General features: G+C 31.3%; 13 protein-coding genes and 1 long non-coding RNA gene across 41 annotated transcripts; 4 read left to right on the forward strand and 10 right to left on the reverse strand.

Moving 5' to 3' along the window:
* Positions 1–1854: 1854 nt before the first annotated feature.
* LOC137826870 (ATP-dependent helicase BRM-like) lies at positions 1855–14282 on the reverse strand. The gene is made up of 15 exons (XM_068633020.1): positions 13787–14282; positions 13505–13698; positions 10071–11372; positions 8608–9927; positions 8306–8418; positions 7989–8076; positions 7814–7900; positions 7524–7616; positions 7353–7436; positions 7074–7277; positions 5717–5959; positions 4114–5640; positions 3476–4015; positions 2893–3144; positions 1855–2663 (listed from the first exon to the last, which is right to left on the reverse strand). Exons 2-15 carry the CDS (start codon positions 13673–13675, stop codon positions 2064–2066), a joined length of 6624 nt encoding a protein of 2207 aa, XP_068489121.1. The 5' UTR covers positions 13676–13698; positions 13787–14282; the 3' UTR covers positions 1855–2063.
* Positions 14283–30937: 16655 nt separating this feature from the next.
* Positions 30938–34688, reverse strand: LOC137823751 (bifunctional L-3-cyanoalanine synthase/cysteine synthase 1, mitochondrial). Its single transcript, XM_068629010.1, has 10 exons — positions 34122–34688; positions 33301–33410; positions 33114–33171; positions 32765–33028; positions 32448–32585; positions 32301–32352; positions 31882–31961; positions 31747–31806; positions 31488–31568; positions 30938–31296 (listed from the first exon to the last, which is right to left on the reverse strand). The coding sequence occupies exons 1-10, from the start codon at positions 34320–34322 to the stop codon at positions 31198–31200; spliced, it is 1143 nt and encodes a 380-aa protein (XP_068485111.1). The 5' UTR covers positions 34323–34688; the 3' UTR covers positions 30938–31197.
* Positions 34689–38806: 4118 nt separating this feature from the next.
* On the reverse strand, positions 38807–44154 carry LOC137823750 (translation factor GUF1 homolog, mitochondrial). Of its 3 annotated transcripts, none has more exons than XM_068629007.1 (12): positions 43699–44154; positions 42413–43183; positions 41932–42088; positions 41774–41828; positions 41601–41668; positions 41425–41529; positions 41270–41341; positions 40970–41083; positions 40502–40642; positions 40355–40414; positions 39737–39940; positions 38807–39195 (listed from the first exon to the last, which is right to left on the reverse strand). In XM_068629007.1, the coding sequence occupies exons 2-11, from the start codon at positions 43116–43118 to the stop codon at positions 39775–39777; spliced, it is 1644 nt and encodes a 547-aa protein (XP_068485108.1). In that variant the 5' UTR covers positions 43119–43183; positions 43699–44154; the 3' UTR covers positions 38807–39195; positions 39737–39774. The 3 variants fall into 3 exon arrangements, with proteins under 3 accessions (XP_068485108.1, XP_068485107.1, XP_068485110.1); XM_068629006.1 differs by having other exon boundaries at positions 42413–43163; positions 43699–44149; XM_068629009.1 differs by having other exon boundaries at positions 42413–43178; positions 43699–44072.
* Positions 44155–44692: 538 nt separating this feature from the next.
* Positions 44693–47688, reverse strand: LOC137823749 (probable disease resistance protein At5g63020). The gene has a single exon (XM_068629005.1). It carries the CDS (start codon positions 47513–47515, stop codon positions 44825–44827), a length of 2691 nt encoding a protein of 896 aa, XP_068485106.1. The 5' UTR covers positions 47516–47688; the 3' UTR covers positions 44693–44824.
* A 408-nt stretch (positions 47689–48096) lies between these two features.
* On the reverse strand, positions 48097–49432 carry LOC137823755 (uncharacterized). Its single transcript, XR_011083159.1, has 2 exons — positions 49293–49432; positions 48097–48302 (listed from the first exon to the last, which is right to left on the reverse strand). It is a non-coding gene; the product is annotated as an uncharacterized lncRNA (long non-coding RNA).
* On the forward strand, positions 49365–51793 carry LOC137823754 (uncharacterized). Its single transcript, XM_068629015.1, has 3 exons — positions 49365–49658; positions 51039–51167; positions 51438–51793. Exons 1-3 carry the CDS (start codon positions 49365–49367, stop codon positions 51615–51617), a joined length of 603 nt encoding a protein of 200 aa, XP_068485116.1. The 3' UTR covers positions 51618–51793.
* On the reverse strand, positions 51551–55387 carry LOC137823752 (uncharacterized). Of its 3 annotated transcripts, none has more exons than XM_068629013.1 (9): positions 55134–55358; positions 54921–55001; positions 53935–54024; positions 53433–53599; positions 53176–53245; positions 52743–52822; positions 52546–52608; positions 52389–52465; positions 51551–51788 (listed from the first exon to the last, which is right to left on the reverse strand). In XM_068629013.1, exons 1-9 carry the CDS (start codon positions 55209–55211, stop codon positions 51739–51741), a joined length of 756 nt encoding a protein of 251 aa, XP_068485114.1. In that variant the 5' UTR covers positions 55212–55358; the 3' UTR covers positions 51551–51738. The 3 variants fall into 3 exon arrangements, with proteins under 3 accessions (XP_068485114.1, XP_068485113.1, XP_068485112.1); XM_068629012.1 differs by lacking the exon at positions 51551–51788 and adding an exon at positions 52029–52264 and having other exon boundaries at positions 55134–55387; XM_068629011.1 differs by lacking the exon at positions 51551–51788 and having other exon boundaries at positions 52029–52465.
* Positions 55388–56184: 797 nt separating this feature from the next.
* On the reverse strand, positions 56185–60132 carry LOC137823753 (uncharacterized). Its single transcript, XM_068629014.1, has 9 exons — positions 59904–60132; positions 59654–59734; positions 58518–58607; positions 58103–58269; positions 57173–57242; positions 56912–56991; positions 56729–56791; positions 56521–56597; positions 56185–56393 (listed from the first exon to the last, which is right to left on the reverse strand). The coding sequence occupies exons 1-9, from the start codon at positions 59979–59981 to the stop codon at positions 56293–56295; spliced, it is 807 nt and encodes a 268-aa protein (XP_068485115.1). The 5' UTR covers positions 59982–60132; the 3' UTR covers positions 56185–56292.
* A 4373-nt stretch (positions 60133–64505) lies between these two features.
* Positions 64506–67804, forward strand: LOC137823757 (ATG8-interacting protein 1). The gene is made up of 3 exons (XM_068629016.1): positions 64506–64703; positions 65566–66412; positions 67370–67804. The coding sequence occupies exons 2-3, from the start codon at positions 65573–65575 to the stop codon at positions 67472–67474; spliced, it is 945 nt and encodes a 314-aa protein (XP_068485117.1). The 5' UTR covers positions 64506–64703; positions 65566–65572; the 3' UTR covers positions 67475–67804.
* Positions 67805–73626: 5822 nt separating this feature from the next.
* On the forward strand, positions 73627–77485 carry LOC137826182 (origin of replication complex subunit 5). Of its 2 annotated transcripts, none has more exons than XM_068632059.1 (5): positions 73627–73761; positions 74996–75859; positions 75946–76371; positions 76657–76963; positions 77074–77485. In XM_068632059.1, the coding sequence occupies exons 2-5, from the start codon at positions 75024–75026 to the stop codon at positions 77122–77124; spliced, it is 1620 nt and encodes a 539-aa protein (XP_068488160.1). In that variant the 5' UTR covers positions 73627–73761; positions 74996–75023; the 3' UTR covers positions 77125–77485. The 2 variants fall into 2 exon arrangements, with proteins under 2 accessions (XP_068488160.1, XP_068488162.1); XM_068632061.1 differs by lacking the exon at positions 73627–73761 and adding an exon at positions 73840–74094.
* A 674-nt stretch (positions 77486–78159) lies between these two features.
* Positions 78160–84556, reverse strand: LOC137826183 (ascorbate transporter, chloroplastic). 4 transcript variants are annotated; one of them, XM_068632063.1, is made up of 12 exons: positions 84185–84424; positions 83837–83911; positions 82805–83343; positions 82254–82361; positions 81699–81854; positions 80464–80679; positions 79901–80110; positions 79632–79769; positions 79327–79428; positions 79149–79214; positions 78845–78929; positions 78160–78757 (listed from the first exon to the last, which is right to left on the reverse strand). In XM_068632063.1, the coding sequence occupies exons 1-12, from the start codon at positions 84237–84239 to the stop codon at positions 78660–78662; spliced, it is 1848 nt and encodes a 615-aa protein (XP_068488164.1). In that variant the 5' UTR covers positions 84240–84424; the 3' UTR covers positions 78160–78659. The 4 variants fall into 4 exon arrangements, with proteins under 4 accessions (XP_068488164.1, XP_068488163.1, XP_068488165.1 ...); XM_068632062.1 differs by having other exon boundaries at positions 83837–83914; XM_068632064.1 differs by lacking the exon at positions 83837–83911 and having other exon boundaries at positions 84185–84556.
* Positions 84557–86682: 2126 nt separating this feature from the next.
* On the forward strand, positions 86683–94926 carry LOC137826185 (SKP1-like protein 21). Of its 11 annotated transcripts, XR_011083429.1 has the most exons (12): positions 86720–86862; positions 88057–88353; positions 88753–88992; positions 89575–89799; positions 89928–90119; positions 90206–90316; positions 90518–90596; positions 91054–91160; positions 91257–91414; positions 93962–94095; positions 94417–94483; positions 94665–94926. XR_011083429.1 is itself a non-coding variant. In XM_068632071.1 (11 exons), coding segments are annotated over exons 3-11 (1044 nt in total). In that variant the 5' UTR covers positions 86720–86862; positions 88057–88077; positions 88191–88317; the 3' UTR covers positions 94667–94926. The 11 variants fall into 11 exon arrangements, 4 of the variants coding, with proteins under 4 accessions (XP_068488172.1, XP_068488169.1, XP_068488170.1 ...); XR_011083426.1 differs by lacking the exon at positions 88753–88992 and having other exon boundaries at positions 86683–86862; XR_011083422.1 differs by lacking the exon at positions 88753–88992 and having other exon boundaries at positions 89928–90143.
* A 693-nt stretch (positions 94927–95619) lies between these two features.
* Positions 95620–104137, reverse strand: LOC137826184 (signal peptide peptidase-like 4). 2 transcript variants are annotated; one of them, XM_068632066.1, is made up of 14 exons: positions 103773–104119; positions 102507–102665; positions 102261–102372; positions 101907–102026; positions 101622–101773; positions 101129–101311; positions 98520–98554; positions 97974–98136; positions 97182–97235; positions 96896–96988; positions 96635–96777; positions 96440–96510; positions 96204–96287; positions 95620–95989 (listed from the first exon to the last, which is right to left on the reverse strand). In XM_068632066.1, the coding sequence occupies exons 1-14, from the start codon at positions 103908–103910 to the stop codon at positions 95877–95879; spliced, it is 1620 nt and encodes a 539-aa protein (XP_068488167.1). In that variant the 5' UTR covers positions 103911–104119; the 3' UTR covers positions 95620–95876. The 2 variants fall into 2 exon arrangements, with proteins under 2 accessions (XP_068488167.1, XP_068488168.1); XM_068632067.1 differs by lacking the exon at positions 102261–102372 and having other exon boundaries at positions 103773–104137.
* Positions 104138–114419: 10282 nt separating this feature from the next.
* On the reverse strand, positions 114420–122080 carry LOC137823706 (U-box domain-containing protein 33). Of its 9 annotated transcripts, none has more exons than XM_068628940.1 (10): positions 121908–122080; positions 121073–121332; positions 120454–120575; positions 120253–120374; positions 119447–119551; positions 118000–118441; positions 117675–117812; positions 116630–117157; positions 115467–116231; positions 114420–114815 (listed from the first exon to the last, which is right to left on the reverse strand). In XM_068628940.1, the coding sequence occupies exons 2-10, from the start codon at positions 121314–121316 to the stop codon at positions 114633–114635; spliced, it is 2649 nt and encodes an 882-aa protein (XP_068485041.1). In that variant the 5' UTR covers positions 121317–121332; positions 121908–122080; the 3' UTR covers positions 114420–114632. The 9 variants fall into 9 exon arrangements, with proteins under 9 accessions (XP_068485041.1, XP_068485038.1, XP_068485035.1 ...); XM_068628937.1 differs by having other exon boundaries at positions 117675–117815; positions 121908–122054; XM_068628934.1 differs by having other exon boundaries at positions 121793–122003.
* Between the last annotated feature and the right edge of the window lie 20932 nt (positions 122081–143012).

The raw sequence follows: 143012 nt of genomic DNA on the forward strand, positions 1-143012 counted from the left end.
ACAGAAATTACAAACATATTTAACTCTTTCTTTTTTATCTCATTTGAAAGGTTAAACCATCTTAAAAATGGAATCCAGAATTTTATTTTCTTACAACTCTTCTAACTAAATTTGGTTAACTTTCGAAACCAGTAACCATATAGAAATAAAATAAAGAAGTTAAGTGAAATTGTGAGTCCCTTGACTAAGTGTGTTTGACAAACGTGTTAAAGTTAAAAAGCTATACAGAATATTCCCATTTATCTTCACAATCAAGCATGGTTTGCTTTAGATAGACGTGCAATACATATAAATCTTATAAGAAAATATTAAAAAATTCATAAAAAAATATTTCTTGTCATCAAATGACAACGATTCATGCTGTTTTATTTCTAAATTATTCATTATCCACTTCTATAAAGGATTCTTTACTATTGTAATAATTGTGGTAACAAGCTTAGAATAAATTTCTTAGCTCAAAAACAAAGCATAAGTAATGGGAGAAAATTTGCTCTATTTTAATATATTATGTTTGTTGTTTGAGATAAATTTCATTGTAACGTGGGTTTGTAGAAATTGCTTAATATAGTAAAAGTCACTAGAATCTTGTATTAGCATGGCAACACTACCAATTAGTTAGGTTGCCTTGAAGAAGATTTATTGAAGTATATAAGGTATATAATTTCCTCTTTAATAATTAACATTATATTTTATTAAAAGAAAAGTAATATTGAATGAGTAACTAAGAATTTTAAATTTATAAGACAAAAAATAGAGGGTAAAAGATTCCATTCAAAATTAATTAATATTAACACTGATTTCTTTTTAATAAATAAATATGACAATTACAAAAATCATGTGCTTGCTTATTTACCTTTTAAATAAAATTAGCAAGATTAAAGTTTTTTTTATTGTACTAAAAACTAATATTGTATTAAACCTACTTACCCAAACCAACAAACTATTAAAAACCTTATTTAAGTAAAAAAAAATTAAATGGTTTAAAAATAATTTTAACTTATGAAAGAAAATTATACTTTTAGTTTAAGTAAAGATTATATGCATTTACAATTTAAAGTATTTTTACATTATCATTCAATTATAAATGATAGCTATGATAAATTTGTTGATTTTTAAAATAAATACTTTTAAAGTTACCTTTATAACTTTTTTCTTTTAGACAATATTTTATCCTACTTTTCTTTATTTTTCTACAATTAATTTGATTCAATTTCATTTCAAAATGTAATTTGTCCATACTAATCAATTAGGAACAATAATGAAGGTTGAATTATAGGGATTAGTCCATCGATCTTTAATGAAAAATAACAAGCTAGGGCTGAATAATTTATATATATGTTTCTGAATTCGTCCTTTAATCTTTAAATTAATTAATGTTGAATTTTCAGTATCTTCCTATCTTCATCTTTTATTTATTTTTTTACAAAACCCTAAAATAACACCCTAAAATAACATAAAGTTTGGATTTACAATCGAAAGTAATCATAGTATAGTATGAGTTAATAAAAACAAATCAAACTTCTGCTTACTCACAAAACCACCAACAAAATTTCCCTGTACTGATACAAACATAAAGAAGTTCTTCCATACTTCCTTCCATGTGTTTATAACTATAAAAAATAGGATAAGATATAAATTATTTTTCCAAACCAGACCCCCCTAGACATCATTAACCTGATTACTATTGGTTCCAATCTAACTTGATAGTTTATGCATTTGATATAGATAAATCATTAGGAAGAGTAAGTGTAGCTTGTAGAGATTAATCCTTGTATGGCATACTATGAACCAAGAAGTTACTATACAAGACATTCATGAGCTATCTAAAGAGAAGTATCACCTGCAAGATGCAGCTATCCAAAGAAAAAAAAACTGTTGACCATTGTAATTTAACCCATTGATTGAGGTAGCTATAGAATACAATTGAAGAACTAACTCTATATTAACAGAGTATGGGCTAAAGCCTATGAAAGGCAAGGCAAGGCAACTAAAGCTCTTCCTGAAAAACTAGTACCAATGATAAATATTTCAGTTATATACCATCCTTTGTCTCCATGAAAAATCTACATATGGCTTGGTCTCCTCTTCCCAGAATCTGTTCTCAAACGCTTTACAGGATTTGCCCAACCAACTGACCCACCAGACCCATTTGAATGTTGAGATGGCTGACTACCCCATCTACCATCCTTTGGAGTTGAACCTGACCCTGGACTTTTTATAGCACCAGGTGGAGAAACAGGACATGCTGATCCACTCCTGCCCTTCCCCAATGACTTTTCCCTGTCATTTCTTTTCTTCTTGCACACAACCAACTGACCTGGATGAGTAAGCATTGGAGGATTATCCTGCTGAGGTTGCTCACGCGCACTGCTGCCACCACTTCCAGTCTTGGACTCCTTCAAATGACCTTTGAACCTGGTGCTTTCGCCATTAGAAGCAGATGGCGGCTTCTGTGAAGGGATTGGATCGGTTTCCACATCGTTGGTCGCTCTGTGCCTTTTGCTGGAGCCAACTGTCACTTGCCTTGGGGATGCGGCGGTACCAGCCGGAATTTGGCTGGTGAAAGAAAGTGCACTTCTTGCTTCTCCAAAATCTGTATCCGGGAATGCGATTTTCAGGATGTCAAAGAATAGATCATGAACCTTCCTTGCTTCAGATCTCACCTGTAAATAATGATCATTCAGAACTTTTAACAGTTACAAAAATGGAGATCACATGAACAATCCTAGTCTCTGTCAATTTTAGGTCCTTTGAAGTGTTGACAGAAAATCAGACCTGCTATATATGCCTAAATATCTGCCAAATTGTCTTTGGACACATAAATTTTCCAAATACTGTTAGTCAGGTTTTGTTTCCTTCACTTTGTACAATAACACGGATAAGAAATCTCACCTCAAATGAATATCCATAGAAATGCATTGAACCCCTTAACATGAACTGTACATCAAACACGAGCTCCATTACTCCAGTATAATCCATTCTATCAATCCGCTGGTCAATCTTCCGTAAATCCAACAGACTGTTCCCAGATCCACCTGCATACCCAGAATTCTCAATCCTCTTCCACAAATCTGTCAGCAAAGGTACAATCTGATGGCCTTCCTTGTCTATTTTCCTTTGGAGCTTGCTAATTACATTTTTGCACTGCATGTGAACAAGTTGTGTGAGGTCATGTACTTACATTAGAAATCTACAGGAAACATCTCCAACATGGTTTATTTAACGAGTTGAGATTAAGTTCAAATAGCCAACAGAAAGTTTAAGGGAAAAACAGAACAAAGTAATATTTTCAGAAGTGCAGCAAGTGAAAAACCTTCAAGATCCTATTGTATTATATTGATATTAATATTAATCTTTTGTCATAATTAAGGTTGGGATTACTAATGGTTCCTGCATGCAGTCCATGAGTGAGGTATGAAAAAAAAAACAATCATAACAGAAAATACGACAACATTAATTACATAATGACACATACTCCTCTTAGGATTATTTCAGTCGTCTTAGTTCCATGAGCTGAAGATCCATTTGAATTGAGAGGCTTCCCCTCCCAAATCTCTCTAGGGTGTTCACCACCATCATCTGAAGGAGCAGACGTGCAATTCAAACGATTAGACTTAGGTGACCCCTGCAATTTGGATGTATTACCTACTTTTCTTGAAGGTAATTTTTGCTTATTTTTTAATGATGTTGCATTCTTATCATGCTTGCTGGCATTGTTGTCTCCAAGTGATTTTGTTTCCGTATCAGTCCTTGTTTGCATTTGATATTTATAGTCTGCCAAAAGGGATGATTCTCCCCGTTGAAGAGATACCATCTCACTGCCAGACTTGTCCTCAGGCCTTTCCATAGTATGACGGGGACGAACACGAAGACTACGCTTCCGCTTGATCTTGGGTTTCTGCAAAACTTGTTCATCTTCCCCCTCATCACGATCATGAATCCAACTGCCTGACTGTTGATGATCCATGTGAGAATCACCTGATACTGCAATTTCCCCTTCCTCCAAGTCGTCTCCCTTGCAAAAGTGTCCCCAAGATATTTAATCAAAATGAAACAGGACAAAGAAACCCCAAACAAAATAATAAAATAATCAAAAAACGAAAGTCCAAGTACCATTATTTTTGAAATGGAGCTTGGCCTGGCATCCAATGCGGAGAGGGAAGCAAATTTCTGAGCAGAAACTGAAGGTGAAACAGTTTGCACCAATCTTTGACAGTCGGAAGACGATCCTGAGGAACCAGCTTCTTCAGCCACATGATTATGTCTAGCATTTGAACGAGCAATTTCATATCCAGCATCAGAAGTTAAACCATCCTCTTCTGGTTGATGCCCATCAGCCCCACTATAAACATCATCTTCAAACTCTCCAATTTCCCCTTCTTCTTGTGCAGAATATTCATTTCTCTCTTCAGAGCTTGCTTCAGAATATTCTCCATTTTCATCTTCCAACTCTTTATAATTAGGATGTTTTTTTCCCTTGGGCCGTCCCCTTCTCCTTTCAGAACCCACCTCACTATCCATGCCAATATTACCACCCAACATGTTCTTTGATGGTTTTTTCGATAAAGAAGCAATAGCAGCATTCACTTCTCTTGTATTGGCTCGAAGCCACTGAGGCACCTCATCATGTTGCATTATCTCCTCGGGCCAATCCAGTTCTTCATCCATTTGATCAAACAACTCCACTTCCTCATCACTCCTAGCAATCAAGCGATTTAACTCCTGAAGAGAAGGAACATTATGGACATTTTCTTGATACCTTTCTTCATCATGTAACAATGTCTCTAAAGTCAAACGCCTCTCTTCATGTGTTGTCCTTTGATCAAAACGTCCAGCATTGATAACCTCATCGGCCATATCTATCTTATATTGTTGAATATTGTTCCTTATGAGGCTCTCAACAGATCCTATATAGCGATCCTTACCCACAAATTCATCCTCCATATCGACAGTGCCTCCACTTCTCAGTTCATCCTCCTTCTGATGGCTAGAGATTTTGTCAACAACAGCCTCCAAGTAGATAACTTTGACTTCTCTTTTCTGCCCAATACGATGAGCTCTTGCCACAGCCTGCTCCTCATTTTTCGGATTTGGATCAGGATCATAAATGACAACTGTGTCAGCAGACTGAAGGTTAAGGCCTCTCCCAGCAGCTCGAATGCTAAGCAAGAAGATGAAAGAGTCTGAATCAGGGCTATTAAAGTCCATTATTGCTGATTCACGGTCATCCAAATTAGTAGTCCCGTCAATTCTTCTGTACACAAATCTTCGCAGATTCAAGTAATCTTCTAAGATATCTAGAAGTTTTGTCATGGTACTAAACAGCAAAACTCGATGACCAGTTCTTTGAAGCTTTATAAGGATCCTATCCAGGACCCACAATTTCCCACAAGATTTTACAATTAAATTTGTAGATAATTCATTAACTAATGGGTAATTAAGACATGGATGATTGCAAGTTTTCCGCAACTCCATGCATCTGTTATTTAAAGTCTTGTACTCTTTTGCCTGGTAAAGCGGATTCTTTTGAATCTTAGATTCCTCACCTTCGGGATCAAGTCGAAGGGTACCGGTTGATTTGACCCAATCATATATGGCACTCTGCAAAGCTGACATCTTACATCGTAAGACTATAGAGACCTACAATGCAGTACAGATATTAGGATTGTAAGACCAAATAAAAGAGTAAAAGGTCAAGGAAGAGTTGGAATCAAACCTTTGGCGGTAGTGAACCCTCAACCTCTTCAACACGACGCCTGAGCATGAAAGGCTCGAGAATTTGGTGAAGTCGATGGATGATGATAACTTTTTTTTCAGTCTCAAGCCAATCATCTTCTGTATTTTGAGTGGAAACTTCCTTTTGAAATGGCTTTGAGAACCAATCATTAAAGGCTTTCTTGTTGTCAAAAACCTCTGGAAGAAGTAAATTTAAAAGCGACCACAGTTCTTTCAAATCATTCTGCAGAGAAATTTACATAATTTTTTTTATCAAGATTTGTAATGCACCATGCATCTAAATGATTTATCAATTGATTGATGATCATTAAAGACATCTAAATGAAGCTAACATATAGAACACGAGTCAATATAATAACAGGTATTTACTGAAGCAAGACATGAATTATTAGTAAGAGGACTTTGACTACATTCCAGCAACAACAAAATGAACACTGCTAGAATAATGAGCTGCAAGATTTTGGGCTGCAATCAAATTAACAACATTCAAGCTTCGATAAAAAAAAGGTCTTAATAGTATTTATAATAGTAGTTTATTACAGTAAAGGAAATTATCTATAGATAATGAAATATTAGACCCAAACCCCAGCTTAGTATCAGCCATCAGAAAGGTATGACAAGACAAGGATTTGACCTGTTAGATCTGAATCTAGCCTCATCAGGTATTTTTGACTCCTCTTGAAAAGGAATTTACCAATTAAAGCCACTCATATAAATAGATAACAGATAAAATATCTCAAAATTGTATAAACAAAGGTTAAGATGTGTAAACAACTCTTCATTCATGGCAGAGGCAAGCTAAATGGCTCAGCAGTATTCACCAAGCACCAGCTTATAAGTGCCTTTGCCATCACAAATATTTTAAATTGTTAAAAGAACAGATAAAATTTGGCTACTGTCAAACACTACTCCTAAAAGCTTAAACTAATAGGTAAAAGCATATTAATAATTTTATTATCTTTAACACTCCTCACCTCACAAAAAGGACCTTAAGAATAAAGCATAGACAATTTAAATGCCAACTGTAACTTGTGCTGAAATTTTATTTTATTTAGAAGAATGGAGGTACCGAAGACTGAACTTATGACCAATTGGTCATAAAGGATATAATGCATGTTTCAAGGAAAGAGACTTCATAAAGCTAAAACTATTAGTTGAAGGCACATGAATGTTTTTAGCATTCCCAGTCGTTACCAAGGACAGAACAAGCTTGTGCAAGAAAATAGGAATGTGCAAACTTCAAGAATCGTGAAGATTTTTGAATTGGGTCATAAAAGACATTATGAGTACACAGGAAAACTACAGCAACAATGCACTTGTATCAAAGCAAAATAGACCTGTAAAGGTGTTCCTGTCAAAAGCAGGCGTCTTTGACAACGATATCTATCAAGATCACGAGCTAGAACTGATTCTCTATCCTTCATTCTCTGTGCTTCATCGATTATTATATACTTCCAATCAATTTTTGAAAGCCTTGACCGATCATACATGATGAACTCGTAAGTAGTCACCAGGACATTAAATTTCATAGCCATAATCTCCTGCAAATAAAACAAAAAGAAACTCAGAATTGAACATTAAATTACTCATAAATTAATAATCTCTGGCACACTTACCTGTGAATATAATTTTGACCGGTAATCCTTCCCTCCAGCATAAAAAATGCATGACACAGATGGTAACCAAGTATACAACTCACTCTGCACAGTGAACAAAAGTTTTTTCGATTAAAAGAGACACTTAATAACAAAAAAAATATCACCAAAATGAAAGAATTGAAAGATCACCTTCCAGTTAACCATAACAGCATTTGGGACTATTATAAGATGTGGGCCATAGTTTCCTTTAAACTCCATCAAATAGGCTATTAATGCCATAACCTGGACACAGAAAAAATATTTGTTTTCAAGAGGTTCATATAATAGAACCATCAGAGCAAATATCATGGAAATAAAAGGAGTAATCTTTTACATCAACTTAATGCAAACTTGAATATGAATTGTAAAATCCCTCAGCTTGAAAGAACATCATATATTTTTTTCAGGTTTTAGATAACACAGAAAATCATAATACTAACCTGTACAGTTTTTCCAAGACCCATCTCATCTGCCAAAATCCCATTTAATTTGTTGTTATACAAGGAAAGCATCCATTGCAAACCAACCTTCAAAATAACATGTCAAATCCTTAAAAAGCTTACTCCAAAAGACAACAAGCTATTATAGACAATTTCAAGAAACTCAGCAACCTACCAGTTGATAGTCTCTAAGTGTTCCGGCCCGTAACATTGATGGTTGACGTACAACCTTCTCACTCACTGCATGAGCAAGGCTGTAATACCTGATACGTGACAAAAAAATAGTAAGCATCAGGAATCAGATGTATTTATTATATAACCAATAAATACTTAGATAAACAATATCAAAGCGTTACAATTATGATAAATATTAGAATTAGGCACTTGGCACATTTTGAGCCAACATCTACCTGTAAAAGTAAACCTGACCTCAAGTTTCATTATTCCAAAAGCACAAAACTCAAAATACACAAAAAAAGGAGTGACACTCACTTGTTGACAGATGAACTGTCTTTAGGGGCATTCATCTCCATAAAACGATTTCTAATCATGACTTCCTCTCCAGCACAAGCTGCTGCCGCTCTGACTTCTTCTTCAGAAAGACCCTTTAGCCATAAAACATATAATGGGATCAGTCATGACTTCAAACAATTTAAAAAGTACATTAGAAAACATGAAAAAATAGATACCACAAATGAATTGTACAAACTAAAAAATACGCACACAAAAATAAAGATTTTCTTCCAGGCCACTAGATTTTATTTTATTTTAATGAGGAGATTGATGAACCATGCCTGCAATCGTGCTGCACCTGCAGCAGCTTTGGCAGCCTCCTCCACTTCCTGTTGATTCTTAGTAGTGGTTATCTTACTTCCTAATTTATGGAGATACTCTTCAGTCTGGGTTAAGAAAGTTGAGAGGACAGCATATCTCTCCGCAGCATCACCTTGAATGCTAGTCTGCTGCTCCAGCAACATCTCCCTATATCTGTCAACATCATTATTTTTTAAGGCTTCCATCCTTTTATTTCTGTCCTCATCCTTACGTTTTGAGAACTCTCTCAACATCCTTTCATGATATTTGGCCACCCCTCTGTTGCGAGCAGTACGGGCATCACGAATGGCCCAGTGTGTTTCAAGAAGCTTCTTGCGCCATTGAAATATAGATTTCAGTTGTTTCTCCCTTAAAGCTCTCTGAGATGCCTGCACTTGTCTAGCAAGTTCCATACGCTGACGTTCACACAGCCTAACAAACTTTCGATATGGCCTATCTGGCATTGCCATTATCTCTTGTTGCTGTTGATCAATCTCATCCCTTAAACGTGACTGAAGATCTAAAAGGCGAAGTTTTTTTCCTTCAATTTGCAACTTTAAAACAAGATCTGGCCTAATTCTTTTCCTCTCTAAGTTTACTGCTAGTAAACCTTCAATCTTCCTCAAATTCTCTGTCTTTCTCTTGCTAAGGACCTCCATGCCTTCCTCAAACAGAAGTTCTTTTACATCATATGCCAATGACAAATTGTTGTTGTTGTTGAGCAACATTGACGACCCAAAGGAATCATGTTTCCTGGTGAAGAAAGGAAAATCAAATAGGGGTCCATGGTATTTTCTGGTGGAAAGCGTATCCTTTGGCTGGGCAACAGTGCTCGCCTGAGTGGATTTATTAAGTTGCACTGTCTCAGTTACAGAAGACTGGGGAACAGCAACACCTTTTCCCTTGTCTAATACTAACTCATTTCTACCAGAAGTTCTGTTCATTCCATGTTCATTTTCCTGATCTGACTTAGCAGAGCACACAACAGACTGCTGCTCTTCCTTTCCAGCAGATTCCTTTATCATGGGAGATGGGGCCTGCACATGAACTGCTGTTACAGCATTGCTCTCATCTCTAATAAAGCCTTCCTTCTTTGAAGAGCTCTTTCCGCTAATGGATGGGATATGCTGTGAATCTTTGGCATTGGCCTCATTCTGCCTTGGCTGTTCAGCCACAATATTTCCAGCAGATCTCTCTTGATTTTGTGCTCCTCCAGAATGAATTGGCTGCTGCACTTGCAAATCAAGAGGAGGTGGATTGATGGACCGAAGAAGTTCCTGTGGAAGTGCACCTTCTCCTTTCTATCAACACAGGAAAAAAAATCAGTGAGCACAATCTCCATTAAATATTATGCAGTAGATTTTCATTTCACTAGGTGTGCATAAATAGCACAAAAAAACATAAAGCAGGCCGCAGACAGAATGAAGGAAAGAATATATTAAACCTTTAGACGCCGAAATGCTAGTATTTGTGCCTTAAGAACGTGAAGCTGTTGTTTGGTGAAACCATTTCTTTTTTGAGGTGTCTGAGATGGCCCCGCTTGAGATTTGGTGCAATTTCCTGATCCACCTTCATTTGTCAGACCTCCAGCCTGAGAAGCAGATTGGTTTAATTGCCTGATGTACTGCATTTTTGCCGGTTCTGGACAAGATGATGAAGCTTTTGCATTCAGAGGATGATCTGCACCTATGTTCATGTTTGCAGAGGTCTTCTGTGGATGTATTCCATTTCCGATTAGAACTGACTGCTTCAAAGATCCTTGAGTGTCTCTGCTATGAAGACTGAATTGCTGTACTGCCATGTCACTAGAGGTACCGGCTATACCAGCACTGATTGGTGGGCTAAAATGGTTGGGTGGAGCCATCTGCCTGGCTTTCACAGAACCTGACTGTGCAGACACATCACCAGATGAATTAGCACGTGCTGAACTCTCACTTGCCATTGCTGGAGAAATAACCTGCTGGTTTGAAACAGGGACAGGTGATGACTGTGCACCTGAGTTAGTATCATTTGCCTTTGGTTGTTGAACCATCCTTGATTGCATCAATGGAATAAGCTGAGCCATTAACTGAGCATTTGCAGGATGTGACATATCAATATTTTGTTCATGTGCCCATGCCTGCATAGCCCGCAATTGAGCAGACATTGCAATCTGGTTATTCATAGTGTTTGAGATGCTCTGCTGATTTGCCAGAGCTTGCACGGGGCTTATAATATTTCCAGGTACTATGTTTCCAACAGCTGATCCCTGACTTGAAGGATTTCCTTCACTCTTCCTGGCAGGTGCTAGCTGCTGCCCTTGCTCTACACGCTTTTCCCCATGATTAAAATGGTCAGATGAATTTCTGGACGATGATGCTTGGGCTTGATTTACTGCCTGCATGGACATAAGATCCTGCATTTTCAAATTTCCCATTCGCATATCCTGATCCTTTACAGAGGAAGGGCCCAGAATTCCCATTTTCGGTTGCTGCAGTGACTGCATTGCCAAAGCAGGCTTTTGTTGTGAAGCCTGCAGAGCATATTGGAAGTATGCTGCTTGTGCAGGATTTAGCATTTGTTGTTCAACACCTTGACCCTGGTTGGATCCATGCTGAGCTAGATCAACAAATTTTCGAGACTGTTGAGGCAGTTGCATGGAACTAGATGGGAAATTGTTACTCCCAAATGCTCCTTGAAGACCTGCTTGATATGCCAAAAATGCCTCACTCCCTTCAGGTTTTCTAAGCAGCTGCTGTTGAAATGACTGCACATGTACACGGTTGAGTAAAGGTCATTATTCTATAAGACAAATGATAAGTTTAAAGGTTACCCAAAAAAGGCATAATTCTCATAATATCATTAGAACTTGTAAGATCACAATCCGAAATTCATAGATATCAAGACACACGCATGCAGGTACACACACTTTTCACAGTAGAACATATGATGAATCAGTTCCCAAGGCCCCACTTCTGATTCATATCTAAAAAGTTATGACAGAAATTTCATGGAGATTTATGCAGGCTACTATTAACATGAAATACAGCAAAAACAACTTTGACCTATATACTGAAGTAACAACCATGAAATAAAAAACGAGACCATAGTTGTAAATTATGGCATATTCTGAAGTACCATTACCATAAATCATAAAGAAAATCAGTCATGTATTAATGACCATGCCATTTTGAGAAAGAAGACAATGCATCAATGATTTTTCCATTAAGACTGCATTTAATAGAAAATTATAAGTAAACAAGATACAAACGATACCAATCATTGAGCATTCCTCTTTTGCTAATAAAAACAGAAGTAACAGAACAGAGAGGCAGTAAGAACAGTTAATACAAATTGACAATAAGCAGAAGTTGACGAAATAACACTTTTACAAGTTGCAACTATAGCTTATTTAGTTACAATCTGCAATTAAACGTTTCTTTACACTTTATAGCATTTACTCAGCAGATAAAGAGACTGGGAGAATTCCTAATCCAATATGTAGAAGATGACGAAACAAAACTTTTTTAGCAAGTTGCAACTGTAGCTTATTTATTTACAATCCAATATTTTTCAGTCTTTAAACATATCATTTACTCAACACATAAAGAAAGACTTATAGGGACAATTCATAATCCAAAGTAAGTATATCAACATGCATAAATTTCAACAATAGCACCTGAAGATAATTAAAAATTCAAAAGGGGTTCGTTAGCCAGAACATAAACCCCAAGTTTTATTGCCCTGATGCTTCATTATTAATCATCATCAACACCTTTTAGCAAGTTGCCAATGTAGCTTGTGTAGTTAAAATCCATTATTGATCAGCCAGTATAAAGACAGAAGTAACAGAACAGACAGGCAGCAAAAACAGTTAATACAAATTGACGATAAGCAGAAGTGGACGAAATAACACCTTTTAGCAAGTTGCAACTGCAGCTTTCTAAGTTACAATCCACAAAAAAACAATGCCTTTACACTCAAACCATTTACTCAACACATAAAGAAAGACCAAACGGAGAATTCATAATCCAAAAGAGCAAATCAACACAAATTTCAATAACAGCAACTGAAGAGAGTTGGAAACTCAAAAGAAGGGGTTCATAGACCAGAACATAAACCCTGAGTTCTATTATCCTTATGCTTCAATATCAATCATCACAAATACCTTTCAGCAAGTTGTAACTGTACCTTGTGTAGTTAAAATCCATAAGTAATCTTTGTCATGTACAGTTTACTCAAGGAACATAACAAGGGGAGAATTCATAATCCGAAGTAGTAAATAGCGTGCGTGAATTTCAACAACGGCACCTAAAGAGAGTTAGAAAGGCAAAAGAGGGGTCCATAAAACAATAATATAAACCCCAAATTTTATTACCCTGATGATTCATTATCAATCACCATCAACCTCTGAAAGGAAATACCTTAGAAAAGTGCAGAAAAAAAAACATGCAGAATAGTCAATGTTTCCTATAATTCAACATCACCATATGAAACAAAAAATAAAGCCAAAGACCAATTAGCAAAAAAATTAAAAGTCAACAGACGAGTGCATGCAGGCATAGGATAAAAAGAAAGCTAGATTGGAATAGACAAACACCAACAGCACAAAACTGTACCAATAATTTCCAGATTCAATAATTCGATCAGTTTCCATATGATGCTCCTTGAACGCCTTGAAGAAAAAGGAAAAAAAAACACAAACTCAACCAACTAACTAAACCCCAACACCAAGTGCATTAAATGCAAATTCCACCACAGCCCATTTCTTCATACTCGCATGTGTTCCAAAATCCGAATTAGCAGTACAAGCAGGTAGTAGACTTCCCATCACTAGTAAAAAGAAACAATTCAACCAAATTTTCACAGAAATTCAGCTAAACCTATCAAAATCCGCACCTGCCTAGAACCTATGTGCTGCTGCTGCTGCTGTTGCTGTTGCTGCAATGACTCCAAGTGCGACGCAGCCGATGACGAAGAAGACGGCGAAGCAGCCGCTGACGACGTCGATGCCGCCCGTCCCGCCGGATTCCGGCCCGGCCCACCACCGGGGCCGCCGCCAGATTGCATGCAACCACCCCAGAATTCACCACCTACAGAAGTCACCAAAATTCAGATCACACCCACTGATCAAGCAACAAAAATAATAAAAGCTTCAAACTTTGAATAAAAGAAAGATACCCAGAAATGGCAGAACCTCAGAATCCCTCCAAATGTGAAGAAACCCACATTTTTTCCCTCCGATCCCAACGTTCAAAAAAAATCTAATATTCTCTCTCTAGCTGCTGCTACTGACACCCACTTTCTCTCTCTAGAATCCGCAACTTTCGGGCAATTGGGGACAGATCTTTCCTTCCAGAGGACCGAACTTGACGGATTCGGTGATTCCACTGTTTGGGCCACACGCGATGTCGCAATTCACAGTCAAACCCTAAGGAAAAAAATTATTTTTTTCCAACTTTCTTTTTCTTTTCCATTTTATAAAAAAAAATGGTGTTTATGTTAATTTCTTTTTTCCTCAGGTGGGTGACAAACCTTTCTCTTTCTGCCTCTCTTCTTTCTCACTGTGCGATTTATATGCCCCAACCCCTACGGTTACAGATTTACGGAAACTTGCAATTCACGTTGCCCTCTTTTCTCTTCACAATTACATCCAAAACCTATACTCTTCACTCCTAACCTCTCATATTTATTTCTTTTTTTATATCTTCCATAAATCAAACGTATGCCACCAAATTATTCTTTCTGCTTTTTCAACTTTATTTACAAAATTAATAATAATTAATTATTCTCATTATGTGCAGGTAAATTTATTTCAAAAGAAATGTTTTTTTTATTTTTTAAACAAATCCCTTCTCATAAAAAAGATACATAAGATGCTAGAGAGAATTTTTTTTCTTTAAATATCAAAATGTATTTATGATTTTTCTCAGACAAAATTATCTTCAATTTTTTTAAGAGTGTTAGAGAATTCTTTTCAATTTCACATTTCTATTTCCTATGAGTCAATTACAAAAAAAAATTGTAAATAACTCTTGTAAGTATTTTGGGAATTGATATTAATAGGAATACATAAATAAATAAATAAATGTGTATATATAAGTAGTATTTGATTTTTTAAATTAGGTACCATTATAATTATTATATTCATCGAATAAAATGTTTATTTTTGTAATGTTAATGTTTAATTTCTATTTTTAATGAAATTATTTAATAAATATAAATATATTCATTAAATAACTAGGATGAAGATAAAACAAATTTATTTTCATTTAACATTATTAATGACTGTTTACATCAATGAAAATAAGTATAAATAGTAAAACTCGTAGTTATCTTTCTTCGTTGGCATCTTTATATTTTTTTTTTTGAAATATACTTATTTCAAAAGTACATATTAATTTCTACTTGTATAAAATACACTTAAAATTAAATCAATCTTTAATAATCGTTTGTTTAGCAATAACAGACATACCCATTATCATTACTCTCTATAGCATTTTTTAAATAACTCGGTATTTTATTAAAAAATTAATTATAAAAAATATTAATAGATATTTTGTACAATATTATGAAATTCGGTCACTTCTTTTAAATGGCGTGTATCGGACATCGACACTCATATAACACTTGTAAGACACGTATACATGTATACATGAAGTTTCCAATTCAAAAAGTATTTATTAGATTTCTGACAATTCTAGTACGGTTCTAACACAATTTTAAAAGAGAAAAATACATTAATTTTTTCAAAATTCAAATTTTATTATATAAATTGTTATTATGATTATAAAAATAAGAAACAAATTCTTGTGAATCAGTCATGATAAAAATATTTTTGTTCCAAAAAATAATCTAAAACATACTTGTGCACATAAATCTTTTTGTCAATTTACATAATTAATAATTATATAATTTATAAATTCGTGTCCCATGTCCTACATTTTAGAGATTTTATGTATCTTTGTGTTGTATTAGTGTTCGTGTATGTAATACATAGAATTTCATAATAGCATAAAAAAACTAATGGAAATTATAATATAAAATATATTTTTATTTAAGTATGTTTTTACTTTTGATATATATGTTTTGATTTTTGCTTCGATTCGTAGCAAAATATTCTTACCTTTTATTCTCAAAAATCATTTTATTCCATCTCTAGAAAATAGCAATTCATTCAATAAGTTCTATCAATCTTCCACATAGGGTAATATATCAACTTAACAGATAAATGTAACGATAAGGATAAAATAAGAAAATAAAAAATCAGAACCAAAAAACAGTATAATAAAAAGAAAAATACTAACATATTTCAAGAATATATATTTATATATATATATAAATTCGGATTCAATATTTCAATTAGAGAAAAAAAAAATTATATCGGTCAATTCACGTTTTGATTATGTTTGTTAGAACATGTACGCATATTTAATATCGTATATTATTTTAAAATAATTTTCTTTAAAATTTTGAAATTCACAACAACATCAAATATAATATTTTTTATATATCACGTATTCCTTAATAGACAGTTTTATTTAAAACATTGTGGAATGTTAAATGTGAATATTTAATAGAGATTTGAACGTTTATTCATGTTGGCTTATTTATTCAAAGTTATGTATAATTTAATAATAGAATGTTTATCTGTACTTCACATGTTCATTTATGATTACATTAAAACTTAAATGATTTTGAAAGCAATTATTCTTTATTTTACTATAAAATTAATTAGCCCTTCATTTTAACATTTACTGCTATTGATTTTACTTTTAAGAAATTGCATGCATAAGAAAATTGCGTCAATTTCTTTAAATGGTTAACTCAATAATTTTATTAAATACTAGCAAAAACAGGTGTTGTTTGTGTATTTGTATTTTTTACTTTTAATAATTTTTACGATGATAGAAATTTAGCTTTAATACAAAAATAATACTGGATAAGTCGAAATTGAAAAGCAAAAAATAGCATATCAAAGAATAATGATAAATTGATTAAACAATCTCTTTTTTCTTCTTCTCTATGAGTATCTCTTCTTCAAGTTTTTTGTTTTTTTTCTTCTTCCATTGATAATTTTAAGATCGGAGAGTGTGATGATGTTCACGTTAAGGTTTTAGGATTGACTTGATGGTAGATACAAAAGAATAATGGTTTTACCAAATAATGTAGTTGTTTGAAATTGAATGAAAAGAGTGATTATAAATAAATGTTATTTTATTTGATATGTGAGATTTGGTGTGTAAACATGAGAGAGTATGCTCTATTTTTCTTCTTGTTATTGCCTTAAAATAAGAAATTAAGAAAATAGTGGAATAGTTAGTTTACGTATAAAAACTGTACATTAATATTAATTTAAAAATAATTTTATTTTTCAAGTTATTTATATGAAATGAAAAAAATACTCTATTATACAAATAAAATGAGATATATTAAATAAGGGTAGAATCGAAAAAATATTATGTAAACCAAAAAACAATTATATGAAAAATTCTGTTTATATATAGGTATAGATAAGACTGAAATCTAATAATGAGAATTTTTTATTTTTTTTAGAAATGAAGAGTTTCCTTTATCTTCAAATTAAATTCACCACATATAAATATTAAAAATTAAACTTAAATATATTTTGAAGTTGACAAAAATTACTCTTTTCCGATTTTTGTCATTTTTTTGTAATATTTTATCATTAACTATAAATAATTTAGTGCTACAAATAAAAAAAAAAGATAGTTAGGATAAAAAATAATATTTTTCATTAAACTAATCAATCAGATCATTTATTATAACATAATTATTTATACTTTTTTCATAATTTACTTTAAATTTTTTATACACTACCAATCGTGATTTTTATTTTTAAAACTAGTATTATTTTTCCATTCAATAATTTACTTTTAAATATTTGTATTTAAAAAAATTGAAATTATAATTTACTTTTACTATATATTACTTTATTATGTTGTAATTATAATTTTTAATAATTGAAATATAATTTATTGTTTAATATAATACAAACTCTAACACTAAAAAAAAATCTAACTATTATAATTCAAGTTCTATGGGTTTCTATACAAATTTAGGTCTTTTCAAAATATTTTTATTACAAAATTATGACTTATAGAAATACAAACATATACAAATGAGGTTAAAAAAATATTATAAATCCTTTCGAAATCTCTGACATATCATTTGCTTGTGTATACAGACATCAGACATCGCACTTCATAACAAGAAAAGTAAGGGTAAATTAATGAAAATAAAATTTTATAATATACATAATTAAATCAATGGAGAAAACCAAATTACATTAATCAATTTCCGAATTATTCAATCTTCTTCAAATCCCAACATAAAACAATCACATAGATCTCACATGGATTTACACATCCATAATATTCAACAAACAAAATAATAACTGACGTCTTCCAAAAAATTCGTATCAAGTAAGTCCTACCAAAGACTAACACCTGATCTGATACCCAAGACTTAGATTACCAGTGAATCCTAGAGAAAGTATCAGGGTAAGTTCATTACAACCCAAATCATGCATCTCATATGTCACGGTGTGCATGAAGTTCTCTATCTTAGTCTATGTTACTTAGATCATCAGTGAAACTCGAAGATCTATGTTACTACATAGGCATCAATACTTAATACACAAACAAACATCTGTTCATACATTATCCCAAATGTATGACTTCAATTTCATACCATTTTCATCATACAATATCATTCAAAACGTATCCCACAATATTAAAAGTTATATTTAACATACAAAAAAATACTTAAATATTAAATTATCAAAATATAATATTTCTACAAGTTTAAACAATATATAAACAAACAACATAATATATAAACAAACAATATCCCTACAAGATAAATTGAATATTGGGACCACATCCACTCCATATTCAAATCTTCTAGTCAAGGGTACTATTAAAAGTTAAAGTTAGTTTTCCTTACCTTAATTGTTTGCTTTAAGTTGATAAGGAACGTCTAGAATTTTATCTCTTTTGGATAAGCTTCAATGTATAAGGACTTAATGCAAGTTATCCAAACATAACAGAAATTTAGTATATAATAGTAAAAATTGAGATGATTACTCTTCTCAACTGATTCCACCAAGATTGATGACTAAATTATATAAAAAAAAACAATAAATGGTAGAAATATTTCTTAACTCAGTTATAACGTGCTATTAGATCCTAAAATAGATAAAAATTGAGAGAGAAAATTAAGAAAGAAGGAAGAGAAAAGAAATTGAGAGAGAGATGGAGAGAGAAAGAACTCTTTACGCGTTACACAAACAATAATTTAATCTTAAAAAATATAATATTTGCGATCAATATTTTAAAAATTTATAAGTATTTATAGTAAAAATTATATACAAATAAAAATAATAATAATTTTTTTTATTCTTATACAATTCAGAAGTAATACAAAAATTAATTTTATTTACATTATAATATATTAAATGTTACTAATCCTTAGTCAAGGTGTAAAATCATAAATACATATAAATGTAACGTCATAAAATATTTAATACTAAAGAAAAGTTACATATAACTGTTCAAAATTAAATGGATTATTTAATTTTAACGACATGCATAGATCTTTATTTATGAAATAGTTTTACTTTTATATACAAGAATAATTTCATTTGATAAACCTATTTTTATGTTTGTAATATTATTAAATTTATTTACCAAATATTGATTTAATCAATTTGATCATGCATCTTAATGGGAATTTAAATTCATTTAAAGGGATCACATCACTTAACTTTATCACTTTATAAATCTGTATTTTCATGAAAGAGAAGTTACATCTAACGGTCCAAATTTAAAGGGGTCGTTTAACTTTATAGCTTTAACAACGCGCATATATTTTTTTTCATGAAACAATTTCACTTTTATATACAAAATATTTTCATTTGACACGTCTATTTTTATATGTATGTAATACTAAACTAATATTGATTTAATTAATTTAATCATGTATCTTCTGGAACTTAAATTCATTTAAATGGATCACTTAATTTTATGAATTTAAAAACACGCATAAAATTTTGTTTAATAATGAAACAATCTTACTTGTATATAATTTTTTTTCCATTTCATATATTATGCAATGTATTCATTTAATCTAATATTGATGTAATCAATTTGACTGTGTATCTGAGTTTGAATTTAAAATGACTTTAGAACTACGCATAAATCCTTATTTTCATGAAAAAAATCTTACTTTTATATAAAATATTTTTTTATTTGATATACCTTTTATATATATATATATATATATATATATAATAATGTAATTAGATTCATTTACCTTGCAATCAATTGTCTCCCTATTTTGTCATCTCTTATCTCTTTTTATACAATTATAATTTTTTTTTTCTAATTACCACAGTATCACAGTATCCTTGTGTTTGTTGGGATGTTTAAAATTATGCATATAGATAGTTTTTAAAAAAAATTCAAAACAATATTTTATATACTCCTAGATTATATGTAAAATGTATAATTATCTATTATTGTGTTAAAACACGATTCTTAACAATGTAAAAAGAACACACCAAATACCAAACATTTCAACGGTATATATATTTTTTCCTTTTCTCTTCCCATCTCTCTAATTCTCTTCATTTATCATTCTATAAATTATCTATTTTAGAATATGACCGCACCATGTTGTAGTCAAGGAGTTTAGGAATATAACTAGTTTCAACCTAACAATTCTTAAAAGATAAACAACAACGAACATGATGTTTTATGTTGCTTGCCGGTTTTTTGGCAAAACAATTCATTTAATCTAGTGTATCTTCCTATGCTATTATTTTTTTAATTTAAGAAAAATGTATCTTATCTTGTTTGTGTATTAATTATACACAATTGAGCAAGTTTGTTATCAAGAATAAGCACAATCTCTTAAGGAATGATGATGTGATGGATCAATTACATGTTGCAATTGTCCTTTCTAAAATTGACTTGAAGTGAAGTTACCATCACATTATTATTAAAGTCAAAGATGTTTAGAAGACAACTTTATTATTTAGGTACATTCATTATGAATTCATTGAAATTATTTTTTTTATTGTATGTATGAGTATGATTTTTTTTTTGTCCATTCTTGAATCAGTTTCTAGTAATATTTATAGATGACATACATATTGATTTATTCATTCTTCATATTTATGAGTAACATAAAGAAATATCTTAAGATAGTCTTATTCTAAGAAAACTATCTTAAGATAGTCTTATTATAAGAGAGAATTAATTGTATGTCAAACTCTTTAAACATGGATTTTAAATGCCAAAAATATATTTATTGAACATATGATATTAATCCAGTAGTAGATCTGGTAAAAATTGAGAAATTGAGGTAGTTCTTTAATAAGTCAAACTTATTTTAATTATTTTTTTTTGTGTGAATTTGACCAACTATTATAAAAGATTTATTGAATAACTTTCTAAATTATTAAATCTTTAACACAAATTACAACATCTCACGTAAAGTTAATCAATTGAGTCATACTAATCTATTAGTCGATATTTAATGTAAAGTTAACTAATATGTGTTTTTTAAAGATTTTTTAAATTTTTTCATACAATATTAGTTACTCTATCTCAGTTAATTTTAGGCAATAAAATACTTTAGACCAATCTAACACATTTAATATTTAATATTCAACCTACAATAAATTACTCTAATCAAGTTGAAATTTTGTAAAATTACATAAATTACTTCTGTTTTTTAATATTTACAACAATATATTTTATAGAAAAATATAATGAATGTTCCACACATATTTAAGAGGATTAGTGTAATATAGAAGGAAGATAAGAGATACAAAATTATGTCATCTTATATGAACCTTCAGCATATATATATATATATATATATATATATATATATATATATATATATATATAATTTGGAGTAAGTTGTAACCTAGAAGGTGGCATAAAAAGGACTTAAAAATTATTAAACAATCAGTGCTGCTTCAAATGGAAGTAGCAAGGTCCCTCTTCTGGACCCTGTCTCTTTTAAGGGCTTAAGAGCCTCATCATGTAGGGTACCCTGCTGCACTTCTCATTCCAACAAGATACAAAATCTTTTTTTTTTAATTTTTAAAAAATTAATATTATTAAGTTTTGCTAAACACTATTCACCTTCAATAAAATTCTTCACAAAAGTTTTGAAATGTTCATCTAAATGAATTTTGTTGCTTAGTATATTGTTTATATGGGTTGCTATTTGACTACACATGAATATAGTGTCATATTAAAAATGTATAGTCTTTAATATAAGAAAAGTGTTAAAAATCTCATATAGTTTAAAATATATGAATGATTATAGAAATGAGTTTGTGGGATAAAGTTACTTCTTAACCCAATAAATTTTAACATTGGCAACATAATTTAAAGTGGGAAGAAGTACAATGCAAGAAAAGTGAAGCAATGATGAGATGATCAAATGATTGATTTTGAAGCAAAATGTTAAGTAAGAAAAGGAAAAGCTAGAGTTTAGCTACATTGTGAGTGCCATGTGCTTTAATTCAATGCCACTCATAAATTACACAATTTTATATTATAATCAAAGAGTAACATGTTTTAACATGTTAAAGATTAAGGGAAAATTTAGCATATCGAAAATAAATGCTGATTTGATGAGTATGTCTTGAAAATTTTACAGAGAAAAGAATATTATATAGTATATAGTATACAATTGAATATAAATCTTATTTTATCATATTAAATAAAAATAAAAATATTATATAATATATATAGACTTTGTTTTATAAATTAATTTTATAAATTTAAATTCAAGTCAAAGTTTATTTTTAAATATGATATTAAAATTATTTAAAATATATTTTAATAAAAATTTATTAGAGATTAATTATTATATTATGTAGATCTCACTTTATAGTCAATTTTATATATACATATTTTAGTAATGTGTATTTCTTAATAACTAATTGGTTATAACATTAAAAAAAATCATGAAATAAAAATTAATTTTAGAGACAAAAATAAATAATTGCTACGATGACTAAATTAGAAATATTTTAAAGACTAAAAAAAATTTTGGTTTCCAAATTAGTTTTTATTAATATTAAAAAGTTTATAAATTATATCTAATTAGCTACAAAAGTTTTTGCTATCAAATTTAGAATCTAAATAATTGGTAGTTAAAATCTTAGTAGCTAATTAGATACCAATTTAGAAACTATTTAAAAATAATAGAAATTGATTTTTTTTTTTAACTTTTAAAATAGTATATAATTTAATCACTAGAGCAATTAATTATTATTATTTTTCTATAAAATTAATTTTTATTTCATCATTTTGAATTTATTAATGGTTATGAATTTGATTTAAGTGAAAGTAGCTAACCTATACTTAGGTGACAACATATAAGATAGCATTAAATGTTGAAAGCACAATTTGGAATTCAAAAAACAGAAAGAAGCTGAGTTTGATTTGGTAAGTACTAAGATGTCTTGGCCCTTATCAACCACTTTCTCTCACTCATTATTCAACCGTGTAAGAACTTCAGTTCAAAAACAAAATCTTGTTAACAAACACCTTTTAATGCAATGATTAAAAAAATTAAAAGAATATTTTTTCTCTTAAAAATCATATAAAAACACATTTTTAATATTGTTAGGTGTTTAAACAAACAAAAAATACATTCTAATTTTTTTAAAATCAATATTCCAAAGAGATAGCATTTAACAAAAATAAGTTGCATTCATATTTCATCAGTTACAAGTATATATATTTTTTCATTTAAATTTTGACTAAACTACATCAAAGCAAGTGTGATACTTAAACATAACTTATATAATTTAACTTACATTGATAAAAAATTATCCTTACTTTTACATTGTTTAATAACTTATAATGATATAATTTTACCTTAAATTTCATCTTTAAATTAAAGGTTGATTCCATATAAATAATATTAACATATTAATGTTGGGTATGAAGCCATGATCAATTGGGTTGGGCTGAGTAGACACCATGTTTTAGTGAGTGGGCTTAATCATTGTGTCCCTTTATTATCTCTATGGCTGATTCTCCCTACACCCAATCAAATTGGACCCGCACCCAATTGCATTTGTGAAAGTACCGAATTACCCTTAATGAAAATGAAAATGAAATTAGGGTTTAGTGATTTCTGCACCCAATCACACACCCAAGTTCGTTTCTGTCATTCTCGCACCCAACACCATCTCTCGCACGAGCGTTCGCATCCTCGCATCTTGGTTGACATTTCTCCGGCAGCGTAGTGTTGAGTAGAAGGACCCCTTGAACAAAGATGAAGCCAAGAGCGCGAAGGTCCTCCATTGTTGCGCGAAGGTATGAGGGCATCAGCGCACCCTACAAATTTTTTCAAAATAAACATGACAAGGGTACAATTGAATTTTAGAATGTTCGTCGAGTGCCAATCAGAATGGATTGGGTGCAGGAAGAAATTGCCTATCTCTATTTATCTCTATTTAAAGAGATCATTGTACTTGTAATTGGTGTGCAACAGGATATAATGTAAACCTAATAGTTGCCCGTGTGGATGTAGGTTGCAGTTGGCAACCGAACCACGTTAAATCTTGTGTTGTTTATTTTTCTGCAGTTGATTTGTGATTGTGTGTGTTGCTTCCACGTGCGTTTTTCCCATCAAGTGGTATCAAGAGCCTTGGTTCGTTTACACACTAGAGATCCGATCAGCAGAAATTAATCGACGAGATGTGAAAATTGCGGTTGCAGTAGCATCCCAGAGTTAGGGTTTCGCAGAGGTGGCAACAGTGTCCCAAAGTTAGGGTTTCGTAGAGGCGGCAGCAACATCCCAAAGCTAGGGTTTTGCAGGGGCTGCAGCAGCATCCTAAGGCTTAGGGTTTCCCATATCTGCTTCACAACAGCGGTGACTAGCGACGGTGGTGGTGCGGAGCGCCAGTGCAGTGGGGACTGCGACCAGGTCTGTTGGTGAGTGATTTTGGGTGGTGCAATTTTTTGTGATCTTGATTTTAAAAAAAAAGAAGGGATTGCCAAGATGTGAAATTAGTTGTACCGAGTATCTCGTCTAGTCATTTGAGATGGCAGAAGAAGGGAAGTTTCGAATTGAAAATTCGATGGTACAAATTTCAGTTGGTGGAAAGTGCAAATTGAGGATTTGCGAGTTTAGTTACTAAGCACATCAATATTCGATCTTAGCCAGACTTACGTCAGTGAGCATTAAGTTCGATGATGAAGTTCAAGCTTTACTATTGCTATTGTCTTTGCTTGACAGTTGGTCCGGAACGGTTACAGCAGTTACCAGTTCAGCGGGATCTGATTGATTCACTTTTGAGAAGATTCGTGATCTCATTCTTGGCGAGGATGTCCAAAGAAGGAGTTCTGGGGAATTATCTAGTGAATCACTATATGTCATCATAGGAGAGAAATATCAGAGATAGTGGGAGCAAGAACAAAAGAAGGAGTCAGTCAAAGACTCGGGATTGCTCAAGTGTAACATGTTGGAACTGAAGGAGGTGGGGCATTTCAGGAATCAATGCCCTAATGATAAATAAGTCAACATTGCAGAAGACTTCGCGGACGAGGACCTTTTAGTCTGTTGCGCGGGTAGCAGTGTGGATTCCTGGGTCATGGATTCTGAAGCATTGCAGAATCTAGTTATTGGAGACTTTGGAAAGGTAAGACTAGCGGACAATAGAACTCTTGATGTTACGCGGGCATGGGTGACATAGTGTTGAAGACACCAGTTGGTTTTTGGACTTTGAAGGACGTCAGAGTTGTTCCAAGCTTGAGGAAAAGTTTGATTTCTGTTAGGCAGTTGGACGAACAGAGACATAAGGTGAAGTTCGGAAATCAGCAGTGGAAGGTCGTCAAGGGAAATCTTGTCATGGCCTGCGAAAGAAAGAGAGGTTCGTTGTATATGGTCGAATTACCGTGTCTGAGGGAGTGACCATCCCAGTTCAAAAGATAAACAAAGTCCGGTTCACAGAATCTCGTGGGCAGAAGAGGGTTGTCTTTACAAGAGAGAAACCTAGAGCCACATGTCAGATTCAGGATGAACGAGCATGGAAAGGTTCAAGTAGACCAGTCAGAGGTACTTGTGGCAGTGGGAGCACGGGTTGTGCTTCAGCTAAGGTTCTTAGACAACAGTGGGTTGGGAGAACCAATATTCCAGCGGTTGAAACTTCTTCAGAAAAATTCTTATTGAATATGGAGAGTGTTTGTTCTCATGTTGTTCCAGGATCCGGCAGTTCCTGTAAGTGGGAGTCGGTAGGAACAGAGAACGAGTCAGTGACTGACGTGTTGAAACTAAGGGGAGTTTTAACGAAGTCTTCAAAATGATTAAGAAGGTTGATGGCAACTAGGGTTGGAACATTGAGTTTCGTCGACAGATTACAGAAGTACATGTACACAGTTTGAAGTGCAGGTGAACATTGTTGTTTCGTGACTTCAAGTGGGAGATTGTTGGGTATGAAGTCAAGACCAATTGGGTTGGGCTGACAAGACACCATGTACACAGTTGAAGCGCAGGTGAACATTGTTCCGTGACTTCAAGTGGGAGATTGTTGGGTATGAAGCCAGGATCAATTGGGTTGGGCTGAGTAGACACCATGTTTTAGTGAGTGGGCTTAATCATTGTGTCCCTTTATTATCTCTATTTATCTCTATTTAAAGAGATCATTATACTTGTAATTGGTGTGCAACATGATATAATGTAAACCTAATAGTTGTCCGTGTGGATGTAGGTTGCAGTTGGCAACCGAACCACGTTAAATCTTGTGTAGTTTATTTTTCTGCAGTTGATTCGTGATTGTGTGTGTTGCTTCCGCGTGCGTTTTTCCCATCAATTAATTAATTTAATCCAAAATCATTTCATATAACATATATATACTGGAAATATTTGTTTCATTTTTTCCTTAATAAATATATTTTTAAATTACTCTAACCCAATCAACTCAATTAATTATAGTAATATCGGGTTGGGTTGGTAAATAAGAAGAAAAAAATTCCACCCAATTATATGCTAGTTAGACCCATATATATACTGGAAATATTTGTTTCATTTTTTCCTTAATAAATATATTTTTAAATTACTCTAACCCAATCAACTCAATTAATTATAGTAATATCGGGTTGGGTTGGTAAATAAGAAGAAAAAAATTCCACCCAATTATATGCTAGTTAGACCCATAATAATAATTATTGTAATGAATGTTGAAAATAATAATATAACTTTTTAAAGGAGATATATATTTTTAATTTATTAAATAAATAAGAAATAAATATTTCTTTATTTAAATAAGTTATTTTTATCAAAATAAGTAATGAAATAACTCATGAGTAACTTAGAAGTTTATATCGTCAAAATCCAAATTAATAGAATTATTTTTTTAATAAAAAATTAGCCTCTAAGATTTACTTAAACAAGAAAAAGACATTGGAAAACTCTATCATTCTTTAAAAATCTAATTAAGTTTAGGAGCTAATTATAAAGGGGGAAGAGTTAATCCCAAAGCACCCTTTAAGTTCATAAAACATTTTTTGTTAACTTAGAAAGTTATTTATTTTATACCAATAAGCAAGAAAAAAGAGGGTAGTAGTGAAAACATATTATTTGGAAAAAAAATCATAAACAAAGAATATAAAATAAAATGAGACACTTTAGGGGTGTCTCAAGCCTTAAACAAAAATCTCAAATCAAGTTTGCTAACACTCAACAACAAACATTACAACACATCAACCATATTAACATACCAGATAAAGATACAAGAGTCCAACAAATATAATTACATCAACCCTCCAAAGGAATCCATTCTCGAAACAGGATACAACAATCCAACAACTAAACAAGATCTTTGCCAACAAACAAAAATATGTCAAACATCCAAATGCCAAAACCAAGAAACCGACCCTGTGAGGAGGATACAAAAACCAAAAAAACCTGCACAAAGCACACCACGACTTCCAATTCTGGACAAATCGTTAAACATGAATCACCAAACATTAATCTCTCAAAACTCATACAACATAAATATTCCAAACCAATCCGGGTAAGATAAATCATTCAAACTTTCCTTTACCGTAACCTAAGATAAAAAAACATCAATCCAACCCTGTTAGGAAGAAACAGAAGTCATGAAAACCTGCACAAAACACACCACAACTTTCAAATATGGACAAAATGTTAAACATGAATCACTAAACATTAATCTCTCAAATAACTCATACAACGTAGAAGTTCCAAACACTAGTCTGAGTAAGAGAAATCAACCAATTTTTCTTTTACCGTAACCCAAGACCAAGTCTTCTTTTATACCACAGTAAAAACCTCAACTAGATGTACTCGCCCATTCTTAAAAACAACCCTATTCCCATGATTCCAAATTTCTCCTATAATACCTACCCAAATTCCCCCAGTACCTAACAATAGCATGTTTCAAACCTATAAGTTTAAACATCATAGAGTGCATTTGTGCATCACAATATAAAACCAAAGAAATCCCCAACCACTTGAGACACAGTCCCCAAATTCTCCAAGAGACCCTACACTCAAAAAAGAGATGCCTTACTATTTCTTCTTCCACACCACATATAGGACACCTATCACACACCATAGAAATACCACGTCTCAAGAGATTGTCCTTAGTGGCAATCGCATTAGATAACACCCTCTAAGTCGTAAATTGTGTCAAGGGTAAGGTCTTTAATGTCCAGAACTCCGCGAATAAGTTCCCATACACTACAAACTTCTCCCCCAAAAGAATATTTTAAGCTCCCTTCCCAAAGAAGTTCGTAGATTCTACATCCCTCCAAAGTCATTTATCGGTCGTACCTTCACCCTCTCTTGATAACTTCTTGTTAACCAACACCTGCGATAAAAGTTCAGTCAGACTAGATTCCCACACAAAGAGATCCCTTCTCCAACTCAACTTCCACAACCATCTATTATTGCTCCAAACCACAACTTGTGACAGAGTGCGACCAATATCTAAGGAGATCGAGAATAGCCTAGGGAATTTTTGCATTAAAGGAACATTGCCCACCCACTTATCCTCTCAAAACATATTTAAACGAGAAAAATGCATGATAATAAAAAATAGAAAATATAATTAAAAAATAATTATTATAATAAAATTAATGATTATAAAAAAATAATTAAAAAATATTACTAAAATTTACGTTAAACTTATAAAAATTGTGTACACAAAAATAAATACTAAAATAAATTTTTTATAATGTTATAATTATATAATAAACATATTTATAATTTTCCATTAAAATTAAAATTATAATAAAATATATATAGTTATAAAATATTTATTTTTATAATTATACAATAAAAAAATTGATCTTTATAAATAGTTTTTTAAATAATAGAAACTAACAAGTTGATCAATAGATGCAAGGATAAAAAAGGTAAAGAAAGAGAGTAAGAAAGTGTATAAACTAAAGATCAGTTACAATATTTAATTTCATAATTAATTATTATAGATTAAACAATTCTAAACAAAAACTAAGAACAAAGGGTAGACTGAACAAACAAAACTTATGTCCAATAATTTCTCTTTACTTTTTTGTGCTTCTGAGATGATTAATTTCTTTATATCTTAATTAGCCTATTTCTGTTTTATTTATTTGTGTTCTTTTTTACAAAAATCAATTGTCAGTGTCATCAGTTATTGAGTTACTCAGCGAGTCATACATTTTTTTTTATGGATATTTGAAGTTGAGTTCATGGGTTTTATGGACATTTAAATTGGGCTGGGCTCATAGTTAAGTTCAAGACTCCTTCTTCCTGCACCTCCATACTTTCTTATGTCATCACTATACTAAATAAATGTGAAAATACATTTTTATCCTTTTTATGTCACCTACATACATAATTTAGAGGATTTTTTGGATCTAGAAGTCTTTTTGGATTTGAGATAAGCCTATGGATTATGTAATACAAATATGTTATGGATTACATAATCTTAAAGCTATTATCTTATCTACAAAAGACTTTCAGATTATCTAATTCAGAAGTTAATCATGAATTGAAAAAAAGACTTTCAAATTATATAATCTGAAAGCTAATCTCATATCCAGAAAAGACTTCTGAATTATGTAATCTGAAAGCTAATCACACATAAAAAAAAAAAAGGTTTATGGATTACATAATCTAAAAGTTAGTCTAATGTATAAAAATTACTTTCACCCGACTAATCACAACGAAAATTTCAAATTAGATAATTTGAAAGTTAATTACAAATTGAAAAAAAGACTTGTATAATTTAAAATATATAAAAAAAATATTTTAAAAAAACTTATGGGATGAGATAAGGACATATGAAGATGCATGACTAAGCAATCTAAGCTAAGTGAAAAGGGTACTTGGGCTGACTTCTTTTTTAATAATTAAACTTAAAAGATTATAACAAGTAACATCTTTTATTCATGAAAATAATAATGATGATAATAATAATAACTAATATGACAAAACATCCATAATTTGTTTTTTATTTATTTAAAATAATCACAAAGTCTTAAAGATAAAAATATGCTTGAAACGACATGTTGCTTCCCCGTTTTTCCACACAATCGCAATCCTCATGTTCATGCACTAAGAACATTTTTTCTACTGTTTATTTTACTCAACTAAGTATTATCTTAGTATTAAAATTGAATGAAAAATGCTTTTATCCCCATATTCTACCACCCAATAAAACAAATTAAGGCTTAAACAATTTTTTATTACTCCTAAATTTGTGAATTTTAAATATGATTCTCAGAAGAAGAAAAAGTCTTGGTTAAGAATTTAACTCATAAGTTTAGAAAATATTTACTTAACCATCAACTTTATTTTTTTATATATTAATTTTATTTTTTTATTTACTTAAAAATAATACAAATACTAAACTTGTATTAAAATATTTAAGAATTAAGAAAAAAATTTCCAATGAAAATGAGAATATTTCTATATTAGAGTTCTCCATTATATTTTTTTTATCAAGAATTCACCAATATATATACTTCTCAAATCTTATTTGCAACATATTTCTTTTATCTTAGTTTTTGCCGTTTTATTTTCAATTCCTAATTTATTGTTTCATCTAGTTTGAATCCCTAACTTTTAAATTTAATAGTTTTAACATCCTATAGTAACTAATATCTTTTTTTTTTAAAAATAGGAATTACTAATTATTGTTATTCTGCATTAACTAAAACTCTTTGCACCTAATTTTACTTTTTGCAAAGATACAAATTTGGTATTGCCAACAACTTTGATTGTTCTTGTTTTAAAAGGAAACTTAACAAAACAGCATTTGATTGAAGGACTCTTCCGTTACTTTATACTTTTTCCAACTAAAAATGAAGCCAACAAAATACAAAACATTAAGATAAAATTATTTTAAGCTGTATCAAAACCTTTTCCCAATCAACACAGCTTTTGCTGACAATTTCTGCAGTGGCAGAATTGTGGATGGTGTTAACAAATTTTGCTACAACAGGATTGTAACAACTAGGTTGATCCATGTAATGTGACTCCTCATCAAAGCTTTGGATCAGTGCTCATGCATGCCACTAATCAACTGCTACTGGCTGCATGTTTTCTGCTTCTTGACGAAGTTCTTGGAACAGTACAGATGACAGGTATCGTTCACCAAAGCTGGGATGCACAGTCTGAGATTCAAGCCATCAATGGTTATCACAGAATCAGCATCATAGACATAGAAGTTTGCTGACTAAAGTTTTAGTGCTAAGCATTTTTTCTAGAATCATGTGATGAATTGAAGAAAAGAAAAATTGTGCAAATCATGAGCACATTAGACTAAACCTTTAGCTTGATGTTGTGTTAAGGAAACTGTTCTTACCACAATAAGTTTGCCTTTGTTTTCAGGCAGCTGAGCCAATCTGAGTGCTGCAACTGTGTTAGCCCCAGATGATATCCCTACCTGGAAAAAGTTACAAAGAAAAACATAGTTTCAAATTCAGAAATTCATTAGCAATTTATAGATACTATTTGTCAGTTACGAATGAATCATGTGTCTTAGAGTGGAATCCATTGTTAAATGAATGAAGCTTGAAGTTGATCATATATTCACTGTTTACAAAATTGTCTTTGAAGATTACCATGAGTCCTTCCTTCAAGGCCAACACCCTAGCCATGTTAACTGCATCTTCACTGCTAACCTGATGGGAGAAAAATAAAAATGTAAAACTTCCCCACTAAATCTCTATGTAGAAGGAAGTGAAATTCTTACTTACTTCAAGAACTTTTTCCATTATATCCATGTCCAATATGTCTGGTTTGAATCCAACCCCATTGCCAGTTATATGATGAGGACCTAGAAAAAAAGTGACAACAGCAGAGTTTGCAATCTGTAAATAGAAGAGCAAGCTTCCAAATACCACAGAAAGGCCATAGTGATTACTTTTGTTACTTTAGATCCAAATTTTAAGCTTCTTTAACATTTATATTATTTATTCACTTCACCAATGCCAGAAATGACTGTTAAATGCAAACATTTTAGAGGCTTGTAGGCCCATCCTTTTCAATTTTACCTTTTACCTAAGGTTGCTTGGAAGGCTGAAACATAACATTCAAGAATAAACAATGTACAAAAGTATCATACAAAAAGTAAAAGAATATTCAAATTCAAAGGAAAAAAGGCCCTGATCCTTACCAGGTTTACCACCATTCAGAACATTGCTTTCACTTGGCTCCACTCCATATATCTAATAATCAAAAGAAGTTCAAGGGGTTTAATAAGTGTGTATCTAACAGAACACTGTTTGTTTGTAATTTGAATTGGTGATCTGAAGAACATCACCTTAACATTAGGATTTTTGGACTTAAGATACTGTCCAACCCCAGAGACTGTGCCTCCACTACCTATTCCCATAACAAATATGTCAACTTCTCCATTTGTATCCTCCCATATTTCAGGACCTGTTGTTTCAAAATGCACCTGCATCGCATTTGGAGTCAATATATAAATAAATTCACCATTGTAAGAGCCAAGGATTTCGAAACTATATCTAATATTAAACTTTAGCACAACCAAGCCTTGAAAAACATAGTTCTTCAGAATTTTTTTCTTAGTAAATGATTTCAAACATAAATAGTAATTTAGGTTGCTCAGCTAACCTGAGTATTTGCAGGGTTTGAAAATTGTTGCAGCATGAAAGCATTTGGTGTGTTTTCCAAAAGTTCATACGCCTTCTTTACTGTTCCTCCCATTCCTTTGGTTGGATCAGTGAGGATTAATTCAGCTCCAAATGCTCTCATGGTCACCCTTCTTTCCAAGCTTGTGTAAGAGGGCATGGTCAAAACCATCTTGTATCCCTTCATGGCAGCCATAAATGCCATGCTGATACCCATATTTCCTGATGTAGGCTCAATCAGAGTTGTCTACAACATCAATTAATGTTATTATGACCATCTATATGTGAATGATAACTGAGCAAAATTGCTGTCATATATCAAATCAGCTAACCTTTCCAGGACTTATCAGATTCTTTTTCTCAGCATCTGTGATCATTGCAAATGCTGGTCTGTAAAATCAAAAGAAAATTGCAGTAGTTCTGTATCAATTGGAATTTTGATTACCAGTAAGAATAATATGCAATCTGATCAAATTCAAAGTAAAAAAAAAAGAGATAAATATATAGAAAGGAATTGACCTGTCTTTGATGCTGGCAGTAGGTTGCATCATCTCTTGCTTGACAGCAACATATGCTCCACATCCTTCAGTGACTTTGTTAAGATAAACCAGTGGAGTCCTCCCAATCAGCTACAAAAATGAAAAATTTCTACTTCAGCTATCCTCCAATAAAAAAAATGGGGAGAAAATAAAACAAAATTAGAAATGTCTGTTATTCTGTAAAATGGTTTCTTCCTCAAGTTTTATTTCATTTTTGGTGTGCCTGGGAAAAAAGGAAAAAAAATATAAATTTTAGTCAAGTGGTAGAAAATTTTAGTGAAAACTCAGATATAGTTTTCTCAACATTATGTGCCTGTTGGAAATCAAACCCTCCCCTAAACTTAAGCCCTAAAAGTATCTACAATTCTATTAGTATCATACTAACTTGATAACAAAATGGCTTCAACAAAGCTCAAAACAGAAGAAATAAGTTTGATGACAAAAATCACAATTTTCCAGCTGCAATTATCCCAAGATCCATACCAGGAAGTCCAGGAAGCTTTCCAACCCAACCCCACTGGAAAAAAACCTTAAAAATCCGATTCAAAAGTTCCTACCACTCTTGGTATATGATGAAATGAATAAACTGGATAAGACGGGAAAATCAAAATTGTGATACACGTGGCATGACAGGATTGAACAGAAACACACAACCACAACAAAGCAAGTACAAGTATAACCATTGGAGCAGAGCTACGGTGACTGAGTTAGACACCAAACAGTTTCTGGTTCACAAGTTGTCCTGTCTACTAATACAAGCTCACAATGAAAACTGAGATAGAGAGAGAGAGAGAATACTACCTGAGACACATGCTTTTTGATATTGGTTCCAGGGAGGTCCTTAGGCAACTCTCTGATTCTCTGAGCAAGAGAAGGAGAATCAACTATGGTTGCTGTTGTGGAGAAGAACCTACCCATGATGGGGTGGTAGCATGCAGCAACAGCAGCATGTGAAGAAGACCTTTGCTTGAGGATGATGCTCATGAGAGAGGAAGAAGCCATTTTGAGTTGAGTTGAGGGTGAAGATCCTCAAGCCTCAGCACAATTTATAAATGGTCTCTCTGTGCTCACAACTTCGGAGACTCCTAATAGTTCCAACACTGTAATTTAAGGTTATTTTATACATACAAACAATAACTAATTTCAAAAATATAAGTTTAGAACACCAGCATGAGACCCTTTTAAAAAAAATTCATTTTTTATAAAAAAAAATTATAACTTTGACAAAAGCAATAATTAATTTTAATATAAACTGAAAAAAAAAAATCTTAAAAGGAAGGGAAAGAGTATTTTGTTGGGAAGAGTTCAATTTGGGTTTAACTGCCAAATTTGACTCATGTGAGGAAATGAATGATGGCTAAGTTCAGTACATGCACTCTACTGTGCTGCTAATGATTAATTAATATAAATATTGTATGAAAGGAATCTTTTTGGGATCTGTTTCAGCCTTTTGAAGTAAAATAATATAAAATCAAAAACACCTTCCAAAACTTTTTTACATTCAGTTTATGTTATTTATGTTTTACATTCTAGTGCTTTTTTTTTTATCTCATTTTTGTTACATAAAAAGTGTATATATAGATAATTTTTGTTATAAGTGGCAAATATTCTTTTTTATGAAAATTCACTTCAATGATATAAATTCACACTTATTTTTAGTTAGAGTGCATTAATAAGTATACACACAAAAATTATAGAGACTTTATAGTCATTGATGTATCTAGTATTTATATATAAAGATAACTTAGTGTGTGATTAATATTTTTGCTTGTAAGTAAAGTAAAATGGTTAGCAGTGTTTTCAATTTTTTTCTTATTTTTTTAATTGATTTGTAATAATATATTAACAACTATATTTAACCAAAGAAGTAGATCATAATTTATTTTAATTTATCAATTATCAATTTATATTGTTATAATGTTATTGTCAAATGATGGTTTTAATTGTAATAAAATGATTGTTTTAGTTTTTTTTTTCAAAAAATGTCGGTTAGTGATTGTTTTTATCTTTAAAATACATTTTTTTGTTTCAAACTTTGACAATACATATTTACCACCTTAAACATTAAATTATATTATTTAAATTACAAATATTAAATTCAACTTCTCCTAAATTTCAACTATTACAAAGATAATGAAATGCAAGAAAAAAGAGATCTAGACATGGAATTAGAGAGATACAGTAATAAATAAAGGGAATTAAAAGAACAGATTAAAAAGAAAGTAAATTAAATATGAGAGATAAACTTTTTCAACTAATATTTGTCTCTGGTATAATTGATTAACTAATACCCTTAAGTAAAGTTTAAGATGAGTTTTTTTCATGCTCATTAATTATATGACTGAATTAATGTTTGAGTCCTACAAATATAGTTAAGAATATTTAAATTTATTTAGAAATATAAAAGTAATGACTTGTTTTAATAAAAAAATATTACACGTTTAATAAAAGTGATAAAATATTTCTTTCTAGTAAATTTTGTATTGTAAGATTTTATTTTATTTCGAGAAAATTAATTTCCCACTTTATTCACGTAATGTTTTCATAAGAAAAAAATTTGGATTAAAACTATTTCTAACAATTCTTGTTTGGTAGGTATGTTATTTTTTTAAGATTAAAAACAAATATAAGAAGCAGAATTTTCCAACTTTTATATTTTTGGAAAACTATGTATTTTACTATTTTTGACTAAGTACAGTTATGACAATTCTTGATAATTAAAATTAATAATCAGATTAAGCCTTATTAAAACGATTTCAATGTTGACCTTAATTCTATTACATTGTTCAGCTAAATTTTAATTATTTTATAATAGCCAGATCGAGCATATTAATTTACATATTAAAAAAAGAAAATATACTTATAATATTTTATAAGGTTTTGTAAGTTACTTTTCTATTTTTATTATTTGCCCCTTTTTTACAACCCTTATTTTTTGTTATTTCTCTCAAAATTACATATTTTGTTGTCTGAAATTTATGTATAACTACGATTATCTTTAAAGATAATATAAATATAGTTTGAAAAGTTTGTAGAATATGTGTGGTGTTGTGAAGAGTGAGATAAAATCTTATTTGTATAGTTATATGCTTCAAAACTTCCACTTAAAATAGTATTTTGGACAAGAAAAAAATGTTATAATTTTTTTAGTAACTTATTATAGTTAGATACGGCATTGGAACATCATAGAGTGGAAAATATTACATTAATGTTTCTGTCATTTTCTTTTAAAATATCTATTTGTGATTCTTTCATCTAAGTTCCTTTAATGCATAAAAGTCCAACCTACTTTACATGTTCTTAGAAGTTATTAAGAGAAAAAGTATTAAAATTTATAAACTTTTATGCTTGCTATCTTGTTTAATAACCTATTACTATTTGTGTGATTTATAATAAGTCCTAACTAATAATAGAATGTAAGTTAGAAACAATATATTAAAGAATATGTTGCTAACAATTTTTTTTCCATCTTAATATTACAAATTCCTTCTAAAATAATTGTAGTTTAAGATTTTTTTTCTTACGTAAATTAGCAATTTCACTAATTAATAATGTTATTTTTATCCGCCACAAATATAAAAAAATATATAAGTTTTTTTTGTCTTTAATCAAATATTTAGAGTTAAATTGATAATAAATTTTGTTGTTCTATTGAATATTTAAAAAAATATTTTTTAATTAAGTGTTTATCATTTAATTTCTCTATTAATTAAGTGACATTATAATGATATTATCCATCATCTTACTTACATATCTTCCTTCACGTGTTAAAAGATATAAGATTTTATGATTAACATAAAATAATATTATTGTTAATATAAAATAATAAATAATTTATTGCTATTGAAAATATGTAATATAACAATGTCATTTATTGATTGTCACACTCTTTTGACACTACCTTTGACGTACATGATTATCCAATACATTTTTAATAAAAATAATAAAAAACAGTTATATTTTACATTAACGATAATATTATTTTATAAGTATAAATCATCAAATTTTTCAACACGCGAAGACAACAAGTAAATAACATCACATTGATAACAAATAAATTAAATGGTAGAAACTTAATTGAAAAATATAAAAATAACGAATACTCAATACACAAAAAAATTAATAAAAACTCAATTAAAAAAAATCAAATTTACAATAAATTTAAAACTTAATTAAGAAATAAAAGAAAGATGAATATACATTCTAATATATTTTATAATAGGTTAAAAAGTATAAAGTTGGAAATAAAAGAAAAATAGATATATTTATATTTTCTTCATAATTTGATTTTCCACCCCAAAGAAAAGTGTGGCTAATATTATTTAGCCTTTAAACCTAATATGTGGTTGAATGTACGTGACCATTGGTTTGGAGGTAGAGTCAAATTAAGAAATATGACCTAATATTGCACATCATCATCATCTCCACATTTCTCTTTTCATCCATTCACCATTTCTTCTTCCCTGTGCATTCTGTGGTCCTGCATCTTCAACACTTTACAAATTATTATACTATGTTTTCTGGCAGAGGATCCAACCACCTTTTACAAAGTGTTTTTTCTTTCTCTAATACCGTTTACAAAGTTTTTTTTTTCTCTAATCTTCATTTTTTTTTCAGGTCTAAGGAGGATATTTTAAATCTATTTAATTTGTAATTAAAATTGTAACTACAAATTGTATTTTTTTTTTAGAAAAATAAAACATTTATAAAAAACTGGTTTAGTTAAGGTTGAGTTATCACAAATTTAAAAGTTTGTACCCTAATTCGGCAATGATAAGTTTTATGAATTCAAATTTTTTGATATGATATATCAGATGGCTAAGTAAAGCTATATTTTATTATGAATTTGTTGGAATGTAATTGAACCCTAATGAAAGAATGATATTAGAATATAATGTAGTGTTAAAAGACCTCATTAGGTGACAAAAACAAAGAAGTAAGAAATGGATGACAAAAATGTAGTTGTCTCTTATCTCATTGTTATTTAGTTTTTTGTTTCTTTAATTAATTTAAGAGGAATCTGTGGGATTGGACACTTTCATTTGTCTGTAAGTATCTGTTAATTATTTGTCTCTTATGTCATTTTACTTTGTCTTTAACATTTAACATTTTCAGACATAGTTCTTAAATTAATAGTATACAAGTGTCAATACAATGTTTTTTAGTGAGTAAAAAAACAACTAATTATATTAGTACAATTTACTTTATATTATACTCTGTACATAACTATATATCTACCCACAAAAATACACAAATATATAATATTATATACAAAAGTTTGATCACTTTTTAAGAGTTTAGAATATAAAATGAAGTCGATGAATTATCATAAAAAGTTACCTTTTTTCTATCTGTAAATTTAAATGGAAACAATTAATTCCATGGTGTTTGTTTTGGCTGTATAAACATAACTATGGTTATAACCGTGATTAATCCATTTTTCAAATAAAAGAAAATGTATTCCGGAAATACATTAAGAGAAAATCTATTCTAAATCCTCAAATTGCCTTTATTTATGCCAGATGGGAGATCTGAGCAAGTGCAATTCATGGTTCAATGTACATTACCTTCTCAAATGAAAAACAAATCAAATCACTAAAAGCACAAGATGATTGTAAGCTGTATCAAGAAGATGGTACATCTATAGTTGAAAATTTCTGCTACAAAATGATTCTAAGGTTTATTTTATTAGATCAATTTATGCTGCCAACAGGACTGCTGAGTGTTGATCCATGAAAAAAAGAATTCAATATATAGGAGTCCCTGGCAAGCAATGATCAACCAGCAGTGGCTGAGTTCTTTTCAGCTGCATTCTGAAGCACTTTGAACAGCTCGTTATATGGCAGATCTCGTTTTCAAAACTCCCACGACTAGTCTGAGATTCAGAGAAGCAATAATTCAAATCATCAATAACAGAAGATTTTGGTACATTAAATTATAAATCTAAGAATGTTTTATGGACATGTAGGAAATTGAGCAGACAAATGCATGTTTTAGTGCATGATGATACGTATGAGCTAATTGATTAGGCAGGTGAAACTCATTATGATTTTAAATTATGGGTAGAGTGCAAAGAAAAAAATTCAAACAAATAATAAGCCACGTGAACAAAGACAATTTGGATTTACCAGAAAGCTAGATGACCAATGATACCAAATCATGATGCAACTGTCATCCAAATAGATGTATAATTTCTCAATTTAATGTACAACCACAAAAGAAGACACATTAAATATTCTCTTTAGGGAAATAAGACTAAAAGGTCCACCTATAATTTAAGTAATTTAATTGTTTTCTTCTACTTTATTCAGGTTAGACCTCATCTAAATCTAAGGTTGGACATGTTATTCTGTGTGCAATTCTTTGATGCACCTTAATATTATTGAAAAGTAAAAGGGAAACAAACAAGTCCTTACCATTGTGTCATACTACAAATATCTTCAAAAATAGTCTGCTAAGAAACCTTCAATAGTTGGTGAAATGCTTCCTGTGGTATATCAACAGAACCAATACGCTTCATTCTCTTCTTTCCTTCTTTTTGCTTCTCCAATAGCTTCCTTTTTCGTGTAATATCACCACCATAACACTTGGCAAGAACATTTTTCCTCATTGCAGAAATCCTACAATCAATATGTAGAGTTTAAGCTTGACAACAGATGATCAGGGTGCTTAATTTATTGCCCTTTGTTTCTCTCAAGAGGGTCTAAAATCCACCTATAAAAAAACTTTTGGAAGATGTTGAAATATGGATGTAAATATTGCACATTTACTGTTCAACAAATATAGATTGATTGAATAATAAATATAGATTTGTTTGTAAGAAATCCCTACAATATAGATTTGTTTTTCCTTTAATACCAATGCATTGTTTCTTTTCTATATAAAAAAAAAGTAATTCCATAATTATTGCTTACTGCCTAAACATCTTTTCACATAAGACACAACAAATACTAATCAAGATTATTATTTTCATATCAGGAGCTAAAGGTTTTAAACCAACCATCCCAAAATGATACTTTAAGAAAGAAGCTTACGTCTCCCTTGCTATGATTTTTGACCCAATGGCAGCTTGTATGGTTATCTCGAACATTTGCCTGATCAAAATTAAGAGCTATTTTGGGGTGATTGCAAACTAAAGAAGCAGCATGAAAAATACACAATCGTTAATTAAAGAAAAAGACCTGTCTATGACAGTTTTCAATTTCTCTGTCAATTCCCGCCCAACACGATATGCTTTCGTGTTATGAACTATGGTTGCCATTGCATCAACTGGTTGTGCATTCAAGAGAATATCAAGTTTTACCAGATCAGCTTGTTGATAACTGTAATTACACCCATTGAATGCATTATAAGGTAGTAAGTAAGCCAATCCAAAGTATGAAGTTATTTCCCTATCCAACTTGATGACATGACAGCCAATAAGTACAAAATAAACCACAAATTATTTATCAAACATAATTATATGAGTATGCACATGGTACAGTATATCCATCAGGTATCACACCATTTTTGTACAAATCTACATTTACATGTACCACATAATTGTTCCAAACACTACATGTCATTAATGCACCTAGGTAAATAAAAGTGGGTGCACAACAATAATCATGCAGAAAATTATAGGGTGAGAGAGGGAGCAGGGTACATACTCTGAATCCTCGTAATCAAATGATGCATAGCCTGATGTTATACTCTTCAATTCATTGTAAAAGTCAATAACAATTTCTCTCAGAGGCAGGCGGTACTTCATGAATACCCGTTGACTGCAGAAGAGAAAGTTAAACATTTATTGCTTCAACCACAGATAAATTGATGAACCAATGTAGCAAAATTTGTCAATTTTTGTGGATGATCATGAATTATGAGCATAATATCCCAAAAAATCAAGACACTTTTCATTTGATGGATAATTGAATATAGTAATGGAATGGAAACTCTCCTAATTTTACCTGTCAATGAATGAATACTCCAACTGCTGACCTCGACGCTCAGAGACAAGGGTAATAACAGGTCCCACATACCTTAAATCACCAATAAATTAAGATAGCAAGCATCAGGCTCTGGTGCAGTAAATAAATTATACCCAGGGTTGTAAAGAGCTTACTCACTAGGAATGATTATAGTAGCCATTACTGTTGGTTCCCAACAGGCTGTCACTTTTTGCTTGGGATTAGAGGGTAATGAAGCAGGATTCTGAACTTCTAACTTGCTGAAAAGCACAACTAGAGTCTTAGCAAACCATAGCAGAATTAGCCTGATAAATGCAAGTCTGTTATCTACCTTCCATCAGAAAACTCAAATATGTAAGGCACAGTAGGAACAGTTGAGATAATATGAGCTCCATACTCCTGTTTACAGAAACATAATATCGATCACCAACATACCATGCTTGAAGACGGGTAAAAAACTTAAGTTCTGTCCATTCCATGAAAAATCACATTCACTTCAGATACCTGTTCAAGTCGTTGATGAAAAACATCCATGTGCAGGAGGCCTAAAAACCCACACCTGAGCAAACATAATTGGAAACATAAATTATTCCAGATGAAGCTAATGTTTCATTTTTTCCGGAACCAATCTCATTTCTTTCTTTTAGTAATAGATACCAGACCTGAACCCCAGACCTAGAGCCGTGCTAGTTTCTTTAGCAATAGAGACACTGGCATCATTGCATGTCAACCTCTCTATTGCGTGATTTAAAGCTTCAAAATCAGATCCATCTGCTGGATAAAGACCAGAGAACACCATATGTTTTGCTGGCTTGAATCCTACAGTTTAAATTATCAAATAACTCAAAAACAACACACTTAGGACCAAGAAATGCACCCATAATACTAAAATAAAACAATAACATTCTCATACAGATGGAGAAAGAAAAAAATACAATACCACATGATCATTTAGGTATTATTTTTTACAGGAAAAATAATAATGGTCAAGCAATGAAATGTCATTTTATTTTCAGCAAGTCCATTTAGTACCTACAAGTGCAGCAAGTGTGAATGTGGCAGCATACATGAATTAAAAGATTCTGTGCAGCAAAGAGCAGTATGAATAGTCTACATGCATGGATCTATGTTGTCTGACTATACCTGGAAGAGGCTTTACGACAGTCCGAGTACGGTAAATTGTATCACCAACACGGGCCTCTTTAGTTGATCGCATGCCACTTACAACATAACCAACTTGTCCAGTAAGCAAGATACCAGTAGGCGTAAGTTCAGGATGCATGATGCCTATATCTAAAGCTTCATACGACTGACCAGTAGCTGAAGACGAAATCTTATCCCCCTTGCTCAGGACACCATCAACAACAGCGACATGACATATTACCCCTCTGTATTCATCATAATATGAATCAAGTAAAAGCATGCGAAGAGGAGATTCACTCCTCCCAGGAGGGGCAGGTATGCGCTCTATGACTGCCGGAAGGATTTGCTCAAGACCCACTCCAGTTTTAGCAGATGTTAGCAGTGCATCATTTGGATCAAGATCAAACATTGATTTCAATTGGGCTTTAACACGATCGGGATCAGCAGTTGGCTGATCAATCTTGTTTATTACAGGCACAATTGTTAGGTTAGACTCAAAGGCAAGGTAAAAGTTAGCAACAGTTTGTGCTTGGACTCCCTGAGCAGCATCAACAACCAAAAGCACACCTTGACAAGCTGCCAATGATCTGGACACTTCATAACTAAAATCAACATGTCCAGGAGTATCAATAAGATTCAGCAAAAAATTAGGTGACTCCTTTCCATCACTGCAATCATCACCATTTACACTGTGCTTATAGAACATTGTTGCTGTCTGGGCTTTAACCGTGATTCCTCTTTCTCTCTCCACCTAAGACATGTTAAACTTCACTAACAAAACACACATGACAAAACAAAATAAGAAATACAACACATCCCACTAAAATTTTAATTTCTATAAATTGTTTAGTAAAAAATGTTTTACATTATCAACCAATCAGACATCACCATATGTATAAGTTTAGAGAAATTATTACAAAAGTCAACAATTTTTCCCTACTCAGAAATCAACTATGTAATGAGGCCGTAAAATCATTTTATTTACAACATCAGTGTATTCAAATTAATTATTTTCGTTCAATCAACAAGCACAGTCAGTATAAACTTTATAGTTTCACCAAGAAGGCCGTGGCTTGTGGTTATTCACGGTAGTTTGTGAGTAATGACAGTTTACAATGACATTGAATATATTATTTTTTCCATCTTTTCAACCAACCCATTGTCTCATTCCACTTCAAATAGTTAACCCAACAATTTTTAAATTTTGGACGATACCCATTTTACCTAACAGTGCAACAAATCATACCCAGATGAAAAAATTGAAAATTTCCAGCAAGAAACAGTACCTGCAATTTATCAAGATACTGGGGCTGGCCATGGCCTTTCTTAATGGTTCCAGTGAGTTCTAAAAGCCGATCAGCGAGGGTGGACTTGCCATGATCCACATGCGCAATGATTGAGAAGTTTCTAATGAGATCTGGAGGGTATTGGCTCAAATCTATGTTGCTTTTCTCCCTCGTGGTGGTGCTGTATTGGCGTGACTGTGAACAGAACAGTTCACGCCTCATAGAAAAGCGTTCATGGGTTATTCTGTTGGTTAATGGGTTGAAATTGAAATTGAAACTGCATAACAACGATAAGTAATTCGATTGCCTTAGGGTTTTGGAAGCTTTGCTCAGATAACCCATTTCAGGGTCTTGTGTGAAGCTGCGCTAACCAGAAGGAGAAATGAGAACAGAGATGTGCTTCTTTTGATTGAAAACGGCGTCGTTTGATCCAGAGGTATTGGGCTGGGCTCTCGTGAGAAAATGGTCTAGGGAGATTGCTTATATATTTTAAAGTAAGTTAACTTTTACTTTTTATAGGTTTATTTAATTTATTTGTTATAAAAATAAACGTTTTCTATTTATTTTGATAAAATTAGAAATCTGAAATAAATTATTTTTAAAATTTACTTACTTCAATAACATAACACCTCTTTTAAATTTGATATACTAAAAATTAGTTATTTCAAAAATACTTATTTTAAAAATAAGTTTATATTTCTTCCTCTAATTTCTCTTCACACTGCTATTCTTTTTAATGTAGTTTTTACATTCAACTACCACTTTTTACTTAGTTTAATTATTTGTTAATATATTAGGTCATTTTATTTATATACACTAAATTTTGACTAGCTTTGTTCTGAAGCTTTTCAAACAAAAGTGGTGTCATTTTCAAAACTTTGACGAAAAGATTGAGATTCAGAACATCAATGATTTTCACAACTTTGTTATGCTTCATTATTGATTTGATATCACTGTCAGAAAAATTGCACACAGAAGATTGATGACAAGAAGATGCATACAACTTGAACAATAGTTTATCATTTTCAGAATAATATCACTCTCACAAACAAGTACAATCAAACCAAACGTTCAAGAGTTGGAGATACAGAGCTTTATTGAGTTGGTGATCAATGGCACACAAGATTCAACTTATTTGGCGAATTTTACGCAATGCTACATATTTTGAACCAAAGTGATCCCTTGTGGCTTCATCTTCCCACTGCAATTTACGCCACCACCTTTTCTCTCCATTTATGTGCTTCAGACTGTTCCTTGCACTATTGGAATCAAAAGGGAGCTTTATCAGCTTTGGACAATTTGCTACACAGATCTCCTTAAGACAAGGAAATTGTAAAATCTGTGAGCATATGCTCCTTAACTTTGGCAAAGAATCTAGATCAATAACTTCAAGACTTGAAAAAACATTTTCTGCATGTCCAAATTCTTCACCTATGACTTCTTCCAAGGAGGGACAATTGTATATTCTAAGGAGTTGAAGGCTTGGAGCACGAGTGAGCCAATTCAAGTTGAACATGCCACACCCTTCAAGGGATAACTCACGAAGGCCAACAAGGTAACAATGCTCAGTAAGCTTAGAACTTAAAGGAATGGACTCAATCATAGAACCCTGTGATGGAGACTCCTTTTTCCTGACATGGTCTAAACTTGAAGATGAAGAAATTGACATGGACAATACCTCTAGATGTTGCATTTTTGTCAAAAATGAGAATAATATAACTTGTGGTGTTGAATTGAAAGGAGAAATTATTCTCAGATGTCTAATGCATCTTTGCAATTTGGGAGATTCGAGTAATACCTGCATGGATGAAAAGCAAAAGAGAGCAATGCTTATGTCTTGAAGGTATTCCAAACATTCCAGTTCTTTCAACAAGACAGTTTCCTCAGGTTCCCCTAAATCAGGAAGAATAAACTGATCTTCCCATGGTAATTTGCTAAACACTTGCAATGACACCAAACTTGATATCAAACTCCTTGGGAAGACAAGCCTATTGCAAATATAATTCAGCAGCAGGCATCTCAATTTTTTCAAGTTCTGGAGCTCCCTTGGCAATTTTTCTATATCAGTACCTGATAGATCCAAATGCTGCAATTCAACTAACTCCCCAATACTGGAAGGTAATTCTCTTACTCTTTTATTGCCTGACAAGTCTAACACTCTAAGATGGTTTGCAGTCAGAAAGATCTCATCTGGGAAGTTGGTGATCTCGGTATTTCTAACGAGCATAGTCAAGAGACTTGAGCAATCTGGTTTTCCTGAGAGTTTCTGACAGCTGTTCCTCCACATTGATACTTTCTCTACTTCTTTCCACTTTGCCTGATTATATGTTTCAAGTGAACCGCTGCTTGCGCCATCTCTCACCAAAAATCTGGTGTTGGATCCATGATCACAGGCTAGCCACAAAGCCATGTCCCTGATCACATCATGCATCTTAATCCTATTTTCTCTCTCACTGTCCTCCAACAAACAAGCAAACTTCAAGCTTGCGATGATTTCTTCTCCTTGAATGCGCGCTTCATAGACATCATCACCAAATTCAGATAAAAGACCTTCCCCAATCCACAGTTGAATTAGTTCATCTTTTCTAATGTCATAGTCCTCAGGGAAGATGCAACAGTACAAGAAACAAGACTTGTGTGTGGCACTTGGTAAACTGTCATAGCTAAACTCAAGCAAACAATAGACATAGTCAACCATACCTGAAAATCTTGATGGATAAATCTTCAAGGTTCGTGCTGCTCGTTTCCATTCAGGGTGAGTCTTTCGAGCCATAGATCTTCCGACAGTGATGAGCGCTAGAGGAAGCCCCTGACACTCCTTGGCCAAAATTTGAGCCAGAGGAAATATTTCAGGATGAGAGTTGAGAGTTTCTTCACCCACTTTCTCTCTGAACAATTCAAATGCTTCCTCTTGTGCCAAACACTCTACTTTGATGCATCTGTTGGCTTCCATGTTCCTGCAAACCTCCATGGACCTTGTTGTGAATATCACTTTAGATCCGTTTTCCATATCAGGGATAGGAATCCCCAACTTCAGAAGATCCATACGCTCCCATAAATCATCTAGCATCAACACAAACTTCTTCCTCTTCAAAAAGTTGTATAAAACAATAGCTCTGTCATTAATAGTCTTACCACCCCATTTACCAACAGGAACATTTAATTTGTCACCAATGCTTTGTTGAACACTTCCTACATCTGCTTCTTTAGACACCACAACCCAAATGACTGCATCATAAAATTTTTGGGGAAGGAACTCATTGTTGAACTTTTTTAGCAGAGTTGTCTTTCCTACACCCCCCATACCAAACAAGCCAATAATTCCCATATTATTATCATCAAAACATTTACCAAGTTCATCAAAGGTTGATTCTAGACCAATTGTGACCTCTAGAGGGATTTCATCTACCAAAGCATATGGCATTTCCTGAGCCACTACATCAAAGTGCCCTTTATCAATAAGTTTACGAATCTCACCTATTTTTTGAGTTACAATCCTTCCCATCCTGCAGCTTGTTGGAAAATTTGCCAAGCATCTGCTACGTGTTTCTTGAACATGAGCAACTCTCTGCTGAATAGCTTGGACTTCTCTTTGCATGGCTTCAACTTTACCCAACCAATCATTCACCTCATTCAGACGCCTCAAGTGTTGTGCCTCAGCCAGTTGAACCTTCACAGTGACATCAACCCAAAGGCCCTGAAGATCAGATGCCATGTCCCTCAAACAAGAAAGGTTCTCTTCATACTCACGGACGAAGGCACAACAGTCCCACAACCGAATTATGATGTCCAGAACTGGGCCTACGAAATCCAGCATGGATAGATTGAACTCAAGAAAAAGAAAAGTGACTAAGAACACAAAGAGAGTTGTTTGTGAAACCAAAACAAGTGGAACAAGTAGTTCAGGTTGCTCCTGTTTGGTCTTTATACTATGCAATCCGAACTAAAACTATGCTGCCAACAACAACCCTGTGGCATGTTACCAATAGAAGAACGCTATGTCATTGTAGTGTGCTCCATCGTTGTGGTCTAGGATTTCTTGGAATCCTGGTCATGTTTTTTCATAGGTTCAAAAAGGGGGCCAGAGCCTAACTTGACGATCTCTCCTAGAAGCTATGTTATACCCTGACGCCTGATTTTTGTCATGCTTGGTACGGTTCAACGGTACGTGAAGTTCATTAGCTCTTTAAGTTATAGTTCACATCAACCAAATTCTAGTGCTTGTTATTATCAATGAGTATAGCTTAAGAAGTAAAAAACTCTTGATAAAGCCACCTCACTCTCATCGTTTCTCCCACCTATAATGTCATGATACCAAGAGAATCATCGCACAGATTTGCTTCTAGTTTTTAAGTGTGAGGAGTGAGAAATAAAACATTTATTTGAATTAATTAGAAATTATTCAAAAATATGATTTTAAATTAATAATTAAATAGCAATATAAATACCTTTACACCAGTACACTTTCTCTTCTATAATAAATTGTCACTCATGCAGATATCATCTTAAGATGAAATGCAGCTAACACAACACTCCTGCAAGCCTAGAGCATGCTGCAACTACATCTTCACTTCCATTCCATCTATTTGTTGTCTTTAAAACCCCTGTAGCATGAAGAGACATTGTATAATAAATACAGTGTAGCATGATTGACAGATAATTTTACCTTTAAATATCAGAGATTTGATTTTCAAGTTGTACAGAAAAATATTTGTTAAAAGATATCAACCTTTCTGAATAAATTCCAGTATTTTGAGACATTGGTCTTCAATTATCTGTTGGAAATACCTATGTTTACCCAAAGGAGACATTGTATAATGTACCAAAACTCTGTCTATTTAATGGTCAAGATTAAAGTGTCAGTGATTGGAGAATGTGGTATTATCAGCATTGGTGTTTGTTTGTGATATCTGCTTGTCCCAGCAACACTATAGTATCCTCAAGATTCACCTCCACTTCAACAGTTATGGAGATTAACATTTTGTGCATCCATAGTAAAATATAAAAAGGAGTTTATATGTATATAAATTCTAATTTTAACACATAAATGGATAATATTTTTAAATATTAAAACTAACATTTTTTAAATAATAAACTAGAAACTTTTATGTACATACATTTTTGTTTTAACACAATAATTTTTGAAATATGAAAATTAATTTTGTCTTTTAACTTTCTTATTCATGGAGACATTTCTATACTACCTTTAAAGACCTCTCTTGGCCATTGTTGGTACCTCATCTAGTTCACACTTTTGATGGAAAATAATAGTTAAAAACACTTTCAATTCCATACCAAATAAAAACAATTTCACTTAACATAATTATTCTAAGTTAAAGAGAGAGATTTTTCTAAGAAAATATTGAAATTCAATATTTTTGACTATATACTTAAATATATAAAAGGTTAAAAAATACAATGACAAAAATAGTTTTTCTAATTTATATTAATCTAATCTATTATTTAATAGCAAATTTATTCATTCTTCTTTCCCAAATCATGAAATATGGCAATTAGCATGCAAAGAGTAAGCTGCAAAATCACCAACTCAAATCCTAACACATTTGATTCACAATATTTCACACAACACTCACTCGCATCATACTCTTCTCCAATAAGCTTCCTTCCAATCTTTTCACAGTGAGATCACTTTCATCATCTTCCTCATGACCTTCAAACCCCTTCCCACTCTCCTTCTCTTTCTCCTCCTTGCGTCCTCAATTTCCCATTTTGTCCTCGCCGGAAAGCGCAAGGTCCACATCACCGATGACTTGGACGACGTGTTCGACAACGAGGAGGACGATGCGTGGAAGGAATGGGGCAAGAAACCCGAACCCTCTTTTCCCCCCTCCGATATCACCAAGATGGATCCCTCGCAGATGCAGGAGGAGATGATGAAGCGCCATACGGGACCAGTCATCGGATTCGTCAAGCTCCGGTTTGGGGTTCGCCGGACTCCGGTGAGAACGTTGTTGACGCTTTTTCTGTTATGATTAGTGTGTGCCCATTTGATAGTGTGGCTGTTTGTTTTCGAATTTTGGTTAAATTTGTGATCTTTTGTGATTTTGCTGATACCCTTTTATTGTGGCATAATGGGGTTGAGATGAAGTAGTGATTTTTCTCATGCCCAGTTCGTCTTTTTTAAAAAAATCTACTTTTTTTTTAGTTTCTATATTTTAAAAAATCTTCCATTTTAGGCCTCTATAGTTGTGTATCCATTTACTTAAAAACACTCTCTTTTAATTCCTACTTATAACATTTTTAATCCCTAGGGACTAAAAAAATGAAAATGATATATCTAGGGAATAAAAGAGACTAAAATAATACGAGTAGGGAATTAAAGAAAATGATTTTATGTATAAAGACTAAAATAGGGAGTTTCTGCAACCAATAATAGAATAATTAAACTTTTCCAAACAGGTATAATGAAAGAAAGATGAGCTCGAGTTTGAATTTAAGTGGTGGTTTTTGGTTGTGATGAATATCAATATGGTGGTCAATGAGTTTTTGGTGAGAGTTTAGTTGAGCTGGAATTTAAGTTCGGTAAAGGAGGAGGGTGTGATAGATCCAAGGTAGTCAACTGCTCAAAGTAGAACTTTCAAAATCCCAATCACGGATCACCCACAACAGACTATGTGTAAATAATATCTCTTAGAATTTGGTCTTTAACCAAATCCAATGGTTTCTTGCTATTCACGCAGTTATGAATTTGGGATAAGGCTTTTGTTGTTGGTATATGTCAACTAAAATGTGGTTTTGGTCTGTGCTTGTTGGATTTTGGATTGTCACTGTGGATTGGGGTTTACTTTTGAAAAATTGATTGAACTTGGGAATGTTACCTGGAAATATCCCATTATAGAACTCTGAAGTTTAGGCTGGCGTTGCACATTTTGAGAGTTTGAGAGCGTGAATAAATTGGACTTTTCGGATATAGTTTCTACTTATTGTCCATGGTTTATTTGCGGGGATTTACTTTATGTATACTATCAGAGTAAAATAGTTTACACAGACATCCAATAGGAATTTATTTTATCATCACATCATATTGATGTATAGTTTAGATGTGATAAAGTGGTCAAAAAAACTTGATGAAAGTTTATGGGAAAATGTTTTACATTGACTGTGTATGTAAATGGAACTTTGTTTTATGATATGATGTTAGATTGTCAACATGGCTCTCTTTAAGTGCTGCTCGATCAATATAAAGAACAGCCTGAGAGGGTCTTTAGATTTTGATCTGGACTTGATGTTCAATATTTTCTTTGATGATGCATTGAGGTATCTACTTTGAACTTTTGTGTGAATATTATTGCCATAACCATTTGCCATGATTTTTTTAGGACATGGTAGCTGAATTTGCCATGAAATGGACATATGTTCTGAGAACTGGAGCTGTTGGAGTAAGGTTTATGGGTGTTGATCCGAATACACTCATGTTCAACTTGGAAAGCATCAAAGACTTGGAGGAGGTGTTGCTCTTTACTTTTCTGTTTGAATTTCTTTTAAATATAAAGAATGAAAAATAGAAGAATCAACCTGGCTTTTTAATTTTAACAACCCACAATCTGCTGTTATATTCTTAACCTCCCTTTTCAACTTAAAAGTAAATTATGCTAAAATTCAACCAATGAACTTTACCTTTTGTTTCTCTCTTGTTGTATTGAAAAACTAGTTTTGGATTCTCTCTTTACTATGATGCTTTCTGTTGATTTGATCTCATACTCGTATCATGCTGTCAGTTGAAGGAATATGTCTTAGACCAACCAGAGGCTTATGAGATTAAAATGGGGGATCAATTTTTTAGAAGACCTGGAGATCCACCTCTAGATGAAGTTATTGAGAAGCTCAACAGTGAGAAAACCAAAGCAGATAATACTCATACAGAGGAAATTGATCGAAATGATAAAACGGAGTTGTAACAATCGGTATAGACATAATTCTCTAGAAGTTGAGATAAAGCAATTGTGTCACTCATTTTCAAACATTTATGATTCTTTTTAATTTTGTAGTCCTTACAACTTTTTCTTCCTTCTCTTTTAGTTACTGTGATAAACTGCTTCTCAATGCTAGTGAAGTAATAATCACCTTTCCTGCATTTAGCAAGACTATTAGAACAACTTTTTAATGGTAGAAATTTAGGATAAAGAAATTGAAATAATTGTAATATTTTATATATTGCTAAGGCAAGTCTTGGCACTGATTAGTTGTTGCCTTGTGACCTAAAAGTCACTAGTCCTAGCACTTCTAACCACTTACAAGAAAGGTTGGACATTACCAAGAATTTGTACATCTTTATTTCCAAACTCTCTTGCAGGAAACGAGTAATGCAGTTTAATAACAGGAAACTATTTAAAAATATATATCTCAGTGCTTCTTCAAGTACAGCAATTTATCGTTGCTCATAAATGAATGAGATGGCAGTAAATATTTAATCCACTGTTTGACAATATAACGAAGACAGATTACTATATCAGCTTGCTACTGAAGTCAAACAGCTCAAGAACTTGAATCCTTGGGTTGGCTGCTGCTTCTTCTCTCTCTTTTTGAGTGTTGAACCCCCAATTCACTAATCCAAACAGTTCAAACATAGCAAATATACAACTCTAGGAAATACAAATAACGCAAAACATAGAAACTGAAAGAAACAAAAAGATTGCATAAATTACAATTGGATGGAGGAAGAGATCTACCTAGATACAAATTCCAGTTATCCAACTCGGGTTCTTTGATGACATTCTTAAGGGTTGCAAGCCTATCTTCCACAAAGCTGTTTAAAATTAACTTCAGTTAATTTCCCCTGAACCATACTAATAAATAAAATAACCCCTGGAAGCACAAAATCTTAACTGTAGTGTCAATCCTTTGTGTTCTGGCAAATTCTGAAGCTTCTTTAACACTTTTACCTTGGGACTGTAGTTAGTTTAGGAGAAACAAATTTGTCAATGGAATGAAGCAATTCATAGAAAAGAAACATAACGAAGTATTGATATAATGCACCACACAGTGCCTCAATTGGACCAAATATATCAAAATGAAATACTAACCCAGTTCCTAAACCATATAATCGTTCTGGTGGTATAGTGACTCCAGCAAGCTCTCTAAGTAAAGCATCAGCAAAGCGACCCTGAAACCAGAGCAGGGGTAGGAGAAGTAAGTAGAGAATGAGTGATCAAGGCATGGCATTATAAAATTGTAATAAATCAGGTGATTCACAACGATGACTAAGGGGCCTATCAATTTGAGAGATGTCGTTTTAATATTCTTTTTACAATTTCTTGGAATCAGGAAACTAAGTGAAAATAAGGTGACAATGTTATAATTTTTATAAAAATAGGAAATGAAAACGCAAAAAATCATCTCAAATCTAACAAATCCTTATTTTTCTTCCCTCACATCCATTTTCCATAGTATTGAAAGTGAAACTGTGTAATGTTAGGGTTCTTGTCTTCGAGCTAGAAGCAGAGAGAAAGATCGGACCTGTTTAGTAGTGACAATGTACACTTTTGAGCTTGCAAATCTTAATGCATCAGCAACACCAGGATAGAGTCTAGAGGTAAATCATCCACAAATTAGCAAGGAAGAGTTCAGCACATCTTGCAGAAATCTAAAATTGGAACATCTATACTCAATGCTATCACTAACTCATTTTTTACTTTTAAGTTTCTCTTGATTCATCTCATAAGGTGTAAGTACTAAAAAAAGTTATCCTATTTCTTGACATTTAATTGGACTACCTGTTTGCTCCAATCCAACCAGTGAAATCCCTCTCCAACCATTCATCTCTGACCTTCCCAAAAAGGTCTATCAGATCTTCTCTATTCTCATTCCATTCTTCCATAATAATAGGCTTCAATTTGAACCAATTCTCCAGTATATCCTCAACTGCAAGCCCCTCTGAAACCTTTCAGAAGAACTATGACATCAGTCAAAATGGAATCATCATAGACAATGACAGAAGTTCCTTAGAATCTGATAATATGACTTCCACATGTTAATACTTGATAAAAGTAAAGAGAAAATAGTTTATACACTGATTATATAAAAAGATTACACTGTTATTCAATAAAAAAAATTATTACATGATAAATTTACTGATTTTTACAAAAACTATTTAGCCACATTTATCATTATTTCTGATTGGCTAATTACCAAAACTTTTTACACTATCAATTTAACTCAAAAATCAAAGCTAAAGGAATAATAACATAAATAAAATCGTAGGCTTTATATACTAACCGAAGACTTCCTGATGGAAGGAACCCTAGTCTCAAGCAACAACCTTACAAGTAGAAGAGTTTCATATCCAGTTTCAACAACTGGACGTACCTGGTGTCATGAAAAACTTTCATTCCATATTTAACATCTCATATGTAGAAAGAAAGACAAACAAACTAGAATTTCATACACAGTAGTTGTCTTGAAAATGCAATTATGCAAGTTCATACATTAACAAACATTAATATTTATTTATTACTGAAATCCAAATCTTTAGATTGAGGCAAATATAATCCTTATCTTAAAAACAAGTGATAGGCACAAAACTAAAAATATTAAAATGGTATGTAGTCGTGCCAATACGTAATCATTGAAAAGAATTCACTGCTAACAAAAACTGAAATGAACATTAGCCACAATAATAGCAAAGAGAAACTACATGCAAATGTACTTAATCACCAAGGAAAAACAAATGCTCCGCAATCTTTTTAATTATAATGAAAAGGAGCCAAATCCTATTTCACGTCTGCAACTAGTCCTCAAGGTAATGAGATTTTCTATCTTTTGATTAGAATTTTCATTTTTCATGTTTGGAGTTAACATCATTAAATCATCCAAGTAGGAGTTAACAAATGGATAGTACTTTATTGGAACATCTATGCATAAATTGAACTAAATACCTCAGAAGACAAATTCAAGCATAAACATTATCATGAATGTTAATAGTTTTCCTCTTGTTTCTTGTTTTCCTTTTCATACTAGTCTTCTGTGCCTATATAATCAAAATGTGTGTTTGGAAAAGTGTATCTGAACTTAAAGAGACCTTTCTACTAGTTCCTTTCAACTTATTTCAGAAAATGTTTACAGTCAAACTTATGAAGAAACTATCATATTACAAGATATTATGATCAAGTACTTAATTACGTTCTTTATCCTAACATTCTCAAAATTAAAAAAAAAAAAGAATAACTAACAGCACAAAACAAAGCCAGCCATAAATTATTTACTGTAATCATCTGATCAACAATCCAATCTTCTATGGCTGAATCCACACCATCAAACAAGGAAGGCCATCTCAACTTGGCAGCCTACAAATTACCAAATCACAGCTTAGTTTTGAAACCAAAACCATCAGTAGACTATACGTGATCATCAGAAACTTTAATTATTTTGTGTTGTTTTCTTCTTCCATTTGAGATAGATGGTGAGAGAGAATGAACCTTGAGAGCAGAGATTGCTGTCTCCCCACAACTATCACATATAACTCCATCAAAGTCCAAAGCATAGAGATGACCCATTTCCCTGTCTTCCTTTCAACATTGCTAAACTTATCGGAAGATTATTATATTATACTGCATGGTATGCAATTACCCGCCATCCAAACAGGATTGAATTCTATGGTAACAACTATCACTGAAATCAGGACACGTGCCAATCTACCATTTTTTCCCCCTCTATTTTCTATTTATCTATTAAGAATGTTAGTCTTGTTATCTTCATATTTAAACAGATAGATTATTCTTTATAACAGGTCCAAGATTTTTTTTTCCATATGAACCAAGTAGTCAATTTGTATGAAGTTTGAATTGTTTTAATGTGTGCGTGGTGCCTATTTGACTTGCTTAGTTGCTTGTTAAAAAATATGAGGTTGAAGTCATTTGGTATGAGACAAGATAAAATTATTGAAACGTGGTATGATTATGTGGTTTGTGTTGGCTGTGTTAAAATTACAGTGGATCATATGAATGTTCAATGAAAGTTTATTTTTATAAGGAAAAATATTCGTTGATATGTTAATTGCCTAAAAGAAAAACCATTATTGAAAGATGTACTTGTTGGCATTTGAATAAGTTTCAGATGAACATATGGAACACTGTCACGGATATTTTTTTGAAAGTAATGCTCAACTGTTGCAACACACACAAAACCGCACTTCGTAATCTGAAAAAAAGCATCTAGAACACTACAAGAGGGACACGTTTGTGGTTAAAATTACACCATCAGATAAGGAAAAGCCCCACTTCTGAATAATGAAATATGCAACATGGATGCTAGAAATATCTCCCTAATTTATTCACGTATTATTGCATTAAACAGTAATAAACTCACTCCATACTTAAAGTAGAACACATAAATTAAAAAATTTATGTGTCAAACTTTGAACAAAACCTCTTGCTCTTGATTAACGAGCTCGGTAACCTTTTATAAATTTGACTTTTATCTCTCCTCAATAGTGATATGATAATGCATAATTGCTCGAGATTCACTAGGTAATATAAATGAGTTGATAATTGTGTTCAGTAGAAATTTTTTATTGTTTATAAATAAATGAGTTGTATCTGCTTCAATTATTGACAGCTGATAATTCAATGAAAACCCCTATTTCAACTTCTTGCTGAAGTCAGAGAGCTCAAGAACATGAATTCTGGGGATAGCTGCGGCATCCTCTCTTTCTTTTTGGGTGTTGTAACCCCAATTCCCTGATCCAAACAATCAAGTTTATCAAGTACACTAAACATTTCGGGGGGAAAAGCAATAATGCACAACATGGGAACTGAGACATGATGAGGGATGGTGCAGAAATCATGAACAGGTGGAGAGAACTACCTAGATACAACTTCCATTTGTCTAACTCAGGCTCTTTGATGACATTTTTTAAGGTAGCTAGCCGGTCTTCAACAAAGCTGGGTTGTTCAGATTAACTGGAGTTAATTCTTTTGAACCATCTTTAGAAGTAAGACAAAGTTCTATACATAATAATAGCCATAACCAAAAATGCCATTATTTGCATTGCAGCCAAAGCACAATATCTTACTGTAGTGTCAGTCCTTGGTGCTCTGGCTTTTTTTGAAGCTGCTTCAGAACTTCTACCTTAGGACTGTAAGTGATGTCAAAGATAATCCAGTAAAAAAACAGGTCATCAAAATATAGCAAGTAAAAAAGAGAGACAAGTTAAATATAAATATTTTACAGCATTACTTTGGTAAAATATACTAACCCGGTTCCAAGGCCATATATTCTTTCTGGTGGTATGCTCACTCCGGCAAGCTCTCGGAGTAAAGCATCAGCAAAACGGCTCTGAAATTAGAGAAATAAGTGTAGAACTTAATATGAATCTATGATGCGATTTCATGGTATTGGGACAATGACCCGTTATCTTTGTCCCCTCTTATTTTGGTTAATATTGAAAGTAAAATAGTCTATTGTTATTTGTTAGGATTATTATTCCCTTGCTTGGTCAAAGGGAAAAAAAGGTTACCTGTTTTGTGGTGACAATGTACACTCTCGAGCTTGCAAATTTTAAGGCATCAGAAACACCAGGATATATTCTAAAGACAAAGCATTGTCAATTAATAATAGGAAATACCATTCATGACATGTGCAAAGATGTCCTTGAACAGAATATTAGTTAGAAGAAAATATTCAATCAACAGGAACACACCAATATCCCATTAATGCAACAACATTGTCTAAAGGATAACCTGAATTCAAAGCCTGCACAAACTGATTCCCTCAGGAGTATTATCTATAAAGGGATTTCCTTGAACAGAATATATATATATATATATATATATATTACTGCATAAAATTATTAGTTAGAAGAAAATATTCAATCAACAGGAACACACCAATATCCCATTAATGCAACAACATTGTCTAATCAAAGGATAACCTGAATTCAAAGCCTGCACAAACTGATTCCCTCAGGAGTATTATCTAAAAAGGGATTTCCTTGAACAGAAATTGTTGAAAAATTGTTAATAAAAAATGACACATATGTCCTACTTCTCCAACATTCTGTCAATGACAATCCATTTTCAGGTCAGTCAAATAGTTGTCTAAGGATAGCATGTTAAATATTATTACACTGGCAATTTATTGAAGTGGAGCGTTAGCAACACACACTCTAACTTTATTCAATGCGCTCTTTACTATTAATTAAATTATGTTGGAAATCACAGTAAAATATTAGTGTGCTTGAAAAAATATAAGCCAACAGCAAGAGTGTGCTTGAAAAAATAAGCTGGAGAGTGTATTGTTTACCGCATTTCCCTTCATAAAAACTGAATGTTAATGGTCTCGTGCTTCAGCTATCGCTTCCTAATGCTTTAGTTTTCTTACCATGCATATGGTATAAATATAACTATCAGAAGAAGTTAATCCCCTGTCAGGATTTTTATTTGGTTACCTGTTTGCACCAATCCAAGCAGCAAAATCTTGCTCCAACCATTCATCTCTGACCTTTCCAAAAAGATCTATCAGAGCATCCCTATTCTCACCCCACTCTTCCATAATAATAGGCTTCAACTTGAACCATTTCTCCAGTATAGCCTCAACCGTGAGCCCCTCAGCAACCTTGCACAAGAACAATGGCATCAGTTAACAGGTCCAGAGTTCATTTGAAAGCAAATGCAGATTCAAGCCCACTGGCATCATCGTAAATTATAAACCTAGTTCCAGTGACATGGTTTTTTTTTTATATCACATCATTCGTAGGGAATATCCACTGAGTTGGCCGATGAATAATCTCAGTGACATGGTTTTCGATTGCTAATAATAAATAACTAATGAGAAAAATCAAAATAATAAGCATTTTTACCCACCGAAGACTTCCGGATGGAAGGTATTCTGCTCTCAAGCAACAGTCTCACGAGTAAAAGATTTTCATATCCAGTTTCCACCACTGGTCGCACCTGACACAAAAAAACTACGGAATTTCATCTTTAAACTGAAAACAAGTCCAACATGCTTCCATACAAAAATAGTCCAAATTGAAAAAACTCATAAAAGTTACATAAAAAGATATTCAGGACATCAAATAGTTTAATGATCTGCAATGGAAATCGATGATTGAAGCAAATATAATCTATTGCACTCAAAAAAGGATAGCTAAATTAGGAAACAATAGTAATCAATCGATAAAAAGAAAACAAACAAAATGGTTTTCCCTCTTATTCCCTCTATATATAGGACAGAAAAATAAAAATGGAAAAGTCTACTTTACATATACATTCACTTGTCAAACTATATTGGATTCCTGGTCTTTTTGTCAAGTGCCCTGTGCGTGTTTATTGACTGTAAAATATATTTCCAGTACTCCAAACTGCCTTATTACATAAACATGGAAACATATTCTGTAGTCTATAAAGTTGTGTCTGATAACGGGTTGGTCATGGGATTGAGTTTGAATCAGTCTTTGCATAAGCAAGGATAAGATTGCATACAGTAACCTTCTCCCATACCTTACAAATTTTAACTTGATTAGAAAAATGACCAAATTATAATGTATAAGTGAATTCAAAACTCCCTTTCAAGTTGGTTTTATAAGCTTAAATTAGACTTAAATATACTTTTTAGGATAGTATCAAAGTTTATCCAAGTTATGTTTGTTAACTCTATCGTGATACTTGCTAATTCTACTTTCTAAGATATACATAGCCTAATTTTAACTTATAAGAGAAGTTTATTAATTACATAATTAGAACATGACAGATATTTGACACTTCATTCAAAATAAAAAACCTCTAAAGTAAAAATCCAAAAATCAAATTCCCCCAAAATTCATTAGCAAAGTCAAGCTACATGCAAATTTAAGTCTTTTTTTTGCTCCCTTCCTGTCATACCTCCACTGATTACTATTCTTTCCAATCAAATTACAAAACCACCAACATAGCCAAACCAAAGAAGAGTTGCATGAAATCAATAACAAGTGAAACTAAGTGAAATGAACTTATTATACTGTGTGCATCTGGTCAACAATCCAATCTTCTGTGACCGAATCCACCCCATCAAACAAACCAGGCCATCTCACTTTGGCTGCCTGCAAATTTCCAAACACAGAATAAATTATGATGAGTTGGACTAGCATTCTCATGAATTCACAGAGGAAAAAGCAATTGAAAGAAAAAACTAAGAAAACGTTGAAAATTAAAAAGATTTTCAAATAAAAAACAAAAATTGTTTTGGGTGGAATGAAGAGAGGAACCAACCTTGACAGCAGAGACAGAGCTTTCGCCGCAGCTATCACAGATAACTCCGTCGAAGTCCAACGCGTAAAGTTCCCCCATTTCACTCTTCCCCTGTTCAGTTTCACTGCAAAATGTTGCGTATATTTCGTTTCCATCCAAACAGTCCCTTATTCCTCCTTTGTTGGAAATCGAAACACGTGTCCACGTACGTAGGGCATGACCCGGTTCAATAAACCGAACCGAACCGTTTTTAAACACCTCTCGGGTTTAATTATTAGGACTTGTTAAGTACAAAATCCAAAACTCAAATCTAATTGTGTTAGGGCCATAATATTTTGAATTATTTTAAACTTTTCATTATGCTACACCAAATGGTTAAATATACTTTTATATTTTTTTCTATAATTACATTTTTATTTAATATTTGTACTACCAAGACCGAGAGGTATAATCGAGAGTATATATCGAAAGGTTATGCCGAGAACTATTTATATAGAGGATAAAATAAACATATATGTATAATCGTTGTAGCAAGACACAAATCGATAAAAGTCCAAATCAATGGGTGTGTTTAAAATAATAATGGAGTGCAGAAAAAAAAAGACTCAAACAAGGTATAAGCCCAATAAGAAAACCCTATGAATAGAGGATCAACCCAAGAGGTAAATAAGAGTGAATTTGATCTTATGAATGTAAAACTATTTCTAACTTTGGCATCAGAGCGCCTTGTAGGTACACACCCATTTGTGAGAGGAAAAGCCGAAAACCCAACTTGAAGAACCCAACCGAGAGAGGAGAGACCGAAAGAACCATCAGATAGGTCAACTTGTGAAGATTGTGTTATCAGGTTGAATAAGAGTTCTCGACGTTTTTTAACAACAATATTAATTTTATAAGTGTCAAGAGATTATGAAAAAAGAAAGTACGAAAATATAACATTATTTTGCATACTTTTACTTTTATAGAAAACTAAATTCACGTGTTCATATATATATATATGAATTTTAAGAAAAAGTATGAGTGTTTTTATTTTATCTAATTCTTTTATTTTATTACAAATTCATCCAAACTAATAATAAAATTAAAATACGACTTAATTTATTTAATTTCAATTAATATAAAATTTGACTTAAAATAAATCCACATTAGGGTTTTGGCTTTAATTGGTTTTACAATTTTATTATATAAAAATATTTTTTTAGTAATTATTATAAAATTGTTAAAAAAATTGTAATAAAAAATCTGAAATAAAGATAGTTACAGTAATTTTTTATAACTAGTGCTGTATTCACAATTTTAACTTTTTTATATTCATAAGTGAATTAAATAATCTCTTACATACAAATTAGCTATCATAGTTTCATAAACATAAATATATCACTACAATCAGTAAAACAAAATTCAGGAATTATATTTAGGTATACGAATATATTATTTATTTATTAGTTAACTAAAATATATTTTTTTATATTTAAATAATATAAACTATTTAATTTGATTATTACTTTTAAATCAAAATTTGAAACAAATAATTATATGGAGAAAATTAAAAACTATTATTATTATTATGAATAATCAATTTTCTGTTACGTTTTCGCAGATTGGATCCATTGTAAATATCTATATTTAATATTTTTACCATCGAATAAGAATATAATAACATAATGAGTTTGATATTTAACAATTATTTAAGGATAAAATATTTTCTAGCCAAAATTTGTTCTAATGATAAACATATTTTTATTAAATTATTTAATAAGATAAATGTGACATTCAATGGTTAGGTCTATGAGGAGTTTTTTTTTTTCATTACAATTAAAATTTTCTCTCTTTAAATCTCTGGCCTCATCTCTTTGAATTAGGAATAAGATTTGAGAAAGTGGTAAAGGTGTTCGAATTAAAGAAAATAGATTGAATTTGAATGAAAATATTTTAGATTATTTGATTAATATAGTATAATAATTTTTTGTATTCATATGTTTTTTTTATATTGTAAAATAATTTAATATATTATTTTAATATTTGTTACTTTAATTTACTTATTTTATTATAATAAATTTAATTATTAAATAAATATAGTTAACTATCTTTTTGAAGATTTCCTTGCAAATTTCTTCTTATATGAATGAATAGAAAGTTTAAATTACGATAGCTTTGTAGTTTTATTTTCTTAAATTTTAAATTCTTACAAATTTCCACTTTCTTTACTTTTTCATACTCTCACTCTTTTTAATCACATTCCAACAATCTACTATTCACACACATGGAAATGAGGGTGTCACATTTGATAGCTTGATTTTACCATAGTACCTTCCACTTTTGTGGTTTACCATGGACGTGTGTGGTGGTGCTGTGATTTGGTGGTTCTCGACGGTGGTATTGTGGTGCTTCGGTGGTGGTTGGTTGTCATTCAAGAGTGTTACAAAAAAGTAAGAAGTTATGAAAATTTAAGAACGAAACACAATGGTGAATAAAGCATGAATAATGATTTCAAAGATATTATAATCGATTATGTTTGGTTTTTTAGTTGTTCAAAAACTCAATAATCGATTATGGTTAGTTTTTTTTACTTCATAATTAATTATTCGTTTCTTTTATCCAGTTCCAACATTAATTATGACTCCTTTCTTAAGTGAGAATAGATTATGGTTTACTTGTGGGAATATGGTGTTCTGGTTAGTATAAATAACAATAACAAAATCATAATATAAAATAAATATAATTAGTTATATTAAAAATAGTTATATAATAATATTAATTTAAAAATAAATATAAAAAATAATGTTATTTAAATTTAATATAATAATTGTTTGTTGATTATTTTTTAATTATAAATATTTAATAGTTTTTAATATATCAATAATGTATTTTTTTTTAAATAATTATTCAATGGTAATGAAAATAATTTATAAAATTTTAATTAACTTAAATTTACACAAAAATGTCTCATATCCCATTATTCAAATATTTTTAAATATAAGAATAAATTTATAAACTTACATTTTACACATCTTAAAAAAGTCAATAATCTTTCGCAAAGGTTACGTCACTCATAACTTTACTTTCAAACATGTTTTCAAATATACTTCAATCCAAATAACCTCATTTTTTTTCCTCACTTTCCTATGATATCTTCACATGTTGACTTCCTTAAATCCTCATACATCTCATTCCCAATTCAAACATAACCTTCCCAATTCAAACATAACCTGAATTTCTTATTTTAATATTTAGTTTTTCTCAAAGATAAAATCCTAGTAGGTGGTAAGTTAAGAATTATTTCTATAGTACAATTTTTAATTAAAAAAAAGTGTTTTCTTATTAAAAAACTTCAAATTTTTTATGTTAGAATTTGAGTTCAATATTAATTAGATAATTGAAAAAAAGTGATTTTCTCGACTAATTCAACTTGACCAAAATTTGATTTTATTTGGATGTTAAGATTTATGGGGTGTTATGTACATCACTTAAGATTGGAAATTTTTTTTGTATGGGTTAATTGAGTTATGGATAGTTATATATTGGATTTACTTAGTATTTATGCATGTTAGAATGGAGAATATTTTCAATTTAGCATTTTAAAACTTGGTAGTACGATTAATTTTAGTAACAATTAAGGTATATTTGGATTAATTTTTTCCTGTGTTTGAGAATTTATTTTGATTAAAATATTTTTGGGTTAATTTTATATTAGTCTTGAAATTATGAAATAAATAAATAAATTATGTTTTATGCATATTTTATTCGAGTGTTGAAATGCTATTCCACGTACTTGGTAGTCCTGCTGTAGCTCGTGGCTTTCTCTATCAGGAGGTGTCGATCTCATTTTTTTTTTTATTTCTCAAGAATAAAATTAAAAAAGTTATGTACGTTAAAAATATAATTTTTTTTATATATTGTTATAGATAGATATATCATAGAAGTAAAACTTAAATTATTTTGATAATTTATAATGGATTATTATTTTTATTTATATCAGCAAAACCACAAACATAAAATCATTTATATACTCAATTAAAATGGAATCATTAATAAATATTATAATTAGAAAGTTATAAAAATAATAAATATTTATTTTAAAATATATTTTCATCTGTTTTCTTTATTTATTCCATGAATGAGATATTAAAAATAAAGCTGAATGAAACAGTTTAACAAAGTTAAACTTGTTCTTACAAATAACCTTAACAAAGTTTTTGCTTACGTAAATTTAAGATAAATAGTTTTGTATTAGTAAAAATAATAGTTTTTTACATTAAAATTTCAAGATTTGATTTTAAAATGTTATTTTTTCACAAAAGAAATTTTTTAACAAATTTTATTTATTTTTCAAATGTACTTGATAAAACATAAAAATACCTTTATTTATTTATGGTAGTGGCTACAGTTTTGGATGATCTCAAACTGAGAACCAGGATTCTCTGCTGCCTCTACAAAACCATATCATATGTAACTGAAATCTGAACCATTCAATACATTCTCTCTCTTTCTTAAACTATTACGTATTAACTAATCAATGGTTTGCATTCGGAAGTACATTGGCTGTACACAAAAAAGTGATGCAGAGAATCAGATTTGTTAAACTCAGTAGTTAGCTAGATAGATACAGATCCCATCTCTCTCACACCACGCAAAGGGAATAACCGGTAACTGTCCACTTTCACTTCTCTTCACCCCACCTGCTATAGCCGGTAACTTCCGGATAAACAAATCATCATTATAAAAGCCAAACCTCCTTCATTTTCCTCAAGTTGCTTCTCAGTTTCAACCTCATCGTACCCACGTTCTGGTTCTTCGCGGATCGTGTCGCGTTTAGTTCCCGTTAGTGAACCTCTTTCTCTCTCTCTTTTTTAGTTTTATTTATCAATCTCTGTTTATGTTGATCCTGGAAAATGAAAAAATTGTTGATGATTATGGAACCTGGTCTTTCTGATGATGATGTAGCTCTGTGGGTTGTTGTTCTAGGGTTTGATTTTGATTTGATTTTTATGGTCTGTTCCGTCTTTTGGATCTCTGTGCGGGGTGTTGTTTTGTTTCTATTTCGTGCTGACGTCTTTGCATTTTTGTTGTGTAACTAACTGTGCATGAATTAGTGTTTGAGTTCTGTGGATTGGTAGAGCTTGTTCGGTTTATTGGATGGAGTTCATGATCGGTTTTGGGTGTGAGGATGGAAAACTAATATGGAATTCGTAATTGGTGAAAGAGTTTGTAATTTATTTTCATGGTGTTTTTTAATTGGAGAGTAAATGAAAAGTATATTTTGGTGAGGTGGATGGATTTTTTGCAAGAAATTTGGGTAGTTTTTTAGGATTCATTTTCTTTAGTAATAGCAAAAATTGTATTAAGATTTTCTTTTGTTGGAAATTTGTGTGTGTTTGTGAAGGTGGTTTAGAATTTTGGTATTGACGTTTTTGTTTCTTTAGAAGTTGAGCAATGTTACCTCCTTGCACATGTACGTAAAACTCGTCATTATGTCCCCTTTCTACAACTGTAATTCAATGACTCTGCACATGGTTGTGACACTTTTTTTTTCAGGTGTGGTAGTTTTCTTATTTATTATATTGATTATTAAATCATACCTTTTTAGCATTAAATACACTCACCCACCCTCCTTGCATGTATGCATTTCCATTTAAGTTTACTCTAAGTTGAATTAGAATTTGATGTCATTCTTCTGATGAAGACGAAAGATGGCAGACAATGAGGATGGAGGGGACAAGACTTCTCGCGGGAATGAATGGGAGGTTGTATCTCTCACGGCGTCGACATATGCAGCTGCTCCTGGTCCTGATGATGTTGAGATGAATGATGATGGGAGAGAAGGTTCATTTGTACAGGATGAAGCAGAAACATCACGTGCTTTATTCATGTCTAGGCACTTTGTCTTTCCACCCAGTCAGCATGAAAACTTGCCTGTGGAACCTGATTATAGTGAGATTCATGATGATTCTGGAGACAAAGATATTACCTCTAAAGAGACTGTTGAAGAAGTGAACAGACCAAGTGGAAAAGATGAAGAAAACTTGACATTACCAGGATTGGAAGTTTCAGAAGAGTTTGAGGGAATGCATTATTTTGATGGGAAAATCAATAGATTAACTGTTCATGGTAAACAGTTCGAGGAAGGTACAACTCTACCAGATTTTGGTTTGATTGAAAAAGGGGAGAGTATATATGACCCTGCAAAATACACTTCTTTCCAAGGTGAAACAACTATTGGTGGTGTAACAGAATATGGTGAAAGCATAGTTGAGCCTGAAACAACTGAATCGGCTGAAGGATCAAATGTATCTCCTGATTTATCACTGCCAAAGAACTTTTCCAAAGATAAGGAATACAACACCTCAGATCTTCCTTGTGGAGCTTGGTGGAAGCGAAGAGCTGCCTCCTTATATTCTCATGCAAAAGAGACAAATGCTTTCTGGTCTGTTTTCATTGCAGCTACTGTGATGGGTCTTGTAATGCTTGGCCAACGTTGGCAGCAGGAAAGAGCTTTACAACTTAAATGGCAAATCAGTATAAATGATGAGGTATATACATTATCATCGTGCGTTCTTAGAAACATTTTATGTTAGCATATTCAAGTTAATACATCGTCAGAAAATATATGTATATGATAAATGGTGTAAGGTTGTCTAAAGTCATACATAATTCACAGACAAGTCTCTACTCTGATGTGTTATAGACAATATGCTTGATTCAATTTTGTAATCTCTTTTGTGATTGATTATAAAACTCCATTAATGCACATTAACTAGTATGTCTCTATATAACACTAATTTGTCATTGACACTAGACAAAATCTGATAGTGGTGATACAGAGATGAATAATAATGAAGATTTTTTTTGAATAAGCTAAAGTTTATAGATGGAAGTTTGGAATTGAGGAAAAGATTTACTCAAAACCAAAGAAGTACTGGAACAAATCGTCAGAATCATGAGTCATTGACTCTCCACCCATTACATTGCAATGTCCCAATCTTTTCAAAATATCTTGCCTGCCCAGTATATTATATATTTAATATACTTACCGAAGTAACTTTCCTCTTTCTTATCCAGCAACATGTTTTGAACTATACCTTCTATCCAAAATAATCAATTTTCATTCCACACCGCTGCAATGGTTGTGTATCATCTTTTCCTGTCCATCTATTTAGTCCGGCTATAGAAAAACATATGATGTCCTTGGTATCTTTATGGGTGGTAACCATATCTTAAGAATGTTATTCTTATTTTTTAAGTAATGTTTGTCCTTATCTGAAACATTAGCAGTGGAAGAACTTTTGAAAAATTATATCTTTGGATCTCCCTATCCTGTGGGGAAGCATAAATCTTACTACAGATTCAAGGTATTTTTTGTCAACTTGAGGGCCTACTACATCAACAAGTGCCACGAACTCTTTTTGTGCAATTCTCTCTAGCTGCTCTGTTTGATTTCTAGTATTACTACAAAAATACTAACATTCTCAATCTTAATGCTTCCACAGGCGAGGAGCAGGGTGCTTGCTCCCATATATCGACTCAAAGATGTGATTGTTGGTGGCCACCGCCGTGGCTCCTTGGTCCGGGGCAGCTCCTCCAGTGAAAGTTAAAGAACATGAAGAAAAGGTGGCTCAGTGCACGTGGCTCCTATCCTTGTGTTAAGTGAAGATGATGACGAAAAATTGTATGTCAGAGAGAGGTTGAGAATGAAAAGTGCTACATTTGTGAAATGCAGGTTTGGTATTAGGATTGGTTGACCTTTCCCAATTATGAATGTCAGTGATCAAACATATATGCTATGGATTTTCTTCATCTTTGTATTGACTATAGCATTGTATAGCTATTGAAGTTATTCAACTTGGTAAGTTATGTATTCTGATAGTGTGAAATTGGCAGTTTAAACACGAAAGATGTAAATAAAGTGATTGCTTTAACTGTGAGTATTTAGTTTTCCTTTGAGTCTGACGGCTGCTGTAATAGACTGCATGCTGTGGGTACATGCTTATGAATTGATAGATATCGTTCAAAAGGCATGGCACACACGAGAACAACTACACTTGTGGTGAAGTGCTACACATGTGTGCAACTGTGTATGGTTTGGATCTTTTATTCTTTCAAGATGCTAAGAGTCACCTCAGTTCAAACGACAAAGTTGATTATCTCTATTAGCTTGTTTTTAAATGGACTTGTGATTAAGGGCCCGCATTACTGGCACATTGATCTCAGGCATCTCTCATGAATAACTTTATTCTTGAGTACGTTAAATAATTTTCTTATCTGATAAATATGTAACTGTATACCTTTTTACTAAAAGATAATTATATAACTTCTTCGCTTGAAAGTACCAATCCAAGGAAGATTGTGTATTTTTGGTAGTTGTGATCATAAATTTTAAACTTTAACTATTTTAGTAACTTGATTAGTGTGGACTATTGGATCTAATGTATGCATATGATGAATCTTATGACACAAATGTCCACCATTTTTGTCATTAGTCTTACCCTAAGCAATTCCATATCTGTCAAATTGAAGAGGTCCATTGAGAATTTCGTGTGAAATTAATACCAAACAGGTATAAATTTTGTAGGTACACCGATAGTGATTGAAGAACGATGATAAAGAAAATAGAAATTGATTTTCTATCTCCTATTGCCAAATGAATTTCAATTTCTTAATAAACAAACCACCTCTTCTCCCTTTCACTTTCACTTTCACTTTCTCAAATTAACTTTACTCATTTCTTCTCTTCTCCCTCTTCTCTCTCTTTCATGTTAGCTATTCTTCAATTTTAGTTCATTCCCACCCCCAGAAAATTTTTTTAAAAAAAGAGACTAAGAAGGAGGTTATGGAGATGAAAAATTGGAAAATGATTTATTTTACTGTGAAAAAAACTATTGTTGATTCTTACAGAAAAACCGTTCTTACATATAAATGGTACGAAAGCATGTTTCAGTAAAAAAATTGAAAAGTAGTCTATTCTTACTTTTAAAAACTTATAGATACATGTATTTACAATGTCTTTTTATTTGAAGCAACACTTGAGAAGAAAAAAAAAACTAAAGAGCAACTATACAAATGGAAGTAAATAAATATTACAATTGAAATTAAAACTGAGAACTGTTTTACCAATTGTGTCTGAAGTTATTAGTGTACTCCTTGTTTTTTTCTTCTCTTTTCCTATTAGCCTATTTTATTATAATTTAAGTTTGGATTAATTAGATGCAACAAAATTGACTTATAAGGTATTGTGCGTTACATTTTGATTATATATCTACATAATGACAGAAATTCTATATTAATTAGTGATATGGTTAAATTAAAAGTATAGAAATGAAAAATTACACCTTAGAATCAATTTTATTAATTTGAATATAAGACACCACCATAGTAGACTCTAACTAATAAATTATTGTTGGATTTATTAGGTAAAATGTTCTTACTTAGATCATATACAAATATCATATTTGAGTGTCTCATTCTAAAGTGGGGAACGAGAAAAAATTAGAAGTGTATAATGCTATAGAGAGAAGACAAGACTATTGTCCACAATGTCCATTACTTCTAAAATAATATCTCATTTATTGGGAACTAAAACCTTTAAGAGTATTAGACTGTTGGTTAGAGGATTAGAGGTTTAAAGGATATGGTGAAAGAAGCATGGAGGGAAATAAATATCCAATGATAAAGCACATGTGTACTTTAAGAAAAACAATTATGTAGTAGAAAAAAAAAAGTGGAATTAAGAGGAGTTTGAGGATATGGTGAAGAAACAAGTATGTTGAGTTGGAAGTCAGTAAGATACAAAAGAGAGGTGGGGATGGGGAACCCCAAAAAGAAAAAATATTTTGGAGAAAAAAACTAAAAGAAGAATTTGGAGGGTGACAACTTATAATAAGAGGATTTTGAGACAAAAAAAATTAAAACAAAATTGTTAAAGGAATGTGATTAAAATTCCAAATATTTTCATAACGGTGTTAATTGAAAGAGGAAAATAACACATAAGAAGAATGGGTATTAGAGGTGAATGGATAAAAGAAAGTTAGAGTTAAGGAGGAACTGAAATTATTTTTTTTAAAAAGTTGTTAAGGAAAGGTGGAGTAGATGAAAGCTTGATGTAGTAGAATTTTGAAGGACTTTAAAAAAAAATGTTATGTTAATGGAAAGGTTTGAAAGTCATGAGAGGAACCAAGAAGTTTTGGTTATGTGGATTAGAATTTGGAACGGATATGAAAATGTTGTGTTGATAAGTAGATTTGAGAGAGGGGTGAAAGAAATCACATGAGAATGTAAAGCAACCAAAAGTTTGAGGCCATATGGATATAACTTTATTTTATTGAGACCTTTTGGGATATGATAAAAAGAATATCATAAGGAGTTATATGTTAATGAAAGGTACATGAAAAAAATCAATATTTCATTTATCTTCTAAACACCTGTGAGAGAAAATCATTAGAGTTAGGGGATTATAGACCCATCTCCATATACACAATTGTCTTTAAGATATTGAGAAGGAGGTTTGAAGAAGGTTTGAAGTAATCTTATACAGATAAGTAAAAGTATGTATATTTGATAGTATGCATCTTGTTCAATGTTAGGGTTTATGATTTAGGGTTTAGAGAGGTTATTAAATAAGTTAAGAGGACAAAATATCTTCTTTTTAAAGTAGATTATGAATAAACATATGATTCACTCAGTTTGTTGGAATTTTTTTATATACATTATGTGAATATTATGTTTTGGGGAAAAATAGATTGAAGAGGAGATTGTGCCTTTACTACTATTCTAAAAATTTTCCCATAGGGAAAAAGCGAATAGAGTAGGAAGGCAACAAAGTGAATATGTTTTCTAAAGTTGCATTAAAGGTTAGAGATAAAAAATATAAGAATGTTTAATTATGTTTTGTTGAAAAAATAGAGGTGATTTTTTTTTTCACAAAGATGAACCACGTGGAAAAATATATTTGTTGAAGGTGTATATTCAATACCCAAACAATAAAAAAGCATTGGTGTGATGGAAGTATTTAACAAAAGTGTGTGGAATGGATTTTTAATCCAAGTGATTTGATCACAACATAAGGTGGAATGTGAGAAACATAAAAATACCAAAATTTAGAATGACACATGGTTGAGAATGATGATTTAGAAAATGAATATCTTATGTTTTTTTAAACTTTTGTCAAAAGGGATAGTATGTGTAAAATATGTGTTTGGTTGACATAAAGAGTGATTTGTGTTGTAGAACTTTACATTAAAGTTTGATGAAACCATATAAGGGAATAATGTTTTAGACAAGTGAAAGTGAAAAGAGTATATTGAAGATAGTTTCGCATTTGTCATGACATACAATATTTTCATTAATTGAAGACCGACTCAATTTATTTGTGAACCAAGTTGTGAAAGATTAAGGTTCCAACTTAAGTTAATATTTTTTGTGGAGGATGAATTACCATTTGGGATAATTTACAAACAAAATATTGGTTTTAAAGGAGATGACTTATGTCCTTTTGCAAGAAAGAAATTGAAATTACATATAAGGTGTTATTTAATTTTCCTAAGGAGTTATATTTGAAAAATGTGATAAAATTACTAAACGTGTGGATAATATTACCAATGTCAAAATGAGGAATTATTGTTAACATTATGGTGTGTAGGAAATGTTGCATAAATGAAGTGTGACAAAAAAAAGAAAGTGTTGCAACACACTATTCCTAACATGGTTGTGATTATCATATTTGAATGACTTATTTAATGTTCTTTTATTTTGTTGCTAGTTGATTATGCAACATGTTTGTTGGACTTTTGATGACATGTTGGAATCTTGGCCTTCTCTTGTCGATTTTCCCTTACGTTGTTGGAGTAATGTATTTATAATTTAGAGTTTGTACTTATGTTTGGTTGAGCTAAGGTATGTCTGAGTACTTAACTTATGTGAAAATAGTCCTTAGACTTGCATTTATTACAATTGAAAAATATATGCAACCAACTAATTATGTATCAGAATAAAATGTGTGTAATATTTTCTTTGGTGGTAGGAATGTTAAAATGAATTAAAATTCGACTATCTAGTCTAATTGGATTGGATTTTGTTAGTATAGATAAAAATGAATTTAACTTATTTAACCTGTGACTTAAATGAATTTAAACTTATTGAACTTAAATTGTAACTCATTTTTAATATGAATTTTGATTTTTCTCATTAAACTCAATATAACATTTTAAACTACAATAAATAAGTGAGTTAACCTACTATAAATTATTCTTAGTTATACCACAATAAATAGGCAGACCAATTAAACTTGTTTCAATAATGCAATAAATATATAAAATAAGTTAGAAATCAAAACATGTTTAGGTGAAATTAACTTACATAATCCACTAACTCGAGCTTAGTTGGTTACAAATTTTCTATCTCACTATAAATTTATGTTACCTCGTATGTACATTATTATTTTAATATTATTAGTACTCACATATAACATTTCCTTTGTTTATATAAAAAGACTAATCATTTATTTGTTCTATGTCACTAAGACCTTTTGATAAGTTTAACTTTAAAAACTAATGTATTTTGAAAATAAATTAAACAGTTATGGTCCGATTTAGATAAAATATTCATTAAATATTTATTTTTATATATTAATTACTTATCAGACAAATTATTTCTGAAAATGTAGTTTTTAACCATGTTAATTAATTGTTATTGTTATCCACTTAATCCACCTCACTTAGTGGGGTAAGGTTTTCTTTTTGTCATGTGGTGTTATTTATATATTATAAATTTATTTATTATTTTTATTTTCAAAGGACAAATTTAATGTGTATAATATTTAAGATGGTAAATTATATGTATAACTAAATTAACATCTTAATTTCGTAATCATTTTTTTATATAATTTAATAAATAAACTTATATAATTTATTAATATATACAATGACAAAATGATCATTTCAACATCTAATACTTTCCAGAAAATAAATACCAACACATATTAGCTCTTTTTTCATCTCATTTTATTCTCATATTTCTAATTATGTATGGTGGCATATGTGAAGTATTTTTTTTTGTTTTTTTTTTTATCTATAAACCACACAGGTTAAATAGCTTAGTCTTTATGATGATATTATGCAAGGAAAGCATAGCAAGGGAAAAAATATATAATCTAAAGTGCATTATTATAAAGTTTAATTGGAATGCATTTTCTTTCTACAATACTTTAATGTATAATTGCTTTATAATTAATAAAATATTATTTTTTTATGGAAAATAATTCAATTCTTAATTTCAAAATTTTAGAGTGTTGTTAAAATAAAAATATTGTTCATATTATTCACATTTAGAATGTTATAATTTTGATTCTAAACTTAGGATGCAAAATATATAAAAGGTACTTGTATATAAAGAGAAGGTGTTAGACATCTAATGGATAATGTTTTCTAAAGTTTGGTTTGAACATAATTTAATCTAATGTAAGTAAATTAAAGAAAATGTGATGCATATTTTAATTATATCATCTATTTAATATAATAAAATATATAGTTTTCAATAAAATCGTATATCTATTATATGTGTGTATATTAAAATACTTAATAAAATAAAATATATAATTTAAAAATTATGTATTTGTTTTTTTATATGATGTATATTTGTATTATGAACTACTCATATATATATATAAAATAAAATATATTGCCTATTATTTCGCTTTAAAACCTTAAAATATTATTGCTAACCTTAATATAGGAACAAAAAAAGAAAATAAGAGCCGACACAGAAAACTTAGGTCACTTTTCGCGGTCGTGTCGATTCGTTTTGGCGCCATCACTGTTGAGTTTGCAACCCAAACCCACAGTTAAAACACTTTGATTTCTCTCTTCTCTTCATTCATTTCACCAATAAGGTAACTTCTCTCTCTCTTTCTCTCTCTCTCTCTCTCTCTCCACTGTTCTACACGATTTTCGTCCTCTAACGCTGACTTACAGATTCAACTGCATGTCCATGTTTCTCAAGTGTTGCTATTGTTTTTCAATTTGGATATTTTCTGTTCTGTTTATTTTCTCCATTGGGATGTGAAATCTCTACTCTTTTTTGTTGCTGGTGAGGGGTGATCAACAATGAAAAGTTCAGTGTTTTGAAAGTGGGTCTGAAAAACTGGGAATTGGAGTGACCCAATTCTTGTGCTTGAAAGTACACTTCAATGGGATGAAGCCCAATTTATCAAATGTGAAATTTGGTTAGAAAATTACGTTGTTGGACAAAGATGCATTATTATTACTTGGCTTCTTTACCATTAATTGCTTTGAGTTCGGTCGGGTCAGAGATTGATTTTCTAGGCCACATTGTTTCTACTTTGTCTTCTGGGTTTTCCTCTGTCTAAACTTGGTTGTGGTGTTAGACAGCGCTTTCATTACGATAGAATAATAATTATTTGAATTTTTATTATCTGTTTGAGTTGTTTTGCGAACAATGTTTGGGAGTGAGTGTGTTTATCTTTAGATTCTTCGCCCACACTGTGACAGGGTTCCTTTAAGATTTTCACATATTTTATTATTTGGAAATTTTCTCATTATTTTCTATATAAAAAATGGGAATCCTTTAGGTGAAGAATTGTGTGATCCAGTTGTTGTCGGATAAACTTAATGTCATTTACACACTGTATTTTCAGTTTTTGTTTTAGATAGATATCACTGAAATCATTAATATTAAGATTTGTTCTTGAAAGGAAACATCCATTTAACTACAATTTTTACTGTGACATTAATCAATGCTGTATATGAATGTCCATCTGTGTGATTATGATCAAGTTTTTAATGCCTACTTGAGTATTCATTGGATTGGATAATGTACTCATGTTAATCGATGCCGATCAAATGGTGGATTGAGAACCCAAAGGTTGCGTTGGTTTTGTTTTCTTTGGGAGGAAGTGGTTGTGATTTTCTGATAAGTGCTATTATAGATAATAATATGTGCTTCTTATACTTGTGCCAGATTGGACTTTTCCATTATGATATTGGGTTGGGTTTGGGCTACCACTGTATTGTTGGTATAATATGTTCTACAACAACTGTTGGTATTCATACTTACTGATGTATCCTTTTCATTCATTTCTAATTGATGGTTTCATCATTGATCAGAAGTTAAGGATCGTCAGCGGTTGAGACAATGGATAAAGAGAAAACCTCACAACCCCCAAGAAGAATGACAAGGTCTTCAGCTTCATCTCCAACATCCACATCAAATAATGTAATTGCAGCAAAAGTACATAACCTTGATCCTCTAACAATCAACGACCTTTTTGTTGGAGGAAATCCGATCAGTCTAGATGACATAATTTCCGACTTTCCTGGTAGAAGAAGCCAGATTCTTGAGATTGTGCGTCTTTTGGGACCTTTGAATTCACCAATGCTTCCTTTGTTTGTATATGGAGGTCCTTCTACGGGAAAAACCAGTATCATTCTTCAATTGTTCAGGCATCTCAACAGGCCTCTCGTTTATTCTAGTTGTAGGACATGTTATAACCAGGGTATCTTGTTTGAATCTATTCTAAATCAGTTATTTCTCCATAGAAAAAATGCTGCCAACGGTTATGCAAATGCAAAACGCTGTGACAGACCGTCTGATTTTGTCAACTTTCTTCGGGAAGCATTGACCAATGTTATAAACAATCTTAAAGAGAAGTCAGAGAAGTTGGTCTCAAATAAGACGACAGAAGAGAAAATTGGAAACATGATCTACTTGGTGTTTGACAATTTTCATCTTGTTAGGGAATGGGATAATAGTTCTACTATATTGCCCTTGCTATTTAATCTCTATGATATGCTAAAGATGCATGAGGTGGGTCTGATTTTTATCAGCAGTACTTCCCCAGACACATTTTACTCTAACATGGGATATGTAGAGCCTATCCCCGTTTACTTTCCTGATTACACAGAAGGTGATATTCGTCAAATATTATTAAGAAACCAAGTGAACCAGAAGCTTTATTCCTCATTTCTCGAGTAACATACTCCATCCCTATATCTCTTTCCATTTTCTGCTTTACGTAATCTCATATAGTGAAGAATTTTATGTCTTTTTCTTGCAGTGTAGTTCTGAAGTCTTTTTATGGAATTACTAAGCAAGTTGGTGATTTGTCTGCTGCCTTAAAGCCACTATATGAAAAATATTGCGAACCTTTAAGTGATAAGGGAAAGGGAGTTGCTCCTGATCAACAGATGAGGCGAAGGCTGCTTGCTCATATCAGCCCTTATATTGGCCCCTCTTTGAATGAGATATTTAAGGTTTCATCCCTTTCTTCTACTGAAGTGGAGACCCGGAAAGAGGAAAAGAGGAAGGGAAATCCCAGGAGATTGGAGAAATCTGAAGAACTTGGCAGTCTTGATTTTCATATGTCTACTAGTGCAAAGTATCTTCTGATTTCAGCATTCCTTGCCTCCAGAAACCCCGCCACTCTTGATGCTTCACTTTTTGATTCCAAAGGTGGTTCTGATAATCGAAAGCGGAAGAGGAAGTAAGTATGATGATTTAATGTTAATACCAAATATGTCTTGTTATGAAAACAAAGTAATATGATTTAACACTCTTCATCGTTGTGAATGAAGCCTTTTTCTGGTCTTTTTCCCATGTACTTAATTTCCTTTTCATTTTTGTCTTTGTAGGAATTAAAATTCTAACTATTGTCCGATTGGATGTTTTTCTTTTGTAGCCTGTTGTTAAAAGATAGCTTTACTCTCTTTTTTGTTTCATTTCTTTATAGAGCACTGCTTTTTTCTGAGTTGTGTTTTTTCATGTGTAGGCCTTCTGAGAAAGCGATGGAACGGAAGGAAACTTTAGAAGAAGAGCTACTAATGAAAGGACCTGGGACTTTCCCTTTGGAGAGGTTATTAGCCATCTTTCAGTGCCTTGTGTCAGTCTCAGAAGATGAGGAAGAACCAAACAATGATGGATTTGTTATTGAAGGTGGCAACGGTGGACTGATGTCTGACGTTCTTTTGCAGTTGTCTAGTCTATGCAATGCTAATTTTATATTCAAAGGTAGAAGCTGTCCAATTGAGGGCTCAACCCGGTATCGATCAACCATTTCAGAAGATCTGGCTTTGAAGGTGACATCTATGAACTCTCCCTCAAAATTCTTTGGTATTGTTTATGTAAAGAGATTCAATATACACATAAACTATAAACAAGAAGTAATGCTTTCAATTTTCTTAAGCAGGTTGCAAGGAGCCTTAAGTTCCCATTATCAAAGTATTTGTATAGAAGTTAGTATCTTTGGCATCAACGTTTCACAAAGCTGGGATATCAACTTTCTTCTCTTACAGATCTGCCAAGTGCATACAACCTCTACTGTGATCTACTGTCATCAACATGAAACATGGAATCTCCTTAGAATGCTTGAAGTCAAACCAACGGATAGAATGGATAATTGTGACCATGGCAGCAATTCATGGATGTTGAATGGGGGGATCGATAATTCTTTGTGACATATTTTGCTGGTTTTATGTTGATTTGTATCATTTACATTTTTATTTGAAGTTTAGTACCTTGTAAGAAACAATGTAGATGTACCTTAATTTTTTAAATCAATTTTTAATGTTGGCATCTTTAAAGTTGCCTTATTATTGTAAGATTTATGGCAGAAAAATTCTTGTGTTTGTTTCTATGAATTACAATGAAAAATGACGCGTTGAAGTAAGTATTGGGAAACCAATTAGTGAGATCAGTTAGACCATGAACTAAACCCTCTACTGATAAAATTAAACTAATTAAAACCATTGGCCTTAAAAAGCAGTCAAAATCTTGCCTCAAATGATCTATTAATAACCCAAACACGCAAAAATTGGTATTTCATTCACAACTTCCCTGCTGAGTAGAGCATTTTTATCACTATTAGATAATGTAGACAATTTTATTTATATTCTTGTCTTCTGAATTGTTTAAGGTCAGTGTTTGTCTAAATTATTGTAAAATGAACTCATGGATGTGATGTAGATAGATAAATATTATGTTATATGATTTGTTAATTTTATTTTATCATATTGTTAATTTGTCATTTTATAAATTATACACACACTAATACTTAAAACACATTAATTCTAACGCAACTTTTGTTATTAATGAAAATTTACTAAAAATTACAAAATCATAACAGAGATTCATTAAATCATTTCTCAATAATCATCACCAATTGCATCACAAACTGAATTATAATTAGATCAATAAATCATGTATTAATGTTTTTATTAGTTCAATTATTTTTTAAAACATTGATAAAATGAAAAAGATAAAGATACAAATGTCCTTAGAGAGATATAATAAAATAGCTGAATAATCTAATTTACATGTTGGTGTCATGAGGTAGTGTTCTTAAATAACATGTATATATTGAGCTTGTGTATGCTTAGATGAGGTTTGACATGAGGAAAGAGCCCACTGACTTTCTATACAGAAAGCACTTGAGTTCATGGAGTAAAGTGAGTTTATTACTGAGTTTGGCTATAAAGTAAGCAAGTAAAAATGTATCTAATATATAAAGGAGGTAGACACACCTTTACTTACTCATTTTAGAAACAAACTCACTGTAGAGGAGTGTTGCAGAAAAGGAGCAAAATTAATCCAAGATTTCTTGGAGAAACTTTTATATCAAAGGCCATGGTTTATGGTGAAAACTTCCATGGTGTCTCTTTTTCTACTTTTTTAGGGGGTTTGATCTTCCAAGACATGTTTGGTAATCAGATTAGTGTTCCATCCGTTTCCATATTTCCATGGCTAAAAAGGCTACACTTTCCTTGACATGTAACTTCAGTCAATAACTTTCTCCCCAGTAGAAAAGATATTCCACACCAATGTGCCTATTATGTACAAAACGACAGCAACCTTAAAAACATCATTCCAAGAACCTGCAATAAAAGATCACATGATTGAAAACCAAGAAAAAAGTTGCAAAAAAAAAAGTAAACTTCAAAATAAAGAGGGAACTCTTAGACCTCGCTGGAGTATTAAACCAGTTGCAGCTGTACCAAAGACACCAGCAAGCACTCCTGCCGTATTTGATAGGCCAAGCAATACACCCTGAAATTGAATCTCGTGAATAATATGATAGAGGCATATTTTGATGTATGAGTATCAAGAAGAATAGTTGAAGTGAAGTGTATTGTAGTCTTTAATCTTTTGGTAAAATTGTGTTGGTGATATGCCATATTCGTTTTACTAATAGTATTTAACACTATTAAGCTCAAAATTTTCAGTTTATCGGTTGAGGCCACAGATATTAGGAAAGCAAATACTCACAGCATAGCGGGGTCCAATGTCTTGGTGATTGGAATATAGACCAGATTGTGAGAATGCATCAGATCCCTGTCAAGAAAATAACATTATGGCTAAATTAAGGTGATTCTGCATATATTTAGAACATATGGAAACATGTTGTAGAGGTTCTAATGCTTCAAAAAATAGAGGAATCTCATACCTGACAACACACCATGCACAGTACAGCCATGGCAGGTGTTTTGACATTGCTCAGCTGAGAAAGAAAAAAGGCAGGACCCAGAAACCCTATTGATTGCATGATCTGCAAACTCAAAAGCATTAAAAGCAGAATCATTTTGAAGAGTGAAATCAATGCAAAATATTTCCTTCTATTTAGCACCGAAATGAATGGATGCCTAGTACTATTATTTAAGAAAAAAGATATTCCATTGAGAACATCATGTATATAGATAGCAGTTGGCCATGCATGACAAAATTCTGCTACAAGAGCAATGGTTTTCTTGCCTTTCGAACAGTTGTTATGGAGAGGCCTTTTCTCACAAGTGTGTCAGCAATCCACCCACCAATATTTGCAGAAGCAGCCATGGTTAACCATGGAAGAACACATAAGAGCCCAGATTCAGTGAGGTTGAACTTCAGAACCTGAGAAAATGATTAGTCTATTCATTCAGTGGCCTAAAAGCAGAAATATAATGTGATGTACTAAGTAATGAGTTCACTGTACAGATACATACAACTAAAGGAAGTGGTTAAATTTAATAAAAAGTTAGTACCTGATTATAATAAGTAGGCATCCAGGTCAAAAGAATAAAAGTCCCCCAATTGTGACAGAAGTGGGAGATTATAAGAGCCCAAACAGGTGCTTTTGATAAAATTAATTTCCAAGGAATGGAAGAAACAGGTGCGTTTGATACATTGCCTTCTAGTATGAACCTTTTCTCCTCTACCCCAAGATCTGGGTCATCTTTTGGGGAGCTATATGCCTGGTAGAGCCCAACAGAGATGAAAGGAAATGAGTCAACAGGCTAAGCAGGAAACTAAGGAGTACCCCTGCCATTTAGAATTTTCTGTGCAATGATAATGTGTTTCCATCTAAATAGAATTTCAGAGACCTTATTGTGCAAGAAAGTTGGTCTGCTCTTATATCCAGTCAATGGATCAATATTCTTGAAAATAAACTTGCATACTGATGAAATTGAAGTCATACACTATGAAACACTTTTTAGACCGTCCCCTTAATTATGGATTGTCAGGGGGAAGGTTCTTTTTTCCTCCTCTCAAACATTTTTTCCATTAGGAAAAGATACATTGAGAAAATTAAGTGAAACTTACTTACCTTTTTTAACCACAAGGCAAACCAAAGACTTCCAAGGGATCCAAAAGAGTAAAAAACTGATGGCCACCCAAATTTTTGGATTAGCAACGGTGAGAATGCCAAGCCAACCACCGAACCAAGGTACATGCCACTATATACTAGGGCAAGTGATCTGCTTCTCTCTGAAACTGGAATCCACTTGGAAAGCATATTATTCATAGCAGGCATGGCAACACCCTGAAAACAAAGAATTAGCATGGTGAGGTTCTAAATCTTAAGATTAAGATTCTTGCCTATATGCTTAGACTTTCAACATGAGATCATTCATATGGTAAAATATCATCCTTTTGTTTGTATTATTTACACATGGATAGCTTAGTTTTGGAGGGTAGAGGTCATAAACTATGAAGGTATGTTTGTCTATCTTGGTTGCATTTGTGCATCACTTTCCCTGTCTGTTTTAAAGGAGAATAAAGTCCATGCTTTGAGGCTAGTTTTCTAACTTTTTCTTCATGCTTACACGATAGAAAGTTGCAAGCAATCTTATCGAGCCAAAGTTCATAATAAAGCTTGTGAGAGCCTAAACAGTTGACACTCCAAATTATGATGACCACCAAAGCATTAAGATTCAGATGAGATTTTACAAAAAGCTGATATGTTTATCACGTGTGTGAAATCCTCAAGTATAGCTATAAAGTGTATGATAGATCAAGTTTAACATTTGTACATCCTATCCTAGCATTTTTACCAAGATGAAGCATATATCCTAAGAGTCTTAGAAGGTTATTAAGATGATTCAGAACTCCGCTTACCGGTTCAGTGCTTTTGAAACTAGTAATTAGGAAGGGAATATAACTATGTTCTGATTCTCACGTTAATGGTTTACAGCATATAAATAGGAAAGGAATAAAAACAGCCTATTTCTAAAATATCAGGAATTGATCTGATCCCGACCTATTTTCCCCTCAACTATACGGATTTTATATCCTATCATAATCTGAATTTAGCACTAGAATAGAATTTCAACCTTCCTAATTTAGTGACAAAACTCATATTTTGTCTTTACAAAGATATTTGAAAAAGGGAGAAAAACTCAATTTAACTCCAGTTTTGTAATTTTCTTTTCATGTATCCTTTTTTAAAGCTGATAGTTGGTTATGCATAAGAATAGATGGCTGGATAAGTGACCATAAGAACATGTTTCCTTAACCAAGTTGATGAAACCATGTAGTATAATAGATATATGATAGACCAACCTCACCGATCCCCATAAATGCACGCATAATAAGCAAACAAGGGAGCCCAAATCTTGCAGCAATAGGTGTTAAAATTGTTGCCATTGACCACCAGACAACTCCAAAACCTAGCACTAGCTTCCCACCAAGTTTGTCTGCCCATATGCCACCGAGGACCTAAACCAGAAAAACAAAACAACATTGCATAAATGTCAGTATGCAACTATGACAAGACAGTTAAAGATTTGAGTTTCTAGGCCATGTTCTCTTAAAAAAACATAAATTTATCCAAGCTCAACTAGCAGCGGTACTCTATTGCCTGCTAGAAGATAAATATATGGTATCAATTTGTCGTTTAAAGTAATATGTGTTAGATAATATTATATATATTAGTTAAGGATAGTTTTAGTCTTTATGCTCTTGTCATGTTTATATATTTATATCTTTATTATGCCTTGTATTTTTACACTCTCTATTAGGCTAATATCAAAAACCCTATTTCTCTTGCTTTACATACCCTCATCCTTTGTTTCATTGTTATTAATATGTTCAGGATAGCTGATATAGCAGTCACACCTGAGTAAGAAGATAGCCCCAGAAAAAAGATGACTGAATTAGGCCAACTGTTGCACTGTTCCACTTAAATTCTTGTGACATTGGAAGTATTGCTATGCTCATATTCACCTGTATATTATAATGGAGAAGAAGCATCAGTAGTTCATATTAAAAACACAACTATCAAGAATAGGGAAATTTAAAAACACAACTACATATCAAATGATTGATATAATTGAAAAGATTTGGACCCATTCATGTTACTAACATCACAATGTGATATTACAGAGATTGAGTTGAGACCAAAAATTATAGTAGGGACTACCATTATTTATTCAGGATCTATTAAATTTTCTTTTTATCTTTCTCATAACATCACATTGTCTTGTTAGTTAAAGAAAAACCATAATAACAGCTTCTGCATAAAAAGTAGTACAATATTGGAGACAGTAGAGACTCTGCAATGCCAACCCAGTGAAATATGAAGGAATGAATATATTGGGAATATGAGACATGGTAAACATTAATATATTGTAATTTAAATTGTCTGAATACCAAATGAAAACACTCACACGGTCCATGTTGCACAGCAGAAATGCTGCAAAACATAGCAATACAATAACCCAACGCTTAGGAAACTTCTGCCACCAAGAAGATACTTGTGGAGCATTCCCTTCCAAGAGAATGGCTTCACCTGTCCCTTCAGTTGATGCAAGGGGATCCACCTCCGATTCTGACTTGTAATGAACACAAGCCGGATTAGCCTTACCAACTTTGCTTAATCCTAGTCCATATACTGCTCTTTGTTGAATAAGGCTACAACTATAGGGATCTGAAGAGAGATAGCATTGAAATCTTCTGGCGTTGAGTTTCATGTTCATGCAGTGAATAGATTTCTGGGATATTGAAGAACAACGATGCACTTCATCTTGAAATGTTGGTATTGCTTTTGAAACTTTCTCATTTAAAGGTTCTCTAGCATGAAAACGCATCCCATGCCAGCCTCTTGAGAAAGGATCCTTTGCAACCTGACCACCATAACGTGCAACAAATGCACAAGAAATGTCCCCTCTATGAGGTGATAGATCCTTTCCCAATTGATATACATTTCCTGTCCATATCAAACAGTTGCTAAAATTTTTGTTCATAGGCTACTGTAGTGATCTACATAAAGCAAGCTTTGAGGGTTTCAAGAGAATCAAAATCAAACCTAATTGATACACAATCTCAAACTTAACATAATTTCCATGCATTGCTGAACAATATATAACTCTGTCATCAAAATAAACTACCGAAAAAGTTATCCATGCTTTTCTCCATCCATAACTTTATCAGATCAACTACATCCCCATAAGGATATGTATGTATAAATTCTGGTAACTATTGTGCCTCAAACAACATAAAAAAAAAGCTTGGTTTCAGAAAGTGGAATGTCAAATGTTTTTTCCCTTGGAGAACTAGTTGGATTGTGGAGAGCCAAATCAGTGAAACGTGCATCAGAGGATGTTACTTGCTACCAAGTTAAATCATTGAGAAAAAATATCTCTGAATACTCAAAAGTTTCATCTCTAAAGCAAGTTTTCAAGAAACAGCTAGAATTTTACCAAAAGCCACTCTAGGCAATTGTTGGCACAGACCATGAAAAGGGTCATCATCATTCCATAAGTTCCCCCTCCTTCCTGCTATAAAAAGATTGTGGGAAAATGTGTTTTGAACAAAAAAATCTTCAATATCTAACTCCAACGTTTGGCTTTACTATCTACACCTCTATGGATAAACATCTACAATAATGAGAAAGTAAAGGCAAAGAAATCTCTAGCAATAGTAAGCTAGAAAGCAAAAAAGAACAAAGTGACAATTTAATCCATAAGATTAAGAATAACTGCGTAAAATAGTATAAGAAAAAGATAAAATTAGTAGAGTGAAAAGAATGATGGTTGAGGAAGAAAAACCTGGTGCAGTGAAAGAAGTGAAGTTTCTGTTGGAAAGCAAACCACCCAGAGCCATTGGTAATGCAAGTGAGGAGCTATGAAAGTGAGAAGTGAAAGATGAGAAGAAGGATCTCACACCATGTCACAGCACAAAAACATAATTCAAATTCAGCAAAATGATGTGATGTCATCCATGGATAATGCAAATCTCTCCCTCTATGCTATGCTAAGCTATTGGATAAGCAAACCAAATGATAGAACCTGTTTTGAAAAACCATTAAAAACTACAAAAAAAATAAAAAAAAATCTCATCCCTTTGTTCATTAATCATAATAACAATTTTCCATAATGATTAGATAATTTTTTGGGATATCTTTTTCTTAAAAATAGAATATTAAATTCCAGTTACTTTTTTAGCAATAAAAAAGAGGGTGGAGAGTGTGGCACGTGGCACGTCATCCTTGCAAACAATGGGTCAACTGTACAGAAACATGAAATTATTGATATACCCCTTTGGATCAGTGTGCTTTTGGTATTGGTGAGATGATAATAGGAAGTGAACTGAGGGTTAATATGGGAATATAAAAAATTGAAACTTAAGTTAAGTCCCTGTCGGAAAAGTGCAGGATAATATTTATTATTATTATTTTTTAATGATTTTCTTCAATTTTTTGTTTTCAGTATTTCAAAAATAGCAAGTGATGTTATTTTCTGAGGTGATGTTATTTTCATACGTGGAATATTTGGTTGGACACGTGGAGGCTTGACCAACGTTAAAGTGTTTTGTGGTTTTATATGGGAACATGTGTTTCTCGAAGAATGGAGTTCATTAAAAATTAATTACAATTGCAAAAAATACAGTTTTGATACAATCATTTTAATTTTGTTTATATTTTAATCATATTTATTGATTGTGTTGCTAAATATTGAAATAAATATTGTCAGGTAAAAAACATCAATAACGTGTTAATTCAAATGTTCTTCTGTATAATAGATATAGGTAATAAAAATAAGTATATGAATAAATGACATGTTAATTATTTAAGTGTGTAATAAGTGAATTTTTCATTATTTTTAATTAAAATATTTTATTTGAATATAAACTGTTATTTATTTAATTAATTTTTAAATGCCCTTCTAATATTTGGTAGTTGCAACTTGAGAATTGAATTTTAGGAGTAAGAAGCTCCAACAAAGTTTTTAAAGTTTAAATACAATATACTAAAATTATAAAATTTAATGCAAATAAAAACCTAATTAATATTTAAACACTATTTTATTGTAATATTCTATTAAACTGTAAGTAAATCATGTTGTTAGGTAACACATTAACGAATGTCTAAATTATGTAAAATTTAATATCAAATAATTCAATAGTTAGAGTTGTTAAATTCCTATCACATGGAAAATTATTAATATAAGCTTAACATTTGGTATCAATGGATCCTATCTCGTAATTAAATACATAAAAGTTTGAGTGCAACGATTTTCATAAATTACTATTTTTAAAGAATTATTATTTTCAATTTCTGATAAATTATTAAATTTGATTTTGAATTCTAATAAACCTAGTGAAGATTATAAACTGAATTTATAAACAAATACGTCTTCAAATTTTGTTACTAGGGTTAACATGAGTTTGATTGGAGTTATAAATTAGCTTTGAAGTTTTAAGTCAAAACACCATTTTCAATTAAAAACTTAAAAAATTATAAATTTATGAGTATTTCATTTATATGTTATTTAACTTATCTATTACTTAACTTCTATAAATTTAAATCTTTCATGAAATTCCAAAAAATTATTGAAAATCACAACTAAATATCAAAAGTCAAAAAATATATTCCACATCCACCAATTTATAAGTCAAAAAATACATTGTGGATTCACCAATCTTTAAGTCAAAAAATACATTTCGGATCCACCAATCCATGAGTCAAAAAATCATTCCAAATCCATCAATTCATAAGTAAAAAAAATATATTATGGATTCATCAATCCATAGATTTCACATAACCTACATAACCTACATTCTGGAAACCTATAAACCCCAAAATGATGAATTTTCAAATAAAAATAGGAAGGTTAATGTTGGTTTTTTAAAAAATGTAAGGGTTCTGGAAGAAAAATGTAGGGGTGCAAGTTTCAATGAATCACAAAACCAGATCTCATTGGTCAGCCCAACTCTGTGAGGTTAAAGGGAATTACTTCTTGCACCCCTATTGCATTCTGGAAAGTTTATTTAAAAAATATTTTCTAAAATTTATTTCATAAATTTCAAAAAAATTATTTCATAAAATTTTCCAGAACAAAAATGACTTAAAAAAAGTATAAAATTATCTTTTGAAAAGCTGTGGGGGTGCAGGTTCAAATTGAGGGGTGAAGGAAGCAAACTTTTGTGGTTGAATAATACAAGGCCCATCACAACCCATTTCAAAAGGAGACAAAAAGGCTCTCAGCTCTATACGGCGTCGTGTACAACTCCTCCTCATTCTGCAAATTTTGTATCTCAACAATAAGAATTAAAAAAAAAACTCTTCTTTTCCAATTTTCTTTCATATTTTTATTCATCTAAATCAAAATCTCTTTCTCTCTCTTGTTTCTCTCTCTTCCATTCTATCTATCCATTTCTGTCCATCGCCGACAACCGCCAATTCCCTCCATTTCAAAGCAAACCCCTTTCTTCTTTCTCTTCTCAGGTACTCAATCCCCTCTTCCTCTTCCTCTTCCTCCACCTCTTCATCTTCTTCTTCCTCTCTCGCTCTTGCTCTCTCTCTCTCTCTCTCTCTCTCTCTCTAACACATGGATTGCCTAGCTCTATTTGAATGCAAGAAAACGTTTCCCATTTTATCTTTGCCACATCTTAGTGCCTTTCCGACATTAGCACGTGGTAAATAATCGCGGGTCATCTTCAAAATGTGTTTTTTTTGTGTGACCCCACGTAACCTTTATATGTTGCTGTTTTTGCTGTTGCTGTTGGGTTATTTATTTATTTTTGCTACCGGGGAATGATGTTGTGACCAAGGATAGTGTTAGTGATTTTGTTTTGCAATGGAAATGATAAAGTTTAGGTTGTCTTTTTTAGTCTGCAATGACTTGTACTGGAGACGGGTGATTGTAGTTGTAGTGTTATGGGAATGGGAATTCTTGATGTGATGGGGAAGTGCTTTTGGTTTACTACTTGAGTGCCTGTTTTTATATGAGAATTAATGTGATATAATTGGAGGATGCTGGGTGATAATGAAAGATTGGTCCTTGTGAGTTTTTATATGGTTTAAGTTTTTTCAAGACGGTAAAAGAAACTTCTAACTTGTGACTGTAAGTTTTTGTAGAATTTTTAAACAAGAGCAAAGTATTGATTAGATGAATTTAAGGGTAGCTTGCTAGGCTATTCTGCAATTCTTGCATCCGAAGTTTCCTTTTTAAGAATTGGTGTAAGAGGGTGCATTAGGTGTTTGTTGTTTGATATGTAAAAAGTACTAATAACTATTTTTTGTTATAAAACTAAGAAATTTACAATGATATCTTAGACACAAATAGCACATAGCTTATAATGCAACGGTTGATCACTTGTTCAAAAAAACCTAAATGAAAATAGGGCTGTTGTTTGTTAAATCATTATAAGTATTTGCATGCACCTATTGGTGAAGCAAAAACTATGGGTTCAAACTCTCTATGTAGATATAGATTTGAATAGCAATAAAGGCATCCTTCGCTCTGCATCTACGTATGTGTGTGAATTACTTTAGAGAATTTACCATTTTTGGCACTTTGTTACGGTCAACATGTTTATGTTATCATCCTTAATTTGTAAGTAGTATATGTTTACTTACTATTCATTTCTATAATGGCATTTTCTGCTCATAGTGACTTCTTGTTCTGTTTTTTTACAGTTGTCGCTCTAAACTTGCAAGGTGCTAAATTATTCTCCATTCTTCTCTTTTGCAAGTTTACATCTGTTTTGCAAATATTTTTACGGACCATGCATTTGAGAGATGCTGCTGGAGCTTCTTAATCCTGATTGCAGAATTGCTATTACAACTGGATGCATTATCTGGCTGTCTGAATTTGAAGTTTAAATCTGTACCCCGGCTAATATTGCTTGCATCACAGAAACTTTCATCAATAGATTTTACTTTTCAAATTGGTTTAATATGTCAGAAATTGACATGGCAGTTATTAAACCGGAGGTATGCTACTTTTTTTACTGAGTTTTTTTTTCTTCTTAATCTATCCATATAGTTCAGAGGTTAAAGTTTTACTTAAAGTTGTATCACTTTGGGCTTTTTATCTTGTTCGTCTCATTTTTATTTAGTAGCCATGCCTGCTTAATTTGTTCTTTTATTCTTTATTTGTAAAGGGTAAAGAGCACATTTTGTTGTATATGTTTAAGAACTTGATTAGTATTAATCTTTGTTACTCTTAGAAAGTTGAATTTAAAGTTAATTCAAACTCATAAAAATGGGTTGAAAAGTGAGTTTGCACCCACTTATATATTATAATTTGATCATATATCTAATTGATGTAGAATCTTTAACAGACTTTCTCATGTTGAAGATTGAACATTTTTGTGCGGGGTCTGATTGCAGGTGTCACAATGGGTCCAACAAATCTCGATAAGATAGGCTTTGATAAACTTTAATACCGTCTTAGAAAGTAGACTTTAAACCTAATTGAACTTCACAAAATCTACTTGTAAGCATTCCCTCCGAGAGTTGAACTTCTCAAGCATTGGAGTAGAGAACGCTTGTTAGGATAGACTTTGATACCATCTCAGAAAGTGAACTTTATACTTAATTCAACCTCACAAAACTGGCTTGAAATCTGAGGTTTGCACTCACTTATAAATTATCATTTTGTCATATTTCTAGTCGATATGTGATCTTTAACCATTACTGTATCTGAATTTCTCAATTTAAAAATATTTGAATAAGTGAAATTTTGTTGTGAATATCACCCTTTTACAATGTTTATTGTTTTTCCCCTCAGGAGTAGTTGAGATTTTAGAAACTGTAGATAATTAAGTGGTGTTATACAGGTTGAGATTTTAGACAAGAATATGAATTATCTTTAGTTTTGGCTCTTGAAAGGATGATGGGTTTAGAGAAATTTAGCTGGATTAGTTTTCCTGTATGTTAATCAGTACTAGTATGGTTTAAGTATCAATTTGTTAATTATTATCAAAGAACTCAGTATCATTAAAATTAATTATTAATGAGCTGGTACTCCACTAGATTAGTTTTTCAGTGTGTTAAATTTATCAGCCATAACAAACTAACAGAATACAGCTGACAAAAGGAGTTATTCACCCACTTTAGAGTATTTGGTTCTGCCAGAGAAGCAAAAAGCTTGTGTATTTATTTTCTGTCCCAAATCCCGATAGATCCTTAATTTCATATAAAAAATTTCAGATGATGAAGCCTTATATCTGGCTTGAGACATCAGATGGTTCAATCCAACAAGTGGAACAAGAAATTGCAATGTATTGCCCATTGATTTGTAAAGAGATAATACAAAAAGGGATGGGGTCTTCCAAGAATTGTGCAATATGTCTTCCTCAGCGAGTCAGTCCTGCAATATTGAGCTTAATTTTTGATTATTGTCGTTTTCATCTAGTACCAGGTCGCTCAAACAAGGTTCTACTACCTGTTCTGCCTACCTCTTTAATGCTTGTACATTGTTATTATCTTTTTAAAAAGATAATTTAGAGCTGAACAACAATATATGTCAAGATGATCTAACCTGGGGGTTATTCTTTGTACAGGAAAGGAAGTCTTACGATGAGAAATTTGTTAGGATGGACACGAAGCGGCTATGTGAGTTGACATCTGCTGCAGATAGCCTTCAGTTGAAGCCATTGGTTGATCTTACAAGTCGGGCACTTGCACGGATAATTGAAGGAAAATCTCCAGAGGAGATACGCGAAATATTTCATTTGCCTGATGATCTAACTGAGGTGTCTGGTGCTTGTGAGAACACTGTATGCCAATTATGTCTTCTTTCATCTTTATTTCTCTTTTTTCACACATGCTTTTGATCTAGGAAGAGAAGTTGGAGCCCTTGAAAAACACAACTGATGACCCAAGGATCAGGCTTTTGAATAGATTGTATGCCAAGAAGAGGAAAGAACTAAAAGAGCGTGAGAGGTTGAAGGTACGAGTGTTGTTTCTTTATTTATCGTACTAAATGAAGTATATGTGAGATTGTATAATGTATTCCTTATTCCTTATTCCTTAATACGACATCCCAATTAAATTGAACTTTTGCTGCCAAGAAATGTTTTCTTGTATCTCTTTCCTGTCCTAAATTTTAGATTGTTGAATTTAATGAGAATTGGTCCTTTGGATGTTTCAGAGTGTTGAAGCTGAAGAAGAGCATGTAGATAAACGTTCAGTTGATGATCTTTTGTCTTTTATTAATGGAGATGATGAAGGTAAAGCATTTTAATCCCTATTTTTCTTTAGTTTACTTCCTGATTCTTTCTGTACATTGGTGAAATATATACCAGTTCAGCCCTAATTGAAGTCTTTCTATTTTATATTATTTTTGGGCCACATGAAATTATTTCTGTGAAACCTGCATGATGGATATAATGATTGGTATGATTGCAATAAGAGGGAAGATATTAATGACAATGACTAATGAGGACTATACAATTGACCGTTTTCCTAACGTGACAATTGTATGGCATCACTGAACCTACTATGTCATTATGTCTATATATAGCATGGTTGTTGATAGTTTTCGTTACTCATGTCTTGCAGCTTTTACTTGTTTTATTTAGAATAGTTTCATAATTCTTTGGGGGCAATATTTTGAGAGCTGTATCTTTTTTTTTTCTGGTTTAATTCCTTTTAAAGCTTAATTAATGATGAAGAATTTCGTTACAGATCCAAAGGGCATTAAAACTTCTAAGAATAAAAAGAAAAATAGAAGGAAAAAAGAGCAACATCAGAAGAGCTCTTCTCTGACGGAAGCTTCTAAAGTGACTAAGAAGGTTGTTGTAAATATTCTGTTCTGTTTTATTTTATGAAAAAAAATCAATTATGTATCATGTAAATTACAAGTGCTGCCTTTTTCTATCTCATGATAGGAAGTAAATGGTCAAAACATCAGACACCCAAATTCTGAAGCTGATATAATTGCGGAGACTTCAATTTCACATACAGAAGATGTTTTTGCTCATAAGGAGTTTGACGATGGAGATATAGATGATGGGATTGATCCTGCACTTCAGGAAAAAATTGACAGGTGGGGCTACATTCCTAGTGCATGTTTGGAAATACCTTTCTGGGAGAAATAATTTTCTTAAAGCTCTCTTAGGAAGTTCTGATTAGAAAAGAACAATTATTTCTCCGAATAGGCTTGAACCAAGGACACACTAATTATAATGTTTGCACTATGTTGTTTCTAAAATCTATTTTTTATTGTGGGTGGCTATCATTATCTTTAGCATAGTTGCAGTGGCAGATCACTAGCTTTTCTTCTCATTAGTGATCTGTAGCATTGCAGAATATTTTGTGTGTGGAGTATAGCATATGCAGAGGACAAGGCATCAGAATGATTGAACACTATACTTCTACAAATTGTACTTTTTGAGTCATCTAGTGTTGAATATGGCATGAAGTGTTTGTGTTTATCAGAGGAAGATATGGCAATGCCAATTTGTTGGACTTTACAAGTTTTTGTATTTTTTATCTTTGTTGTTTTCTGGATGAGAATGATCAATTTAGTAATATTTTGTATCCTATATCAACTAACCATTAATTTTTCTTGACCATGAATATTGTAAAACTATTAGATGGGTAATGCAATTAGTTTGGATAGTGTGCATGTGCCTGTATTCAAGAAAAAATTTAATCTAATATTTAATGACTTCCTGGTTCATTTTAATTATTAATACTGGTAAACATATATAATGGTATAAGTATTTAAGAATTACTTGCTTAGGAGGGCAACTAATACTTCCCTATTTTCTCAGCAAGTCTTTAGCAATATTATGATGGTAATTGAATTGCCACTTTAGCTCTGCTTCTACTATTTCTTAAGTTTATTACAACTTTTCTTATTGGTTTACAAGGAATCAAGCCTGTAGCTTCTGAATATCTTACTCTTACGAGCCAACACTTAGTGCAGTGTTTGACACTTTTTAATTATTAGAAGAGGGAGAATTTCAGAGACGAGTGCAATGTTTTATTTCTAAATATGTTGATTATTGTTATAATGAATTTCAGTTTCAGATATCAGCAATATATATATATATATATATATACTGATGCTAGCACCCAAGGTTGGTAACAACTGCATAACTACCTAGATTAAATGTATTTAATGGTGTATAAAGTTGTCAGCAATTGAAACAAAAACTAGTACACCAATGGAATTGTAGCTGGAATAGGTTGAGGATCAGGTGACCGGAATTCTTTGTGGGGAAATTTAATTTAATTGAATTTCTTTTGAAATGAACAATGTACCAGCAGGAGATAGCATTTGTTGCCCTTGTAAGAGTTGCAGTACCCTGAAAAGATACACTCATGGGACTTAAAATTGAAATTGAGTATTATAAGGTCTGAGAATAGGGGAACAAGCACACTGAAAGACTCTTGGAATGAGTATTCGGCATTTGGTTGAACAATTGTGTGTAAGGAACTGCAAAGTAAACTGATGGAGTGATGAAGTTTGTTGAGGAAGAATGAGACAATAAATGCATGATCCTGTAGTTTTAAGGGCATAGAGGCATGACTGTGTAGGGATAGACCCAATTTGACTGTGTTCTTTGTTTTCTTTCTACTACACCATTTTGGTATTTTGTTTGAGGGAAGATGAGCCTATGTATAATGCCCGAGTCATTCAAAAGCTTGGTGGTGAGTGGGCGAAACTCCTCTCCCCAATTAATTTGAAGAGGTTTAGTTTGCTTTTAAACAATGTTTCAGCTATGAAATTAAATTGTTGAAAAGTGATGAAGGTTTCTGACTTGTTTTCGAGTGGGCATGTCCAAGTCAATTTAGAATAAGCATCAATAAAAGTAATGAAGTACAGAAAATTGGTGGATGTTAGAGGAGCAGGTTCTACAAATCACTATATACTAATTCTAGTGGTGAATTTTAAGTTGTAGAAAGAAGGTAGTCGATGTGTTTTTTCAACATAGCAGGCTGAACAAAATTTGAGAGTGCTTTTATAGATGAGTGGAATATTCCATTGTGGTTGTACAGTTCTCATAGATGAGTGGAATATTTCATTGTGGTTGTACAGTCCTCATAGATGAGTGGAATATTCCATTGGGACACCCTAGTTTTAGATGCCATGCCACGTAAAAAGAGAATGGCTGGTTATAGCATAGTCAGCATTATTCTTTACAACAGGAATAGAAATAGTTTTTGAAACTGTAATCAACAGAAACTGAAGAGAAGAATTTTCAGAGAATAGTGTGAAGTTTTATTTCAAAATGTGCTGATCACTGCTGAAGTGAATTCAGTTTCAGATATTAATTATATATATATATATATGATGATGATGACAGCATCTTGAATTAGTTACAATTGGATAACTACCTTCACTAACTATAATTAACATTCCTAGTTACAGCTGTACGAATCTCCCTGCTCTTAAACAAAATTAGTGTTTACATGTGCAGGGTCCAATAGCTACCCTTGCATTAACTGTCTTTTCTTTTCATCATTTTAGGTGTAGAAGGTAACATTTTGATGTAAAGGGTTTTTTATGGTGATGTTATATAAATGTGCTTTTAGGAGAGTGTAATGCAAACCTTATGTGTGCTTGGTGACCATTTGAACACAGGGAAGTCGAAGATTTTGCCCGCCGATTGAACTCTGACTGGCCGGAGAGGATGCAAGAACTTTTATCATCTGGACATGAAAGGAAGACAATGCTTTTTAGTCCCAATGGAAATAGTTTTCTACGGCGAAATGCTTGTACGTTTTTTCACTGTTTTTGAGTGATTATTATACTTGTCCTTTCATTCTATGCTTGCTAACTGAAGTTAAAAAAATTCTAAAAATGTTTCTTACTGAAAAAACTTATTTGTATAATAATTTTCCTGCATTCATTATCTTCTTTTTTAAAATTAGCTTCTACAGTTTGTCAGCTAAAGTTGATGACATGTATTTGGTGTGCTCCTTTTATTGTTTATACAAATTTGTTTCTTTTTGTTACTTAGTTTATACAAGTTATCTGTTAGAATGCCTGTTATGCAAAGTAAATATTACATCTTACCATGTCCTATCAACTTGTAGAACCATGGTGCCCTATCATTGCCAAAGAAACTTCTAACCTTACAACTGAACTTGGCAAGATTAATTGGTAATCTTTCAGTCTGTTGTTATCTTCTGGAGTAGTGTTCGATTTATTTGGTATGCGATATAGTAATAAAGCACATTCTTGACTTCGGTATTTTTGGCAGCCTGTTCAAAATGGCAATTTTCCATTCATTTCACTCACTTTCACTGTGAAATGCAACTAAATAAAAACATTTCATGTACAGGATTGCGACTTGGATGGACTGGAAATGAGTGTGTAAAAGATTGCAAGCCTACCCAGATGACGAATGGCTTTAACAATTTTGAGAGATGCTGACATATGCTAGAAAATTGTTGCATGTCAGTTATTTTCATTTTACTGTTTAAATTGATTCTTTGTTGTTCATTATTGGTGTTCAGCTCTGGTGCTATTTGCTGCTGGGGGCTTTCTCTTGTAAACTCATAGGAAAGAAATAAAAAAAGGTTGAGGTTGTGTGGATGACATAAGTCGTGTTCATTTGGTTTTCGTTGGTTTCTTTTTTCTAGTTGTGATTAAAAGCTCCTTTGTAAGATTTTTGTAATTTTATACGAAACAGAAGTGTTATACTGTTACTTGATCTTGCATTAACAAACCATTAAATAGTTGTCCTTTTGAACATGTTATCATAATCCTCTTCAGGTGATTTATCAATGCATTGATTGAGTGTCAGTATAGATATTTTACAGTGATAATGGATTGAACAGGAGAAATGAAGAATCGTGTCTTTAGACTGCCGAGCTAATCCTGATGCATATACGACCTTCTCATTTCCTCTAATTTCCCTTGCCTAAGTAATCTTCCCGATCCTTTGAGATTGATAGAGATCATTTGGAGGTGCTTTTGTGTGTTGTTGCTATCCAGTTGGAATTAAAGTTGCTGGTGAAAACTGAGACAGATTCAGTACTGCAAGCATATTTGGTACATTATTTAATTTCATAAATGAAATAACAGATATTCATTCGTATTCTTCACAGTTCATAAGTTCCAAATCATCATCATCATCTCCCAACCTTCTCTCCATTGATTGAAAGCTGTCCATGCCTGTCATTTGGCTTGCCACTAAAATACATAATTTAGCCAGATCCTCGTGGAAGCATAAATATAAAAGGTCTAAAAAAAACATGTCCCTAAGGCAGAGCCAGAATCAGAAAACAAATCTCTTGAACCTCCTCATTCCAGTCCATCTTCTATTTCAGAAAAAAGATCTATTCTTACAGTAAAATAGTTTTGCAAGGGGTCCTCCAACATCTAACAGTTGTGGGGGGGTATCTCCAGTCTCGGGTGCTGATTTTAAGTACATGCTATAATATCATTTGGCTGAAATTTGGTTATGACAAAGTTACAGATGTTACAGTCTTCTAAGATTTGCTATAAGTCTTCTGTAAACTAACACCTAGGATGCTAATTGTGCTGGGGATTACTGGTTTGTTGATTGATCCTCTTGGATATGAGGGCAAGGTATTTTTGGTTCCCCTCTTGTCCATAAAACCTTTAGTTCACCTCTCTTCTTTCCTAGTGACAAAAAGGTTCCTGCAAATAAAGAAAAGGTTTCAGAAACTGGTGTTAGTGTTCATGGATAAAGCTCTATTAAAAAATAAAGTATGTCTATACCAAAAAAACATGGATAAAGTTTTGCATAACTTCAGCATTTCAACAGCCAATGGAATAGGTCCGAGTATTTCTGTTTGCACAAAATCTGTTTTTAATTCAATGTCAATTGAGTTTGTCTAATAATTTTACTAACCAAGTGTAAACGGGACTATATAAAGCAAAGCTGGTTGACCATGTCCATCCATCAAGTTCAAAGCCATGTATGTAATGAGGAGACCTGCAGATCAAAGTTCAAAGAACATAATTTAAAGACCAAACACAGTGTCACCTGCATATTTTCAGTCCAAGTAGGTTCAGATACATCAGAAAATTACCCTTCTAAGACATTCTATCTAATGAAAAAGTACCCCCAGATCAAACATGGCATACCTAAACCATAAGCAGTCATTGCCCACAAGAAGTATCCATCTCGAAGGTTCTTCTTTGCTAACCAATCATACCTGTATACTCGATCATTAGAAAAATTAGGTTCATGAAATAGCCACAGAGCATTCTCTTCCTCCTTCCAAAATGATGGTATAAGGAAGAAGGTGAACATAATTGTTTAATGAATGAGTATTCAACCTTAGTGAAAATGCAACTAGAAGCCCTGGTAAGATGATGTCCCCAAAACCAATGATGCTGTAGCCACCCCAAGGATCAAACAAACGTGGTATCTTGAGCAGCATGGGGATACCATCTTCTCCACTCTTATCACCTCGAGCTACCTGCAAAGAAGAGAAAACGTTTCATTAATTTAATGAGAAGAAAAGCATCATGTTGAATGAGATAAATAAAAATCTCTGTGAAGAAGGTCCAAGGGAGATCTTCCATGAAAACACTCACCACTATCATCACACTCTCATGGAACCACCATTTAGAGACAAACACCCAGAATATGTCATAAAGGAAGGCACAACTGAGAAGAACAGTTCCAACCTTACAAAGAAAAATGAATAAATTAGTGTCATCTTGTTAATTAAATAGAGCAGTAATACACGGCAGATCCATATTTAATTGTTTAACTGAAATGGAGACCCCTTTATACATCCTAAGCTTAATTTTCAAGACTTTCAAAATACAACCCAAGTAGGCAATGGTGCAAGAGACAAGCTGAAGTATGGATAATCACCTTGAGATTAGGTATCCGCACAATCTGAAGAACTGTAATTATCAATGTGATACCCTAAAGAGTAAACGATTGAAAAAAAAGGTCAATAATTTAATAAAAGTTTGCAAGCTAGCGACTAAGAAAACTAAGTCCAGATTATTATAAACATAAATCGAAAAAGTTCAACTGGAGCAAGTATTTTTAGTGATAAGAGAGCAATTGAAATAGCATGTATCCTACCTGAAAAAGAAAAAATAATAAGAAAACATTGTAACAATAACAATTGACCAAGAACAATCTACAATCATTTGGCACTATCAATTGAAATCCTAGTTTCTTGCATAGAAAGCAAAGGTTAGGAATCTGATCATTTTTAATATTATTTTTCAGTGTTCCTGAGAACTTTACTGATTTATAACTTAAGTCCAATGGTGTTGTATGATCCACAGAGCCGACCTCAGTTTCTCACCCAGTGAGAGAAGACTATTGCTGTTCAGATAAGCAATAGAAATATGTTTTCCTCTAGAATTTTGGTTTATGACTTTATAACCAGATCTTTGTTTGTCAAACTCAGAGCAATATGCTCGAGTCAGCATTTTAATGACTATAAGACCACACTCGTTTGAAAGCATCAGATACATTACAATGCCTAGGAAGAAAATCGTGCCCTGTGCAGCAAGGGCAGAGCTCGTGATTACATCACACATTTCTATATTAGTCAAAACTGCAAGTAGGAAAAATAATGAGCAGAAAAAAGTACAAAAGAAGATTCCACCAAAAAGAACACATTAAAGGTAGCATAACTATTCTTACAAGAATATCTTGACCAACCCAAGCAAATGATACATGGCGATAAACACCCCAAAGCACAGCAAACACTATGCAGAAGGGAGTAACAGCAATTGTCAGATATGATACAGCACCAAAGAAGGGTACTTTCACAAATGTTTGTGCAGCATGTTGGAACCATCTGAAACTGTACACAATGTGATGTCAAATTAATATAATTACAAGGGAATCTTGTAGAATGAACAATCTACTTAACAGTATGAATATTGTTTCTTGGAAAGCTGTAAGGAGAAAAACCTTGACCATGCTGAAGTTATGTAAAAAATTTATTTTTCAGCAATTATAATTATACCAGTCAGTTGCCAAATTTGGTGTATAGAATTCAGAGTTAAATGCTATATATGACAGGCTAGCCACCGGCCACTTAGTCAAATATTCAATCCCCAAATTTGCTACCCTCCCGCCATTTATAATAACAATAAAATTTGTTAATCATTATTTAACTCATAAAAAGTTAACCAATGAGCACCACAAATTCAAACAATAAGGAAACAAGGATGAAAGACATACCATGATAACAGAGCCACCAAGCAAGTTTGTAGTCCCTGAAAGCACGTAGAGAATAAAGATTCATTCAGCTGCTATATATCAACAATAACATCACGTTGCAGATTGCAATCCTATGACCTAGGAAGCACAGATTATGATGCAATATTCGAATATGATAAATTATGGACAAGTGAAATCGGCATTTTAAAAATTGAAGACACGACATGGCTATAATATAATGTTATAAACTTAATCTAAAGTTACCACTGAAATCTAATCATGAGAAATCCATGTTTAAGAATGACCACAAGTAATTATAATCATGATAAAGTATAAAAAACTTATCTAATTATTGTGGTATACTGACCAATACTGGCATAGAAGTTAATGAGTATAAAAATTATAAAAATGCAATTAAAAGTATTCAAACTATCCAATTAAAAATCAAACTCCTTTTGAAGCCTGGTTTGGTTTTAAACCTGCCCTAAATTTTTTAAAAATATTTGGTTGTTTGTGCTACTCACACGTAAACTTGACAAAAGAGCTGAACCTGAAATATTTATTGGCCATAGCCGTAATGAAAGAGATGTCCATGATTCAGAAAATTCAAACTTGGGTGCGGAGCTGGTTCCAAGACCTCATGACAGAAATATCAAAAGGGGTGAAGTGGGTGTTTTGCACAAAACTCAATGTGAAGGGTTATTCTCAAACTTTTGGAGTTGATTATACAGATACCTTTGCTCCAGCACCAAGGCTTGACAGAGTAAGGTTGCTACTTGTCATTGTTGCACAAAACGGGTGACAAGTGTTAATGTCAAGTCAACCTTTCTCAATAGTTTTTTGCAGGAGGAGATTCAAGTTGAGCAACCAGAGGTTTTATGATCAAAGGGCAAGAAAAGTATATTTGCTGAAAATGCTCTGTCCTGCTTAAAACAAGGCCCTAGAGTAGAATCAATGATCATTTGTTAATCTTGGGCTTTCAGAAGAGCCAATCTGAAGCTACACTCAATTGCAAGCGTGTTGATGCTGATATTTTAATCATTTCTTTGTATGTTGATGATCTTTTGGTGACAGAATGCAATCTAGCACTAATTAATAAATTCAAGCAGCCAAAGAAGGATGTCTTTGAAATGACTAATCTTGGTCTTATGACCTATTTTCTTGGCATGGAAATCCTTCAGAATAAAAATGAGATTTTATTTGTCAACAAAAATATGCAAAGGAAATCCTAAAAAATTTCAACTAGATGAATGCAAAATAATGAACAATCCTATGAATCAAAAGCAGATGCTCAGTAAGGAGGATGGAGCTGATGAAGCACATTTTAGAAGCTTAATTGGATGTCTAATGTATCTTACATCTACAAGACCTAACATCTTAATTCCAGTTAGCATGCTGTCAAGATTCATGAACCGTGCTAGTGAGGTTTACTTGAAGGCAGCAAAAAGAGTCATGTGATACATCAAAGGGACCATCAACTATGGAGTTAAGTACTACCAGGTACATGACTTCTGATAGTGATTGGGCAGGTAGCTTGGATGATATGAAAAGTACTTCAGGCTACGTTTTAGTATGGGTCAAGTGTTTTCTCTTGGTGTTCTACGAAACAAGAGATTGTAGCTCAGTCAACAGCTGAAGCTGAGTTTATTGCAGCTGTGATTCAAGTAATTTGGTTGAGGAATATTTTAACAGATTCGGATCTAAAGCAGGAGGATAAAAGCACAGAAGCTTTTGTCAATAACCAAGCAGCAATTTCGATTTGACATAATCCTGTGTTTCATGGGAAGACCAAGCCTTTTAATGTGAAGTTGTTTCACTTAAGGGAAGTTCAAGAAAATGGCAATATAAATCTGGTTTACTGTCGCACAGAAGACCAAGCTGCTGACATGTACACCAAATCTTTTCCACTACTCAGTAGGTTTGAATTCCGAAGGAAGAAGCTAGGAGTCTGCAGCCTCCAAAGCAAGGAGGAGTGTTGAGAATGTGCCTTTGGATGTTGTATATTTTGAGGAGGCTTTTAGATTTGTTTCAGTTTGAATAAGTCAAATTTAGTCTGCTTCATTAGCTGTTAGTGGATTAGCTATTTCCTATTTTTCAACTAAGCTATCAGTGAAGTGGCTAGAATCATGAAACGTGATCTCTTAATCTGTTATTTCTTGTAAGTTTTGCATCTTTTCTTCTCTATTAGCCACTGCCTTTGTTCCTTAAAATCAACAGATAACAATGTCTGCATTGATGGACAGGAATGAAATGGAGAAGAAGCAGAACAGGATTGAATGCAGCATATTCCATCCAATGCCCCATTTTCCCTCTTTAGTTTGGGGGTAGGAGACGGAACTGTCTTTTTCTTTTCCTTTTTCCCATATCCATCATATTCCAATCATTAGATATCGAAGCATATGCATATCAACCTGTCTTCAAGTCTAATATAGAAACATCTCTAAAGAGGATATGAGCAGAATACCACACAGAAGACTTTTAAAATATGGATAGGGAATTGGGTTAGATGTGAAGGAAGTAAAATGTTGCTAAGTATAAACAGGTGAAAATAACCACCAAGATGTGGCGCAAGTCATACAGAAGATGAGAAAAGTTAAGAGTCATTCGAGCTTGGGAAAATGATAACTCACCTCAACCCCACCAATGCAAAATAGAACCACCAGAACTTCAACAAACCATGATGTCATGAATTTGTAAAGCATAACCAAGAAACAAGAAGCAATCACAACAAACGATATTGCTGCTGCAGTACTGATTTCCACATAAGCACTATAACCGGCATTCTCTGCATTTACATATTCATCTGAAGCATCCTGCAATACAAACGTAGTATATATATGCTAGTAATTGAATTAATGACTTTTTCTTTTACTTTAAGAAAGCTTTGTTTACAAAAAAACAAATTACTTTTTTTTCAAAAAGGGAATAAACTTTTGCTAAGGAAACCTCCATGCGAAGTCTGCAAGGAGCACAAGAACTTCGATGTTCTAATGTGTTTGTTTCCTTTCAGAATTTCTTCTGTGTGTCTTTGTTAACTTTGTATTCCTTCTTTCTCTCACCAAAATAATATTATCCTTGTATAAGAAAAAATGAATAAAATGGCATGAAAAGAAACTAGGTAACCTTTAATAGCTTCTCCTGCTCAATGGCAGACTCTCTCACAGTCCAGGCAGACCAGTAAGAAGCACAGAGAATAGTACCAACAGCCATAAGCCATAAAAACACTTCTGCAACATCAACCAATGGACGATATGGAGAGTACAACTGCACAGACACTAAAGAACGGAGAAATGCAAAGAATAATCAGATCAAGAATCATAACGTAAAGTAGTTAATTTAAACTTTTGTCTGAAGGAAAACTCTAACTTATCACAAAAGAATAGGTACAAAAGAAAAATTGAAACATACCCACTGAGTTGTTTAGTATGTGATTTTTCAAGTTTTCACCGGCATCTTGTGGAAGCATGACAGTAGGTATTCCAATATCAACATCAGTTTCATTTGCTTCACAAACCATCTTGAAAAGTTCTGCATAACAAGGACATAAATAGTTGGTTACACAAGCAAGACACACAGCATTGCAAAATGTTTGTTTATTCTAATAAGTAAAGGACAAATAAACAAATAAGAAACAAAAATTTAGCATTCTTTATGAAACTACGAACCACAGGATCACATCACTTTTAACTGTAAATTAGGCATGGAGAAGAGGAAAATAAAACAAACTATAGGTTCAAAAAAACAAAAATTGCATGCAAACACCTGTACGGTAATTTATAATCAGCATGGCTGAAGCACCAGCTTTTTCAGCTATATTTGCCTTGGTTGTGAAACTACACTGTCCTCGGTGCACCAAAATGATCTCGCCAGTGAGCTAACAAATTGCAAGACACTCCATATTACTAACTTACAAGTATCTAAAAAATTAAAGCTTTATAATCTGAACATCTATGCTTCACACGCAGAGGAGTTGCATTTGGTTAGTTCTAAAACTTAAAGTTAGAATACCTTATTCTTAGGTAGGCTACAACAATCAGGAGGATCCGCAATTGCAACTCTAGTATGGTTAGCACGTTTTTCTTTTGATTCCAGTGTAGGGCCAAACCTTGCACCAACGCCAACATACTCACAGTTTTCCACACCATCAATCCAAGTTGGAACTTTTACCTATCGAAAGAGCAATGAGTCAAAATTGTTAAAGAAAAGACTCATTCATACTTTATACCTACCAATCTTTGTAAGAAAATTGCAACATGCCACATGGTTGTTTGCTTAAACACAGAAAGACATAGGCCAAAAGGTTTACAATTTTGGTTCTGAGATTTTACAAAAGTCTTTATCATTTTTCTGGTCACTATCATCTTGTTCAAATTCCAATTTAGAAAGCACTCAAGCATGGAAGAAGGCGCATGAAGGAGAAAAGTGGCACAAGACTACAGAATTTTAAGAGACAGATAATTGTTACAAATTTTTAAACAAAAATTAAAAAATTTCAGGTCTTTTAGTAGTGTCCAGAAAACTAAGTCTAGCTGAGTCAACCTCAAGTGAGAAAGATGAGAGAATTGACATGATTGTTTATATAGAAAGAAGGAGAAAAATGATGAAATTAAATATATAATATCAACTGTAGCAAATAAAGCTACCATACTTCAACCAGATAACAGATCTCTGCATTACAATTGTCAGACAAACTCCACTGTAAATTAAACAGGGCAATTATTTGTTTTAAAACTTGTAACAAACATTAATTAAACCACTCCCATATCAGTGTTTTCCCTCTTTCCCCCTGTATCCTGAAAATTTTGCCAGAGATTAATTTATAGAAGAAAAGGAGAAAACAAGTATATTTTTACTTCCACAACTTGATGCCACAAACAATCTAAAAACATGATTAAACATCTTATGGTTTAATTTAAGAACAGAAGAAGAGAGTACTTCAACTGAGCATGCACCGCAGGGTTTGTGGAGGAGGGGGGAGGTCAAGGTGCAGAAGAGAATTAAAAAATATCATCTTTCTAAAACTAAGAAACTAAAATTTGAATTTTAATCAAACCCAACTCCCCAATTTTTTTGAGAACGAGTTAAAAAAAACTAAAAGAAGAAAATAATAATTAGTCTTCTTTTCCTTCTTCCACTACCTCTTGAGCACCCTAACAAACAACAAAGCCAATTTTTCTTTAAAAAATAAAGTGTGCATCTTCACAATCAAATATGCATCAAATTCACATCAGACACCAACAAAACTTCAAAATTTGTATCCATTATCTCAGCTACCAGGACAAAGTTGTTCTCACAGCCAGGCCTCTTGGGAGCAATATTATCATGGTGCACTATGTCCCCAGCAAAACTGAAAGTGATAATCATCATGAACACAGACCAAAACACAGCACAGGAAGCTCCATGTGAAACCATGTTGGTTCGAAGTGTTGAGAAGCCAGATTCCAGATGCAAATTTGAGGAAGGAAACCAAAAGGGGTTTTGGTGTGAAGGGTAAAGATTATATCTTTGGAAAGAAAAAAAGAAAGAAAGAGGAAGAAGGTACAATTGGAATTAGGGGTGAAGGGAGAGAGAGAGAAGAGAGACACATAGTTTTTAACTTTATTTATTTACTCAATTTGATTAATTTAATTTATTAAGTTAAATTTAATTTAGCCATTGGGTGTTTGTGTCTGTCGAATGTAGGATGGGACATGAGAAAAACACCTCCTGGCAACCGTTGAACTAAACTTTCCATTTGTTCTTTGCTGTTTTGCCCACGACCTTTCTCCCTGCGTGATGTGCACTTCCATGAAAATGATGTGACAAAAAAAATATAAAATTAAAAAAATAATAAATTACAAATAATGTGTGAATTTTAACTAAGTGATATCAATGCACTTTTCTTTAGAGTTTAAATTTCTTGAGTGATATATTAGTATAAATTTATGTTTAAAAATATAGATGAATGAAAAAAATATTTAGTTCTTCCCCTCACATCAAATTTTACTTGAGGACTTTATCACTCTATATAACTTTTTAAATGATCATAATTAATTTAAAAATTAAAATTATAAGTAAAAATTAAGTAAAGTTTATAAATTTTAATAATTTTTTATTATACTTGGAAGGTATATTATAAATTAATAGCATTTTTAATCAATGTAAACAAAGTCTATATTATAAAAGAAAAAGAAAATAAAATAAGATTATCCATGTTAAAGTCAATGATATGTGTTATTATCAACATTATTGATCACACGTACATGTTGTTGGTACGAATGAGTAAACTACATTATCAGTTTATATTTTTTTTATTATATTATATCTAAATTCAAAAACTCTTTTAGAAGATAATTCTTCACATGCATAATTCTTAAAAATGAATCAAAATCACCTTTTAATAGAGTTTATTTCTTTTTATTTGATGAAATATTTGTGTTTTTTTATTTATAAGATAAGATGTTATTTACTAGTTGCATATAAAGTGTAAAAAAATGTTACTATATAATCAATATGGTAAGTATTGACTTTGTGACACAGGAAAGTGTTAACTAACATAGAGTTGTTGATATAATTTTTTATCTGTAAAAATAATATTCAAGTTTAATGTAATTTTTTAAAGTATAAGTTATTTCTTTTACATTAAAATAATTTTTATAAAAAAACATTTATGTAAATGAGTTTTATTAAGGATGTTTTGGTATTTTTTATCGGTGTTCAACATTGTGGAACACAAGGTTGACATGAGCACCTCATAATTTGACTAAATCATAACATAAAATTTTGAAGTTTGACTTTTGAGATTTTGTCTTCTTATATCTCAATGATGTTTTCATGTGAGGCTTGTTTTGGACTTGGACCTTTAATCATAATTAAAAATACAAATAATTTTAACATAAATGAACTAATAGACTTTGGTTTGTAATTTTCTTTGTCAACAATATAATATAATATATATATAACAAAATTAGATAATCCAATAGAACTTTTGTAAATTTTTAGGATGTTATGAAAACAACTTTGCTAAACACAGTATAGACACACATCACAAAATCAATCTTGTATTTTTGTTGAATACTATAGTATCATGAAAGTAGTTAATTGAATTTAGGTTTAGTTTTTAAGTTATTAATTATGTGAGTATTTTAATTTCTTTTTATTTGTTAATTAATATTTAAGAACATACCATTTTATCACTCAAATGTAAGAAAATGCCTACGAAATTAAAATTAAAACAATACAAATATTTAATATATTTGAAAATTTATAAAAACAAATATTAATGATTTTTATTTAGGAAGATAACTTAATATTTGTTTACTTTTTTTGGATTTAAGGAAAAGTGAAAACAAATTAAAAGAAGAGAAAAATGGTGAACAAATGTTTTCTGAATTAAAAAGAGAGAGTGTATACTAAAAAATGAAGAAAAAAAACTGTAAATAATATGTAACAAAATATTTTTTGTATTAATACATTTTAAAAAAATTATCAAAAAAATTAAAAATATAAATTAAAATTAAGATGATTTTTAAAATAAAAAATATATTATAAATTTTTAATAAATAAAAAATTATATTTCAAAATAAAAATATATTAAAATAATTAAATTAATAAAATATAAAAATTAATTTTATTTTATTTTAGTTTTATATTAAATATAATTATTAATAAAATGATAGTCCTTAATTTTATGTGAGTGAAGTCCTTAATTTTATAATAGTTTTAAAATTACAAAAAAAATAAATTCATCTTTATGGAATAAAGTAACATTTTGTGTAACTACTTTATCAATTATTTTGTATAATTATTTTATTTAAATTTTAAAAAAATAATAACTACTCTACTAATTACAAAATAACAGAATAATTAAAATAAAATAATAATAAAAATTTGATATAAATAATAATAAAAATTTGATATAAATAAAAAATAAAAAATTATATATACTTAAAACAGTTAAAGAGAGAAATTTCCATATATAAGTATAAATTTAGTAGAGAGAGAAAAAAAACAGAGAATAAAAATAAGTTGGTAGAACAGAAATAAATTATTAATATAGTAACAATTAAAGGTATTTAATTGATTAGATTATTAAAGAGAGAGAAAATTAGAAGTAGAATGAACGTGGATGATGCGCGTAGCAAAGTTATAAGCAAAGTACAAATTTACCGGCTACCTTCTGAACGGGTCCTTTGTTTCCGTATGAACCGTACAGATAAGAGTGTTGTACGATCCATGAAGTTTGTGACTCTATCCACTGCATCATCTACCATCTTTACCCCTTACTCCTGTCTCTCTCTTATTAGTCATCACTTTTCTTTTTTAATTAAAAAAACAAAAGAGAGATACAAATTTATTTCTAAACAAAAATTAAAACTTTATTCTTTCCATTTTGTCTTTAAATTAAATTTCAATTTTGTCTATCTTTTCCCTTATTCTTCTTCTCCTTCTAATGTTTGTATTTAAAAGATACTTATCTAATTAAGTACAATTATATGTATATTTTATCTTTAATTTTTTTTAATCTTTTCTTCAACATCATCTTAAAACCTGGAATAACAAGTGCTTTGTTAATATTTCATCAACAAATATTTAGTTATAATAAAAAATCATTATTAAAAAATTAATAAATATTGTATATTTTTTACAAATATGTTTCACATTTATAATATATATATAGTAAAATTATTTCACACTTTTCAATGTATTTTTTTTTTCACTTGCATACAAAGTTAATCTCTTTTCTTGTCTTCGTGTTTAAATGTTATGTCTTTTATTTCTATTTATATCTCTCCAAACATTATTTCATTCATAATTGGACTGTGCTTGCAATATTTGCGAGCTAAAAAAAATCCTATTGATTTTAAGTTTTGATTTTTCATGGAACTTTTATTCTTGAGAAACCATTATTTGCAATTCACACATTTTTCACATAAGAAAAAATATTTGAACTTGTGTTTTTATTGTTGATTGGAATAAATTTGTCTTCGAATTTATGTGATGATTTATCCATTCTATTACATTTATTAATGTTTTGATGTTTATGTTAACTCTGAACTTGCCACTGGCTTACAAAGTCAAATTAAGAAGCAGTTTATTTTTTCAATTACAAAAAACATAAAATTATCTTTTTGATTGATTAGCGTTTTTAGTTTGGTTAAAACATTTATTTTAATTTTTAACATGTTTGTTTCCACAAATCATCATCTAACATAAAAGTTATTGATTTTTTTTTTATAAAAACTCATGAAACTAGATATCTCGATTAGGTTGACACATCAAGTAACAACAATTATTTGTTAGCACATAAAAAAAATATAATTAAAAGAAAAAAAAGGAAATACAAAAAAATATGGGGGACGACCAAAACTCATATATTAACAAAAATGGTACATAGGTAATTTATATCTATTAATAAAGAACTCTAAGAAAATACTAGATGAAAGCCTATTATACTAATGAAAATACTTTATCTGAATAAAATTTAAGTTAACAAATTTATCAACACATTCATTTCCTTCACGAAAGATATGAGAAACCCTAAACCTGATTTTCCTACCGTAGTTAAGACAAATGTTCCACCTATTACAAAACATGCGAGGACACAGTAGTACTAAGAGTAAATGCAACACAAACTAAAGTCGAATCACATTCAAGCCATAAACTAGTACGACCCATCTTTTGAACTGATTTAATAGCATATATAACTCCATCCAACTTAGTAACTAAAGCAGTTTGAATATCAAGACAAACAGAAAAACCACCAATAAATTCTCTCATACTCCTACAAAAAATATCACCATAAGCAGCACCATCAATGTTTATTTTAACCCAAGTTGGAGAAGAAAACTCCCATCAAACAAGAAGAGGAAATATAATTTTACCATTACGAGTATTAATAAAAAAAGTTTAAGTACATTGAAATCAAACATATCATTTTACATAAAAATTTAGACGAATTACCCATTAGACAAGTGAAGATATTTGAATAATATCACATATGAGTAATTATGTTAGATTTCCGGTTAAAATTAATATTGAAATGTTTTAAATTGTTATGAAATTGGATGGTGTGAGGTGCTTAAATAAGCACTAACTTACCCTTATTTTATTATTTATTATATTTTAAAAACTGTGCTGCAATTATACTTAGCACACTAATAAATAAGTTTACAACTTCTAAAGCATAACAGAAGGAAAAAAAAATATACATTTTGTATATTATATTACATACTTCTTGTTTAAAGATGATTTGTATATAAAAATAAACCTTTGTTTTAGAATTCGAATATTTTGTAAAATCCTAAACTTGTAAAAATTTATATTATTGCATATATTAATACTTTTATAATAGGGCAATACATTTAATCTGGTATAAATTTATATGAGAAATTTTGATTATTTTAATTTAATTTCAATTTTTATTAATTCAATCCTATCAAATTGCCTTTTATTATTACTTTATTTTGTAATCCTTAACAAAATACACACACATATATAATTCCACTAATAAATATTTAAATTTATTTTTATTAATATAAAGACGTGTATATATAATTATAATTTATGTACATTTAGTATATATATATAAAATAAGGGTGGATGAAAGAGACCTGTGGAAAGGATTTAGTGATAAAGTTTGAAGGTTCCCTTGGGCATAAGACACCGACCCAACAATGTAGGGTCCTCACATGACCTTACCTTATGTATGCCAAACCATATCCATTCTCACATCTCACACGTATCAAATCCATTCACACGTGCGAACATTCACACCAGTGGGGCCCACAATGAATTTTGGCCCAATTACTCATTACTCATCACTCACCATAGATAGATACCAGCCCATTTACTTTCTGCCTTTTGAAAAAAATAGGAAAAAATTAAAATGAAAACATCCACACTTTTTAATTTGCTAATAATTCATTTTAATTTAGAAAATTGTTTAGTCACTAGAATGTGTTAATTAATTAACACTTCTATAATAACTTATTTACTTTCATAGTATTCTCAATATACCACTAATATGAACAACTATGATTGAATGAATTATTTCATTGAAAATTTAAATTATTACAAGAAAATCATGAAATAAAAACTATTTTTTAGAGACAAAAATAATGAGTTGCTATAGGACTAAATTAGAAATTATTTTAGAGATTAAAAAAAATTGGTTTCTAAATTAGTTTATATTATTGTTAAATGGTTTCTAAATTAGTGTTTAATTAGCCACCAAAGTTTTTGCTACTAATTATTTTCATTCTAAATTTGGTAGTAAAAACATTGGTTTCTAATTAGACATCAATTTAGAAACCATTTAACAATCATAGAAACTAATTTAGAAATATTTTTTTTATTCTTTAAAATGGTCTCTAATTTAGTCATTATAATAATTAATTATTTTTTGTCTAAAAAAATAGTTTCTATTTCATTATTTTCTTGTAGTGTTATTTTTAGTGATTTTTTAATCTTATTTTTTTACATATAAAATTTGAACTTATATAAAAAAAAAGTTAAGTTTAATATTATTCACATAGGCTACTTGTGATAAATACTTTATTTATAAAATTTGAAACTTTATCAAATTTTTAATTTATCTTTTAAAGTTCTAAAGTTTTTTTTTTTTTTAAGAGAAAGGAAAGTTGGTAATGGAATTTAAAATTAACTATGAAATATGACAACCACTATAGAGACTCATTCATGTCAAATTTGACTAATATACATAGTACAGCTAAATTAATCTTTCTGAAAGGAATGTGTTGTTTTTTTTAAGAATTAAAAAAGTAAAGTGCAATTTTGGTGCGTATATTATTTTAAAAGATAAATAACATCATTCTACATTTATACATTTTTATTATTTAGTTATAAAATATTGTATTTTTTTAAACTCCTACGATCTAATTTTTTTTTGTTTTTTTTATAAACAGGAGATATCATGCTTTTAACACATTCTTATTTTTAAAGTTCATACGATTTCTTTAATTATAAGAAACTCATTTATTTTATCATTAAGATGTGACTTAATATTTCTTATACAGGTAGCTTTACTTTAAAAAAAATTAAATAACAAAAATATATTATACATTTAATTATATCATTGGTAAACAAATAAAACTCTTTTTAAGTCTGAAATAAAATCCACACCCACCAAAAATAATGCAATTAAACAACAATGTATTTTAAATGTTATAATTAATTTTAATTTTAATTCACATATTATATAAATTTTGGATTTTTTTTTAATAATCTATAGTTTTAGTCTTTGATGAATTTTTTTATACAATTTCAATTATTCAATTTCAATTACTAAAGCGAGAAAATTCACACTTTAAACAAAAATAGGTGAAAATTTGGGTTGTTCTCGTATCTACTTTTGCTTAAACAGAAATTTTTTTCTCAAACGAAAATAGTACTGAAATTAAACTTGTTCTTAACCTAATTTTCACTCAAACGATCAGACTTTCACTCTAAGTAAATCTATTTTCCCTCAAGTTAAAAAAATTTAGAACTTTGAAATTTTCTTTTAAAATGTTGTTTTATAAATGTATGTTATTTTAATTAAATTTATGTGAAATTTTATTTATATATACTAAAGGTAAATAAAATTGAAGAGTAATTGACACAACAACACTCACATCTTTGTGAAATATGAATAAGATCTTTATTAATTCTTATAACTTTTGTTGGATATATTAAACCGTGTAAATTTTGATAGTGCAATTTGAACCTGTTTAAGATATTTGAATATTATGGGGAGACAAGGTTTATCAGAAAGTGGATTCTGCAATCTGCAATACACTCTTTTTTTCTCTTCTTTTCTCACTTCAATATTCAATTCTTATCCATAACACAAAATACATAACTACATTTTTACTTTACTTCTAAAATTCAAACTTCAAAATCCACCTTATTAAGCTGTCAATATCACTATCTGCATAATTCCATATTCACTCCAATCGTTCTTTCATCTATAAAAACATAACTAAATGATTCAAATTTGAAGATATTTTCATTTTAATCATTAAGTTCATAAAGATAAATTATCAACACAAAAATATGGCACTTTTACTCAATTATTTTATCACTGTTTTGTATCTAGTGTTCACCAACAAGTAATAAGTAATTATTTGTATTGTGGAATCCTTGAGTTTCTCCACAAATAAAAACTTTACAATATTTTGAAGATTTACTATCTCAAACCCACTCATGAAATTAATGCAGACTGACCCTATAATGGTATTAAAAGTGTTTTGGGTGGTTACGCTACTATTTATTAAACTTTAATTTGTATCATTCTTTTGTACTTAAGGTGTAAAGTTATTATTTTATTCATTTTCTAATGCTTCAATAAATTACTTTTAATGGAACTGAAGGATTAAATTAATAGGTAGGTAAGCATATTTTATCAACATTAATAACTACCAGTTACTTTAAATTCTTGATGACTAAAATATTTAAAAACTAATTTATAAATTTTACTAATAATAAAAATTATTTTAAATACTGATAATTTTTATAATCTTTAAAATAATATTTAAATTTAGTATATAGTAACTCATTATATGTTTTTTTAAATTAATTATGTCTAATATTATAACGTACTAAAAAATTAGATTTGGTTGCATGTTGGTTTTACTTACATATAAGTTATATATTAAACATATAAATTGTATAATATTTGTTTGATGATATTTATGGATATTAAAGTTTATACAAAGTTAGAAAAACTTTTATTTTCTGATGAAGATGCAGCTTTTTAAGGATATTCTGTTTGAATTCTTCAGGATGGTATTAGAATGTTTGTGGAATCCAACACTATATATAATAAATACCTTAATATATATATATATATATATATATATATTATTATTTTTGTTCAAAAGTGATTCAATGAACCAATATTTTAATCCCCACTATGAGTATTATATTATATATATTGAAAACTATGGTAGTTGATATAACTACCATACCTTTATTCTGTTTCTGATCCCAACGAACCAGTGGAACTATAACGTATGTATCAATTTATAAAGGTTTTTCCAAATAGAAAATTATAATAGTGGCATATAAAACTGACATAAAAATATGTTAATTTATATTTTTTGCTTTAAAAAAAATAAAAAATAAAAAATATTTAATAGAAATGAAAAATAGCCCTCCATTTTTTTTTTCCTTTAAAATTCAACAACCAATTTGTTAACTTTCTTGTGTCCATATTCTTGTTTGTGCAAAATCATTGTTTCTTCTTTTTATAAAGTCATAAACTTTAACAACAATAATGAGAATAAAATTGAATTTATCCATAAACATCCTTAGATGCTTTTCTTCTCTTTATTTATAATTAGTATGCACCCTTTTCAAGTTACAATGAATGGAAAGAAAGAAAAAAGGTGCAATTGGTTGAATCCAACCTTTTCTTGAAATAGCTTTTGGTCTCTTTCGGTATGCATTAAAAAAGGCACAAAACATTACTAGTTAGAAAGAAAATTATATTTTTTAAATGAAGTAATTTTAAAATTTTTAATAATATTTTTTTTTATGTAATGACAAATGATTATTGTTATTTCAACTGAGATGTCAAGTAGTATAATGATGTATAACATGTAAGTTTTTTATATAAAAAAAAAGTAATTTTGAAATTATATTAATCAATTTACAATTATTAATTGATACCTTTTAATTTTAACATTTTCCTTTTTTTTTATATAACTTCATCTCAAGGATATAATAATTGTCCTGTAATAGTTCATAATAGTTTAAAATTAAAACCCCTAAATTCAAGCAACTAAGCATAAAACATATATTAATGATGGCTGCTAGATATATATGTTTACAAATGTATTAAAAAATGTTGTTTTGGTCAATAATTTATATAGAAAATATTGATAAATATATTGAAAATGTTGACTAGAAGTTCTAATAAGTGATTAAAGCCACGGGCCAATTTGTAGACTTTCACCAAAAAATAATATTGACTGAATAACAGTAACTAACTTTTTTGAATTGTTAGGTATGTTGGATATCAAAATATTTTTTTATTTAATAATAATCGAAATATTTCTATTTAAACCAAAAAATAATAATTATTTTATTTAAATAAAATATTTTAAAAAATGAAAAAAAGTAATGTATATTTAAATTTCTTGAAAATGGTGAAATTTCCTATCCATTCAATTGACATTGACATTGGAGACCAAAAGTATCTTTCTCTGGAAAAAATCTTGCTGCAGTGAAATGGTAGGACCGTTGTTGACAAAGTATCTCTCATATTTAACGCTACTATAGACAAATAACTCAAACTTGTGACAATTTATTCATATGCTCGATTGTCTTCAAAAGTCAGAATAAGTGCACAAATTATGCAGAAAAATTAGCTATTTAAAATGGTTTTCTGTGTAGTAATCAACAATAAACTTTCACATGTAATTGTGCCCCTTTAACATGTAATTAAAAGTTTGATTTTCAAGTTAATACTTGTAGGTAACATTTGTTTAGAAAAGTTAATCTCTTAGTAAATTACAGTATACCAAGATAATTTGTCTCTGACTTTGAAATAAGAGATGCCCATTTGAAATTGGTTCTGCACATGAATATTGTAAGTGTCTCTCAGTAAGCAGTTTAAGTAAACACATTCAGTAGTAAAGTTCACTTTGAATGAAGTTAAAACCAACTTTTTGTAAGGTTATAAGCTACTTTAATAACATAAATCAGATGCATTTAAGCTTTTCTGACAAACATTCCCTTTTAGAAAAATTTTAATCTCTTTTCACTGTGTTACTATTTGCTTCCGATAAGTCCATACAGAAAAGGATAACCAACCACATCATGGCCATTTGAGATTCTCATTTAAGTTATAACACTGTTGCTTGCTGCTATCAACTTTGGATAAATCTTCAGATGAGTCAACATTTCCTTATATAAAACTAAACCACAAAAGAAAGATAATCACACAAAGAACTGTTCTGATATATATCTTATATAATGTGTACTTTACAACTATTGTAAGATAATCACGTTGTTATCTAACCTATACAAGGGGATAGGTATAAAGTGTGAATGAAGAACCTGAACAAGCTAACAAAATGAAATGACAACTTTCTTTTGTAGATATGTTTATACAGTTCAATCAAAATGGGAGAAAAATAATGCACTTGATCAGTGGTTTTGAAGCCAATCCTGGATTGCAGAGCGAAGAGCGCGATTGGGAACAAGATTGTGATGTGCAAGCTTACTATTAGTCATTGGTGAGTTGTCATTACCACCATCAAGCCATCCTCGTATAGCCTCAGCTTCATAAGTAAAACCATCTGCAGCTACATGTGGATCTCGCATGACTTCCTGCAAAGTAGGAACACATGCAGGGAGGATTTTCTTAGATAGCAGTTTTGTATTCAAAGACATATCATTCCATTAATTGGAAAATATCTTGCCAGATAAGAAAATAAAGATATAAAGAAGGTATTTGACTCTAGAGTGAGCAACTCACTTTAGAAGGTAAAATAAGCAATCTAAGCCGTGAGAAAATTTTCAGTTGATATATCTATACATCCATGATTTGTTATGCATGTGAACGTAATATTCATCACTGGTTTTCTGATCATAGACTGAAACTACCTACTTTATCCTATAACATGCGTCCTTAACTTTAGAGGTGTTGAATCCTAAAAAAGGGCAACACTGTGAAGCTGTTTCCAGCATCTGAACCCCATGACCTCCGGGTCAAAAGGCAGAAATCTTACTTTTTTTTGCATCAAGCTCGGTCGTGAGTGAAGTAAAAATGTTTGAGAATAAAGTAACTAAAGAAAGAAGAATGGGAAAATGAAAGCTTGAAATTTTGGTCAACTTTGAAATGAAATGAGAAATGGAATGAGTTTCATTTCCTTAGACAAATGTTCAATGGGGCAGAGGCAGAGATTCTACAACAGCACGAGGGCATCACATTTTAAAAGCCTAAACTCAAAAGAAAGGTAGACAGAGCTAGTTAGTTACCTGGAAGATTGGGCAAATAAAATATGATGGATGTTGTGAAAGTCCTTCAGAACTTAGTCCAAAGGAGTTTGTGCCTCCAGAAGAAACCCTCATTGCATCAAGTATCCTCCAGACATCAGAATAAAGATCTGGCCGGCTCTTTCGGTTCATATCGCAACATCTCAAAGCCAGGCGAGCCAATTGTTCAGCCTGCACAAATGGCCAGTCTCCAGCCAAAGGATCCAATAGGGATTTCAACTTTCCAGTGTCTAATGCATATTTCACTTCCTTTGTTATTCCCAAGGCTGGTCTCCCAGTCAACAATCTCAACAATATGATTCCAAACGAATAAACATCTGACTTCGGAGTAAGTTCCCCTGAGGCAAGAAATGCAGGATCCATGTAGACAAATGTTCCTTTTGGGTCAGTTTTCCAAAACTGTGTAGAATTTCTACTGGAACTTTCATAGTTTGATAATATACGACATATTCCAAAGTCACTAAGCTTGCTAATAAGGTTTGCATCAAGCAGAATGTTGGAGGGTTTCAAGTCACCATGCACTATGCTGTGAGGTTTACTGGAATGGAGAAAGATGAGGGCAGAGCATAGTTCAGTGGCAACGCGAATTCGAGTTTGCCATGATAATGGAGGGGTATTATCCTTGCAGGCAAGGCGATCTTCAAGGCTTCCATTGGGTAAATACTCATAGACAAGAGCCCATGCATCTGGGCAGGCTCCAATGAGTGTGATAAGATTGGGATGCCTTAGCTTGCTCAACACATCAACCTGATACAGAACCGAAAGTGGGGATGAAAATAACTATCCTTTTTACAAAAATTTAGCTTATAAACCCTTCATTCATACCTTTAGAGACAAGATTGATAATATATTATTATACCAAGAACCAACAAACACAAGTTCCAAAAGAATATGCAAAACATGAGGAGAAATTAAAAAATCTGTTAATTTTTTGCTGCTAACTCTTCTCACAGTTTTTTTTTTCTGATATCAGTTATCTAAAATGTAATCTGCAAGATACAAGAAAGATCAGTTAAGGCCAAATTTATTTTATTCTTGGACTTTCACACAGGGTTTTTCAGAAGTGCTACATCCAGCACACCAAAAAGTTATCAATGATTAGAATAAGATGTTTAAACTGTCATATAAAAGTCAAACCACCTCACCTCCTGTTGAAACTCCAAGGGTCCTTGCATGCTGTCAGAGTGCAACATTTTTATAGCCACCTCAGTGTAACTCAAGACACCTTTAAATATACTTCCATATCCACCTTGTCCAATTTTTAAGGATGGATTGAAGTTATTTGTTGCTTCTTTAATCTCTGAAAAAGAGAATTCTGAGAAAAATTGAGGGACATGGGAGCTTGAGGCCTCTCCTTGCTTTTTTCTCAAATCTTCAGCCTCTCTCAATGCATTATCACGCTGAATCTGCAATTCCTCTCGTTCATTCTTGTAGCTCTGTAACAGATCCACAGCAGATACAATCTTCTGCTCCAGCTCCTTTATAATAAGTTCAGATGATGCAATCTGACTCTCCAGAGACGCCTTCTGATCAAGGGCGAGGTGGAGTTCTTCCCTAACTTTGTCTCTCAGGCTCTTTGCATTCTCAAGATCTTCTTTTTCTTTCCTAAGTTCTTCCTCTGCCAATTTCCTCAGGTTCAACTCCTCTCTATATAAGCTTTCAGAAGCTTTAGCCTGTCAATTGGGCAGTTCAAACATTGATAAGGATTAGAGGTGGCATCAAGCTGCAACATTGGCCTATCACTAGATAATACAATACAACTTAAAATGATTCCTATTGTTAGGAACTCAGATTAGAAAATAGAAGAAAGAAAAGAGAGATTGTATTTCTTGATCGCAAAGGATATGGGAACAGGAGGGATAACTCTCCTCCATGGATTTTTCCTTTTACAAACAACAGATGCTCAATTTACAAATGAAACAAATTTGAATGAATATCCTTCCCCTTCAGTTCTATTTATCTGTTTAGTCACTACTTTAACTAACACTCTTTTGCCCAATGTCCCAGCACCAATTCATTCAATTGAACATTAGCATTGATTAAGGTTGCTTTGTACTTTCTCCTTCCTTGTTTAACTAGGGACTGATAAGTGCTTTCCCACTGGATACAAACAATTGACAAACCACATTATAAACATGGTCATCTACGTATTGAAGAAGTGAAATAAGCACTCAACAACCAAATAATTACCTTGCGTATAGCTTCAATGGCTTCTTTTTCAGCATTCCTACGCCTTACAGTTTCTTTATACGCAGTTAGCGAAGCATCCTCAGCCTCAGCCATAGCCTGTTGAAGCTGGTCATAGATAGTATCATCTATTCCACTGTCCTGCTAGTGTTCAATCAATTTGTCTTTAAATATCAGCATAAACGTGGGGAATTAAAACTCTTTTCCTCATTTGCCAATTTACAAAGTAAAAATGCCTCATCAATTGCAAACTTTACAATGCAAAAAATATGAACATGCTCTGTAATAGGAAGTCATTGCTGAAGTAGAAAATAATATTTGTGCGTACCACTGTACTAGGAGGAGATGAATGATGAAGATCCTCTATGACCAGCTGACTCAAAGTCAACTCTAATGCATTCTCACTCCTTTCAGTAATCAATCTTGGGGTAGCTAGCTCAACTGCACTATCAGAGCACATTGACAAGCCAGAAGGACTCATCCTTGACAGCCTATCTGATTCATCAGAACTTACTTCTGTACCCATCCTGTCACGTGGAGTTGAAAACCCTTCAGTTTCTTCTGGAGAAGAAACAGCCGGAAAGCTTGCTCCATGTCCATCACTGACAGACCTTACTCTGCGTAAAAATTCTAGTGCATGATTGGTTAGATTTGCTCGGCGATCTTGCCCCAGTGTAACAGACTGTGATCTGAAAGTTCTCACAGAGTTTGGCACTTGCTGCACCAAAGGAGATGCAACCTCTACATTACCTTCATTCAAACTCTGATCCCTGTGTTAATATGTTGCATTAGTAAATCAGTACCAGAAATGATCTAATCCAAGTGCAATGACACTATTGTGGGGATGATTTTAGCACAATAATACAATACAAGTTCGTTAAATCTAGAAACAAGCTATTTTAAAAAAGAATTAGAGCTTAAAAACTCAAAAAAGAATATTAGGAATTGAACTTTATTATTTGATCATATGAATAGACTATATATATGTGGAGAATAATCCTAATATTTATAGGCTATAGTTTTGCACAATTACAACTAAAAAAGGAAAGTAAATAACAGGGTAAAAAAAAGTAAATTCACTACAGTTCCAAAGGCTGCGGGTGAGCTGGATAATGGTCCCAATAGTGAGAGGGGAATCAAATAAGCAGAATGGGACTGGTTCAGTGTGGAATACCAGCCCAGGTGGCGTCGCATAGAGGTCATGCACTGGAAAAACACCCCATAAAGAAAACAGGCTAGAGCATTCGAGGCTGCTTTTGGTGGGGCCTTTGGAGGTCTAGTTGAGCTAGGGAATGTGCAGCTCCTGGTAGAGTGAGTCAGGAAGAAACCGGTGATAGTGACAATGGTGGCAATGAGTTCCGATGGCAATTAAAGTGTTGGATCTAAGTCCTGAATGCAATGAAGGGGCTATATACATAATAGACGAATAAAGTCAGTTGCAACAATGACATCTAGGGTTTGAATGTTGAAGCATAGCCCCAAGATCCGAAGCTCTTATACCATCTTGAGAAAGGAGATTAAGAACTGGATATTATTTATTATAGGGAGATTCATGAACATTTACAGGCTACATGATTAAAGTTAAAAGTAAAAGAAACTAAAGTACAAGGAAATAAATATAAAATAGAAACTGAAATAATGAAATGAGAAAAAAAAATGTGCTCAAACATAGTATTCCCAGGACTACACACCTTCTTTCGTAATTACATTTATCTTTCATAAGACACTATATACACGAATATCAAAACACATTAATCTTTTTGGATTTTGCATACCTTGTGTGTATAAGGTGCCCTTTGCAGATAAACTGTATGTGACAAGAAGCTGGAGCTTGTTTACACACATAGATGGCTTTCTTAGACCTAAGGTCCATCATTTTCCTGCAATGTCATGCATCGAAACATAATGGTTATTTCATCAAAACAAACAGATATAAAAATGAGGAAATTATCAAAAGATACAACTAGTTGATCGTCAGAACAAACAAAAGAGAGCATAGTTTCTGCAAAATTACATGTGAATATGGTAAGGGAATATGATATCTCCAGACATCCAAAACACTTTGAGAAAATAGAATCAAAGTGGAGAGATATAAATCCAGCTAAAATAGTCACTGAACTAGATCAAATAAAATTGGACAGGCTTCTCCATTAACATTTTTAGGAAAAAAAATAAGGAATGAATAAGTTTCTCCATAAGCTAATTGGTAGAAGCTCTCATGTATATCTTCCCTAAATTCTTATTTTAAACTTGTACATAAGTTAATTTTAGCTTATGAAGAAGTTCATTTCATTTTTTTTATTTTTTTTCTCTTCTAAAAGTGCTTATGGACTTATCCATTTTTCTCTTCTAAAAGTGCTTCTGGACTTATCCAAACAATCGTGATTCACTGAAAAACTCCACCCCAGAAAGTATGGCTATTTGCATGCTTTCCACAAATATAGCAATTTATTTATCTTATTCCTTACAAAAATAACCAGCATACCATCTTCGATACTTTTTACATTATCATCATCAAATTTTGGGTAAAAATAAACAGAACATTAATGTGGTTGGGGAGGGGGATTATTTGGTTTCTTACCTATTATAGTACTTATCTGATGCTGCTCCCATTACAAGCTTTCGGATGTCATGCTGAGAGACAAGTTCTACAATTCCTTTTTCAATGCTATCCATTTCAATGTGCAGTTTTTCTTCTTGCACCTGTATCAGGAAAGTTATTAGTGCATATTAAATAACTTTCTAAATACACAAGTACATAGAATTAATATAGTTACCCTACCCCCATCCGTCGACAGATTTGAAGATATTCGTCTAGAGTCCTATGCATGCCTTGCTTTTCCTCTTCCCAGTATGCTTGAACCTGCTCCTCTCTTAGTGCATTTGCGGGGAATTTACCTCCCACTATTAACAAGAAAATGGATGTTTTAGACCATGATCATGTATGAACGAAAATACAGCAGGGCAGAGAGAATTTACAACGGTTACCATATATTAAACCCAGAGTTGTTTCCTCATAATAACTACTCTAGTAATAAACCAATACAACAAATGGTCAATTTGACAACTGCAGCTCAACATCGTCTTCAAGTTCATACTTTAAAACTCAAAGAAAACAAACATATGGATCTTAAAACTAGGTTTCTGAAGTTGCCCTGATTATTTCATGAGCCTTATTTGGTTCTAATCTGAAATCTCCTGATCATTTCTAATTGGCAATAGTGAGTGCACTTTAAAGTGCACCTCCCAACTTTAGAAGGGTCAAATCCATTGTAAACCAAAAACAGTTACACTGACCCCAAGTTGAGATAGTTTAGCTGATAGAAAATTTCATGATAAAGAACCAGGCAATTTAAGGAATAAAAGATAAACAAATACAGAGAAACATGGTATATACATACGTAGGGGGATCATTGTTGCACGAACATGAACATAAAGAATGCAAATCCTCTTTCCTCCAGAGTGTTGTATTGCCCATATCAGATTTAATTTGCTCTCCTTCACTTCTTTTGTCACAGCAACATAGATTGGCTGATCAACCACACCTGGATTAGGCTCCTCCAAAATTTCCCCACTAGCATCAGAAGGTGACCTCACAGAACCCATCCTTTGTGATGTTGCAGGCACGGGACTCACCACCGCCATGCTAAGAAATGCACTACTACAGTTGAACCACTAAAAAAATAAGAACTCAACTTTCTGTTTCTTTCTCCCAAAAAAATCTCTGTCTCAACAATTGGTTTTTATCTCCAAATAATACACAAACACCCACCCCAACTACCAAGCCCAAAAATTAATCATCACCAACTCTCTCTCTCTGCCAAGAAAAGGTTCAACTTTCTCCCAACAATTGGTAATTAGCTCTATATTTCCCGTTACCACTAACAAACCCAGAAATTAATCATCAAAATCTCTCAAACCCAGCAAAAATTCATTCTCTGGGACTCAGAAAACCCAACAAAACATCAAAATTTTCTCTGTCTGCAAGTTGCAAATTGGATGCTCAAGAAAACTTTCACCCTAATAACAAAGAGACAGAAAACAAAAACAAAAACAAAAACAAAACAAAACTTAACCTTAACCCCTTGTCTCTATCCCCAATACAATTCACAGATTCTTACACAAACTCATTGTTGTGGGAAAGGCAAACCATGAAAATGATATAAAGGAGAAGGCTTTGATGGTGTTGTTGAGAATTTGCGGTAATATGACAGGAGGGTCTCTCTTACTCCTTACCTTGAGAACGTATGACATGAAAGGAGTAACCTTGTGTTACCCTTCTCAAAATCATTGTACTGTAGCTTACAAACAGAATAAGCTCACCAAAACAATAATATTAGTTTGCAACAACAGATGGAAAGAGAATCTTCAATGTTTGACTTTACATTATTAAGTAGAAATTTTGTAAACAATATAAGAAAATGCTACACACATACCACCGATTTATTAGGTGCAACTGTAAGGAAGTGAGAATTGGAAAGAAAGAAAAAAGACAACTTTAGATAAATATAATATGAGATGCAATGAAAAGAAAGAAAACTAAAGAGAAATCATATAGAAAAATTTAGATGTTATGTCATCTTTTATAAAAAGATGAATTAGATGCATTACAGAGAAGTATATGTAATTAAAAGATAGGAAATTGTTGTAATGAGTTAGAGTACCAATGCATACTTTAGGATATTGTTGGAATTCGAAATAATTTTGATAGAGAATATATCAATTCACCAATTATCATATTTATATATGTTCTTGTCTTAATAGTTTATTTTCGTTTTATATTTTATCTTGATTTTTGTTTAGTATATTATTACCATATCTATGTAATTATAATTTTTTTATTAGTTGGTATTAAATAAAATAAAAAAAAATTTTAACACTAAATTATTTTGAGACATAAACATAAGTTTAAGTTTGTATATAAGTGCTAATTAAAAAAATATAAACTGAGAGACAAAATTTTATATTTGTTGAATCTATACCTATTTATACCTATATATAAAGGGGATTCCCCTCTTAACTGCTTTTCATTTTTTTTTTCATCTTATCTTTATATTAATATTTAATTTTATTATTGTATTATGGTCATTGTGTATACGTAGTGGAGACGGTTTTGAATTGAAAGAGAAGTGCAAGAGTAGTTTTGGATTGAAAGAGATGTGGAGGAACAATTATAAATTGAAAGAGATATGGAGTAGCGATTTGGTTTATTTTCAAAATCAGTTACATTTTATTAATATTTTATATATTAATATTATATTATATTTATATTTTATTCTTATTTTTATTATTTTGTAACTATTTTTTTATATATAATTTTTTTAAAATAACAGTTAAATATAAAGATAATTCTCCTAAATAACTGTTTTTTGTTATTTTGTAGTTAAATATAAAGATAATTCTCCTAAATAACGGTTTTTTTTATTTTGTAGACAGTTTTGAATTTAATTTTCTATTTGTTGTTTTTCTTTTTGAATCAACGGTTTTTTTATTTTATTTACGAAATAATTTGAATCAGCAGAACTGTTAATTTATTTATGAAAAAATTTAAATAAAATATATTATTATTTTTTCACTTTTTATTGAATAGTTACTTATAATTCCATATTTGTTATTATGGTTCCTACTATGTTTTTATTTTTTTTATAACAATTAACTATACCACTATTCTTTTTTGAGTTTTCTCTGAGATAATGTCATAAAAACTTTGTGCTGTGTAGATTTGAAAGAAGCAACAGGAAGAAATTTTATCTAATCAATTCTTTGAACATAATAACATGTTTATTATGCAATTATTATTATAACGATTGTAATGTGTTATGTTTGTTTGAAATCTTAATTTGTACTATTTTGGATGTGTGAGTCACAATTTAGTTGTTTGTTGATGATATAAGAGAGGAAACTTGTTTGTTGAGATTGAAAAATTGAGGTTTTTTTTATGGAAAAGTTTGCCTCAGTGTTTATATAACTCGAAGTTGTGCAATATTCACTCAAGCAATACCTTTTTGCTCAATCAAAAATGTGATTGTGCTTATGTGACTAAGGCAGTGCATTTTTTCACTAAAGCAAGACAAGAAATGCTCCATAAAAAGTTGAATATGTTTTAGTTCAAGCGAAAAATTTTAGCTCAAACAATTTTATTTTTTTTTAACTCAAACGAAAATAGTTTAGTGGAAAGAGAATCAATTTTGATCAATTTTTACTCAAGCGAAACTGAACCAAAAATTTTGGGTGTTTTTGGACCTCTTTCAAGATAAATTTGAGAGAAAACAAATTCTTAGTTATGAACATGTCCCATAATTTATTATTTATGTGTGAGGTCGAGTAGAGTCCATGGTTGATGTCCATGATATACTAAGAAGTGTTGATGAGATGTTTTATATATGGGTGCATTTAGTGTTTGTCAAAGCATATTCAACGAGATCTTAGGTTTCACGGGTGACCCAATCATGTAGATAGATGTGTCAAGTGGTGAAGATATGATGAGGGAAACTTTGAGACTACAGTGAGGTGGATCAAATTAGAGTATAATCAAACATAGTTCAACCTTATAAATAGGATAATCAAATTAATCGAAAGTACCAACATACTACGATGTGACCCACATGTGTTAGTCTCTAAATTCAAACATGGTAGTCTTCTATTTCAAAAGATGTTTTAATTACATGTTATAATATAATTACATGTTATGTTTTATTAGCCAAAATTAATATTGTACATTATATATTATTATAGCAACAATTTATAAAATGTTAAAAAGCATGTATATTGAGTTTTTATTTATATATTTGATAATAAATATTTATTAAAGTTATGTTGATAATTTTCTTTATAAAGAATTATGACAAGTATGATATCAAGTTTTCTCTTCTTATCTTAAATTTATTTATTTTTCTTTCTTTTACTTATAATTTGAATTAATTATATATATTTTTGTGATTAAAATATTTTTGTTTGTATATTTCAAAAGGATTACTGATCCTGCCTGTTGACCAAGACGTTGGAGCCTTGCCTCGTCAAATCTGGATCGACTTCTGCACCGTGTTAGCTTCGGTCCTTCGCCTTGATTCACCTCAAGAACCTGCAAAAGACAGAACGGCGCCGCTGCGGCCGATCACGCTCCGACGCCCAAGTCGGCAACTGAACCACCAAATACTAAGAGAAAACTCAAGAACTCTCAGGAACCGTGCAAAATTCTCTCTCAACGTACTCAAGTTCTCGCAAGCGTAAAGAAGTAATCTAAACGTGCGTACCTCAGAAATTCGTTAGAATCTCTTATATACTTGTGCACTTTCTCTCTCCTGACAGTTACACATCTGGACACGTGGCTCGCATCCAGCTGTACACGTGTCACCATCTGGAGCATCCTTGACTTGGGCGCCACTTCTTACTCTTCAGGCTTTTGGCTAAGTTACTTATGCATGAAACAACTCAGTGCATAGCTGCCTTGGAGCGTGATCCCTTCTGCGTGGCGAGTACGGGTGCCTTCATACACACCTTCCCTGTGGTCTCGCCGGCCGCCTCCATGATCTACCTCTCTTGCTTCGTCGTGCATGTTCAAGGTAAGTTGTTCCCCGACCTCAACCTCTGGCTAGCTAGGGAATGACTATCTGACGACTTTATCCTCTGCTTCGAAAGCCTGAACAAGCTTCTATGATTCTTATCTGGCGATGTCCTTCTCTTCGGCGATCTCTGATCACTTGGTCGTCTGGGTTCGCCTCCGGCGACTTCATCACAAACCTGGTGGCCGCCGGTTTAGGTATGCTAGAGATCGGAGCACGTCAACTTAAGGACTGACGACTACACGAGCCCCCCGACTTCCTTCCCTTCTGCCAGCCATGGGCCCTGCTCAACACGCCTACATAATAGCTTGCTGTCACGTCATCACTTCCGACTACCAGGGCGGTACAATTACAATTGAATAATGTTCATCCAAATTAGAGTTTGTATCAAGCTAATCTAAGATGAGTAATTCTTGAAAGGTAAATAATTAGTTTACTTTAACTTTGTGTATATTTTTAAAAAACTCTATCTGACTATAGACATATACTAACAATTTGCATTTAAATATAATAAATTTTAAGTGTATCATACATTCCACAAGTTTATAAATATGTGAAATAAGAAAAATATAATTTAAAAAATGTTAAAAGAAAATATTTTTGATGTGATTAAGCAAACTATCATAGACAGAAAAAAAGTGAATAATGAATAAGTAAAAAGATGGACCCATTTTGAATAGTCCATTATGAAGATAGCTATAATCACAAATGGTATCCCAAGTTTTTATAAAATAAATTTAATTTTTGAAATCATGCTCTAAAACGTATTAAAATTTTAACATTTCCATAACTTTATTTAAAAAAAAAGTTAATATGTATTGGTAACCATAGTCTAAAAAGACATGGTTGGAAGAAACCTACTATAAGTGTTAAACATGTTTGCAATGAAGTTTAATTATCAATAATAAAATTGATAGATATTTCATATCAATACTATGATGACAAAAGATGTTGAACCATTAATTAAAATAATAAAACTTTAGCATTTAATCAACTATAAAAATGATTTAATTTAATATAAAAGCTCATAAGAAAATGTCAAAAAAGTGAAAAAAAAGTGAGAGTATATTTTTTAAAATAAAATTTAAATTCATAGTATCAAGATATTTTGCATAACATTTTTTTTTTTATTCATGCACATTTAAAAAAACATGAGAAATGCCCCAATAAATGCATAAAACTATTCAAAGTAAAACTATAACGATTCCAAGATGGTCCACCTTCATTAATAACTGAAGACCAAGAAGCGTCACTGGAATGAAAGGATGGGCCCACGCGCTTACTTGGCGAGTAGGACTCTCATCAGTCTGTGAATTTCACCAACAGTTCCAAACACAGAAAATTATTGACTTTTCTCAAGGTTTGATTTCTCAGATTTTTAGAATATTTAAATTAAAATTATAAATTAGGATTGACTCTTCTTTTATTTTTTTCTATTTGGTACTTGGGTATATGAAGCTAATAAAAACATCATGGATTCAAGTGTTCTAAGTTATTTTAAGTGTAACTCTAAGGACCTAAAAGGTTGTTTAAGAGTAGAAATGATATAATAAAATAAAATATAAATATTTTATTTTTTAAGTATTAAATTATAAATAGTAGAAAAAATTAATTATTCAAATTTCAGAAAAACTACTATTTTCTAAAATTATTTTATTTTTTGTACTTCTTTTTAAATTTCTGAAAAATTGTGTTCATAGGGTTATGTTGAGAGTTGTTGAGTTTGAAACTTAAAGTTATTTTAAGCAAGTTAAAAATAAGTAAGGGAAGTTAGTTAATTTTTTTTTTATATCTAATTAGAGGTAGATAATTTGGTAAAAATGTGATGTGGTGAGATTGTATTGAGTTTTTCAAGGACTGTGTGTTGATTGATTTTAATTTGAAATAAATTTTATTTGAACTTTAATGATTTAAAATTGTTGTGTGTATTTATCTGTTTCATGTTAGAATAATATATGTGGAATAAATTTGGTTAAGTTGGGGTTGTTTTGAAATATAATATTCAATGTTTTGTAAAACATGAAGTAAAAACTTAGCCTGAATTAAATAGGTTAGGTTAAAATTAACATTGATGAGGCTGTTAGGAGTATCTGGTTATGCTACTTGTGAAAGTATTTTTCATGAGAGTATAAGAGAGTTTATTGGTACTTTTTCTGTGTTTCTTGAAGTTCAGATTGTTATGGTTGCTAAGTTTTATGGAGTTAAACATGCTATGGAGGAAGCTCTAAAGATGGGGCTTACTAATGTCTGACTTGAATGTGATTTTGTCTTGGTTTGTGTTGCGTTTACTGTTAGGACTAATGTTCTGTTTCGTAATCGATGGAATATTTGTCTTAATTACTGTGGGAAAATCAGGTTTAGGTTAATCATATTTTTCGTGAAGGAAATGCATGTGCTGATAAGTTGGTTAATTTAGGATTTATTCATAGAGAACCATTTCATTGGTATCTAGTCTGTTCTTAGAATTTTTTATGAATAGGTATAGTCTACCTATGTATCGTTTTTGTTAGCATATGGGTTTTGGTCTAGTCTCCCGTATTTTTGTATTTTCTTTTTTTTTTAATAATTTTTTTCCATGTGATGGCAAATGATTGTTGTTGCTTGAAATATTAGTCTAGCTGAGATGTCAAGTTGCATAATGATACTTAACATGAAAACTTTTATAAAAAAATAGGACCTGACATTATTTTGCATAATTTCTCTTTTTTTTGTAGAGTTGTTGGGGAGCAAATCTCTCGTTGGGCAAAATTTGTTTAATTTAATTAAAAATGAGAGTTTTGATCATTGGACGAACGGTTTAATAAAAGCTTATAGTGAATTGGTCGTTTGACGAAATTTATTTAGTTAAAAATTCAAAAGATTTGGTCATTGGGCAAATCAAATTCGTTGGACAGCTTATTTAAATAAAACTCTCAATGATTTGGTCACTCAGAGAGACAAACCTCATTAGGTGTGATGTTTTAATAAAAAACTATCAGTGATGTAATCACTATTTGAATAAAAAACTCTCAGTTACATTTCTTTTCTGTTGCATGTCAAATTATAAGTACAATGATATCTTTAAATAGAGATTATAAAGGGGCACAATGATTAAACTTATTCACTAAAACATGGTGTCTAGTCAGTTCAGCTTAATTGGTTTTGGCTTCACACTAAAAAAAAATAAAAATAAAAATGATTATATTGCAATATCCCTGTGGTATTGTTAGGATAAAAAAAACTTTGATGAGAATGTGAATAATTAAAACTAATTTGGAGCACTTCGTCATATTATCAAATTGAGAAAAGTGGTTATGTGGGTGCTAGAATGTATATTAAATATTACTGGTATGCATTAGTTATGATTTTCATTAAACTAGTTTTAACCTCACAAGTCAAAGATGATTTAGTTACCTTCACGTTTATTTCAAAATCAGTCAACAATTTTATGCTATAATAACTTGTAATGTTCAAATTAAGTTATAATGCACCATAAAAACATTAGGTCATAATTTGTGTAAATGTAACTTAACAATTCATGAGTTTTAAGCTAGGCAATATACTGAATTGAAGTTATTCGCATGGTTTAATACGTCATAATTTAATTATAGTTTTTTTAACTAATTATATATATATATATTTTATATCTAATAATTAATTATCAAGATTTTATTTATTAATATTTTATATTTTAAATTAGTTTTTCTAAATTATTAATAGTTAAAATTCTGATAACTAATTTAGATACCAATTTATAAATTATTTTATAGATTTTTATTAATAATATAAATTATTTTAAATATAAATAATTTTTTAATTTTTAAGATAATATTTAATTTAATTAATATAATAATTAATTATTTTTTTTCTGTGTTACAATTTAATAAATTTCTTTGTAAATCACGATTATTTTTGCATTTGATATATTCACAATTTTCTTAATTAAAAAGACTATTTTTTCTTAATTTTGAAATTTTATTGAGCATCTTTAAAAGTCAGAACCTACCCAACTCATTAATTATTTTGTATTCTGTCAAGTTAATTCTCACATGCTTCTCTTTTCTATGAGTATAAACGTGACATATTTATTGAACTTTTATTTGAAAATATTATGTCAATAAATATAAAATATCTATTAAAATGCCACTGACCTGGGTTGACTCACCCGTAGGCATTGTTCCATTGACTCAGTTAATATTTTAATGTCTTTGACAGATAATATAAATTATTAATTGGGAGAAGGTACAATAAACTCCATCAATTATTATTGCAAATGAAAAATTAGATTCAATTTTTTTAATTAAGATATTGCACTAAGTGTCGAAAATTGAAAAAAAAAGAATTAAAAATCTCATTACAAGTATTTAACTATTTTTTATATAAATTATTAATTGATCAAATTAGTAGATATTTTGTACCAATTCCATGCTTTCACATTTAAAATAACACTGGTATCTTATTTACAATTATAAATTTTAAAACATTAGTATGTTAAATTCAAACTTTTATTTTACAATAACATATTTTAATATTAATAATTTAAAATAATATCCCACAAATATAATTGATTACACATCCTCTCATAAATTATATAAATATTATTTAATTATACTATTTTAAACTACATCTCATTATCGCAAAACTTATATATAGTGAAGAGAAATACAATTTCATTATTATTTTTAAATACATTGTCTTACTAAAATCATAAATGACTCAGTTTTATATTTATATTTTTCCATACTACAATTATTAACCCACAATAACACATCTTCTCTCTCCCTTCGCTAATGAAAGGGATTATTCTCATAAATATTTTTTTTTACACAAATCTTTTTCTATTAATACATCTCATTTTATTTATATCTCTATATAAAAAAAATTCTTCTCATAACCATTTTTTTATACAACTCTTCTTTGATTTTACTCTTATTAATAATATATTCTATTTTATTATTTTATTTTTAAAAATTATGAGAAGGAATATTTCCTCATTTCATATAATATAAAATTCATTAAATATTTTAAGGACCTAAGACACCATCTTTATGATAGAGATCTTTTTAGAGAATAATTCATTGTTTTCTTTTTATGTATTTAAAACACATGACCTTTTTCTTTATATCATAATGAATGAATTGAGAAGATTCAAAGAAATGAAATTATTATTTACTATACTTGGTCTCTGGGTTGAGATGCTACCCAACTATACTTCCTAAGTTATTCCACTGTTCGTCAGAGTTATTAAGAAGAGACATCAAAATTCTATGATTTTAATATGTAAAAACTTAGTTTTATTACATCATAATTAAAAAAATTACTAATACACTTCTTACTATACAATCACATAATTTAAAATTTCATCCAAGTTGTTTGAATTTAATTTATCATGCATGCATAATGGAAAAAAAATTATCCAAAACTTTACTTAACTAAGCTTGTATTACTTAAACTCCAAGTTAAAGTAAAATGTTGAATAAAGAAAATAGTATGCATGACATATTCAGTCATATATTAGCAAGGAATCTAGTATCCCTTTATTTTAATCAAACTTTGAATCATTAAACGTGATTAGGGTTTTTGTTTAAATTAGTTTTCTAAATCTTTGACTTTCCTACCCGTCAAATATACCATGCTTTTCTTACACGTAAGCCAAAAGGATGTAATTAGTTTATACCTGTCACTCTGTACAGAACATTATTGTTAATTACAAATATGTTGATCATGTTTTCTTTGTTCAAGACATAGATGTTGATAAAAAAATTGTTTCCTAAAATATGTAAATGATAATTTTTTTATTTTTTTTTTATAATTTTGAAATATAATCAAAGATAAGGTATGAATAAAAAATTATAAAGTATTTTTAACCGTCTTTTAAAAAATGAAATTTAAATTTAACTTATTATTGTAAAATTAAATTGGTAAGATAAAATTTACACTCACTTATATACTTTAATTTAGTTGATTATATATGTAATATGAGATTATCAACCCATCTCTCACATTAAAAACTAAACATTTCAAATGTAATATTAGAAAAAAATACGATAGTTTGTAATACAATAAACTCAACAAATAAGATATCATCATAGGACAATGAACTTTAAATCTAACTTAAATATTATAAGTTGGTAATATCATTATTAGAAAATTATTAAATAAAAACCATTTTTATATTCAATAAATAATTTGTTACTACATTAACTAAATTATATACTATTTTATAGACTACAAAAATTATTTGTATCTAAATTAATTTATATTATTAATATATAGTTTTTAAATTGGTATCTAATAAGCTATCAAGATTTTAGCTACCAACTTTAAAATCTAATTTATTTCTAAATAGTTAGTAGATAAAACATTGATAGCTAATAAATACCAATTTAGAAACTATATATCAATAATATAAACTAATTTAAATACACGTGATTTTTATAGTCTCTAAAATAGTATCTAACTAAATGAGTATATTAATTAATTTTTTTTATCTTTAAAATTAATTTATATTTAATAAATTTATTGTAATATACCTTTATTCTAACATAATGTCCCTAACAATTTAAAACTAATAATAGTAATTTTGAAGGAAAATGGAGTGATCTAATCAAACACCCAATTAAACTACCATGCAATTTCTAAGAAATATCCAAAATAACTTTTGTCATATCCTTTATCCAATAGAATGAATATGATGAGTTTGTTTTCTTATTCTCTTCTCCATATATTCCACTTTCTTCTCATCTTCATCAATCACCTCTTTCATTGAACATGGAGTATTTATTTCTAATTCTCTGTCCCCACCAAAAGTTTTGCAATTAATGAATCCAAACAAGTTGTTATAAGAATCTCAAAGCAACATTAATGGTCTAGACTAATATTTTTTTCAAGATGTTGAGTTTTTGTGAGTGTTTTTCATTTCACAAAACACATTAAACACACCATGTCTTCTACTAATAACTAGGGTTCATTGGTTTTCAATTTCCACATTATGTGTCTTTGAATTTCAGGTTAATTAAGACTTGTTCAACTCACATTCACACTTTCTAACACAAAAGATGAACAACCAAATCATCTAATGATATCTAGAAGACAAAAAACTATTTCAAAATATCTTTTTGAGAAGACATTTTTTTAATTTCTAATGATAAACCCAGAATTTATAAAATTTATTATGAAAAGTATGTTTTGAAAATATTTTTAAAAGGGGTAAAATGGTCTTTTTAAAAAATGATGGGGTTCAAGAAGCCATTTGTTGGGTGCAGGAAGAAACACCCAAAAATTGCCTCGTGTTGAAGCCCAGTAAGTAGTCCACTCAAGTATTTTCTTTGGCAGTTTCTTCCTGCACCCCTACATTTTTCTTCCTGCACCCAACAAGGTTGCGCAAAGACAAAACTGTTCCTATATAAATTGTACAATTATTTTTTTTTTATTCCGGATTATGAAATCCGATAAATTTTTGGATTGACGCTTCTGGTAAATTTTTGGATTGGTGCATCCGGTAATCTCCCGGATTGATGCTTCCAGTAGTACATGAATGATAGTGTTAATCCAAAATAAAAAAATGCAAAACATCCATAATTGAAAAAACCATTCTGGATCTAGCAATCCGTAATTCAAAATATGCATTCCAGATTCAGAAATCCATAATTGAAAAAAATAATTCTGGATCCATCAATCCGTAATAGAAATTAGGCTTCCAATTTCAGCAATTCAGAAATAAATAATTTATGCAAACTTTGCTTCCAGAACACCCCCTCATCTGGAATGCAACATGATTCACTTCCGGATTGATGAATCCGTAACACACTTCCAGATCCCGAAATTGTGGAGGTCAGTTTCGGAATGTATAAAATTGTGGGGGTGCAGGAAGAAAAATGTAGGGGTGCAGAAAGAAACTGCCATTTTCTTTTGCCGAGTGGGCCATTATGTGTATAGTCTGTCCATAAATAAAGACTATTGTTATATACACTTTCATGTTTAATAAACACAAACCCATTTATGTTTTTTTTTATTTAAAATGATATATATTTATCTTTCTTTTCTCTTTTTTTCTTGTTTCATGTTCCACAAACGTTAAAGAAATAAAATATATTTCAAACATTACTTTAAAGATTATAAATTTTTTTCCGAAAATTATAATTGAAATGAAAAAAGATGTTTTTGAGAAGTATTTTTTAGAACATAAAAAGAATTTCTAGAAATTGTTTCACTAAAACTTTTATATTTTTTGAAATGTATTTTCTAAAACATATTTTACTAATATTACCAAAAATAAATTTTACTTTCTTAACGTTCTAAAAAATTCTGGAACATGAAACAAGAAAGAGAAAATAAGGATAAGTGTTATTTTAAACAAAAGAAGTTAAAGTGGGGGTGTAAACAGTAAGAACCTAAAAAAATACCCTACAGCGCCTATACAAATCAAACGTGCTAAGGAATAAGAATCCATGTTTCGTGGAAAATGTTGGTAAAAGAAACTCTCGATTTGGTTGAAAATGTTAAATTAAAATTTTAGTGATTTTTTTAATTTTTTTCTTCAAAAATGAAGGAAAGAGAACTAATAATATTGAATTTAATAAAATAATTATTTAATAAAATTGGTTTCGAAATTATATATTTTAAAATTATTTAGAAAAATAATTATATGGAATATAATAATTTAGCACAATAATTATTTACAAAAACATAAATTTTAAGCAATTATTATTTAGAAAAATATGTACACAAAAAAATTTGTTAAAAATTAACATTTATAAATTTTGAAATAATTTATTTTTGAAATTTTGGTATGAAAATTTATATAAAAATATTTTTTTAAAAAAAATAGTGAAAACCGTTTTATATAATTTAAATTATTATTTTTTGAATAATAAATATAATAATTAACATATTTATAAGAGTAATATTAAAAATTGACTTAGAATATTTTTTAATATAAGATTTTATTTTTACATTTACTTAATCTTTATTTTATTTATAAATAAATAGGTATTAAAATTATTATTTTTAATTCAATACAAAACTAAATAATCACTTCTCTAAATATTTAACTTTCTAACAAATTGAGTTTTCACATTTTTTAATTATCTAATTAATTAGTTCTTAAAATAATTACTTTTTCTAAATAATTATTTCTTAAAATTATAATATTTTGAAAATAATTTTATTTCTTAATATGATTAGTTTACTAAATTTTTATTTTTTAATATATGTATTTTTATAAAATACTATTCTTCAATACAATTAACTTTCTAAACTTTTATTTGTTAAATATATATTTTTCTAGAAATTTATTCAAAATATTTATTTTTCAGGATAAGATTTTTTATTTAATGTTTTAGAATTTTCTTTCCTTTGTTTTTAAATAAATAAATAAATAAAAATTCAAGTTTAGATTGGAATTGTTAGAGTAAATCATATTATTTAGATAATTATTCAGCACAATATGTTGTTGGAGAAAATAAATGATCCAAATATTTTATTTTTATAAAAATTTCTATAATGCACATCTTTTGTTGGTGAAATTTAATTCTTAGAAAAATTAGGTTTGATTTGATGAGTTGCATGTAAAACATGTCTAACTAATTAAGATTGCTCCTTAAAATCATGTGATAATATTTTTGACTTCTTATGTACTTAGTTGTTGTTAATTGATATATTAAATTGGTTTGGTCAAAGACTCTTATCATAGTAATCTCCTTAGGGTTTTAACAATGGATAAACACTCTTATCAAGGTTAAATGCAACATATTAGATTATAGTTATTTTAAAGTTATCATCATGGTCACTGTTTCTAATTAGTCACTAATTATTTCAATATTTTTGAATTATATAATAATATTCATTTGAATTATGAATATCTCTTAAGATATTATTGAGATTCATTTAAAGAATTGATTTTTTAAAAATAAATTAGAGTTATGAAAAGAAAAAGAAAAAGGGAAGAAAACAGTGGAAACTAACAAAGTAGGGTTTCCATAATAAAGATAAGATAAGATGGTATGTGTCAGCAATGAAATTCTGAAATGAACACATATCACCTAAATATCTATATGTTTTCCTCTTCTTAAGGTCTAATCATGATTATCTCATAAACTAATGATAATTGAAGAGAAAATAATAAGTTATTATGATGCAAAAAGAGTGTGACATTAGGAAAATTCTAAAGCTACTTTTAAATTTCTTAATCAATTGGTGAACATCAAAGTGAAGTTTGTACACGAAATTTCAAAAGCAAATTGACCAACCCTAATAATTGGATAACATAAACCAATAAGGTATCCACACATTTTATACTCGTCCAAATTATAACCTTGTTTATTGCACAAATGCTCCTTAACACTGCTTTAATTATAAAGTTGTTTTGTCTTGTTGTGGAATTGTGTATAATAGGGATGATATTGAACAATTCTAACCTGTCAAATATTCATGATTCTGTGTCTTGTAGTATTTGAGAAATACAATTTTTATTTAAGGGCCATAGGCTTTGGTATTTTTAATTTGTAAACACTCTAATAGCTTATCCAATATTAGGAGTATTAGTTGAGATGTTAAAGGTGTTATGAGAAACTTCTATGTGAATAATGTTGTAAAACAGAATTAGGTTTTGCAAAATAAAAACAGAAAAACAGTTTAATCTCCCATTGCCTAGTTAAACGTGTAGTAATAAATAAAATTCTGTTTTGGAGGTGTAACAGCAATTGATTTCTGTTACGGAGATACAAAATATTTTTGATTTCTCTTTCTATATAAAGAGGGGTTCCATCCTCTCCAAAATGCACATCTCTCTCATTCACTCTCTTCATCTTCTTCACCCACTCTGAAGCTTCTTTTCTCCTCTCATTTTTCCACTTTCTCTCTCCTCACTTACTTTATTTTATTTTAAGTTTTATATTGGGTTCCATTGGGTATCACTCTTTCAAAGAGTAACTTGCTAGTTCTGATCCTCAGAAATCTCTGGGAAGTTCCTGTTTTATCCTGGGGGACTTGCGCAATACACCGCGGATAAGTCCTTATAAACAGTGATTACTCACGCCTCGGGAAACCAATTTTGTTCGTTTTAAAGCCTATTTTTAATACAATCGTAATGACTTATGGCTGAAAATCCGAACAACAACGACAACACTGCTCCGGGACCGTCAAATGTTGTTTTCGCAACGTAAACCATTTTTGAGAAACCATTTCCGGACGTCTCCAAAATTGAAGTCTTCACCGGTCAGAACTTCCGACGTTGGCAAGAACGCGTGTCCACCCTATTGGACATGTACGGAGTTGCTCATGCACTTACAACTGCCAAACCCGACTCAACCACGGCTGCAAAACAAGTTGTTGACTAGATCCATGCGAATAAGGTATCCCGTCACACTTTACTCAGTGTGTTATCTAACGATCTATTCGATGTTTATGCTTCTTATAAGAATGCCAAAGATATTTGGGATTCTCTTATCCTCAAATATACTGTTGAAGACATCCTTAGACAAAGGTTCGTAATTGCAAACTACTACTGTTGGGAAATGATCGAAAGCAAAGACATCAAAATCCAAATAAACGAATATCATAAGCTGATTGAAGATATCAAAACTGAAAGCATAACCTTGCCGGATGAATTCGTGTTCGAACTCTTGATCGAAAAGTTCCCGCAATCTTGGATGGATTACAAACAACAACTGAAGCACATACACAAACAAATGTCTCTATGAGATCTGATCACCCACATCATCATCGAAGACACAAACAGGAAGGAGTGCGCTGCTGCAAACGCCAAAGCTTTGTCTGCCAAAGCAAACGTGATAGAAGACAAACCAGCTCCAAAAAGGTACGAGAAAAAATTTGATCACAAAAAGAAACCTAATAACAAATTCTCTCGTCCCAGTGGAGACATAGGGCCAAAAACGACTATCCTCCTAAGGCAAATCTAGCCGAAGGGGAAGATACTATTGTGGCAGTCGTTTCACAAGTAAACATTGTGACAAATGTGAGCAAATGGGTGGTAGACTCTGGGGCTACCAAACACATCTGTGCAAACAGAAATGTGTTCACCTCCTACACAAGTGTGGGGGATGAAGAAGAACAAGTATATCTCGGTGATTCCAGGACAACTCCTGTCCTAGGAAAAGGAAAAGTTCTTCTGAAGCTCACATCTGATAAAACTCTAGCTTTGAATGATGTGCTACATGTGCCATCAATTAGAGTTAATTTGGTCTCTGTGGCATTACTAAGCAAAGTTGGAGTTAAAGTGTCATTTGAATCTGACAAGATTGTTATGACAAAAAACAATGTTTTTGTGGGAAAGGGATATTGTGATCAAGGCCTTTTTGTATTAAACATTTCTGAGATTATGAATGAATCTAAATCTTCTGCTTATATTGTTGACTCATATGATATATGGCATGCTAGATTAAGACATGTGAATTCTTCGTATGTTATAAAATTGCAACGACTAGGATTAATCAACATGCATGACAAACAAAATAGTAAATGTGATGTATGCGTAGAATCTAAAATAACGAGGAAAACATGTCACTCTGTAGAACGTCAAACTGAAATTCTTGGTTTAATTCATACCGACCTTGCTGATTTAAAACAAACCATGTCTAAAGGTGGTAAAAATTATTTTGTAACTTTTATAGATGATTTTTCTAGATACACCAAAGTGTATTTAATTAAACATAAGGATGAAGCTTTTGACATGTTTTTAACTTATAAAGCGGAAGTAGAAAATCAATTGAATAAGAAAATTAAGAGAATTAGATCAGATAGAGGTGGTGAATATGTTTTATTCAATGACTATTGTGTAAAAGAAGGTATTATTTATGAAGTAACCCCACCGTATTCACCTGAGTCTAATGGAGTAGCTGAAAGGAAAAATAGGACTCTTAAAGAAATGATGAATGTCATGCTTATTAGTTCTAATGCTCCTGATAATTTATGGGGTGAATCTTTGCTTACTGCGTGTTTTTTTGCAAAATAGGATACCACATAGGAAAACTGGTAAAACACCCTATGAGTTATGGAAAGGTTATCAACCTAATTTGAAATACCTAAGAGTGTGGAGGTGTTTAGATAAAGTGATGTTACCTGATCCTAAGAAAAGGAAAATAGGCTCTAAAACATCTGATTGTATGTTCTGAGGATATGCAGAACATAGTGCTGCCTATAGGTTTCTAGTTCTTAATAGTGATATAATTGAACGCAACACTATAGTAGAGACAAAAAACGCCGAGTTCTTTGAACACATCTTTCCGCTAAAGAGTAGTGGTACATCTGAACAACCTATAGATAGTGTTAGTGATACCTTGAGTGAGGATGTTAGAAGAAGTAAAAGATAGAGAAAGAACACATCTTTTGGAGATGACTTTTATACTTATCTAGTTGAGAATGATCCAATAAGTTTTGTAGAAGCTACTAGTGCTCCTGATTCTAAACATTGGGATAAGGCCATTAAAACTGAGCTTGATTCAATTAAGAAAAATAATACGTGGACCTTAGTAGATCTGCCTAAAGGAGCAAAACCCATTGGTTGTAAGTGGATCTTTAAGAAGAAGTACCATCCTGATGGATCCATAGAGAAATATAAGGCAAGATTAGTTGCTAAAGGTTTTACTCAAAAACATAACATAGATTACTTTGATACTTTTGCACCTGTTACTAGGATTTCCTCTATCCGTGTATTGCTAGCCTTAGCATCTATCCATAAGTTAGTAATTCACCAAATGGATGTTAAAACAGCTTTTCTGAATGGTGAATTAGAAGAGGAAATTTATATGACTCAACCTGAAGGATGTGTAGTTCCAGGTCAAAAGGAAAAAGTATGCAAACTTTTAAAATCTTTGTATGGTTTGAAACAAGCACCAAAACAATGGCATTAAAACCTTGATAATGTTTTACTTTGTGAAGGTTTTTCTACCAATGATGTTGATAAATGTGTGTATTCTAGATCTGAAAATGGTGAATATGTCATTATATGTTTGTATGTGGATGACATGCTAATTTTTGGTACATGCAATGATATAGTTTTTAAAACAAAATTGTTTCTTGGATCTAAGTTTGAGATGAAAGACATGGGTGAAGCAAGTGTGATTCTAGGAGTTAAAATCATAAGGAAGGGAGATAGTATATTACTATCCCAAGAAAAATACACTGAGAAACTTCTAAAGAAGTTTGGTTACTATGACTTTAAGTCAGTGAGTACCCCTTATGATACTAACTCTAAATTAAAGAAGAACAGAGGAGAATCTATTTCTCAAACTCAGTATGCCCAGATAATTGGGAGCTTCTTGCATTTAATGAGCTTTTCTAGACCAGATATTGCTTATGCAGTAGGTAGATTGAGTAGATACACTCAATGTTCTAATCAAGATCATTGGGAAGCACTTGCGAGACTCATGAAATACTCTAGAGGTACAATGGATTATGCCATTGAATATAGTGGATTTCCCGTTGTGCTAGAAGGGTACAATGATGCTAACTGGATCTCTGATTCAGATGAGACAAAATCCACTAGTGGTTATGTATTTACACTTGGGGGTGGTGCAGTTACATGGAGATCAGCCAGGCAAACTATTATTGCAAGATCAACAATGGAATCTGAGTTTGTTGCTCTAGAAATGGCTGGTAGTGAAGCTGAGTGGTTGAAAAACTTCTTAGCAAACATTCCTTTAGGAATGAAACCAACCCCATTTGTATTAATGCATTGTGATTGCCAATCGGCAATAGCTATAACTAAAAATAAAAGCTACAATGGAAAGAATAGACATATACAATTGAGACATAATTTGGTGAAACAACTATTAAAGAGTGGAACGATTTCTATTGACTATGTCAAGTCAGAACGGAATCTGGCAGATCCTCTGACAAAACCCCTAGGGAGAAAAATGATTTTAGAAACATCGAGGGGAATGAGACTGAAGCCACCTGCAAACAAACAAGTGATGGAAACCCAACCTTTGTGATTGGAGATCCCATGAATAAGGTTCATATAGGTAAAAACAAGTCACTTGTTAGTTCTGCTAACACTGATATTGATTTAAAATCAATTTTGTCCATTCCTATGGTGTGTGTGTGTGTGAAAGTGCTATTTACTGCATTATCGAGAGGATAAACTTTGTGGTTAAAATTCAGAGGTAAAAGAGTTTTAACGATTTACAAAGTTTTAATGATTTTCCTATCCCTTATTGGTGGTGTGTGATTTGCAGCATACACTTGATGAAATCACCTATATGAGTGTCAAGTGGGGCTGCTTGCATGAGTTCTTGGCAAGATCTCTATAGCACTCATGAATACCGGGCACGCGCATGGCCTAGTAGCGCAACACAACGATAACAACAAGTAATATGGGGGTGTATTGTGATTGATAAACCTCTAACACATACTAAGTGTCTTGGTTCATATAACTTGCTATACCAACTACACTATGTGTTACATTAATCAATCTAAGACTGGTTCATATAGCTTGCCATACCAGATTTGATGCATTACATCTTAGATGAACCCAAAAAGTTTTTATCTCTATGTTTTATCTTTTGCAATATGTGGGGGATTGTTGTAAAATAGAATTAGGTTTTGCAAAATAAAAACAGAAAAACAGTTTAATCTCCCATTGCCTAGTCAAACGTGCAGTAACAAATAAAATTCTGTTTTGGAGGTGTAACAGCAAATTGATTTATGTTATGGAGATACAAAATATCTTTGATTTCTCTCCCTATATAAAGAGGGGTTCCATCCTCTCCAAAATGCACATCTCTCTCATTCACTCTCTTCATCTTCTTCACCCACCGTGAAGCTTCTTTTCTCCTCTCATTTTTCCACTTTCTCTCTCCTCACTTACTTTATTTTATTTTAAGTTTTATATTGGGTTCCATTGGGTATCACTCTTTCAAAGAGTAACTTGCTAGTTCTAATCCTCGGAAATCTCTGGGAAGTTCCTGTTGTATCCTGGGGGACTTGCGCAATACACCGCGGATAAATCCTTACGGACAGTGATTACTCACGCCTCGCGAAACCAATTTTGTTCGTTTTAAAGCCTATTTTTAATACAAATAACATGTTAATATTTTTTTATTAGCAATAAAAAATAAATAAATGGGAACCACTTTAGGGGTGGTCCAACCCTTATACAAAAATACATAATATCAATCTCCTAGCTAGAAGTGCCTACCAACTTGACAAAGATACTACCAACACTAACAAACATTAATGAATCAACCTCATACAAGTCAAAGGATTCAAAATCCAACTAGGATAAGGAAAATAAGCATAACGAGACTTTGTAACAATCCAAGACCAAACCTTAACTTCTGCCGATGCGAACACTTCTGACACATATGCCAGAACTCTTTTGAAGATGACCGAGTTCCTATGTTTCCAGATTTCACTCACTATGTCAACCCAAATTGTACCCCAAACATCATTAACCGAATCAGAAGTCTAACCCATCTTGAATTGTAAAAAATTTGACATAGGATCCTTGTGAATTACGAACGACACTCCAAGCCACTCAAAGCAAAGACTCCAGACATGCCAAGTAAACCTGCAAACGAAGAACAAGTAACAGGACAACTCATCCTCCTCCCCACACAAACCGCCACCCCACGCCTTACCAAATTAACCATATAAGCAATCTTATTCTCCAACACCCTCCAAGCAGTGAACAAAGCAGAAGCCAAGACTTTACACCTCCATAACTTACTGTATATTGGAGAAAACTCCCCGCCTCGATCCTTCCTTACCTGAACATAGACTGAGTTAACTGTGAATGTTTGACACCCCCAACCTTCCAAACCCAACTATCCGTCTCCCCACAACATGTTGATATAATTAATAGGAGAAAAGTCTTAAATTTAATATTTAGATTTTTTATAACTACCAATATTAAAATTAGTTTGGCATAGATTTGATAGAAGAAATCTTCTTCAGAGCATTTGAAGTATGACTTTTGTGCTTATAAGATGTGTAGTTATCCCTTCAAGTTTTCTCTTTGTGTATATAGCAACTTTCTAATTAGATTTTTTACTTATTTTAGGATTTTTTTAATATTAAGTAAATACAATTGAGAAAAAAATCTTAAATCACATGTTTATACAATCACTAATGTTTAATCATCTAAAACATACACTAATAATGACAATAATTGGATATATATATTAATTAAATGTAACAAAGTACAAATGAGAGAATAACATAAAAAAAAAATGTTGGAGACTCGTATCAACTAAATATAAGAACTTTTCGTAATATATAAGTGGCTACAAATTTCATCTTATAAGTCAAATTTATAAGATTGAATTAAACTTAAAATTCACTTCTTAATATGGTATAAGATCATTTAGAGTCTTTGCTAGTGAAAATTTGTTGATCGTACAAGTTGATAGTCTTGACGGCTACATTAACTAAAGATAAAAACTTTTTATAATATATAAGTAAAAATTGAGTATCGGATGAAGAATTTAGATGCTTGTATAATTAATAAGTTGAAAAAAATTAATTATCGATGAAGAATTTAGATACTTGGATAACTAATAAGTTTAAACAAAATCATCTGTGTTTCATGAAGTAATGAAAATTGATGGAACTAAGGAATCACGCAGAAAAATACTTTTCAGATTGGTTTCTAATAAAAAAATTCACAATCACATTAAATTAATGTAAACTTTTAGACAAAGTTGAAAAAAGTCATCAATGTGTTTCATGTAGTAGTGAAAATTATTGGAACTAAGGAATCAGGCAGAAAAATACTTTTCAGATTGGTTTCTAATAAAATATTTCACAATCACATTCATTAATGCAAAATTTTAGATAG

The sequence above is a fragment of the Phaseolus vulgaris genome, chromosome 8, assembly GCF_000499845.2.
Source record: "Phaseolus vulgaris cultivar G19833 chromosome 8, P. vulgaris v2.0, whole genome shotgun sequence".
Taxonomy (NCBI): domain Eukaryota; kingdom Viridiplantae; phylum Streptophyta; class Magnoliopsida; order Fabales; family Fabaceae; genus Phaseolus; species Phaseolus vulgaris.

Excerpts from the sequence above, each read along its gene's own strand:
- LOC137826870 (XM_068633020.1), bottom strand. The coding sequence starts at position 13,675 with ATGCAATCTGGCGGCGGCCCCGGTGGTGGGCCGGGCCGGAATCCGGCG. Across the intron at positions 8,077-8,305 it reads GACAGTTCATCTGTCAACAA|GTATTACAGCCTTGCTCATG; the intron begins GTGAGTGTCACT and ends GTCACGTATCAG. Across the intron at positions 7,617-7,813 it reads GTCTTGGAAAAACTGTACAG|GTTATGGCATTAATAGCCTA; the intron begins GTTAGTATTATG and ends TTCTGTGTCCAG.
- LOC137823751 (XM_068629010.1), bottom strand. The coding sequence starts at position 34,322 with ATGGCTTCTTCCTCTCTCATGAGCATCATCCTCAAGCAAAGGTCTTCT. Across the intron at positions 32,586-32,764 it reads CAAACCCTGCAAATACTCAG|GTGCATTTTGAAACAACAGG; the intron begins GTTAGCTGAGCA and ends AATGCGATGCAG. Across the intron at positions 31,962-32,300 it reads TCTGAATGGTGGTAAACCTG|GTCCTCATCATATAACTGGC; the intron begins GTAAGGATCAGG and ends CTTTTTTTCTAG.
- LOC137823750 (XM_068629006.1), bottom strand. The coding sequence starts at position 44,040 with ATGGGTTATCTGAGCAAAGCTTCCAAAACCCTAAGGCAATCGAATTAC. Across the intron at positions 41,829-41,931 it reads GCTCTAGGTCTGGGGTTCAG|GTGTGGGTTTTTAGGCCTCC; the intron begins GTCTGGTATCTA and ends ATGTTTGCTCAG. Across the intron at positions 40,415-40,501 it reads TTGAAAACTGTCATAGACAG|GCAAATGTTCGAGATAACCA; the intron begins GTCTTTTTCTTT and ends AATTTTGATCAG.
- LOC137823749 (XM_068629005.1), bottom strand. The coding sequence starts at position 47,515 with ATGCTGGATTTCGTAGGCCCAGTTCTGGACATCATAATTCGGTTGTGG.
- LOC137823754 (XM_068629015.1), top strand. The coding sequence starts at position 49,365 with ATGACCTTCAAACCCCTTCCCACTCTCCTTCTCTTTCTCCTCCTTGCG. Across the intron at positions 49,659-51,038 it reads TTGGGGTTCGCCGGACTCCG|GACATGGTAGCTGAATTTGC; the intron begins GTGAGAACGTTG and ends TGATTTTTTTAG. Across the intron at positions 51,168-51,437 it reads GCATCAAAGACTTGGAGGAG|TTGAAGGAATATGTCTTAGA; the intron begins GTGTTGCTCTTT and ends TCATGCTGTCAG.
- LOC137823752 (XM_068629011.1), bottom strand. The coding sequence starts at position 55,211 with ATGGGTCATCTCTATGCTTTGGACTTTGATGGAGTTATATGTGATAGT. Across the intron at positions 53,246-53,432 it reads GGTTGGATTGGAGCAAACAG|ACTCTATCCTGGTGTTGCTG; the intron begins GTAGTCCAATTA and ends ATTTACCTCTAG. Across the intron at positions 52,823-53,175 it reads ACATTGTCACTACTAAACAG|GGTCGCTTTGCTGATGCTTT; the intron begins GTCCGATCTTTC and ends CTCTGGTTTCAG.
- LOC137823753 (XM_068629014.1), bottom strand. The coding sequence starts at position 59,981 with ATGGGGGAACTTTACGCGTTGGACTTCGACGGAGTTATCTGTGATAGC. Across the intron at positions 59,735-59,903 it reads GCTCTGTCTCTGCTGTCAAG|GCAGCCAAAGTGAGATGGCC; the intron begins GTTGGTTCCTCT and ends GGAAATTTGCAG. Across the intron at positions 57,243-58,102 it reads GCTTGGATTGGTGCAAACAG|AATATATCCTGGTGTTTCTG; the intron begins GTAACCAAATAA and ends CTTTGTCTTTAG.
- LOC137823757 (XM_068629016.1), top strand. The coding sequence starts at position 65,573 with ATGGCAGACAATGAGGATGGAGGGGACAAGACTTCTCGCGGGAATGAA. Across the intron at positions 66,413-67,369 it reads AAATCAGTATAAATGATGAG|GCGAGGAGCAGGGTGCTTGC; the intron begins GTATATACATTA and ends ATGCTTCCACAG.
- LOC137826182 (XM_068632059.1), top strand. The coding sequence starts at position 75,024 with ATGGATAAAGAGAAAACCTCACAACCCCCAAGAAGAATGACAAGGTCT. Across the intron at positions 76,372-76,656 it reads AATCGAAAGCGGAAGAGGAA|GCCTTCTGAGAAAGCGATGG; the intron begins GTAAGTATGATG and ends TTTCATGTGTAG. Across the intron at positions 76,964-77,073 it reads CAGAAGATCTGGCTTTGAAG|GTTGCAAGGAGCCTTAAGTT; the intron begins GTGACATCTATG and ends TTTCTTAAGCAG.
- LOC137826183 (XM_068632062.1), bottom strand. The coding sequence starts at position 84,239 with ATGGCTCTGGGTGGTTTGCTTTCCAACAGAAACTTCACTTCTTTCACT. Across the intron at positions 78,930-79,148 it reads ACATTGGACCCCGCTATGCT|GGTGTATTGCTTGGCCTATC; the intron begins GTGAGTATTTGC and ends ATTCAATTTCAG. Across the intron at positions 78,758-78,844 it reads TGGTTTAATACTCCAGCGAG|GTTCTTGGAATGATGTTTTT; the intron begins GTCTAAGAGTTC and ends CTTTTATTGCAG.
- LOC137826185 (XM_068632068.1), top strand. The coding sequence starts at position 88,318 with ATGTCAGAAATTGACATGGCAGTTATTAAACCGGAG. Across the intron at positions 88,354-89,574 it reads TGGCAGTTATTAAACCGGAG|ATGATGAAGCCTTATATCTG; the intron begins GTATGCTACTTT and ends AAAAAATTTCAG. Across the intron at positions 91,415-93,961 it reads CTTCAGGAAAAAATTGACAG|GGAAGTCGAAGATTTTGCCC; the intron begins GTGGGGCTACAT and ends ATTTGAACACAG.
- LOC137826184 (XM_068632066.1), bottom strand. The coding sequence starts at position 103,910 with ATGGTTTCACATGGAGCTTCCTGTGCTGTGTTTTGGTCTGTGTTCATG. Across the intron at positions 102,027-102,260 it reads GATTATAAATTACCGTACAG|AACTTTTCAAGATGGTTTGT; the intron begins GTGTTTGCATGC and ends CTTGTTATGCAG. Across the intron at positions 96,288-96,439 it reads AATGACTGCTTATGGTTTAG|GTCTCCTCATTACATACATG; the intron begins GTATGCCATGTT and ends TTTGATCTGCAG.
- LOC137823706 (XM_068628933.1), bottom strand. The coding sequence starts at position 121,824 with ATGGTTTGCCTTTCCCACAACAATGAGTTTGT. Across the intron at positions 121,333-121,792 it reads TCCCACAACAATGAGTTTGT|TAGTGCATTTCTTAGCATGG; the intron begins GTAAGAATCTGT and ends GTTCAACTGTAG. Across the intron at positions 119,552-120,252 it reads TCAGATAAGTACTATAATAG|GAAAATGATGGACCTTAGGT; the intron begins GTAAGAAACCAA and ends ATGACATTGCAG.